Source organism: Perissodus microlepis, chromosome 8 (assembly GCF_051167445.1).
Source record: "Perissodus microlepis isolate ML-2025 ecotype Zambia chromosome 8, ASM5116744v1, whole genome shotgun sequence".
NCBI classification, from domain to species: Eukaryota; Metazoa; Chordata; class Actinopteri; order Cichliformes; family Cichlidae; genus Perissodus; species Perissodus microlepis.
Genome location: NC_140468.1, coordinates 24,615,100 through 24,742,865, shown reverse-complemented (window position 1 = coordinate 24,742,865; position 127,766 = coordinate 24,615,100). Strand labels below are relative to the sequence as shown.

At 41.5% G+C, this 127,766-nt stretch overlaps 11 protein-coding genes across 18 annotated transcripts; 7 read left to right on the top strand and 4 right to left on the bottom strand.

Moving 5' to 3' along the window:
* Positions 1–7,626: 7,626 nt before the first annotated feature.
* sap30bp (SAP30 binding protein) lies at positions 7,627–28,151 on the top strand. 2 transcript variants are annotated; one of them, XM_084938351.1, is made up of 10 exons: positions 7,627–7,783; positions 9,340–9,449; positions 12,390–12,434; positions 17,883–17,922; positions 23,282–23,370; positions 25,822–25,913; positions 26,029–26,141; positions 26,217–26,275; positions 26,947–27,034; positions 27,430–28,151. In XM_084938351.1, exons 1-10 carry the CDS (start codon positions 7,642–7,644, stop codon positions 27,606–27,608), a joined length of 957 nt encoding a protein of 318 aa, XP_084794477.1. In that variant the 5' UTR covers positions 7,627–7,641; the 3' UTR covers positions 27,609–28,151. The 2 variants fall into 2 exon arrangements, with proteins under 2 accessions (XP_084794477.1, XP_084794476.1); XM_084938350.1 differs by having other exon boundaries at positions 26,217–26,326.
* A 2,430-nt stretch (positions 28,152–30,581) lies between these two features.
* Positions 30,582–56,620, top strand: itgb4 (integrin, beta 4). 5 transcript variants are annotated; one of them, XM_084938342.1, is made up of 43 exons: positions 33,246–33,633; positions 35,517–35,599; positions 36,067–36,149; positions 36,679–36,780; positions 36,897–37,101; positions 37,176–37,272; positions 37,370–37,541; positions 38,969–39,232; positions 39,339–39,428; positions 39,515–39,637; positions 40,481–40,648; positions 40,736–40,812; positions 40,933–41,141; positions 41,611–41,714; positions 41,807–41,902; positions 42,000–42,132; positions 42,228–42,353; positions 43,310–43,428; positions 43,519–43,552; positions 43,644–43,838; positions 43,942–44,045; positions 44,123–44,181; positions 44,296–44,319; positions 44,426–44,574; positions 44,682–44,861; positions 44,960–45,108; positions 45,828–46,035; positions 46,139–46,456; positions 46,611–46,783; positions 47,134–47,314; positions 47,514–47,651; positions 47,737–47,919; positions 48,003–48,131; positions 48,745–48,900; positions 50,287–50,451; positions 50,549–50,695; positions 51,083–51,217; positions 52,275–52,424; positions 52,553–52,741; positions 52,852–53,007; positions 53,101–53,265; positions 55,168–55,287; positions 55,377–56,620. In XM_084938342.1, exons 2-43 carry the CDS (start codon positions 35,524–35,526, stop codon positions 55,505–55,507), a joined length of 5,982 nt encoding a protein of 1,993 aa, XP_084794468.1. In that variant the 5' UTR covers positions 33,246–33,633; positions 35,517–35,523; the 3' UTR covers positions 55,508–56,620. The 5 variants fall into 5 exon arrangements, with proteins under 5 accessions (XP_084794465.1, XP_084794468.1, XP_084794464.1 ...); XM_084938339.1 differs by lacking the exons at positions 33,246–33,633; positions 48,745–48,900 and adding an exon at positions 30,582–30,743; XM_084938338.1 differs by lacking the exon at positions 48,745–48,900.
* Positions 56,621–57,127: 507 nt separating this feature from the next.
* LOC146382071 (butyrophilin subfamily 1 member A1) lies at positions 57,128–64,986 on the bottom strand. 2 transcript variants are annotated; one of them, XM_084938347.1, is made up of 10 exons: positions 64,847–64,986; positions 63,273–63,364; positions 63,078–63,176; positions 62,889–62,996; positions 62,655–62,813; positions 62,340–62,480; positions 62,010–62,061; positions 59,822–59,848; positions 58,421–58,447; positions 57,128–58,341 (listed from the first exon to the last, which is right to left on the bottom strand). In XM_084938347.1, the coding sequence occupies exons 2-10, from the start codon at positions 63,333–63,335 to the stop codon at positions 57,782–57,784; spliced, it is 1,236 nt and encodes a 411-aa protein (XP_084794473.1). In that variant the 5' UTR covers positions 63,336–63,364; positions 64,847–64,986; the 3' UTR covers positions 57,128–57,781. The 2 variants fall into 2 exon arrangements, with proteins under 2 accessions (XP_084794473.1, XP_084794472.1); XM_084938346.1 differs by lacking the exon at positions 64,847–64,986 and having other exon boundaries at positions 63,273–63,782.
* Positions 64,987–65,116: 130 nt separating this feature from the next.
* LOC146382070 (uncharacterized) lies at positions 65,117–70,366 on the top strand. Its single transcript, XM_084938348.1, has 16 exons — positions 65,117–65,935; positions 66,234–66,341; positions 66,428–66,503; positions 66,619–66,775; positions 66,898–66,943; positions 67,027–67,085; positions 67,162–67,197; positions 67,324–67,376; positions 67,460–67,592; positions 68,123–68,337; positions 68,433–68,478; positions 68,560–68,625; positions 68,698–68,757; positions 68,833–68,918; positions 69,154–69,248; positions 69,335–70,366. Exons 1-16 carry the CDS (start codon positions 65,899–65,901, stop codon positions 69,367–69,369), a joined length of 1,308 nt encoding a protein of 435 aa, XP_084794474.1. The 5' UTR covers positions 65,117–65,898; the 3' UTR covers positions 69,370–70,366.
* On the bottom strand, positions 69,471–71,914 carry LOC146382069 (histone H3.3A). Its single transcript, XM_084938349.1, has 4 exons — positions 71,794–71,914; positions 70,924–71,061; positions 70,687–70,840; positions 69,471–70,598 (listed from the first exon to the last, which is right to left on the bottom strand). Exons 2-4 carry the CDS (start codon positions 71,049–71,051, stop codon positions 70,470–70,472), a joined length of 411 nt encoding a protein of 136 aa, XP_084794475.1. The 5' UTR covers positions 71,052–71,061; positions 71,794–71,914; the 3' UTR covers positions 69,471–70,469.
* A 100-nt stretch (positions 71,915–72,014) lies between these two features.
* On the top strand, positions 72,015–82,672 carry unk (unk zinc finger). The gene is made up of 15 exons (XM_084938344.1): positions 72,015–72,443; positions 72,948–73,157; positions 74,613–74,789; positions 74,885–75,015; positions 76,246–76,381; positions 76,495–76,612; positions 76,707–76,791; positions 76,884–77,179; positions 77,318–77,383; positions 77,494–77,677; positions 77,753–77,854; positions 77,967–78,152; positions 78,232–78,413; positions 78,549–78,809; positions 81,177–82,672. Exons 1-15 carry the CDS (start codon positions 72,295–72,297, stop codon positions 81,330–81,332), a joined length of 2,439 nt encoding a protein of 812 aa, XP_084794470.1. The 5' UTR covers positions 72,015–72,294; the 3' UTR covers positions 81,333–82,672.
* A 21-nt stretch (positions 82,673–82,693) lies between these two features.
* unc13d (unc-13 homolog D (C. elegans)) lies at positions 82,694–99,938 on the bottom strand. The gene is made up of 34 exons (XM_084938343.1): positions 99,780–99,938; positions 98,907–98,933; positions 96,872–96,925; positions 96,702–96,758; positions 96,506–96,613; positions 96,353–96,412; positions 96,074–96,140; positions 94,584–94,764; positions 94,459–94,503; positions 93,894–93,965; positions 93,744–93,813; positions 93,551–93,655; positions 93,209–93,301; positions 91,817–91,917; positions 91,293–91,410; positions 90,891–91,012; positions 90,712–90,802; positions 90,566–90,622; positions 90,380–90,477; positions 90,232–90,283; positions 90,007–90,137; positions 89,468–89,585; positions 89,226–89,378; positions 89,042–89,137; positions 88,754–88,960; positions 88,597–88,671; positions 88,235–88,314; positions 88,003–88,117; positions 84,991–85,062; positions 84,819–84,902; positions 84,618–84,738; positions 84,406–84,529; positions 84,094–84,314; positions 82,694–82,806 (listed from the first exon to the last, which is right to left on the bottom strand). Exons 1-34 carry the CDS (start codon positions 99,837–99,839, stop codon positions 82,694–82,696), a joined length of 3,348 nt encoding a protein of 1,115 aa, XP_084794469.1. The 5' UTR covers positions 99,840–99,938.
* A 2,841-nt stretch (positions 99,939–102,779) lies between these two features.
* On the top strand, positions 102,780–109,170 carry wbp2 (WW domain binding protein 2). The gene is made up of 8 exons (XM_084938337.1): positions 102,780–103,022; positions 104,091–104,199; positions 104,597–104,732; positions 104,817–104,909; positions 104,997–105,143; positions 105,228–105,350; positions 106,413–106,489; positions 107,805–109,170. The coding sequence occupies exons 1-8, from the start codon at positions 102,964–102,966 to the stop codon at positions 107,850–107,852; spliced, it is 792 nt and encodes a 263-aa protein (XP_084794463.1). The 5' UTR covers positions 102,780–102,963; the 3' UTR covers positions 107,853–109,170.
* Positions 109,057–114,863, bottom strand: trim65 (tripartite motif containing 65). 2 transcript variants are annotated; one of them, XM_084938330.1, is made up of 8 exons: positions 114,755–114,863; positions 113,923–114,374; positions 113,700–113,795; positions 113,342–113,572; positions 112,036–112,204; positions 111,855–111,944; positions 111,537–111,754; positions 109,057–111,151 (listed from the first exon to the last, which is right to left on the bottom strand). In XM_084938330.1, the coding sequence occupies exons 2-8, from the start codon at positions 114,370–114,372 to the stop codon at positions 110,843–110,845; spliced, it is 1,563 nt and encodes a 520-aa protein (XP_084794456.1). In that variant the 5' UTR covers positions 114,373–114,374; positions 114,755–114,863; the 3' UTR covers positions 109,057–110,842. The 2 variants fall into 2 exon arrangements, with proteins under 2 accessions (XP_084794456.1, XP_084794457.1); XM_084938331.1 differs by having other exon boundaries at positions 114,720–114,817.
* A 301-nt stretch (positions 114,864–115,164) lies between these two features.
* Positions 115,165–120,114, top strand: mrpl38 (mitochondrial ribosomal protein L38). The gene is made up of 9 exons (XM_084938336.1): positions 115,165–115,283; positions 116,361–116,549; positions 116,656–116,787; positions 116,871–117,073; positions 117,163–117,235; positions 117,380–117,425; positions 118,641–118,799; positions 119,600–119,736; positions 119,876–120,114. Exons 1-9 carry the CDS (start codon positions 115,199–115,201, stop codon positions 120,010–120,012), a joined length of 1,161 nt encoding a protein of 386 aa, XP_084794462.1. The 5' UTR covers positions 115,165–115,198; the 3' UTR covers positions 120,013–120,114.
* Positions 120,115–123,998: 3,884 nt separating this feature from the next.
* On the top strand, positions 123,999–126,974 carry LOC146382063 (uncharacterized). The gene is made up of 4 exons (XM_084938335.1): positions 123,999–124,134; positions 124,348–124,398; positions 124,910–124,987; positions 125,272–126,974. Exons 1-4 carry the CDS (start codon positions 123,999–124,001, stop codon positions 126,300–126,302), a joined length of 1,296 nt encoding a protein of 431 aa, XP_084794461.1. The 3' UTR covers positions 126,303–126,974.
* Positions 126,975–127,766: the final 792 nt, after the last annotated feature.

Here is a 127,766-nt window from a genome sequence, read left to right as displayed (position 1 = left end):
CAAACTAACTTATGAGAAGAGAGAAAGAAGAGGGGGAGGGAGAAAACAAGCAGGAGTAAAAGTCAGTGAAACGTTCTGGGGACTGTTTACTTCTGCCTTTGGCTCTGCTGTCAGAGAAGAGTTAGCAAGTGGAAGTAGTGGCACACATTTGCTAAAGAGGTAAGAGCTTTTTCTTGTCTTTGCACATGTTAGCTTTTACTGTGCTTTATGCCAAGTTTATACAGACTAACATTTGAAGGCCACACTTACTGTACTTGTCATTCTCAAATGGAAATGCTTAAGTGCTGTAAAGAAAACAGGTACTAAATAAGCAAACTTGTCTACATGAACCACAAAGAAGGTGATTTCTTTGATTTCTGTTACATGTTTTACTCTCGTTTGCGCCTTGCCAAACATAATGTGAGCGCAGTGGAAGGACAAAGACAAGAGGTTGCAGTGTGAAGAGGGTCAGCAGCAGAGGCCTCACATTCTTCAGCCTCACTCCAGCAGGTGCTTGGAATCAGCTGGAGGAGCTGCTATAAACAAAAAGAATATACACATATATTCGCCCAGGGTAAAAGTATCTGTATTTAGGCACTTATGATGAAATAATGCAGTGTTTGGGGGTATTAAGTGTTAAAAGCACACTCTGTCATGTGGAACTGGCTGTCAAAAACAAATATAACAGGAAATCCGTTATGAACTGCAGACTGATGTTTCATGACTAAAGCAACAGAATATGTCAAGTATGACAACCACAAACAAGAAGAAAAAAAAACTATAGTACATGTGGTGGCACTTCCTGATCTGATAAAGAATAAGAGTCGGTAGAAATTCTGAATAATCACATAGTTTTACTTAGAGTTACGCACACATTAAACTAAACAGATTTAATAGATTAGTACAGTACAGCATATGTGTGTATGCTTCACTAATAAACAACAAGCAAGGCTTTAATATGCTTTAAGCTTTAATATGTACAGTTTGCAGATCATCGTCATCAGTTTTGACGGTAGATGTGGTGTTTCAAAGGGTTCTGCATTGGATCAAAAAAAATCATTATTTAGTATATTAACGATATAAGTGCAGTGTCTAATATATGAAATGGTTGAAAATGACATGTTAAATCTGCATAGGTACTGAATTTGTTTATGCCAATGAAAAAGGGGATATTAGTATATTAAATATATCTAAAATCACTGTGTACATCACTATGTGGTTGTACAGTTACTGAAAGACCATTCTAAATCAGTAGTTATTTAGTCATCCTTGGAAATGAACATACACCAAGATATATGGTGTAATACACAGCACAAAGACAGAAAAGCATCAGAGCAAACAGTTGAAACTAAAAGAAACAACACGGATATACAAAACATTGCATCCATACATAAAATAGTCAAATGGTAAAATTGATAAATTGATAAATCCAGTAATCCATGACAAACCTTTTTTTTAAACATTTTTGTGACTATGTTGCCTAGCAACAAACAGCAGGCCGTCTTGGGTATCGTACTTTTAATGTTATGTTTAATAGCTAGATATTAACTGTTTAAGTAAATCAAAAACAGTGTTTTAAATGTTTTTACAAATTGCTTTTACTTGGAGAGTGTCCCAGTGTAACCAGTGTCAGTTTTATACACCAGTTCTGCAGAGCTTCAGCAAGATCAGTTAACTGCTAGTTAGCATTATATATATATAGCATTACATTAGCTTGGCAGGCGGAAAAAACTAGCATTAGCTAAACTTACCTATACTCAATGCAAGTCTATTAAATATGGGTGAGGGGTAGGACAAAGACAAAAAAAAAGTAAAAAATAATTTCGCAAACTTAATCAAAACAACTAAATTAGAGAGTTTGGCCAGTCAAAAAGTAAATGTAGATCTTTTTTAAAAAAAACGGGTTTGCTTTTTACATCAAAAAATGCTAGCATTACAACAAAAGTTGATAAAGCCGGAAGAACGCCTTTTGTTTCTAGATTTAGCACAATTTATTTATTTAATAAATTATTTATTTTAACATTATATGAAAATCCAGGGCTTTGAAATTACTATGTGACGTGTTTTGGCACTGTGTTAAAGAGACTGGACTCAATCAGTACAGACTTTGTTCCACACCATTAGTCGGCAGGTTTTTAGTCCATTCGGAGTTTATCGGTGATGTCTTCAGTGTCCTGTCATGTTCCTGTGCCCTTATCGCCTCTGCAGCTTCTCCCACACACAGCTGCTCCAGTGCTGATGACAGGCCTCAGTTTTGAAATGCCAGGCCTGAAATAGTTAGCCTTGTTTATAATTAAACTGCACACGCAGGAAGGTTTCTCCTGTCTGTGGATACAAACGCACCAGGCCTGACACAAGCCTCGCACACAGTCTGTTCACAAACACGTACAGCCTAGACATGTGGTCTGCCAAATCTCACTACACATACAGTAGACTAATTAGTGGTGCTGATATATAATGAGTGAGTACTTGGAAAGCATAGAGGATTTAGAGATTGAAAGAATTTAAAAAAAAAAAAAAAAAATCAGGCTTGAGGTGTAATTGCAGGGTGGAAGAGTAAAATCGGAGCAGTCCAGGGTGGAGCTGAACTTCTTTTTTTTTCATTTCTACATTTAGAGCTCTACTGAGGCCTTTTTCTTTTGGAAAATCATTCATATAATTTTTCAACTCCTGCACCCAGAAGTCAGCATGGACCAGCAGCTGCAGGATATTTTTCGCAGGGTGTGGACCAAACTACAGGCTCTCCCAGAAGCAACTCCAGTGGAGGTGGGAGCCTTTGCCGTCCTCCTCCTCTTTATTGGTGAGTTTTAAGCACTGATCCATCATTCAAAATATGCCACACAAGGCGAAATTAGTGGGACAATAAAGTATTGAATTATATGTAAGTGGAATTACATAAAAATCATTTATTTATTCATTATGTAAATCCTCTGGTTTGAACTTCACCTGTGTATGATAAATGCTGAGTAGTTATTTCACTTCCACCTCCCTCTTGATATTGGAGTGGGGGTGTGGAGTGGATATAAAGTAAAGAAGTGAAGTCAGTGGCCGGTGTAATGCAAGACAAGTCGATCCAATCATAGGGGTCCATGGCTGAAAGCTCATTGTTGCTAACATGGATGACATCAGGAGCATTTCAACTGTGGGTTTGCAGCGATGTAGCTATGCTTAGACATTTTGCCATTACTAGTAAAAGTAAACCAAAGCAGTATAGCTGCAGGCCTCACAAATAAGCCAGTAAAATAAAAGGTACTTAAATGCTCTATGTGGCAGGTGGGGAGTTTACATGTAACTTTATCATACATGGCCATCTAAACCAGAGGCCTGTTGTCACAGTTTGGCACTGTTGAAGTCGACCTCAATGCAGGACTCAGGAGACAAGACTTGAGCTCAGAAACAGCTTTTAATGCTGAACCATGTCCATACAGGGAAAAAACAACACGTAAGGTGAACAGGGAATTGACTTGGAGGAAACACACACGCAGGGAACACACTGCCACAAGGGGAGAACGCAACAAATAACAGAAGGAGACGATAAAAACACACCTCGTGATTATGGAGATTACCAATTTGACACAGAGACAGATGATAAACACATGGACAAGATAGAAGGAACAAAATGGGATTACAGAAGGGGATTAACAAACCTATCATCAACTAAAGCAGACAGGGAACTAATGGCAAAGAAGAACAGGAAACTTGTAAGCACAAGGAGAGTAAAGATAACACCATAAGCAGAGGGCTATGGAGCTCACACACAGTTCCCATCACAAAAGCACAAACACAGAATGAACCTTCAGAGCAGGAGCACTGAACTAAAGGCACTCAGGAATCAAAGGAACGAATAATAGGAAGCTAAATGTCAACACTAAAGAATACAGAGTCATAAAGATAAATAAGAGTACAAAACTAGAGAAAACTCAAAATGACCCTGACATCTATATCACTAGGTTTTGGATTTATCCAGATAATTTTAGGGTTAATCGTGGGTTATTCAGTAATATGAAGGCAGTTTACATAAAAGGTGGGGCATATGCACGATTGGAGATAAGAAACCATTAGGTGTAAAATCAACAGTCAGTTATTCCATACAGTAGGTCTTTTCAAGTCTTACTGACCACTTAAAGCACACAACAGTGCTTTTTTAATAACACACACATCCACGCTGGTTTGCCTGCAGCAGCTGTGTTTTGTGCTTGCATTTAATAATATAGTTTTATGTTCTTCTGTAAAAATCAGTCACCCTGCTGCCAGTAGACTTATCCACTTTAAAAGAACATGCTTGTAGCTAGATTGATAAACTGTGGGTTGACTTGTGGAGTTGATAACCTCCTTCATGTGCCCAGGTACACTGAGCTTGCCTGAGTATGTTGTTCTTGCTTCACAGTATAGGACCCAGTAATTGTGTAGAAAATTTCTAGACTCAAAATTCTCTCCCAGCTTGTGCTGACCCCACCCCATGTCTCTGTTTTGTTTTGTTTTTCTCCTCACAGCCACGGTTCTCTTCATGATATTACTCTCGTGCATCCACTGCTGTTGTTTTACGAAGCCAAAGCACCAGCCCTCAAGAGTTCAACCCTTGCACAACATCTGAGGAAGAGACAGGACAGAACACACCTAGAAACATCATCTCCATCCTTCTTCGGGCTTCTCTGGAAGAATTAAGTGGGTATCAAAAACAGTCAAGGTTGGGAAGTTGGTGCCATGATATTTCCAGTACTCGATTATCATCCAGAGAGCCAAACTACTGCAATGCAGCTGAGAGGCACAACTCATCAAGATTCATTATAAACCAGAACAATGTAACACTGTGTGACAGAATTTCATTGGCAAAGAGACACAGCAACAAAGCTGATATGTCCTGAAATGTCACAGTGACTCAGTTATTACAAATGTGGTTTGCGATGATGTTCACATTCAGGAGGAATGTGAGAAACAACACGGACAGTGTACATTCCAACATGTATGTGTGCTCTGGACACGAAGTTCAGCAGAAACATTGCTTTGTTCAAAAACAAAGCGCCCTCTGCTGGCTCAGTGAAGCAAATCGTGCCAATGGAAAATGTGAACTATTCATTGTTTGATGCAACAGTTTTAAATGTATTCCCGTTATATTGTAAAATAGTAGTGTGACATACAGGAAAGGCAGTGTTTCTGAGACGCCACTTTTATGTGTTTTTGCTTCTTCTTGCTTTTGTAAATGTATCAGATGTTAAATACTTTAATTAAATAAACATTTCTTTGTTCTTATACCTAATGTAGTCACCACAGTCTATAAGAGCGAGGATCAAAATGTCATCAGTGACTCGTTGCTCCATCGTGCACATTCCTTATCAGCAGAATTCCTCTTTGCCATTGTGAGTTTAAACATTAACCATGAGCTGTTGCTTTTACTTTGAAATGGCAGTCACCTGGAAATGCAAACAGGAACTGTGCTACGTTTGCATATTCAGAACACCACTCCTGCGCTTGAAGTGAAAGTAAACTGTTATTTTGGACTATTTAAAAAAAACTTCCAGTTCGGCTTGTGGATCAGAAAAGCAGCTAAAGAGTCAAAGTTTTCTGTTGTCATACTCTGCTGTGTTTTCACGTTCTGTTAAGACTCAGTGAACCGTTCACTTGGCAGGACATGGCGGTGGAGAGGTGAGTTTCTGAAAATGAATATGCTAGGTGACGAAAGGCCTTAACACCTCCAGATTAATGGGCCGTGCCAATAAAAATATAACATATCTGTTGCTTAGATATTTGGAGTGTGAAATAACTTTTTTAGTTGGCAGATAATGTGCTTCTTTCAGCTCTTAGTGCCAAATAATGGTATTAATAAGATTGTGTGAGTTGGTAAATATCAGGGCCGGTTTACCTGGTTTTCATCTGGTTGATCATTCTCTATACAGTGTACTAGACCAGCAGAAACCCACAGGGTCACCTGAGGACTGGGTGGAGTGGTTCCTTCATCGTATGCATCAGGAGCCGTGGGCACTGGGTGGTATTGCCGTCATTGGAGTGTTTGTCCTGGTAATTCTCTCTCTGGTCATCTTTGCTCTGCTGTATGGATGCTGCTGCAGCTCAGGAGACAAGAAGACAAAGAGAAGGCAGAAGAATTCAAAGGACAGAGTCATTTAAGTGTTCAGATAAAAGAGAAGATGTACACTTTTCCACTTTTGAATTTCTTTGCTACATAGTATAGGACTCTTTTTAAAAAAAGGTTTCTTCAACCAAAATTTGAATGAAATTAAAATGCCCATTAATTTTTTAGTATCCGCAAAAATGGCCGGACCACATCACAGACGCCAAACCATTGTTCCACTTTGTAACGCGTCATTGCAAAGCAGCTGATTGTAAGAATTGTAAAATGGTGAATGGACTGCATTTTCTTCTCTGAGCACTCAAAGTACTTTTCACTACAAGAAGAAAATATTTAAATATTGCAGAAGAAAAATAGGCACTAATATCATAACCCTATTACACTAATAACTATTAAACTTTTTATTCTAATTTATTCCAAGTTTGACTAGCATTTGTGATTTGAAATGATCCACAACCATTCTGTCAAGCTACACAAATGTTTGTGTGAATTCATATGTTTATCTAGTGAACTTTTTAGGCTCACACAGTAAAAAGTGACTGTTTCGATGTGATTTCAGTGTGATTACGCATGAAACCAGGTTGAGAGATAATAAGACACACATGAATTCAATCCAGGTATTAAGGAAGGAAGGTAAAAGAACAGTGGAGGGAAGTAAAAACACAGCCCTGTGAGAAACTAACCTTCAAAATAAAATGCAAAGTGAACCTAAAGAGGCCCCCCAAAAAGCACAGAACAGCTATAATGAGTAGAGAAGGGGGAGAAAGAAAGCACACAGAGTAAAATATTCAGAAACACAAGAACCAAAAAGTATGGCAACAGCAGAATCATAACAGCTTTATTCAAAACCATGTAATATGTAATCAAGAGGAAACAACAGCAATTTACTAGTTTTCGAATGAGTGCTTGCTCAAACCACTTCCTTTGGGTTATTAGTGAAGATGGATCACATTCGTTTTCCAAATGTTAATTAGTTCTTACAACTAGAGATTAAATATTCACAGTACCTTAGAAAATCATATAAGATCAAAGAAATGCAAAATAACAAAATAATTTTTGTTATTAAACTCCTACTGGATACTGGGTGTTTGTTCTGAAGGTTGGTTTGCTTTACAGTGATGTATAAGACGTGTTGGTTTTTGTGCATCAAGTGTTTCTAGTATGTCAAAAAAAGGTCAAACACCATGTTGTCAGATATTGCAGGAGGTGTATAGAACAGGTTATGTATGCAGTAATGTGCAGCACAGGTTAAGTGCGTAACAGTTAGAGCATGAAAGCAGAATAAAATTTAAATGAGACTTTTAAAAAGTCTTAGCATCACAACTGGACATAGTATGAAATCATTCAGATTTTATAAGTTTTGGTTGGCATAAATGTAGTTTAGTGTTTCGTGTCTGTGAAACAATACCTAGAAAGTACATGTGTTGGGTGTAAACTGTAACGGATGAATGCCTAAGAGATGTTTACACAAGTATTTTTAAAGCTTCTTCCTGGTACAACAATAGAATGAACGCTGGCCAACAAAATGACTACATTTCCCAGTGGCAGACCGGTTCCTTCGGTGTGTTACCGTTTTGATGACGTCAATATTCTGCGACCCACCGTTTATGCGATACTACACAGAAATGGCGAGCGGTAAAAAGAGTACGCTGCTGTCGTCTTTAGCGGTCTATGGAGATGATTCAGAGCCCGACTCTGACCCTGAACAAGAAGAATCAGGTATATAAAAGTATTTAACTTCCTTTCATACCTTTAACGACTATGAAATACTTTGCTGTAGGTCCGCCAGCCTTACTGCGGAACTTCATGTGGGAGCTAACGTTAGCATGTAGCTAGTTAGACGATCTTCATGTTCATGTTGTTTTGTTCGTAAAAAATAATATGCGCATATTTCGCTGGATGGTGTTTTTTTATTGAGAGAAACTGTTGCCAAACGGAAATTAACATGCGTCTTTAGTTAACGGAGGAGGGTGCGTTTTGTGTCAGGATACCGGGTTGTGTTCTTGACTCCGAGATAACCTTGTTCACTGGTGAGATAGGCCCTTTCTCAATTCTCAAGTACGCGAGTCCGGACTTGCCGAGAACACGAGCACGGATTCGCGATTTGTACAATTGGAACACCAGCGTACTTGATGCTGTCACAGGTCCGGAGTTTTTACTGCCGTCCCTTTGTCTGTTTAAATCATAAGAACTGTCACTACACAGAGATGTGCTTCTGAATGTGGACGATGTGTCTTCTGCATGCAGTAATACAGTTCTGCTTGTGTTGAGTGATGTAAACAAACAATCGATCTTCGCTCTTCAAACATCAAAATTTATCATTTGATTTTTTTTATGACACAGCAATGGTGAATGTTCCCACCCTCTGCTCTTTGTAATTTAACGCAATCTTTCCGTTTTCGTATTTTGGATATGATTTTTGAGTACACCTTCGCAGTAGCAATTGACTGCAAAATAAAGCTACCGGAAATGTACAACCCTATATCCCAGTATATTTTCCCATAGTTGTGATCCACTGGCAGTTTTCATGTTGGCCTTATTATGTTTATTTCTCATATCGTCCTTTCTTAAAGAGCCAAAGCCTGTCTGTTGGCACACAGGGAACAAATATACTGATTTGTTTCTGGACTGCTGGATTATGACTTGTGACATAAGATCATTGTAATCCTAATTTTACTAACCCATATTTCAATTTGTTAATGGACAGAATAATTATCAGATTAATCTCAAATTAAGTAGTCATTAGCTACAGATGGATGTGCGTAATGTACTCCACTGGAAGCAACTACACCAGTATTAAAACCGCTTTACATTAATAACCCATTGATAAAATATACATCAGTATAAGGGGACCTTTTTGTCCACTGAGCTCTTCTAATTTTAAAGCTTAAAGTAAATTTCTTGAGAGCGAGAGAAATATAACACGTGGTTGTTAGTTGGCACAGAAGCTTTCAGAGCAGGGATTCATGAGTAAGTGCCAATTTAGGGAGTCGGTAAAGTTTTCAGAGTATAGTGACCATTAGTGAGGTCCCAGTGTTGCTGAGCTTTAGTCTAGGCAATGAGGGCTAGAACAGACAATTTAAAACTGAGAACGAACTCTTTCTTTGGCTATTTCCTGTTGTCTCATAGGCTGGCTTACTTTGAGGTTTCAATAGTTAGAATGATATCACTCAAAATTAGTTATGTGTGAAATAAAAGAATGATTTTGCTGCCTAATTGATTTCTTTTACTTCTGTGTCTTTGTGCCCCCCCCCCCCAAAATCTCGCATCAATAGGGGGGCGTGTAGGAAGCCTTGTATATCGCTATGATGAGGATGACCTGAACCAAACCGTGGACCCAGAAGAAAAAGAGTCTGCAGATGAAGACAGCAGAGAAAACAACTCGGTCAGTTTTGAATTCTGAGTTTTTTAGATTTTTTTTTACTCATCAGTCAGTTCCATTCCACTGATGTCTCTAGCTGACAGAAAAACAGTTCACGTGTTGTGTGCTCTCGGAGTATTGGTGTGTTTTGAGACATTGAATCTTCACTGAGTACAGAGGGGTTTGGGAGTCCGATTGCTTAGTCGGATCTGCATCATAATCAGGATCTCCCCACTACAAAATCAGCATCACCAAAGTACTTTTTTCCCCTCTTTTCTTTAGTTTTAGGTTCACATTATTTGATTTCTTTTAAGCATAAATGCAATCTTCAACATCCCCAAAAGTTGATTCTGTTTATCTGGATGTAACGTTTTCAGTGGGAGAAACGTTTCGTCACTCATCCAAGTGACTTCTTCAGTCTCGGCTGACTGCAGGTTTCCCCAATCTTATAAACAGTACATTTGCATAATGACTGAAACTAGCACCCCCGAAGGAGCAGTGGACTGGGAGATCAGTTTCTTGATCATTAAGATGCAAATTCTCATGACCATTGATCAAAGACCACTAATCAATGACAAAACTTCAACATCAAAAGGCTAACGGTTGGTTAAGACAAACCGTGGTTCCTCCTTTGTTTGATGTTGAATGCCACATATGTAGTCTTATCCATGCTTGCTTTATGCTTGACCTGGGATTGCACGAATGCAATCTGTGGGTGGTCACTGACAGCCTGTCTGCCTGCAGAGAATGTTTGTGGTCAGATGGAGCCAGGGTTAAAAATAAGAAACTTGTAATACAACTGATCTTTGAGCTATCTTGTCCTGTTGTTGGTCTGTCAGCAAGCTTCAGAAAAAAGCGAACTTTTAATGTACAAAGAGCTGAAGATTAACAGTGTTTAAAATCAATGAAGTGTCCACTGCAGGCGCTGTCTGTACTTTTACTGTTTTTACAATCTTTGATTTTTCCACGCTTCTCCTATTCCCGGTAATCTCTGCTATCACACCCCTCCCTATTCACTTGTCAACCAATCAACATTCACACCCAGTGACGTGTATTTGGGATTTTGCGGTGGCAAGTTTGTGATGGGTGAAAACCTCCGTCTGTACTCTGTCCAAAAGCAAACCAGAACGCAGACTGGCACATTTTTGGGACAATAAATTATGCTTTAGTTACTTGTTAGTTTTAGAGCTTATTCTTAAAGCGCTTCATTACAATGCTGTTTGTTTTCTCTGGCATCTTTGTGCAGATTACATTAGCTCACCAAAGTCGCAATATAGACAATGTTGTTAGGCTGAGAGTGGGTGCAGAGAAGCTATACAGACCCAAGCACGTATACAAGCATTATTATGAGAGCGGGTATTAGTGCTTTACTTTTTTTCCTCCATACTATTGCTGTAGCCACCTTTGCAAATGTTTTAATTTGCATCAAACTTTAAATGAAACTGTAAATTTTTGAAGTGTTCTTTGGGCACACATGTATCACACTCTTAACAGGGCTCGCAAAATTTTTCCAGTCGGGCTACCAAAATCTATCTCAGCCCTGCCCGTCGGGCTATCATAGGAAGGAAAAATATATGTCAATGCTTTTGCATTCTTTCGAAAGTGTAGCTGAGCAATTATGTCATTGGCATCGATGAGCCACTGTCAATATGTGACATATTGAAATCGCGTTTGAATTTGCGCTTGTTTTTTGCTTTCACTTTGCGATCGTGTGAACGGTGTATAGAGAGCGGCAGCACTGATTGGTGAGTGACGATTAATTGCGCACCAATTCCTCTGACATCGTCTTATCAGTGATTAGCTTACTATTCAGACATGACAAGTGAAATCTCACACAGCAAGCTTAAACATGTGAGAGGTTGATTGCGCAGAGAATCGCTGAGCGTTATGTGAGTACGTGTATAAAAGCAGCAGGATTTACGCCGGTGTTTTAGTTCTGCTCAGCCAAATAAGACAGGTCAGGGTGAAGAAGGGACAGCCAAAGAAAAGCCGACCACAAAACGGAAAAGTTATGACAAATCAGACAATGAGGCAAAAAAAAAAAAAAGCGCAGCTTTTTTGGTTTCATGGACAAAAGAATTTCTGTTGGAATATGACGAGCTAAATAACATAATGTTCTGCCTGGTGTGTTGTGAGTTTCATTCGATTTCTGAGTCGACAAGCGCCTTTGTTACTGGGACCAGTAATTTTAAGAAAGACCCCATCAGAAACCATGAGAAATACAAGAAATGCGTTATTGCTCAGTCTGCAATATCTTTCCCAGAACAAACACCAATTGCAAAAACATACTAAAAATAAACCTGAAAAATCTGTTTAGAACAGCGTACTATGTTGCTAAGAGTGAACTACCACTGGCAAAATTTAGCAGTCTTTGCAAACTTCAAAAAGCAAATGTCCTAGATCTTGGTTCCACTTACCTCTTACCCGTGACTCCAGTGGAAATGTCAGATTCAGGATCTGACACAGACTGATTCATGTTCTACACAGTTCTTACAAATTCATAGAAATTTCTGTTCAATGAGAACCAAGTATTTGAGTTGATTGTAATTTTTATACAATGTTGTGATTTGTATTTTAACAATTTTTTGATTAATTTTTGTTTCTGTTACAATATTATACTTTAATGTATAATATTGTAACGGAAACAAAACATAAAAAAATTTCTCTCTTTTTTATTCGGGCTACCTAAATTTATTTTGGGCTACCAAAAACTGAAGAGTGCCGGCTCAAAGGGCTACCAGAGATTTTGAAATTTTGCGAGCCTTGCTTAAGTTGCTAGAAATCACAGTCAGCCTTACAACCTCCCAGAAATGCTTTATTTAAGGCCCACTTGTAGATGAAATAGTTGACTAATAGGTTTTCAGCCCAGTGCTGGCTGTTGGTCCTGCTGCTCGGCTCCCCATTATGGTCTCTTTTCCTTTTTGCCCCTTACAGTGTTAACCTTCTGCATTTTTGTTTTTATAGGAAGTGGACGAATCTGACGAGGGGAGGGACGCAGATGACTTTGAGGTATTTGAACACTGTGGGATTGATTAGATTTAGTGATTAAGCCTGATTAGTTTGTCATTCTGTTTTGTGACTAACCTGAAGCACAGCGATGGCGGCCACAACATGCAGCAATAGAGCATATTCACTAGATGGTGCTGTGGGTTCATGGATTTGAAGTACGCTATGAGTCACTGATGCATCTTCATGTGTGGCTTAAAGTGAAGAGGTGAACCAGTGGTGTTGATTCTGTAAAGCACACTACTTGGACCTTCACACCATACTAACCCCACCCTTTGTATGTGTTTTCAAACTGTATGAGCCAGACGGTGTGCCAGCTTCCTGCTGCACTGTTTGGCAGAGGATGTATAGCTTGACTGAGGCTTTGATTTACAACATTTCTGTGATGGCTGTCTGAGGGGATTTTGTGAGTTTTGCCTGTTGGTTATGCCACATCATGAAGTGATGGCAATGAAAGGACATTGCAGTATGGTAATGATAACTGTGGTTCATGATGTGGTTTCTCAGTGCTGCGTGTATCAACATGTAGAGCTTTATTGCCATGGAAGAGAAATATTTCCAGGAAAGTTAATGAAACCTATTCTGTGTACTTTGTAGGGAAATACTTCACTTTCTTCTGTTGGGATGTGGTGCAAAATGAAAATTAAAAAAAAACAAAACAATTTGCAGCTCTCGTTAACCCGTATTTTATTCACTATAGAACATAAGAATCCCATTCACACCATAAATGAAGTGCTTCAGACTGAGACCACATCCTCCAAAGGGTCTCAGCGCAGTCGACTTGTTTTACTAGTGTGATTACCATGTTCACATCTGCACAAGTGAACTGAAGTAAGGCAGAAGAAAACCAGTTTGATTTAAATGGAGTAAACCTTCAGAGAGATTACAATGAATATCTGATCATTTAAAGTATATTCATATAATCTGGAGAATGTCTGTGTGCAAGGGACAGTTTTTATTTTACAAAGCATCCCAACTATTTTGGAAACAGGCCCGTGTGTTTAGTAGTGTTATTTAAACCTGCTGCAAATACCTTTTGTGAGCAGTTGCATTAAAAGCAGAGGTTGTCGTGTAATTTTGGCTACGTTGGGAGAGAGAGTTTAAAGCCTCGATGTGTTTTCTTGCTTTTGTTACCATCACTAAGATATTGTTATAAAGCAATAGGATACTACTCATTTTGGTTTTGCTAGAAATTCTGCAGCGAAATCTAGCAGCAGTGATGTAGTCTGCATAAGCAGATGTTAGGTCAACAGGCTAATATTTGGGTTTAGATTTAGAAACCCAAAAAGAGAGTGAATGTTTATATTAGCTTTCACTTTGTCCTCAAACTTATTGTCGTTTGCAGTTGGCTTATCTGTGAATGGCAGCTGTTAGGTGTTGGTGTGATACGTGTCTTAATTGTGAGTGTGCAGTGCCTCATTTAACCACAAAGACTGTTGTACTCGATAAGAACTAGGGATGGGTACCGGTATCCGGTGCCATGATGTCACCGGTTCTGACATAAACGGTAGTAACCAGACCGAAAAGCAGCGCACATTTCGGTGCTTTATTTCGGTGCTTTTTTTTCCTGAGCTGTGATACACTTTAGTTTCTAGCCAATCATTTTACGTTTCCGAGGATAGTAGGCGGGTCCAGGTACGTACGTTCTTTTAGAGCAGAGCTACAGATTAAAAATGCCCAAGGAGGACCGGTCAAATGTATGGCTGTACTTCACAGCAAAATATGCAAACTCAGCAGCCTGCAACAAGTGCTTTAAGCTGATACTGCGATACTGTCAAAGGAGGTAACACCTCAAATCCGATGAAACACCTGGCGACGCATAGTGTTTTTTTTAAAAGCCGAGAAATGCGCCGTATTTGATAGCTTGCTGCGAGACCTCACACCGTGCACATCTACTGCGGGTGGGTTGCCAGTTATCGGACCCGGAGCAACATCCCCCAAAAACCCGAAGAATAGAGTCCTGGCCCCTAGCCCTGCCATTGTAGCAGAAATGATGACGGATGATGATGGCAGCAGCAGCTGTTCTTCTCTGCGTGAGTAGCGTAATATTGGTCGTGTGTAATTTACGTTGAGTAGGCTAACCACGTTATTACATTAATGCATGTAAGGTAAACTAGCAAACATCATCATAGTTACATGCGGCTGTCTTCTTGTTTGATGGCAGATACTCCCTTCACCCTGGCCAAAAAGGCTAAAATGACCAAAGAAAAAGTGGAAAACAGTTAAACATGAGAGGTTTTTGGATAAAGTTTGTGTTTTTTCCATTGATTAAGCACTGCTTCCAGCCAAGAGTGATACCATATATGCCCTATAGCTGCCGAAAAGGCTAACATTGTTATCTTTTTACAAAAAAACAGCTGAACATGAGAGGTTTTTGGACAAAGTTGGTGTTCTCCATTCTTTAAGCACCGGTTTGAGCACCGTTTAAGCACCGGCACCCTTTTGAAAAGTACCGGTTTGGCACCGGTATCGGATAAAACCTAAACGATACCCATCCCTAATAAGAACTGTGGTTGGATATATCCAAGTTCTCCTTTAATGTTTTAGATTGTACTGTGATCTAGTCTGAGATCTTAAGAAAACATTGAGTTTACACATTCGGGCATGGGGAACTGTCTGCTGGAATGGAGATAAAGGGGATAATCTGTAGTGTGAAGCCTTTGTATTGTCGATAAAGTTGATAGTTCTTTTTAGATCTGTGATAGCTGTGCAGCAGAGCCCCCTACTACAGGAGAACGTTTCCTTGAAGAGCGTGCATCAGAGTCCCTATCGCTTAATTTCAAAGCACTGTTTCTGTTAGTTGGTGACCGACTGAGATATCGAGAAGAGGGGATCTGTTATGTTTCCAGTAATGCTTATTTAATAATTGCCTGGAAGTTTTAATTTTCAGTAAAATGGATTGTTCTATAATCTTGCTCATAATTTTTAAGCTTGCTGGAGGATATGTTAATTTAAAAAAAAATATTAGACAAACTAAATGTCATAAGTGACAGAGCTCTGAAATATTTAGAGATATTATTGTCCAACATATCTGTGAGTAGTGCTCTGAATTTTGGGATCCTCACCTTCTAGTACCATCTGGTGAAAAAGTCAGTTTTGTTTTTATGTGGTGTGACCAATTTATTTCATTTACACATTTTTTTAACCACTATCTCGACTATAATTCTCATTCTGTTACCCAAAATCTATGTGGTTTTATAAATCCAGGCAATTCTCTCCAGTGTTTCGTTTTTCCCAGTTTAACATGCTAACAAGTAGCACTAAGGTGTTAAGTGTTCCTTCGAGGCTAATGATCCTGGAGCTTGAACACTAAGGAAGGAGAAAAGCACTTGGCTGGAAAGGATGTGCAGCAGGTTAGGGTGATCAAGGATACAGATGGAAATGTCATAAACAAAAGAAGAGAGTGTATTGAGAAGGTGAAAAGAGTACTTTGAGGATCTCATGAATGGAAAAAAATGAGAGAGCAGATGGAGGACAGTTAGTGAATCAAGGTGTGCAGAGGATTAGCAAGGAGGAGGTGAGGCCAGATATGAAGGGTCGAAAGGAGGTTGGCCCAGAAAAACGCTCTGAAGATAATGAACCATACCAGGAGTTGTTGAAGCTAGATTAAGGAGAGACGTGACAATCAGTGAGCAGCATTATGGCTTTTTTGCACTGCAGATGCAATGTTTCCTTCTGAGAGTGTTGAGAGTACAGATCAGAAGGAGCCTCACTGTGTCTTTGTAGGTCTAAAGAAAGCAAATGGTGGCGTTTGAAGAGAGAAACTGTGATACTGCATGTAAAAGTGGAAGGGAAGTGAGGGTGGTGCAGGACATGTATGAGCAAGAAAGATGACAGATGAGCAGTGAGCAGGTTTAAGAGAGCTGGAGGTACGCTCTCAAGAGAAGAGGAATGATTTTGGACAGAAGAATAAGAGTAAAGGGGAAGCTTTGAGATGGTGAGGTGTGTGGTTTGGACACAGTGACGCTGAAAAAAGAACCACAGAGATCATTCATGAATGTAGTGAAAGAAGGTTATGTGACACAAAAAGGATGCTGGTAATAGGATGAGATGGAGGCAGATGATCCACTGTTTCATCTTCTCAAGGGAGCAGCCCAAAGGAGAGGGAAACAAAATAGTAATAATAATAATAATAGTAATAATACTCCTGCTATTGTAGCAGTGCTGAATGAGTCTGTTATAAGAGGGCAGCCCACATGCTAAAATGCTGCTGCTGCAGAGGCCTGAGTTCAAATCCACTTGGAGACCATTTTCTGTGGGTCTTCCACACACAGAACTGTTCCTGGTGACAAACAGACTGAACCTCATGTTCAGTGGAGTGCTCCTTTTAACGAGGAAGCATATCGCTTTGTTTATAGTGTAGTTGATACAATTAAAGCAATCCGGTCAGTCTTAAATCGTTTTTTCCCCAGTTTGCTGAATGTATAAAAAACGCTAACAGCTGATATTTCATACAGCTGTCTCACATAAATCCCATCGAGAAAGAAGAAAATATAGAAATTGAAGTAACCCCCTTATGGTGTATTCAACACCATATTCTGTTATTATAATAATGTAGCATTGGCCTTTATTACACTGTTTCCAGTCATTAAAACTTAAATGAGTAGATACGTGATCAGCGTCCCTCCAGTGAATAATCTTTTGGTATATGTGTGGTTACAAGTCCGTGTTTACTCATGCTAGACAGATGGCTTGACGATGTGTACAGTTAGCTGAAATTAGAAGGGCCTGTTGTTGATCTGAAAGGGTGGTAATATTTTTGGTGTGGCCTTGTGAGACGGCTAAATTTATATTCTCTGTACAAAAGTCCTCAAAAGCTGCTTACTGTGACCTTACTGTGAGGGCGAGCTAAAAGGGGAAGCCGTGCCAACTGGAGGATCAGTGAAGTGATGAGTGTTTTTGTTTTTTTTTTTTAAATTAATTAATTCGTTTAATTTTAAGCTCTATATCAAATTGTCAATTTTTTTTTGCTGGGGTTCTTTGCTGTATTTCCATGTCTTTCTGCCGTCCTCCCTCCTCCACCACCACCTTGTGATTTGGCCCACTTCAGGACAGTTCTTTGATGTGCCCGTGCAGTTGCTAGGTGACGGCATGATTCCTGTGAATAACAGCGCTGTTCTTTTGTGCTGAACCTGTGTTATGCCCACAATGCTGGCACAATAGGCGGCATATTTTAAGGGCTGTACAAGACTCCTCCTCCTGCTGAGCCAAGGCGTTCTCTGGAATCTTCTAAGATTTACAGTTCAGGCTTCTGTTACTGCTAAGAAACTGCTCTGTAGTGTGTGAAGTCTGCTTCTGGGTTCTGTGATTTTTAGGTTTCAGGTATACAGAGAATGAGCTTTTGTCTTTATTTCCCACCATCGAGCACTAATGATAAAAAGAGGCCTAAATGTCCCCTGTTTTTTCATTTTTCTGCCCTCCCACTCTCACCCCTTTTCTTGTGATTTCTAGATCTCAGAAGCAGAAAAAAAGGACCCCAAGGAGCTAGTTGGTGAGTATACCCATGAACTCGCACGTGCTCACGCAGAATATAGAGCAGCAATTAAAGGATTAAAGTAATCCTTGTGCTCAATCTTTAACTTTGAACAATAAACTGACCCTACACAGAAGTATTAGCCCAAGCCTGTGATAAATTCCCCTCTGTTGTCCACAAGCTCTTAAAATGGACTTCATTAGAAGTTTTTTTTAAGACCTCATCTAATATATATATGCAGTGGAACCCCGACTTACGAAATTAATTTGTTCCCGAGGGTCTTTCGTAAGTCGAAGCACCCATTGCACGTTTTGAGGCGATGCTGAACGATAGGCTAATTGCTAACTAGAACCACAATACGTCGTTCAAGTGGAACAGCGAAGCACAAGTACGGAAGCCAAGGGGTTGTCACATGATTCGGAAGGCATTGTGGGCATTGTAGGCTTGGCTGAGCCAATCAGAGCCAGCGGTTTCGTTACTCGGGCATTTTGCCGTAACACGGGCAGAAATATTGCCGTTCACTGCCTTCGTAACTTGAATTTTTCGTGGAACGGGGTATTCGTAAGTCAGGGTTCCACTGTATATACAGGGTGGGCCATTTATATGGATACACCGTAATAACATGGGAATGGTTGTTGATATTAAAGTCCTGTTTGTGGCACATTAGTATATGTGAGGGGGCAAACTCCTCAAGATGGGTGGTGACCATGGTGGCCATTTAGAAGTTGCCCATCTTGGATACAACTTTTGTTTTTTCAATAGGAAGAGGGCCATGTGACACATCAAACTTATTGGTAATGTCACAAGAAAAACAATGGTGTGCTTGGTTTCAACGTAACTTTATTCTTTCATGAGTTATTTACAAGTTTCTCTTTGTTCACAGCCATTAACATGTCGAAGAGGTTAACATGTGAGGAGCGGATCGAAATTGTGTTGATATCTGGTGAACGCAGTAACCGGGTCATTGCAGCAGATTTCAATGCAAGGCACCCTACGAGACCACCCATCTCCCATGCTACAGTTAGCAAACTGCTCGCTAAGTTTCGTGAAACTGGTTCAGTGTTGGATTTGCCAAAATGTGGACGCAAGAAAACTGTCACTAATGAAGAAACATCAGTGGCTGTCCTAGCTTCATTCAGCAAGAGCCCACAGCGTAGCACTCGCCGCATGTCACTGGAGACTGGCATTAGTCGAACATCCCTTCGGCGGATATTAGCTACTCACAAATGGCACCCTTAGAAACTCCAGCTACTGTAGCATCACGAGGATGACCCAGATCGGCGCACAAAATTTGCAGATTGGGCAAAACAAAAATTGGAACAGGACCCTCAGTTCACGCAGAAGATTTTGTTCAGTGATGAGGCAAACTTTTATGTGAATGGTGAAGTTAACAAACAAAACCACCGCTATTGGTCTGACACTAACCCACATTGGATGGATCCCTCCAAGACTGTTGGAACAACAAAAGTGATGGGTTCGACATGTTAATGGCTGTGAACAAAGAGAAACTTGTAAATAACTCATGAAAGAATAAAGTTACGTTGAAACCAAGCACACCATTGTTTTTCTTGTGACATTACCAATAAGTTTGATGTGTCACATGGCCCTCTTCCTATTGAAAAAACAAAAGTTGTATCCAAGATGGCCGACTTCTAAATGGCCACCGTGGTCACCACCCATCTTGAGGAGTTTGCCCCCTCACATATACTAATGTGCCACAAACGGGACTTTAATATCACCAACCATTCCCATGTTATTACGGTGTATCCATATAAATGGCCCACCCTGTACATATATATATATATATATTATGTGTAGTGTTTGATTAAGTCATATTGCTGTAAGTGCTCTGAGACTTTGCAGCGACATCAGCGGCCAAGTTTGAACTCGTAACTATGCAACTATGTTACTCACTGTAAATGAATGTAAAGATGCAGACAAGACCAGGAGGCATTCATTGCAGTGAAATGTGGATGGCTATAATTATACTCCAGTACATTAGCCGAACTTTGTAGAGAAATACAGTTTTAACATAAACTGTATTTCATATACAGTTTATGTTAAAACTGTCCAATATCCAGTGACTGAGTGATTATAAAGATGGGTTTTCCAACAACAGCCTTGTTGCTTTGCTGGTTAGCCACATAGAGCTGAGATGGTTATTGCCTGGTTAAAGTTGTAATCTTTAATAGTTTAGTTTTATCCTTAATAAAGCCCTCCTGAAATGAATTTAAAAAGATGTGATGATATATAGATGGCTGCTACGATCATCCAGGAGGTGCTAAATTGCATTCGATTTACGTTAGAGCTTGATGTCTTTGCAGAAAACCTGTGATTCTTCAGCTAAATGTAATCCCCGGGAAATCCAGTTTGCCTTTTTTAGTCAAGTGTAAAAAAGATATTTAAAAAAAAACAAACAATTGTTGTAGAAAATTACACCTTTTGGAAAAAATATAGTATATATTCTGACTTATCCTTTGTAGAACCTAATAGCACTCAAAGCTGAGTGCCTCAGACATGGCTGTAATCATTTGCTTAAAAGGATAATAATACATTTGTTGAATTTCTTTCAAAAATATGTGAAAGAATCAGATTTTTTTTGCCATGCCAGCTGGGTGTTGGTACAGTAGGTGTATGAATCACTACCTAGACCTAGTTGACTTATTCAAGCCTCTTTGTCCACTGACTGACAAATGAAGGACTAACAAGGACCTGGCAGTGGTTAGTGAGTAATGACTGATCTGTACAGGTGTGTAAGGAAACATCAAATCAGGCAGGATATGAGTGATACAGGGAGTGGCGTTTTATACACCAACCTCTTAGACTGTAAACCTCTGGCACTGACCGTCTCTCTCTGCTGTTGGCTAATGCAGCCCCCAGCTGGATGCGGATGATGGCACAGATTAGGCAGTGCGACACCCATTCGACACGTGGTAATGCATTGCCGCGAGGGTAGACAACTCATAATTACAATTAAAATTATGTGATTTGTCATGGATTAAATGTTTTATTTTGAAAGAATGTCTCGCAGAAAACGAGTGTGAGAAGAGTTGTGTAACATATTTGTTTATAAAATGGATGAAAATCATTTTAAAAGGTGTCAGCACATCTCACTGTGTAATATCTGCCATCACTCTCCACGAGAGGAATGGCCTCTGCTCACAAATAATTTCCCGCTACCGTCACCTCTTCCAAACTTCTAGCCTGGCTCAGGCATAAAAACAAGTCCCAGAGGAAAAGGAGATGCACTAGCACGATTTTAAAGCTTTCAAAGCAGTTGCTATTGCCACGAGTGTACTGTAGTGTCAGTGTGACTCATAGCCTGAGCCCGGACCCTTGGCATTCCTGCAGTGGAGCTCAGCTCCTCCGTCTTGTCTGTCAGTAAATGTCACAGAGCATCTGGCTAAAAGCCTTCTGTCAGCAAGCTGAAGATGGCTCTTTGTCTGTTTACTGAAGGGACGGACATTGTCTGCCTTTCCCAGAAAAAAACCCCAGGGCACAGACTTTGACTTTCTGTCTGTTTTTAGGAAGACAGATGGTGATTTACAAACAGAATATAATCTTTTCTCTGTCTGTTTATTACTCTCAGATTCTTCCTGTTGTTTGAGAATATTCCTTCCCATGCTGCGCTGAATAATTAGCAGGGATTTATTTATTTTTGTATTTTTACACAGGCTGTGATTTATTCACACTTACACTGCTGCTACCATCCGACGCACTTTACTTTAGTGTTTAGAGTTTGTACAAGGGCACAAAATTATCAAGTAAATCTCAGGTTGTTTTAAGTGGATTAGCAGGCTTCCACACTGTTAAACCTTGTTGCAGCAGCACTGTTAGACAGTGTTTGCAAGTCTTTGTGTAGAAAGAGTTTTATAAAACACCAAGCTACCACCTAATGCCTCTGAGTCATCGGACTTGCCTTGTCAGGTTTTTATTGTTTGGGGCTACAGAAGTTTTCTGTCTCTAATAACTGAGGTTTAGTGCCACAGACTATTTACACAAGACCAGTTCATGTTCACGTAACTGAATATCTCTGTATATCTCTATATATCTCTAAACTAGTTCACATCTTAGGCATGCGTATGAACCTATGCACATGCATGCTTAGCTTTACTTTTGTGTCTAGCCAACAGAGGGAACGCCCTGCCCCTCCTTTACCCCAGCGGGGGAGGTTAACTATAACCATATCAGTTATCCAACAAAAGGGAAAGAGAGGTGCTCCGCCTCTTAGTCTAACATGCGGGCAATCGGTGCACCAAAACAGTATAGACATGTGCGCCTCTGTGGACCCATATGATCATGATCAGCAGGCTGATGAATATAGAAAATGATTAGCATCGTGTCTGCACACGAGCAGAGTTCAGCTCTGGCACATGTTGCTTAACTGTGTTGCAGTAATGTTTCTGCTCACATAGAGCCAAGATGATGCAGTCTCCATTATTTCCAAACACAGGTTTTCCACTTTGCCTCAGTCCATTTTAAATGATGGCTTGCTAAGAGAATTGTCTATTTTTAATCCTGTAACACCTGAAGGGGAGCTCAGGTTTGGTTTTTGGTCTTGTGTCAGGAATTTGAATATATACTCTGATAAATGACTTTGGGTCTAACGGGATTTTTTTCCCTTATGTTCCCTGATTGAAAGCTGGGTGGGATGTTTTCTTTTGAATTGAATAAAAACATTAAATCGAAGAATAAAAGTAATTGGGTTGTGTGTATGTGATGATGGGATTTTGCTCTGCTCTGTAAGCTAAAGTGTTCAACAAGACACAGTAAGCACTTTTTTTTTTTTTTTGGTCTTTTCACGTCCAGTCAGGTTTTTACTTGTCAGTGTTCTTCATAGAACTTCAACAGACACGAGTTCCTCCATCCGCACATGCATACACTTGCAGCATCTACTCACCGAAGTACTGACAGCTCTAAATGACTGTGTCTGTGTGATTAAGAGTTAGAGTGACACAGAAGAATGCCTGGCCTGCAGTCAGAGAGAGCAGAGGGAGACAAGTCGAGCAAGGAGAACAAAACAAAGGAGACGAAAGGAGTCTGCCTTCTCTATACAAGCCCCAACAGCAGCCACTCCCTGCCTGGGACATGCTCTCTTCATACCACACTGCCCTGTAAAACTTACTAGCACACACTTAGGAGTAATATGAACACAAGAGTGCTTAGGAATTCTCCAGTAATACTTTGACGCACATTAATCGAGTTTCTTCTCCAATTCATGTCCGTATTCCACCACCACCTCTCCAATTTCTCATTTGGTAGATGCACTTCTACATTTTAGCCGTCTAACGTAGCTAATCCTGCATGTAAAGACACGCAGGGAAAGCCACAGAGGTGAAAGCACATTAGGCTTATGTTTATTTTTCTTTCCTTCCAGCTCTGTTTTCAGAAAAGGTGAGAAACATGTCACCTGACGAGATCAAGATCCCCCCCGAACCCCCCGGACGCTGCTCCAGCCATCTACAGGTACCCAACACCACTGTTAAACGTTCTCTTAACCACATACATTTGCAGCACATGCTTTAATGCTGTTGTATCATGCAAGCAGCTTGAGTAACACCACCCAGGCCACAGTTATGCCTGCTAATCAGATTGGGGGGGAGAGTGTGTGTGGTTAAAGCTGGGGTTTGGGATTTTATAAGGGCTTGATTTAATAATCTGGGGTTTTTGTAGACTTGTTTATGTGCTGGATAACGACTTTCCAGGTAGTAAATTCATCCTCCTAAAAGAACTTGTCATTAGCTTAAAAAAGAAGAAATTGGTTCCATGGGGAGAGAAAACAGTCTGCGCTCACAGGCATAAGATCAGATTTAAAAACCAAGACTTGAAACGCTAAAGGTTCGAAGCTGCCTCATCCACACACGAAACATATGGGATATTTATGCACTGAAAATAACCTCCTGTTGACGCCAAGCGACTCATTTAGCTTTCACTTGTTCCCTCTTGGGTTAGAAATACATTCTGGTGGCGACATAAATCCTGAGGCGCACCCCTGTAATTAAACCAGCACACAGTGTCATCCTCAGTCTGCTCAGCATCACCACCGCTGATTTCTTTTCGCTGCTTTGTATTTTCGGCGCTTCCAGCTTCAGTCGGTTAGGTTTGTCTTCTGAGGAGCAAAGGCAGGTCAGGACATACAGCTGACTTAGTAAGTGAACAGCTCAGCAGTATCCCCTCTGGGCTGACATTCCCCCACCTATCAGACGAACAACTAATGATTCACCTTCACCAGAGGAGCTGCAGCACATGTACTCTCACAGTATGGTTTAATTGGATTTCGCAAATATTCTGTTTTTCCTGTCAATTCACCAGCGCTGGAATGTAGCCACTTTGTGAACTGTTTCCAAATGCCTTTTGCAATCATACCGCGACCTTGAGATTAGAGCAGATTAGAGCGATCCACTGGCTGCCAACTCACTGAGCTCAGTCTGAAACTCGGATATCTCTGGAGAAGATTTCTGTTTTAGGAAAAGCTGACCACAATATCTGTTTTTATTTTTTATAAGTCTGCATTTGACAAAATTTTGCTGCTGGAAATTCAAGTGAAACCTTCTGAGGGAGAGACAGGAAGTGTCCAGACTGGTCCAAATCAGAGCAGCAGAATCACTATCATGTGTTAGCCTAATAAAAAAACAAACAAACAACAACAAAAAAACACTTGCAACAGCTCCAATAGTTTTATCAGTCACCAGTAGGTTTGTTGGGGCTTTACATCAGTGTAAAGTAGATATTTGAAGATTGTACCTGTTATAGAGAGAGTGTCAAATTGGAAGACTTGTAAAGATGTTTTCTTTTGTAGTTTAAAAGTTAAAATGTGACAACATGTGTAGACAGTCTGCAACAAGTGTCACTCACAGTTTCCTCTTATGCATTTTTGGCTACTTCTTTAATAAAAAGAAATAACATCACTGCCAGTGAGTGCTTAAATGCTGACAGTTGTCAGCTATACTTGTATAGGTTATTTCAAAGGATCTACATGTATCAGTGCAGAAGTATAAATGAAGCTCGGGCTTCTAATGTCATTTGTACAACACCAAAGTGTTGCCTTCATAACAAATGCATAACTTGTAATTACAATTTAAGTGGGGCATACAGTTACTTTAAGGTTGCAGAGTGTCCATAGTGACAATGCTGTGAGCATGTTTGTTTTTGCATTTTCTGTGGGAGTCTATAGGGATGGACTCATCTTGGAACAAACTGCATATTTTGGTGCTGATCTATGCTTACCTTCAGCCATTGCCTTGTTTATTTCACTGTTTATTGACATCCTATTTGTGGTTTTACATGTGGCAGAGGGATGCTTATTGAACCTTGAAAGTAAATAGAATTCATTATAGTCCAGATATGTTTAATATTAGTGTGCTTGTTAATCTCAAGAATCCACACAAGATATTTTAATTAAGTCGGGGATTTATTGTGCACATTTAAAGAGTTTACTTGAGGAAGGTCAGAAAGTACATCTTCAAAAATAATTTTTTGTAGTTGTTTACATCAAATTATCCAGCCAATAGGGATGGCTTTTTAGAAATCACTAAGATTAGAAGCACAGGAATTAGTTTTGTTGTTGTTAACACAGTAACAGTGGACCTAGACATGTAGTGATGATAGAGATACCTCTATGGATGAACAAGAACACTATCCTCTTATTTCTTCTTTTTCTATATTAAGACCTCATGCATCACTGTGGATCTGGGTACATGTGCCAGCTCTATGTGGTTTAGTTGAACGTGGATGTGAAATATTTCTCAGCAAATTCAGGAAACCCATCTACAGTAACTCCATTCCTGGTATAAACATGTTGTTTATTTCGTAAGTGACACTGCATTGTGACACAAGTGAAGTGAATTGTAACAGCGGTGTGTGTGCGTGTGTGTGCGTGTGTTCTCTTCCTTCACCAGTTTGTCTGTTTTGTAACAGGAGAAGATTCATAAGCTGTATGAGAGGAAGCTCCATGGAGATTTTGACACAAACGCCCATATCCAGCAAAAGAAGGAATTTAGAAACCCAAGGTATGCAGCTCAGCTGGAGAATGCACCCACACCGTCAAACGCACACATGGGCTGTCAGCTACACGTGACAGCAGATGTACTGTTTGACTCTTATGAAGCTCCTCTTTGTTTTCAGTATTTACGAGAAGCTCATTCAGTTCTGCGCTATAGATGAACTGGGAACCAACTACCCAAAAGATATGTTCGATCCTCATGCCTGGTCGGAAGACTCTTACTATGAAGCTCTCGGTAAGTCTTTTTATTTTCGCTTACTTGTTCTTTGTGATTTCATATCAGCGCTCATAATTGCTTTTAATCCTCCAGCCAAAGCTCAGAGGGTGGAGATGGACAAACTGGAGAAAGCCAAGAAGGAACGGACCAAGGTGAGCCTAACGACAAAGAAGAGTGGATTACTCTGTCAGTCTGCATCAGGGGCAAGTCTCCACCAGCTGTACTTCATTTCTACTTTACCTCCGTCTGACACACAGAAATCAATGTTGCCAAGTTGAGCTCTCGTAACAGCAGCTCGGGCCCAGCCCAGGGCAGATGTACTTGTCGGCTTCACCCATTCTGGGTTGCTACATAAAAACCAACTGCTCCCCCCACCCCCCCAGTACGTCTTTCTTTGCTATGGATTCTTTTGACTTTATGCTGGGCATCATTTCAGACAGCTAAATGCTGGGGGAGATGGGAGTTTCCAAGGACAATGTTGTTTAAAAACATAGTGATACCTGCTGCCATCAGCAGCATCATTCCTGCTGTTGCACTGAGCTGGACTTGAATGAACATGTAGAGCACAGCAGCTATTCTGCCTGATGTGAAATGAACACACTGTTATGTAGCTACAGTATTCAAGCTAAGAGACATCAGAGCTGTTCACAGTATTTGTAGTTGTGCAAAATGCTTCGCTTACATATTATTGTAACCTCTGCTGTAGATTCTTAAGTTGAGCTTTTCAGTGACTGCGGTCAAGTTGTTTTTTTAAACAATAATAAATCAAACAATTTAAACCAGTGTTTTAATATGTGTGTGTGTGTGTTGTTGTTTTTTCCAGATTGAGTTTGTCACGGGGACTAAGAAGGGCACCAACCCCTCCAGCACAGCAGCCTCCACCACCAGCAACACCACAACTACATCCACAGGTAAAGCACTGCAACATCTGCTAGCTTCAGCTTGCTCCAGTAGTAGTGTGATCAGATTGGACCTCAGGTGTACACGAACAAATGAGGTTATTGGGTTAGTGAGGTACAGTCCAAAAATCTTAGGCCACTTCTTATTTGTTTCTATTTTGCTTCCAAGAAGCCGGCTCTTCTTTTTCTTTGCTGCTTTTTCAGGCTTTTTTTGTTTGTTAAGCCATTGTTACAGATAACAGACACAGTAGCAAATAAACAATTTTAAAATTAATATAATTTTTAAACGCTTTGTTTATAGCAGGCGGTCACAAAAATGAGATGAACGATGCATCCTGCCAATCGGTTAATCCAGAAAACACAGACCTGCTCTTACTGACTCCTCCCCTGTGTTTACTATGTCACAGATGCCCAGAAGAGGAAAAGTAAGTGGGACTCTGCACTCCCTGTGACCCTGGCCCAGCCCACCCTCATCACAACCACAGCCACGCTGCCCGCCGTCGTCTCTGTGACAACAACAGCAAGCGGTACCAAGACCACCGTCATCTCCGCAGTGGGTACCATCTTAAAGAAAGCGAAGCAGTGAGGATGATGAACGGGCTGCAGCGTGACCGATGGCCTGTATTGTGTTGCATATGTGAAAAGTGATGGACACATTTTCAGAACCAGCCCACAAATTCTTTCTGCTCCTCGTGGACTCACAAAGACTAAAAACTGCCTTCTATCTCTGGGATTGTATCTGCATTATGGCATCACAAAGCCAAACTGAGCACGGGGACAATACTCCTCTGTAAATCTGATGCATGCAGATCTTTCTAAACAAGCGACTATGTCATTGTGCTTTTTTCTTTTTCTTTATTTGATGGCAACATTTGTTTATTTAAGACAGGAAATTATTGAAACTGTAAAAGGGTCCCTCACAGAACAGATGTAGTTGAAATGTCTGAAGTTTATTTTTCTATCCATAGTTGTGGTGCAGTATTTTCATGCCTGCTGTAGCACTCGATTGTAATCGTTCTTCTGTGGCACAGTGAATGACTCTGAGCTGAGATGTTTGTTTTTGTTTTTTTACTCTTGTACGTATGTATTGATAAGAAGGTGAATAAATGGATGAGATGTTGCCTTTTCACTTGGTTTCTCGTCATTTGCACAAACTGTGATCACTCAGTCCTCTGTCATTTCACATATGGCTGCTTCTAAGAGAGCGTTACGTCTTTGTGCTTTGAAAGGACGCTCCGTGGTTATCCAGGAACAAGCTCTTATTGACTGCACGCATTGGCCTGAATCTGGACTGAAGACTCTCTCTGGCTTTCGTGCAGATGCCGCCAACACATTCAAACAGTTTTTATCTTTTCTTTCAGGGCGAAGCATCTGTGTTCCAGGTGAGGTTATGCTCACTCTAACCTCACACTCCTCATCTGACTTCTCTGGAAAGGGGAGTGTCAAGACATTTATGTGATTATGAGGTACTGTAGTGGGTTAAAGCTGGCAAGAATCAGCAGGCTCTGAGCTGCCTTGAATTTTAAAGCAGCAGCACGTCCCATTAAGTTATTTTTAAAAGCTGCGCATAGTTTTTCATAACCTTTCATTCTTGGAAGGTGGGTGCAGTCCTTTAACTTGCCTAACTAAATATCTGAAATATGCAAAAGTAAATGTCTTCCTTGTTTTCCGGTTGTTTATCAGAACCTCACCCTGCGTTCCCAGTCATGATGTTGTCGTATAATCATCCACGATGCCCTGCAATTAGACTGATGTAAATATACTGTGCACAGCTTTGCGATTAACTTTATACTTTGTCCTCAATCACAAGCTGACTTCCTAAATTGGCTCTCACTCATTAAACCTTTGGTATTAGAGGCTGGAGAAGACTCTGCGTTCTGAATCTGAGCTGTCGGTGCGACTCCTGAGGGAGGTTTAAAGTGCAGATTATGGTTTAGCACTGACTCATTTATGACATTCAGTTGAATCATACCCATATTTGGCCACAAGCCTTTATAGAAGTCATGCATTTGGTAGAGTTGCATGTTCGTGTTCTTGTTGCATCTCAACATGTTTTTGCAGAGCCTGGAATGCAAATGAATGGCTGAAAAACAAGACTGCTGGTGGCACAACTGTGATTTCTCCGAGCTTCAGTGATTGAGGATAGAGGAAATACAATTAGAGCCAGACTGGAGGTGATTGGATAGTTGTTTTATCACGTTTGGCTGATGTTATCTGACTTGAAAGCTTATAACTTGAGCCCTGTGCTTTGGCGGGGCCTGCCCTGTAGTGCTCTGTTTGTCCCATAGTCATGCCTTGCAGCTTCCTGGGAGCACCTGGCAAGTCCTCCCGGAGCATTTAATAGCTGGAAGTTGCAGTCTTAGATCTCTCCATTGACTCAGCGTTATGCTATTTGCTTCATGGGCTTTACTTCAGCTTTTACAGTTTACACCACCATACTCTTGATACATTTAATATTCAAACAGTCATCCAACTGCTAAAACCCTGATAACACTGGTAGAATTTGGACAGTGAAAAGTTAAAGGCCCCTTTTTCCTGAAAACTCACATTAATTCAGCCATCTAGAAGTTAAAATATACATATGAAAATGGGCATGTATGTAGCAGTATATTTGTTTTTATGTTTAGGTGTTTTTATAAACCTTCATACACAATTAAAACCTTAGTAAGGTTGATTATTCATTTCTATTTTGTTTTTTCTTTTTAAACCTTTTCCCCTCGGGTTATTATTCAAAAGCAACAAAAGAGGGCCTACACTTTGGAGGTGAGCCCGCCAGACACACCCAATGTACAGCTTGTGCTGAGCAGGTTACAACTTTACCCTATTTATCCACTGTCATCACGATATGACTCAAAAATGTGTACACAAAAACCCTTATGTTAATACATTTTAAAACTTGTGTTAATGTAGCTAAACCTGATTAAAAAAATCCCCGAGCCACTATTTAATAAAACTCCATTTTTCCCCCTAACCCAGGTAACCCAGCTAGCTACAAACGACTACACGGCTACATTAAGAAAAAAATATCTACCATTTTGGCAATAAAGTAAAAAAGTATTAATATTATTTTGAGAAAAAAAAAAGGCAAAATGTGAACATTACAGTTTATTTTCTTAATGTGGTCCTAATACTCCCTAATACTAGCTAAACCTAATTAAAACAAGTGTTACCTTTTCTGTTAGCATATAGCATTTTACCCCTAAAATGACAGAGTAGCTGTGTTTTTATTGAGGTAATTATTCACATAGTCTGCGTTACTACATGTCAACCTCATTAACACAGCTTACATGAGGAAAATTTTCTTGCTACACTTCAATGCACAGTTTTACCAAAGTTATTAATTGTTAGCATGATTGTTTTGTAGCATACATGGGGTTGTGTTACTTTTCCAAGCCTAGTTGCAAAGCTGTGTGTGAAATGTGTGCGTAGTAGCAGATTTATTAGTGGGAAGAAGAAGAACGGGGGATACGCCATTATAAGTGGTGAATGAACTCAGTGATCCAACAAGCCCAGTTTTTGTCATGTAAATTGGCAAAGAGTGGGCCACTGACTCAGACTGAAACGTGGAGAGGGGAGCTGGGAAATGGGGACATTCTTGTTGGGCTTCTTGTCTGAATCCAAAACTTTACCCCTTTCTTTCCAGCTGCCTGCGGTAGGGAGAAAACCAGCTCCATCTATTCTGCAGATGAGTCCAATTCACTACAGGAGCATCGTGTAAACAGTAAGTAATGTCTAAACTCATAATCAGCATGTCTGCATACGCAGGAACCAGCAGTGTATTTGTGGTCCTTGAACGGTTTATTATCAATTTTACCTTTAGTTCCCACTGAGGGTGAATCATGGTAACTGACTGGTATATGTATAACCATGTATGTACATGTATAATTAGCACAAAGCTTCTGCACAATGATCCCTTGCTTGATTGTACAAACGATACAGCAGGTGTGCCACACCTTCCCCTTAACTCGTTCAACATCTGAAAGGGCTGTTTAGATTGGCATCTCTCCTTCAGCATTAGCCAAAATACAAAAAGTGTTGAATAAGAAGAGTTGTTTCTGACAAGTTTTGTTCCCCTGGAGAGTCAGCCATTGTCTCAAACCACATCTGGTTGCTAGGAGTGTGGCTCTGTATGTCCCCATTCAGGCTGCTCATGTTGTGAAAGGGAAAAGAGATGTTTTCACATTTGAGTTTGAGTCCTTAAATCCCAGATCTGGTCCACGCGTTGGATAAGATGTGATGCGGAGACAGTAAGTGATTGTGAATAACCTTTAACACCTGATGTGTGGTCTGCTGGAGAGTAGAGGAAAAGCCTTTCCAGATAAATACACATAAAATTGCTCAATTGGACTCTGCCCCTATCTGGAATTTCTGCTACTTCCTTTTGCAAACTTCATGCAATGCAAGAAATTTATTAAAGAGCAAAAAATTAGACCGAAGCAAAGATTAAAGGGTTAGTTACAGTAAAAGGGCAGAGCGGGGGTTTACTGAGAACGTTCAACAACAAAACGGTCCAATGATTAATGAGAATCCTGACATCTAAACAAAAAAGCCTGAGGGGCATGGGTTTTGAAGGAATGTAGGCAAGTAAAAGATAATAGTTGAAGTGTTTTAAAGTCCAAAACAGACATCTAATATGTGGGTTCTCATAGAACTCAACCGGAACACAAGTGAGCACACAGCAGCACAAGTGCTTTCGTGTGAAGATCACTCAACACTGCAGCAATATAGTGTTAAAATGGAAATGATTCTCACTCATAGGCAGGGCTGGATAAACATCACAAGGCCTGGTGGCAGGCGAATTGCTTTTGGGCCGCCCCCTACGCTATAGAACCCGAGTGACTTTGAACGTGGCTTAGCTGTTAGGTCAAAAAATGCCTTGTTGATGCCGGAGGTCGGTGGAGACATCTTGAAGTTGATATGAAAGTGAGAGTAACCAAAGGAACCAGCCAGATGGCCCCGCCCCTCCCTGAGCCTGGTTCTGCCAGAGGTTTCTTCCTGTTAAAAGGGAGTTTTTCCTTCCCACTGTCGCCAAAGTGCTTGCTCATAGGGGGCCATATGATTGCTGGGTTTTTCTCTGTATGTATTATTGTAGGCTCTACCTTACAATATAAAGAGCATTGAGGCAACTGTTATTGTGATTTGGCGCTGTATAAATAAAATTGAATTTTGAACTCATCTCAAACTGGTTTCTTCAACATGAGAATGAGTTGTGTGCTCGGATGGCCTTCACAGCCATCAAGTCAAAAGAAACACAATTTCAATTTGGGACTTTGGCCAACTGGTCCTGATGTTGCTAACCTGTTGCTAACCCAACCAATAATAAATATATGCTTCTTTTACTGACCAGTGTCGTGCTGGGCAAATGTCAATTTAATAATATTTGCCGTCCTCATGCAGGAGTCCTGAACTGCAAAATCCAAACATGAAAAAAATAAATAAAATTCAAAAGCGTGACCCCCTAAAACAGAAAAGAAAACAGATCAAACTGAAAATGTTCCCTTTTTTAAAAAAATGTTTTGTTTCGCCCTTCAGGACCTCCATACATGAGTTTGAAAAAAATGCACAAACGATGCCATGCAGAGTTGGAACACGGAGCTCTTACGAGCTGCCCCATCAGGCATTAATATACTTCTTCTTGCTGTTCGGTTGGAAAGATGTTCCAACAAATTGTGAGAATGACACTTGAATATATTTAAACATTGAAACTGTTAAATTTTCTTTACCTTCAGTTTAAAATGTACCTACAAAAAAAAAAGGAAACACAGTGAGGATTGTGAAGTGTGGCAATCAGTACATTAATATGAAATACTGGAAGATGTAAGTACAAGAAGAAAATGTGCCCTGCAAGTATGAGTACACGGTTGTGTAAACACAAATCACAGAACTGTTTCCCGTAGCCTGCAGGCAGAGCTGCTCTGTGTGCCACTCCCAAGAGCAAGGGAGGAGGCTGCTGAAGGAGGGGACTGACTGCAGAGTGTCAAGCCCACACAGGTGAACTCCCGCTGGGGTGGAATGCAACGGGCGGGAGGGGGGGCTGACGCACAGAGGTGTGGACCTTTTAACTTAACAGGGTGGGGAAGATGGAGACGGCGGAAGGGAGTTAACTCTATCTGTTAGAACTACTCACCTGGAAAGGAAAGTGTGTGTGTGTGTGTGTGTGTGTGTGTGTGTAAGCATGTGCGTGAGCATGCAGGAGCAAAAGGAGGGATCAAGTCACAGCCCTCGCAGTATATTCACTCAGCTGCTCTCACTGAGTCTCATATCTCTCCCACATACACTCTGAGACACACACACACTCACTCTGACTTGAGTGAGCGGAGTTTGAGGGCAAATAAGTCAATATTTGACCAGAGCGGACTGTACAGGAACAAAGAAACAGAAGAAAGTAGAAGCTGGAAGTGCGTCCGTTTCTGTTTGTAAGGGGAACTGTCAACTTGGTCACAAGGATTTGAAGTTTTTGGGTTTTTTTTCCTTTTTCTGCTAACAGGTGGATACAAAAACTCTTCACCAAACTCCTGGGTCAAACAAAGCAGAGAAAAAAAAACAGGGAAATAGTTTTCTTATTTATTGCTGCACCTTTGGACCTGGACTGGGCGAGAACACAGTAACAGGTTTGTTTGATCAGTAATCTCTTTGTGTGCGGTTGTAAATTGCCTGATGGCTCCATTGTTTTCAGCGTCCTCTTTAAACGATAATCGCAGAGCTTCGAGAAATCGACTGGCTACTCTACCTGTTGGTGTTTGCATGACTTTTGAGCGAAGTGTCTGGCTGTGAAACGTGCGTTATATAACTTTATAATCAGGCCACATGGTTTTAGAATTGCATGCAAGACCGATGACTGAGGTTTAAACAAAGTTGCTTTAAGTTTACTTGTTATTTTCTTTTTTCTTTGTGTGTGTTTGTGAATTTGGCTTCTCGTTCTGCATGATTGCTCACATCAAAACCCAGACTGCAGTGTAGCACAGGTGAAGTGGATCAGCTATGGGGAGAGTAATCCTTCTTCTTTTGCTGATATCAAACCTCCAGACCTGTTGTGTTGCTGCTTGTGTTGTGCTGTTTGTGGTTTTAAGGGAGGAATTTGCAGATAGCAGGGCGGGTTTCAGGTGTCACCCTTCAAACACGTTACAAAAGACCCTCCTGCCCTTTCACTGATGATGTCAAGACGCACCCAGCGGTGGTATGTTCACCTGGCGGGCATGTTGCTGTCTGTGCAGAAACAAGCCCAGCTTAATGCCCCGCAGACTCCTTCTGAGCAAAGAAAAAAACAAAAAACAGCACGAATGACTCTGCTCTGTTTTCTGTCCCCTCAAAGCTGTAATTTGTGTCAGTGTCATAAATGCCTGCGTGCCTTTGATTTCGCCTGAGCGAGAGCAAAATACAAAGTTGCATTTTTTTTAGCTCATATTCGACGACTCATGATTACGTTTGGGGATAAGAGCTGGTTTGTTCTGTGTTTCAGGCCCAGCTCTTTATTGCTCACGCACACATCTGCAGCCAGCTCAAGTTCACACCGAGTTGCCAGGTTGGCTTTCCCATGTGTTTTTCAGGCCGTGTTTTTAACTCGCACAGGTCATTCTCTCGCCCGAAGGAGAAATTCCTTTTCAGGGTTGTAAATCTTCGTGGCGCGAATCACTTTCTTTTCTTCCTTTTTTTTTCTGCGTGTGCACTCAAATCGCATATGCCCACTGCAGCAATTACAGAGACATTTCATGCCACACAGCGCCCTTTGTTCAGTGCCATGTTCGGTGGAGTGTTTTTTGGAGCTTCCATCCAAGATTCCAGAATGAAATTATAAAGTGGTTTTGTTGTGAAGAGTCTGCACAGCGTGCTGCTGCGAATATTTCCAGGTCCCACCCTGCATCCGCCCTTTCATGTCAGGATTCGATCCATCACTCTGCTGCAAAGATAAAGTTTGCTGGGAACCTTTTTTTCTTTATTGATCTGTATCTGAGATTTCCACCTACACCGTTACAGTGGAGCTGTATTGAATGTGTGTAGTGCAAGATGTACGGTCCCCAGTATTGGCCACGATCGACCTCAGAAGCAGCTTTTTCTTCTGCTGAAGTTTCTTCTAGAGAAGTCAGTTAACAGTTTGAATTAGAGATGACGATTTATTTATTGTATTTGGCTGTACTAACATATTCTCTCTTTGCTAACACTCCTAAACTGTTTGTAAGTCTGCAAATCACTATTTATGAGCACTTTCAGGTATTTTAAAAAGTGTCCAGTGTTTTAAAGAATAGAAATCAGTGAATGTATTTTAATAGGGTCTAGTGTTTGTCTTTGGAAGCTGCTGTTTTCCCAAACTGAAGTGAAGGTAAGGGGAGCGTCTGGGCCTGGTCTCTCTGTCTGGCCCCGAGAGTGCAGGTGGTTCAAATTACACCAGAGGAAAGTAGATTCTCTGACCTTCTTTTTTTCTTTTCTTTCCCTAAATGTGGATTTGAGAATTCTTCTACATTTGATTTTTTTCAAATTTGTTTTGTTTCTCTTGCAGGAAGGAGATGGGGAGATGGACGTTACATCTCTCGGTAGGGATCGCGCTTGTAGCGGTCCTGTTGACCTGCTCCTATGCTGAAGGTGAGAAAGACTAGATACACGTTACCTCAACTAGACACGCATTTATTTATTGAGAACATTTATTGTGAAATATTTGTCAGTGCTGTTTGTTTGAAGCCACTGAGGTGTAGAATGACAGAACCTGCGCTATCTGCAAACTGTCTTGTGATCATTTGCAGATTTTCACCAGATATGTACACTCATTTCATTATGTCGACTAAATTACAAATTGATTACTGAAAGCTATAACTGGCGTATTATTTTTTTTTTTATGAATGAAGAAGTTGGATTTGACCTTAATTTTATAAAAGCTCTATTAAACCTGCTGGTTTAGACAACTTTTATGGAATACAGGACCAAAATGAGAGACTACAGATTTGAAGATGTGCTTGGTGTCAGTTGAGCTGCTGTTCACAGGTTCGGTTCTCACTGCGTTTCCTCTCTGTGATTCCTTCTGAGAGCGTTTCATTTTCTTTCTGCTCCAACAGAGAACTACTGCTTTGCCTCCAGGGCCAGCTCCTGCTCAGAATGTCTGCAAGCCGGGGTCGGCTGCGCTTACTGCTCTGAAGAGGTGAGAGTAAAAAACTGCAGAAATACGAAAGAGCAGAAAGACGATTCATTCTCAATGTTCTCATTCTTAGCATTTTGAATTTCAGGTGACACTGTTGCCTTATGTGAAGTAGTGAAGTTTATCTATTAGGTTGTAGTCAACAACTAATACATAAACAATGACATTTTAATGACAGAAAAGTTCCTGTTTTTCAACTATACACTAAAGAAGTGTCTGGTTTGTTTTTTTTCTTGAAGTAAATTCACAGAACAAAGGATATTTTCTGTGAATTAATGAAAACTTTATGTTTTATAATTACAGGACAGTTTGGGCAATGAACTGCAAAAACCTTTTCTGTGATTTTACACATTTATCATGTAGTTTCACTGGTCCGACCCACTTAAGTCTGTTGTATATGTTCTGTATAATGAGTGTCACGTCCCTGGTCTATAGACTGAATGTATTCCCTTTCCAATCATCTTACCTAAATGGTCAAATGAAGATTCTGCAGGAAAGCAGTCTTCACAAATCAATCTTCCTTCTCACTCAGACCTATAATGGCCCTCGCTGTGACCTGCATAAGAACATAATTGTCCATGGCTGCCAGGCTGCAAGCATCATTACAGTTAAAAGCAGCCAGGAGATACTAAAGGTAAGTCCTGATCACTCTTCCACCAGTTTGGCCTCAGATTAATTGTTTTCAGTCAAAAGAATTTCTAGATTTCAACTTTCACGTGTTCTTCTTCTTCTATCTCTCCTTCTGCGCAGAAAGAACCAATCAACGTCAATCTTGAGAAGTCTCAGGTGTCACCACAGAGTACCAGGATGACCTTCCTGCCAGGGGAGGAGAAAAACATGACGGTGCAGGTGTTTGCCCCAGAGAAAGGCCCTCTGGATCTTTATATTCTTATGGACTTTTCAAATTCCATGGAGGACGATTTGGAAAACTTGAAAAACATGGGGGAGCAGTTGGGTGAGCATCCTTGCAAAGGCGATGTGTCCTGATGAGTGTCAATGTTATACTGACTGGGAATGTATTTCCTGTAGCTTTGCTGGTGGGGAAACTGTCGAGTGACTACACTATTGGATTTGGAGAGTTTGTGGACAAAGTGATAGAGCCCCAGACTGACATGAGGCCCATCAAGTAAGAAAAAATGAAGAAAGTTGAGCACAGTCTGTAGGTGCATTAGCATAGTCAAAACATAATTTCCTCTTTGTCTTTTTTCCATCCTCTTTGTCAGACTTAAACAGCCATGGCCCAACAGCGACCCTCCGTTTGCTTTCAAAAATGTCATTAAATTGACAAGCAACGTAAGTGAATTCACCCAGGAACTTCAGAAGGAGAGAATTTCTGGCAACCTGGATGCCCCAGAGGGAGGCTTCGATGCCATATTGCAGGCTGCAGTGTGCGGGGTAAATACAAATACTAAACCAGTGTTGCTATGCCTACATTTGTGTTAAATTCACAGGTCTAAGACTGTCACCGGGTCCGTTTTCTGCCGCTTGTCTGGGCCAGGTCGCAGGGGCAGCAGCTTAAGTAGAAAAGCCCAGTGCGTTGAACAATCACCTCCTCCAGCTCATCAACCGAAACACAGGCATTCCCAGGACAGCAGAGAGATGTAATCTCTCCACTGTGTGCTGGATCTACCCCAGAACCTACTCCTGTTCTACCTCTCCTGGTAGGAAATGCCCAGAACACCTCAAACAGGAGGCATCTTTGTCAGATGCCCAACTAGCTCCTTTCTTCCTCAGGAAGAGGCAAAGCCACCTGTCAGAGAAAGCTAATTTCTACTGTTTGTATCCACAATTGTATTCTTCTAGTTACTTTCCAGGGCTTGTAATCACAGCTGAGGGTAGGTTCATAGATTGACAGCTTCACTTTGACTCTCTGCTCTCTTCACTACGACGGACCTGTACATCACATCACTGCAGATGTGATACAAGTTGGTCTGTCAATCCCTCTCTTTTCCCTCGCTCCTCGTTTGTGAGCAAGACCCTGAGATACTGAAACTCCTCCGCTTGGGGCAGCAACCTGGAGCGGGCACTTCACCCTCTTCCTGCTCAGAACTATAGCCTCAGATATGAAGGTGTTCATTCTCATTCCAGCTCAGCTCTCAACTGTTCCAGTGCTGGAGATCACCACCTGATGAAACTAAGAGAACCACATCATGAACAAAAAAGCAGAGACAAGATCCTTAGACAACCGAAGTGGAAGCATAATGTCCGTCCTTTACAAAATTCTGAACAGCACTGGTGATAATCATGCTCAACAGAGACTAATTAAAATACATGCTGCTGGTTAATTGAAGTAAAGCCTGCAGCTTCATTCAGGCAGACAACTTATGCTGTACTGTGTCATACACACTAACTCTCAGTATTCTCACATATAACTATACTTTTGTGCCAGTTTATAATTTTTTGTAAACATATTTTTTCCCAGCAGTTAAAAAAAGAAAAAGAAAAAGAGAAAAACAATGTCTACAATGCTCCATTCCTCTATCATAATATGAACTGAAGTGTGACGTAATGAAACGAACACTAGTTTTTCATGTATAAAAGGTTATTTAGGTCCTTCAGGCCATATTTTGAAAACCCTGGTGGTAATTTTACCAAGTAGCTTATAAACACAATAGCTCTTTCCTGTCAAATAGACGCTATTTCCATTACAGTTTAGTTTCTTCTGTTTCCAAGTGGGCAGAAAATGAGGAGTTACTGTTTGAAGAATATTTGGAAAGAAAGGCTTCTGACCAGCAAAGGTTGAACATGCACGTTTTTCCTAAATGCCCTTGTAATTTATTTACCACATATCTTTTGCGCTACATTGTATTTTGTTATTCTAGGATAAAATTGGCTGGCGACAAGGCAGCACACATCTCCTGGTCTTTTCCACGGAGTCAGCCTTCCACTATGAAGCTGATGGCGCTAATGTGCTAGCAGGCGTCTTGCCACGCAATGATGAGCAATGCCATCTCAACGAGCACGGTTCTTACACAGAGGCTACAAAACAGGATTACCCATCAATACCAACGCTGGTCCGTCTCCTGGGAAAAAACAACATTATCCCAATCTTTGCTGTCACTGACCACTCCTACACGCACTACCAGGTTGGTGGGCTTTAGATTTTCATATTTCACTTAAGTCATACCGAAAGTCTGTGATAAATAGATAACTCCTTTTTTATGCCATGACATTTTTTTGTATTGTGTGCAGAAACTCAAAGAGTATTTTCCCATTGCTGAGGTTGGTCTGCTGCAAGCAGACTCATCCAATATCCTTGAAGTCATGGAGACTGCCTTTACGGTAACAGCTTACGGTTGCTAGCACTTTGTACTCTGTTCAGTCAATCTCTGCATGCTGATAGGTTTTTATACTGTGTGTCTTTTCAGAATATCCGAGCTAAGATGAGCATCCGTGCAGAGGACAGGCCCAAGGCTTTCGAGGCGAAGTTCTTGAAAGAAAGTGGACAGATTGCAAAATACGGGGAATTTAATTTCCAGCCAGGAAAAATTGTATGTGCCAAAAAAGATATAAACAATTATTTTACTAATAAATGTATTTGTGTAAAAGATTATTATTTTTGTTGGCAACAACTGGGATTTTCGGAATTTAAATGATGTATACACCGCACTCCCTATTATACTGTAAAAAAACTGATATACATAATTAAGACTCACTGCATGATAAAGCAAACAACAAAAGAGTCATAAAATCAACGTGAGGCTATTCTATCAAACGTAATAACCATTTTACTCTGTTGCCAAATAGTAAATAATTATTTTTCACTAGTGGCATGTGGTGACTTTTACAGAAAGGCAAGCAGAGACAATGAGCCCCAGACATTTTGGCCAAAGTGGTTACTAAGAGAAAATTTGTGTTACAGTGGAAAAGGATACACTGTACAAATCATTTACAAATCATTAGGTTTTGCTTGCCCTGGCAGAAAACCACTGTTTTGTACACATTTTTGCCCTGTTAAACATCCATAGATCTATTTTCTTGCTTATCCAACTTAGCTATACATCACCAGTCTTTAACAGGAAAGCAAGAGAGAGACAACCAAACATGCTCATGTTCATGCCACGGCCAGTCACCAGTTAACCTAATAAGTAATGAATGATGAAACTGATGTAACCAGATCCAAATCAGAGTTATAAAAGGAAACCAGGCCAAAACAGTTTTTAATCAGGTTGTAAAAAATGCATTTTAATACTGTAAAGTCTGATATTTTCACATGACAGTCTGTGGGGATTGATTTACATTTTTAGCCAACCACAGGAAGCAGGAACAGGAGGAACTACCTAAATGGATTTAGAAACATGATTTTTGTGTGTGTGTGTTTGTGTGATTTCTAGGGCAAATTCGTGATGCAGCTCAAAGCTCAACGGATGATTGATGTAAACCATGTCTGCAAAATGGACCCGAATGAAAGCAGGGGAGTAATGAGAGTCAAACCGACCACCTTTAGCACCGGGGTCATGGTTGATGCCTCAATTTTGTGTCCAACCTGTGACTGTGAGAAGGTTAGAAGCACACAAAAAGCCTAGTTAAAGTCACATTTCTTTATGGCAGATCATCTTTAAAAGACTTTATCTTTAACTCTCCTCCAGTCACCCATTCGTAATGCACCTCGATGCAATGGAAAAGGAGACCTGGTGTGTGGGAAATGTCGATGCCATGGTGGCTGGTGAGACTTAATTATTCATTCTATAGAAATAATTTTAAAAAACTTACCAGGATGGCACATATGACCAACGATTTCAGACTTTTTGGTTTAATATAGTTTGCTGTCACGTCTCCTCTCCAGGGTGGGTCCTTTCTGTAATTGTTCAGGGAGTGGTTCAGCTGCAGACATCAACCAGTGCAAAGCAAAGGAAACAGATGAACCTTGTTCCGGACGTGGAGAATGTCAGGAGTGTGGAACCTGCATATGCTACAACCCAAATCAGTTTGAAGGACCCTACTGCGAGTATGACAAGACCCAGTGTCAAAGGCATGCAGGTTTCCTCTGCAATGGTACGCCAGACTATGATGTTTTGTGACTCTTGCCACTGCAAACTAAGAATAATGGATGTAGTCACGGTGATGTCACCATATGACTTTGTCATTTTGTGTATTTTACCCTAGAAATTATCGGCTTGGCGCTACTAATTAGTGCTAGGCAGCAGGCTAATAAAATACTGGAAATTCACTCATTAATGCTGAAACACAGACTTCTTGAACATTTTTAGACAGCCTCAAGTGGCCACTAGGGGAACTGCAGATTTTTGACACTTTCATGTTAGCTTATTTTTTCAGTCAGAAGTCAAAGGGACATTTAGCAGATAAAGACTCAAGTAAATTGTAATTGTGTTTGTTTGCTGGGTTTGTTAGCTTTGTCACCTTGATAATATTGATAATAGCGATCTTATTTTCCAGCAGTGTTACTTCCAAAACTCTCTAAATGTACAAAAATGTTACATCTCATTCTTTCCTCTCTCATCAGACCGTGGCTCTTGCGTTAAGGGTCAGTGTGCGTGCACTGAGGGCTGGACAGGAAATGCTTGCGAGTGTCCCACGAGCAGCCAGACCTGTCTGGACAGCAAAGGGGTGAGCAGAGCCATTTATATTTGTTAATTATATTGAATTATCATGTATCTTTAAATATAAGAAGCGCATGACTGTGTCCTTGTGTGTGCCAGGTTATCTGCGGTGGTCGAGGTAAATGTGTATGCGGCCGGTGTGAATGTTCAGACTCTGGGATGGAGTTGACTTCAGCCTGTGAGCCAAATTTCCAGGTGGGTGGATAAGTAGATATGTAAATACTTTTTAGCCTCAGTTAACATCTGAGTGGTCTTGCTTGAGTTTCTCTTCGTGTGTTCGTAACTTTTCTAGGCTCAGCTAGGTGTGTGTGAGGGCACGAGGAGTTGTGTCCAGTGTCAGGCCTGGAAGACGGGAGAGATGAAGGAAACAGAGAAGTGTGACAAGTGTCCGTTCAAAGTCATCATGGTGGACGAACTGAAAAAAAGTAAAAACCTACAAATTAACTTAAACAATGATTATCAGCTAGGACACTTTTAGCAGTAATAACACACGCTTAATGATCATGATTTGCGTTTTCAGAGGAGGAAGTGTATGAGTCATGCACTTTCCGTGATGAGGACGATGACTGCACGTACCACTACACCGTTGACAACCCGAAAGATTCAGAAAAGAAAGATTTGGAGGTTCAGGTGCTCAAGAAGAAGGGTGAGTGTTTGTATTTTACATCTGCTCTGTGCTCTTGTGACAACAGCTTATGTGTTATAATATGTGATTGCTGAATGTGGAGGAATCCTACATGATCACACAAATTTCTTTAATTTAAAAGTTCTTGTCATGAGTGTGATAAGAGTAGCTTGGAGAAAATCAACTGCAGGTGTAGTGTGTCGTAATCTTATTAATAATAATAACCTTAGGATTAATTGTTCTTTAACTTTATGTGCTCCTTATTTAGGCAAACGTATTTAATGACACTAAGTGTAGTGAATCTTATCAGGCTTGAAAAAATTAACCTCATACACACCACCTCGCATACACACCAGCTCTTCTGGTAAAACACAGAGGCTCCGGGACGCAAACTCCAGAGTGTCCCGGATCTGCCCCAAAGGCCTCCTTCCTGAAACCCCCAGTAGGCAAGCTAGTGAGTTACCTGAATGACAACTAGCACCTTTTGATGTAGCGAAGTAGTGGCTTTGGCACTGAGCGTTTCCCAATTGCCCAAGCTCTTAACCCTGTCTCAAAGTGAAAACCATGTACAACCTTCAGAGGAAGCAACTCCTGTTTTCAACTCCTGTATTACCTCTCCTGGATTGCAGTCACTATGGCCCCACCAATGCAGCGAGGTCCTTTCTTAAAAAAAAAAAAAAGAGGGTTAATCACAGTTAGCAGTTGGATAGAACTTCCTCCAGTATGTTACGGCAAATGAGCTCTGAGCCCTGGAGTAGATGGCTTAACTCCACACTTTGTAATCCAGTCTTGATGTTAAGAAATAAAGATTTTCAGCAGTATTCTGTGACTGCTCATAAACAGATATCCATAACTGTTTTCAATAAAAGATTTAATGATATCACACAGACTTTAGAACAACAAAGCTGCAGCTCTAGCAGCTGTGCTTTCTATGATTTTGTTTCTAACTTTATCAATTTCTCCTGACGACTCTTCAGACTGCCCCCCTGGGAGCCTCTTGTGGTTGCTTCCCCTCATCCTGTTCCTCTTGTTGCTGTTGGCTCTTCTGCTGCTTTGCTGCTGGAAGTATTGCGCCTGCTGCAAGGCCTGCTTTCAGGTAATAAACACTCACATTTGGAACTGTAAATAATTAATTTTTTATATAAGTCACAGGGTAGGTAATGGTTTCTGTCTTTTCTCAACACAGAGCTGTCTGGCTCTGCTGCCTTGCTGTAGGAGAGGTAAGATGTTTATCATGTTGTATATTATTCATCATTTCCAGCAGGGGTTTGTGTTGAAGGTGAGCGACCTCATGTTGAATTCTATTTTCAGGCCGCATGGTTGGATTCAAAGAAGATGAATATTTGTTCCGTCAGTCTCTGCTTACCTCAGACCATCTTGACACACCGATGGTGAGGACCGGTCCACCCAAAGGTACCGATGTGGTTCGCTGGAAGGTTACAGACAATGTCCACCGTGGACCCAATCACCCCCAGGCTCTAATAAAGCCAAACCCTAAAGAGACCAGTGAGTTCTTTCAAAAGCAGAAAAATTGAAGAAAAAGTCAAATGGAGTTTTGGAGTAAAAAAAACTTTTACACAAATTTTTTCTTTGTTTTCAACTTTTGTAGTCCCATTCCCGATCTCACTTCGACTGAACAGGCTCTTCTCTGAGAGCCTGACACACCCCGATTCCAGAGAGGGTGACCAGCTCCGCAAGGAAGTGGCAGATAATGTGAGTCTTTTGGATTGTTTGTGGGGAATGTATCAGTGTAGGAACAGTTTCACTTAGCTGTTTGTTTTTCCATTTAGCTAAATGAGTTGTACAAGCAAATTCCTGGGGCGCAGAAGGTGCAGAAGACCTCCTTCAGGTAAGATGGACTAAATGTCCAGTAACACCAAAATATGTGTGCTTTTTTGTCATCAAAGCTGGAAACAAATGGTTGATTTTCTCAATAATTATTGCTTTTTCTTTGCCCTTGCAGAACACAGAGAAATGCTGGAAAAAGGTATCATTAATATTGTAATAATGCAAGAAAACAGTACAGGTTTTGTCTTCTTAGGGAACCTAAGGAGATTCATGTCTAACTTCTCTGGCCCTGCTGTGCTCTTTAGGCAGGACTACACCATCATGGACACCGTCTTGTCTGCTCCTCGCAGCAGCTACCCAGATATCGTCAAACTTACTGAAAAGAACGTCCAGTCTGGAAACTTCCACGACCTGAAAGTGGTGCCGGGCTACTACACAGTAGCTACAGATAGAGGTGTGTGTTATTTGCGTGCCCAAATGGTTAAAATGGATCTTTTGTTTGCAGCAAAGCCAAGCTATACTCTTATTACTTCCTGCCATAAATCTGCTCTTCTTCTGCAGAGGCTGCTGGAGCCATAGAGTTCCAAGAAGGTGTGGAATCAGTAGACGTCCATGTGCCGCTCTTTGTCAAAGATGAAGACGATGACAAGAAACAACTGCTGGTGGAGGCTGTAGATGTGCCTTTGGGGATTGCAGAGATTGGAAAACGTTTGGTTAACATCACCATCATCAAAGAGCACGGTGAGGAATGTTGACTTAAAGTTCGAGAGGCCCTGTGGTTTGAACAGTGTATGATGTTTGATCGTATAAACTGATTCTTTCCTCTGTTCCTCCACCAGCCACCAGTGTCTTTTCATTCCTCCAGCCGTCTTACACCTACAGCAGGAAGGATGGAGTGGCCAACATCCCAGTCAGCAGAGAGATCATTGAGGACGGACGCACACAAGTCGCATACCGCTCACGAGACCTCACTGCCAAGGATAAGAAGGTGAGCTGCTGCGTACTGGTAGCATGTGCGGCTTTTTATGTATGATATGGATGGGACTGAAAAATGAAGCCAACATGGCCACATTAAGGTGTCTCCGAAAAGTGAGTAAGCACTCACAGACGTCCATGTTAAAAATCCCAACTTAAGCAAAGACATTAACACGTTTACAGTCCGAAAACTGTATCATCTCTACAACTTGTTAATAACAATTGTACACTGGGTGAGTGTTTTATAACACATCCATTTGGATGCTGTTGGGACTTCAAATTCAAAAAGATTTTATTTTATTTTATTTATATACCGAAGGTGGATGCAGCTTGTTAACCATCATCCAAATATGGTCACGATTACCTCTAAAAATCCAAGGACGTGACCAAAACACTAAATGTATTATTTTCAGCCAGATTTAGAAAGCAGGGGTCTCCAACTCCAGCCCTCGAGAGCTACTGTCCTGCAGCTTTTAGATGCATCCTTGTTCCAACACACCTGAATCAAATGAATGGCTTTGCCACACTTGAGGTAATTCGAGCATTTGATTCAGCTTGCTGGAGTAGCTGACACTAAAAGCTGCAGGACAGCAGCTCTCGAGGACTAGAGTTGGAGACCCCTACTTTAGAGCCTTTACAGGCTTGTGCCAACTTCTAATCACAGTCAGCATGTGTGGTATAGGTCAGTGGGTTTTCCACATTACCAAACAGTTCCTCCATAATGTATTTCAGGACTACTTGACTGTAGAAGGAGACCTGACCTATGGTCCAGGTGAGACTCAGAAGATAGTTCCTGTTCGTCTCCTGGAGCTGAGTGAGAAAGATGGTCTACTAGAAGACAAACAGGTCAAACAGTTTGTCATGGACCTCAGTAATCCAAGGCAGGGTGCCAAGCTGGGACGCTACCCGAGAACCACTGTTACCATCGCAGACCTGCCAGGTAAATAGATGCATAAGTGTTCTGATCACAGCCTTGATTCTAAGAGAAGAATTGATCGCTAAAGTTGCTCCACTTTCCCACATTATCGCTCTTTATCACGCAGAACCCAGTGTGATGGCGTTCAAGAAGGGCACCCAGAACTTCACCACAACAGATCCAACCTACACCATTCCAGTGGTCCGCACTCGCAGCCCCGAGACCCCTGCCACAGTGAAATGGCGCACCAAGAAGGCCCAGCGCTTTGAGTTATCTGGCCCTCTGAAGTTTTCTCCTGGAGAGACAGAAAAGAACATTGTGATTGATGCAAAAGCCCACCCCGGACCCATCCAGCCTGAGACCTTCCAGCTTGAGCTATATGACCCAAGTACCAACGCTTCTATTGGAGACAAGAAGACCACCATTGTCAATGTCACAGATGGAGGTAAGACACACGTGAGGTGATGTTGAGTTAACTGTTAGTTCCACAAACACATTCATCCAAAGATTTACTGAAATGGCATTTGAGAAGTTTCAATCATTGTGAAACAGAATTACTGCAAGTTTGTTTATCTGGTAATTCCTTCCAATCCCCACAGTTCCAAGATCTCCTGAAATAGCACAGATGACACAGAAGGGCTTCATAAACAGGAAAGCTGCCTCACCTGGTGGTCACCTCCTCTCCCCAGAAAACCCTAAGGCTGTAGCAACTGGACCCAGAAGCATCCGCCTCAACTGGGAACCTCCACCTGGTAACCCCATGGGGTACAAGGTATGCGAGATATCGCTGATAAGGCCTTGAAACAATATTTATCAAACTCACTGACTCCTAATCGGCCGTTCACACTGCAGAAGCGAACAAATTTCTTTAAATCACGCTTGATTTTTCTGATTGTTATGCACGAAAAAAACAGGTCTCACCAACCACATCACTGCATTTGGCAGCTTTTTTTAGGACAAATTTTCTGCAAAACACGCACGACTTTCAGTCAAGTTCAAAAAAATTCAGGATTTTATTTCAGTTTTTCGCAACGCGCTCGGTGTGTAGAGGGCTTTAGTTTAAGAGCTGAATCCCGTCAAGAAGATTTTTGCAATATTTATCAAGTCAGTGTTTTCTTTTAGGTCAAGTATTGGATCTTTGGTGATCCAGAGAAAGATGCCCAGGTCTTAGATGTGAAGACTCCACATGCTGACTTTACCAACCTGTATCCCTACTGTGACTATGAGATGCGAGTGTGTGCCTACAATTCAGTGGGAGATGGCTACGATACTGACGTCGTCACCTGTCGAACACTGGAGGATGGTAATTACTGTAAACCCAGTAAATTTCTGTTAAATGCAACTTCTTTTTTTTAACATTAAAGCCCAGATTCCTCCAGCTTATAGCTAATAAGGATGTTACGATACAATTTACCCCCCACGTTAGAGCTAGTTTGTTTGGAACAACCTGTCTCAAGGCTAAATTTAAACTCACAAGTGGCCGCTGTGGCATTTTCCCGTAGTGCCCGGAGAACCTGGTCGTTTGGCCTTCAATGTCATCAGTCCAACTGTCACTCAGCTCAGCTGGGCAGAGCCTGCAGAGACCAACGGCAACATTACGGCTTACGAGGTCATCTACACGCCCATCGATGACGATATGAGTAAGAGACCCGCTCGTAAAACACAAAAGTTCTCCACATGCGCTGGGAGCGCCAAAGTTTGATTCTATCCTGTTGCTTCTCGCAGAGCCAGTAGGACCAGCTAAGAAAGTGAAGATCGACAATCCTAAAAAGCGAATGCTGTTGATCGAGAACCTCCAGAACGCACAAACCTATCAGTACAAGGTCCGTGCCAAGAACAGCGTGGGCTGGGGTCCCTTCAGAGATGCAACCATCAACTTGGCATCGCAGCCAGCCAGACCGCTGTCCAGTAAGTCTGTGACAAAGACCTCCCCAGAGCGCTCAGCCTCCATGAAAAATCATTTACCCCTTTCTTTTTCTTTCTGCCCCCAGTTCCCATCATTCCAGATGTCCCCATTGTGGATGCCGAGGCGGGAGATGAGTACGACGGCTACCTGATGTACAGCAACGAGGTGCTGAAGTCACCTGTAGGCTCCAAGACACCCAGTGTGTCTGGTGACGGTGGGTATCCAGAGCCAAAAGCACAAGCTCCTCTTAAGAGCTGATAGTGTCAGAGAACGAGCTGTGACTGTAACGTGGATCCAGTTATTTCAATTCATACTCTTGATGCTCCGAGGCATCGTGTGTTAGGCAACGTGTTCTTTATGCAAAATATGCTGGCCCTTCTGAAAGAGAAGGAACATACATACTTTTCCTTTTTTGGGTTCTTTCTAATTTTTCAAGGTTTTTAGTATAAAACAGCTGAAAACATAAAAAAGACCCACAAGAGCTCTGAGACTCTGTGTTATTCTCAAGGCTCTGTCATGCTTTTTTAATACCACTTCCATCTGCTTCCACTTCATCCGCACAAATATGCAGTAGATGTCTCTGTGATCACAAACCAAAATGTCTTCAGTCTGCTGTCACTCTCCTGCTTTTTGCAGCCATTGTGTTGCTCTCATTTTTCTCCAGTAGTGCTAAAGTTGCTACTCGCTTCCGAGATAGTTTGCACTTAAGCGATATATAATCACATCTACAGTACATGCATGCAGTTTGTCTTGTAAAGTACTCTATAGCAAAACAAACAAACCCACCCTTGGCCTGCTTGCTTCTCCACTATAACCACCAAATCAAGGCTGGAAATATGTCAAGTTGGTGGGGTCCAACCTGGATCTCCGTAAGGTGTCGTGGAAAAGGCGAGTGGATGTCATCCCCAGTCGGCTCAGCACAGACACAGAGACGAGCTCAGATGAGACCCCCAACCCCAGCTACACCAAAACACCCCTGCCAGGTGAAGACCACTCCATCCGACCCCGCAGATAGGCAGCCGGCATGCCAGCTGTTACGCACGGCCAGTCATGCTCCCAGCAAGGCAACAACGTTTCTCTCTGCTTTCGTGGTTTAACTCATACTCAGATGTTACCACTTGTCCTTAGTCGGCACCTGCCCCATCTATCCTGCCCAGAGACGAGCACTGGCATCAACTGCTGCACCTCCAGTTGATGATCGGGTCTATTCTCTTTGTGTCCCACTGGGGAGGTTGTGATCTGGAGGCAGCTTGCCTGTGGTATAAAGCTGTATTACAAGCTTAGTTAGTGTGCAGAAGCACAGAATAAACAGGCTTTTTGGGGGGTTTAATAATTAAAATACAGTTTCATCTCTGCGGAGCACTTTTCTCGCAGCTGTTTTTGCTTTTATTTTCGAATGTGCTTTTACATATGCGGCTCGGTTATTCACATTGAGGAGGCTGCCAGTATTTGATATGTTTTCTGCACATTAAGCAACAGCATTTACAGTTTTGCTTCTGTAGATGAAGACATGCTCACTTCTCTACTTGCTTATAGAGAGAGTACTTTAGTTTCATCATGGGATACTTTATCCACAGGTCAATGAAATATCTCAATATTAACTACATTAATTTGGAATGGCTAAACTTTAAGACTAATAATATTTCTTATCAGCCTAAGGGGAGTGTTGTAACACTAAGATTATATAATAACTGTGTTTGGTAGTGTGTGTTAGCTTCCTAGCCTTTAACCCGAGTTCTATTTTGCTGTTTTATTTCTGTGATGTTTATGTTTTTATTTTTACTAACCAGCTTAAACAAAATCAGTAAAATCTCTATGCTGTAAAAAAAATTTCCCCCTCCTTTGAGCCCTCTATCTTCTGACTGCCTCTTCCTTACCTGGCTTCCCCAAGTTGTTGTACACCTGGATACTCACCGGTGTTGCAATACAATGACCATATAAGGAAATCTGCGCCGTCTCCGAGTTTGGCTCACATCGATTATTTGTACATACTGTGACATTATTTGTAACTCTGGCCATGTTTAAGGAGAGCGTCCGTCACATTAACAAAATAGTAGAGGTCCTTTAAAATATGACACTATGACCTGCTGCAATACAAGTAAGCATAACATGTGATTTACTTGGAGAAAAATACAGTCTTCTAGCAATAAAAAAGAAGTGATTTCAGCTTGATTGAATGAAAAAGTGCGGTTGTAGTGTTCACTGCCCTATTGCACATAAGCGGGACTGAAACTGTTGCTGCTTTACTCTCCGCGTTCTGGCTGAGGCTGCTTCCCATCAGTGGCACTGAGAGTGAATGAACGCTTTAAATGTTGCAGATTGTGTACTGTGTTATTAACAACCCTGGCTCTCGCTGTTGTGCATCACAGATTATATGAACGGGAAGTGGGAACAGAATTTCCTTTTCCCCGGAGGGTCAGGAACACGTAACCTGTCAGCATCGTCCTCTCCCATGTCCACTCTGAGCTCAAACTACAGAGGGGCGGGCGGCTCCTATACCACGGAAACAACCACCACCTACTTGTCTGGGCCAGGTATGATGGGAGGGTGGGAGCAGCGCTGAGAAAAAGTAAAGTAAAACTTCATAACGCCGCATGTCTTTATCCTTCATCTGTCTCTCCTTTCATGCAGGAGGCTCTCGCAGACAGGATTTGATCGGAGGTGTCCACACCTCTGACGTTATCCTGAGGAAGCGTTCGGAGAACCGAGGCTACATGGAAGAAAATATCCGTGATTCTATCGTCATGGGAGACCTGTCAAGCAAATTCCCAGATCTTGGTAAGTTTTCACCGAGGTTTGAATTAATTTAGAGAAATTGAGAATGAATTATTTCTGTTCTTCTGGCCACGAGAGACGCTTTTTTTATTTTTTTGGAGTGCAACAGTCAAGATGCCTCGGCAGGTAAACTATGCAAGCGCATGAGCCCATTGGTTTGGACATCTGTTAGCAGGGTTGGGGCTGTTGGCTGCACAGCAGACTTTGCAGGAGCTAAGCTGACTATCGCTGTTTCTCCCTCCCTCCCCTCGTTTCTATTCTACTTCTTTTTTCTTCCCTCCTTATGCGCTTTTCCTCCCCCTTCTGTTTTGCTTCCATCATTTTCTTTACCTCCTGGTGTCCTGCTCCCCTCTACCCCTCCCTCCTTTCCCCTGCTCAATGCGCCATCAGGTGGGTTCGGCTACACTGGGATGCAGAGCAGCTCTCAGAGTCACTTCAGCTACAGCCTGTCTCAGGGCTCGAGGGCCAGGAATCAGTCTTCAGACGTCAATGAAGCCTTGTATAGTCTGGACAGGGTTCTCCATGGTAAGTCTGCAGCATACAAGCATGAAAGCACTGGAAGGGTTTGCTGGGTGTGATGCATAAAGCACCCCTCTTCAGTCTTCGCTGCTTCTTTAAGCGTGTAGAACTTTGCCTCGCTCTGAGATCAGATGTTCTAACAACTAGAAATCCCTTTTGTTTTAGATTAACACAATATTTCATTCATGTATACATATCACATCATTATTTCAAGGGGAACACACTCATAAAACAGACTTGATGCTAGCAATTGATATCATAAATTCAATCACCAACCTCACCGACAAAGGGAATCGAGAGCTTAGATTTTCATACAAACTGACTCCTTGTTGCAATCAGAGTAGTCGCCTCCTGCTGGCCGTTAGAAAGAATTGTGCCTTGGCATCACTTTTTTCAGACCTAGCAGGGATGCTAATAGTCAAACACACTACAGTTTTGCTTTTTATTGAATTTATTCATTTGCTTAACAGCTAGACTTTCTCCCACCCTAACCTGTCACGGCAGATAGCCCCGCCCCTCCCTGAGCCTGGTTCTGCTGGATGTTTCTTCCTGTTAAAAGGGAGTTTTTCCTTCCCACTTTTGCCAAAGTGCTTGCTCATAAGGGGTCATATGTCTGTTGGGTTTTTCTCTGTATGTATTATTATAGGGTCTGCCTTACAATATAAAGCACCTTGAGGCGACTGTTGTTGTGATTTGGTGCTTGAATTAGTTTCAGGAGTTGGTGGAGATGAATATTGGGTTTATTATATTTTTCTTGTAGCCAAAACCACCAAAACTCGTATGTCATAAAAGGTCTGTGAGGGAATTTGATGTTAAATACAGTTTATCCTGCTGCCTTTAATCGCAGTGCTATTAGGACTACGCAAAAGCTGTAATGTATAATGTAATATATAATCTGTGACAGTCTTAAATCAGTTCCATCGCTGCAAAGCACTCAGAGTAATGGAGATAAACGGCTTTGTGAAATTAGAAAAGTCATTTAAATCGAATCTGTCCCCTCTCTGATCCGAAGACGCACTACACATCTGTTAGGATGCTCATGTTTTTGTGTGTTATCTCTCAGATGCACGACTCACCCCCGGCATTCCAGACACCCCGAGCAGACTGGTGTTTTCTGCACTGGGACCAACGGCCCTCAAAGTCAGCTGGCAGGAGCCCCACTGTGAGAAAGACATCCTGGCATACTGCGTCCTCTACCAGCTCCTCAACGGAGGTAAGTGCAAGGAGCACAACGTTAATGTGGAAGAGCGAGAACAGGATGTGCGTGTATTCACTTCCTGTTTATGGAGGCAGTTGCCATCTTCTCCGATGGTGATGCTGACCACGCTCTGCTCCCTGTAGGTGAGATGAAGCGTATCAACGTGACAAACCCGGCAGAGAACTCGGTGATCATCCAGGACCTGCTGCCAAATCACTCCTACCTGTTTAAGGTGAAGGCTCAGAGCCAGGAGGGCTGGGGTCCGGAAAGAGAGGGCGTCATCACCATAGAGTCTGCTGTCGACCCCAAGAGCCCCCTCAGCCCTGTGCCAGGTGCTCATTCACTTATCAGTCCACAAAAACAACGTCTGCTTTTCTTAACAAAGGCACTCGATCTAATATTTCTCCTTCCTCATGCTGTCGCTTGTCACTTCTTCCTCTAGGTTCGCCTTTCACTCTTAGCACTCCCAGCGCTCCAGGACCTCTGGTGTTCACAGCTCTGAGTCCTGATTCGCTGCAGCTCAGCTGGGAGAAACCACGCAAGCCCAACGGAGAAATCCTGGGATATGTAGTCACCTGCGAACAGCTGCATGGCGGCGGTGAGGCTTTCTGCACAAAGGTCACTTGCTGTAAAGCTGTTACATTTTAAATTGTGTGAATTTGGTTTGACCTCTGTTTCCTGTTTCCTGCAGGTGATATGCGTTCCTTCCAGGTGAACAGCGATGGCGCTGAAACCAGTCTGACCGTTCCCAACCTGACTGAGAACATGCCCTACAAGTTTAAGGTCCAGGCTCGAACCACACAGGGCTTCGGTCCGGAGAGGGAGGGCATCATCACCATTGAATCTCAGGATGGAAGTAAGATAAAGCCCGTACTGACAGATTGGCGTCTGATATTAATTTAAAAAATACAACAAAAAAACTCCCAGCGGTTGTTGCTAGAAGCTGAAATAGACAAAAAGCTGATCCCCTCGGAGGGATGAGCGTAAATGTCAGTCTCTTTGTCTGTATTGGAGTGCAGGGCAGCTTCTGTCCAGAGTTGACATTTTAGACTGAGGCTATGCAAGAGCAAACATTTTGGAGTTATGTAACAGGAATATGCTCGATGAATTTTAAAGCTGGTACCAAAAAAGATCCATCTTCTGGGAACCTCTGGGGTAATTTATGATCCTCTCAGTCAAGGAGAAATATTGGCATGACTGTGGCGCAGCAAAGGTGTAGAGGTCTCTGTAATCCATCAAGAATTAATAGGAATTTGTCCAGCGATTCTTTCTTTTAGCATAAATTGACAGAAATTATTATTTCCATGAGTTAATATGCACTTTTAAATTTTAAAAACTTAGATTCAACATTAAGAAAGCAAGCTTTTGTTGTGCTGCTTTGCACAATAGAAGTTATTGAGTTAAATCTGAAGATTGACAGGTGCTTTTTGACCTCAGGGTTCCGCTTACAGATAGGGAACCTTACATGACACCCAAAAGAGGAACGCGATCCAGCCCACTGGAAGGCTTTACAAAGTATGAAAAGTGCTGTGGATTCACTGATATATTCAGTTTTTCCAATTGAAAGCTCTTCCAGTGTTATGGCTTAGGAGTTAAAATGTACAGAAAGTACTTCTAGTTTAGTTCAAATTGTTTGAATCATAGAGAGTAAAATACTGCAAACAGTTTAGTTCCAAAAAGTCAAAATGAAAGGTTTCTTTGCCTGTAAAGCTTACTAGGGCTACTCTAGGAAAAACACAGGACCTGTTCTGATGGTCATTAAACCACGTGGTTATTGATTTATACCGAGTTGTCAACTCCCATCATTAAAGGTACCGTTGAGGTCACCAAATGTCGTCTTTATGGGGGAATGAGTTACAGGGCGTCCACACAGGAAGCAGTTGGCTAGTTGCACATCTTGTTGTGCTCGATGGTTAGCTAGAGGACATTGTAGATTCAGATTGCCTAGATAACTTTCTGAGGTGTTCATTGTTTTTGGCTTTAGTCGTTCACCTTGAAGTTGCAGCGTTATTTTGGTAGCTGTTTGAAGTCACTGAAGGTCTCTTCAGAGCAGAGCAGCGGTAACTGTCAGATTTGATCAGCATTTCCTGTTTGGCGATCAACATGTGGATGTCCTTATTTGAGGAACTAAAAGTAGATCCTGATTTGGGTTATTTTAAAATATAAGCTGAAACAGTTTTTAAAGAGCCATGAGACATGCTCTTCTTTGTACTACTGTTTGGGCGCCATTTACATTTTTCTGTCTACATTTTTTCAAAAGTTCTGGGGTTTGAGTGTGCTCCTGGGTTTTATGAATTTGTACACAGTGTAAATACCTGTATTTCAAAAAAAAGTTATAAATATGTCTTATGTTGAGGAGATATCAGCTAGGTTGAACCTAGAGTTGGGCTTTGCTTTTGTGTAATATCACTTTATACCACAAGATGGTGCTGTTAATTATTATAACCTTTATTTAACCAGGCAAGCCATTAAGATAACATTTTTGTGCATAAAGGCAGCCAGCCAAAACATAACACCTCCTAATATGTCAGAAATTAAACAACAGCGCACATTTCAGCTACATTTCAACACCACTTGTAGAATGCTGCCCCCTGGTGGTGAAGGTTTGGTTAAAATACCTTTAAAAGCTCATGTAGGATGAAGCATTGCAAATTAGCTTAAGCTTATATGATAATGTAATGCTCAATGCATTTCTGTCACTCCTTCTTGGAGATAACAGACTTCTCATCCATCTGTTTTTGTCCTTCCTTGCCTGTAGGTGCTTTGTCCCAGCACAGCAGCCAGTCGATGACACGGCGGGAGGTTTTCCACATGCCAACGGAAGTCAGCACACGAACTAACATCTCCCACACCATGCTCGACGACCCCTTCTTCTCAGGTACAAAAATAATAAACTAAGCTTCATTTCTCTTCTTTTTATAATAGGATGTGTTCACTCACTGTTATGTACCACTGTCTGTCCAACAGATGGGATGATGATGACTACGCAGCACACAGAGACTAGCGGCATGGTGACTCGTCAGATCACCAAGGAGGTCGTTCAGAGGGGCGTCATGGGAGCAACTACTGTCACAAAGAAGATGTTTTATGAATCTTAAAGGGCGCGTTTGACAAACTGGCATCCAAGTGTTCGACATAATGAGAAATCATATTTGATAATCTCTTTTAAAAAGAGTCGACTTCACAGTGCTGAGAGTGTTTTTGTATATGTGCGAGGGGGTGTAGCTTTCACTTTGCAACCAAAATTACATTCCACATAAGAACTCGTGTCTGTTACAATCTGCCGTCATTTTCTTCTATAAGTTCAGTTTGTTTTAACATATCCATACGTATCAAATATCAAGCTAGGTCTATGAACTCACTTTGTGTTGCACATTTCCTGCTAACGAGGAAAAAGCCTGATTTTCTACTGCAGGCACATGATCAAAAATATACAGGATGTAACATGTTTTTGTATCTCATACATTTGAATTAAGTTGGTATTGTTCATGCTTAAAGTTTTTCTTCTCCCCATGTGTTTAGCATTTTAAGAAGTTTTTGACAGTAAGATATGTGTACGGTGGTCCTGAGTTACAAAACAGATGCACACACAAAAAAATAACAAGAAAATAAAACCATTTCACTTTGCCTAAAAATTTTGGGACACCATTTTTTAAATGGAAGGAGTCCTAGTTCTTGAAACAGCGGAAGATATTGCAGTTATTAGGGAATATTTTCACAAAGGATATTTACCATTCAAACCCTGAAATCAAGAATTAGGCCTGAGCATAGAGGCATGAGGAAATCTGCATTTGTAAGAAAGCAAGGTGCTCCCTATAAACAGTAAAATAGTATTTGTTGCATTTAAGAGTGATAAGGATTTTTAACTATCCATACTGCCTGTTGCCTGTTGTTTTTTGCTTTATTTTGTATTTTGCATCTCCAGGCCCCCGTACAAATGTGTGTAAAGACAGAAAGATTGTATTTGCTTCTACTGCAAATGCTACTATGTTTGGCTTTATATTTTCTTTGAAAATGCTTTTGTGAAACATTTTTGAGGGAAGCTCCTTGGTAGGAAAATGAATAAGTGGATAAACGTCTCACCAAAAAACATTTTCAGTAGAGTTTTCCTGTTCTTTCGATCAATTATGTATCTCTTACTTTTTAACAGTTGAACTTTTATTATTTTATTTTTCAACTATTTTATTGCACATAATAAAGATTTGAAATGATTTTGTGCTGGCTGATGGTTTGTGCAAACTTGTGCAAAAATAAGTGAACCACAAATAATACAAATAATAATACAAATGCAAAACATTTGTGGGGGTTAAAACTTGACTGTAGGTTATGCTAAGAGTTTGGAATTTATCTGTGACAGTTCAACTTTGAGATAAGAAGCTTAGGAATGTTTCAGTGCTGGGGTGTCCGCCTCCAGCGCCGGTGTCCTGCAGGTTTAGATCTCACCTTGGGTCAACCTGAATCAAATGCTTAATTCATTACCAGGCCTCTGCAGGACACCGGCCCTTGAATGCCTTGAGTACCCCCACCCCTGCTATAGAGGAAACACTGGGTAACAGGGAAGAACTTATAGTCAAAATTTGAGAACCCTTCATCCAAATTAGGTCAAAATCAGCACTAGACTTGCTTGCATTCACAGCAGCACACCCACCAAGTCTGAAGCAGATCAGATCCACTGCTGTTCGCATGAGCAAAGAAGAGACAGAACAGACTTTCAGAGATTTCTGGAATTAATAGTAAGATTTATTGAGCTAGAGAGAGAAAAGCATTGCCATGTCTTATGTAGCACAAATAAACAAAAACACAGCTGCAAAAACAAGCTCATGCCTGAAAAATGTTTGCAGGAAGCTTGAGACAAAGAATCAAATAATCTATAATTCAACTAGAGGCATGCGTCAGCCCGGTCTGCAAATATCTGCCTCGTCAGCGGCACTGTTTCACTGCACTGAAGCTAAAAGTATCATCATTCACAGTGCGCTCATGCTGTAACTTTTTAATGTTTATTTGTCATCAACAATTAAAAAAAATGTAAAAAAAAAAAAAAATGAATGGATGTAACATTACAGGTTTAAACTGATCCCCAACTTTATCCAATAAAGTTTGAGAGGAGTTTAAACTCATGGGGAAAAACGTTGTTCATTCTTTAAATGCTCATTTTTAAAATATAAAGAATCAGATACTGTATGTTTCTATGAAGGCAGAGTAACAGGAAAGTGTTTAGCAGATGAACATGTCGAAAGAAGAGCAGTTCCTGTTTGGGATTTGACGAGGCACCTCACAGAAAGACTTTTAGTCCAGAAACAGCCACGCGATTCTAAATCAGTAGAATAAAAGCGTGAGCTCTGTGAGCTGCCGAGGATTAGGACTAATCCGTTTCAGTTCCAGAGGCAGGGCCCCGGGCACAGGCACCGCTGTTTCGCATCAGCAGGCCTGATCACCAGGTCTTTGACCACCTCCACAGTCCCAAAAACAGGGTACAGTTCCTCTGTGAACTTCTCGGTATAGGTGTACAGGTGGGAGCGCTTCTCCACGTCGTAGAAGGACAACTGGCCCTGCTCATAGTCCAGATAAATGCCGACTTTCCTGGGCACCAGGCTTTGAGGTAAAGGCGTAGCGGGCACCGTCAGGGCTTTCAAATCTGTGCCTCTCTCCAGACGGAGGGTCAGGTATCCCGTATCTGTGTTCAGCGAGCGGAAGCCCTGCCTCACGGCCGAGGCTTTGGCCACTCCCAGCCGCCAGTCCCGCTCGCCCACCTCCACCTCCCAGTAGTGGCGTCCAGAGGCGTAGCCCTCCTGGCCCACAGCACACCACCAGCCATCGAAGCGTCGGGGGCATCGTGGGATGTCGCAGCGCTCCAGGCCGCACCGCATTCGTTTTTCATCATCTGAGATGAGCAGGCCTGAGTGGGCCGATTCGGCGTCCAGGGTGACGTCCTCTGTGGAATAAAAGGGCGGGATTACAAACTGCAAAATGATGTCACAGTAAGGTGAAAAACAGAAGAGAGATTTTCATACCTGCTGCATCACAAATCCAGTTCCACACTGCAAAGAAAAAGAAGAGAAACTCCGTTAGCTCATTGTTTTGCACAGCGACTTAAGTATTTTAAAGAAGGCATGCAAAATTTACCTTCACACGATAACACACGTTTTCTTTGTCCAGAAAAAACACACAAGCAACTTACACCCACCCCACTGTACTCAAAGCCCTGAAGTACAAAGGGGGCTGAAGTACTTGTGAAGTATTACTTTATAAGTATAAATATAACTACATGTAATTTCAAGAGCTGAAAAACACATTAATGCTTTGTACAAAAAAAATGCAACCAAATGAATTTTACGCCCACTCCCCTCACAGCCGCTGTGATCCACAGCCTTCTGTGTGCCCACTGGAAACATTTTGAAAACGAGTCCGTGGCTTAAAGTTGTTCAGTGTGATCGGCCCCAACTATTATACAGAGCATGAAAAGTCCAATGTATGCATGAGTGTTTAAATATGACTATATGTGCAATTTCTTTTGACAAAAAGAAGAATAACAGCTACAAAAATGAGCCCAATATCAACATGGAGGTAAAAGGAAAACTCTTTCTTGTCACAGCACTTTGTTAAGTTTACCATTATTATTCTCATTATTTGTTTCTGTTATTCTGTGCCATATTTACATTAAAATGGTGCAGTTTTTAAACTAATATATATTCTGTGATACAGGTGCTCCAAGGTGGTTGTAGAAAAAAAATCCTGCTGAACATAAGCTAGATTTTTGGATCTAGTTTATGACATTTGGCATAAACATTTTTTCAGTTAATCTTATGTGTCTGAGGATTTCAGAAAGAACTGAGGCTACAGTTCACACAGACTGCTCAAAATTGTAAAATAGAAGAAAGGGAAAATGTTGCCTGGTCTGATAAGTCTCCAAATTTGAGTTAAGCAACATAAAGGATGGATCAATCCTGCCTTGTATCAACAGTTCAGGTTGTTACTGGTGGTGTAATGTTTTCTTGTCACGCTTTGGGCCCCTTTGTGCCAACTAAGCAGCCTGTCAACCTGAGGACGGGTGGCTTCCTCTACGACTACAGTATACCCATCTTCAGATGACTGCCTCCATGTCAAAACGCTCAAATCATCTCAAACTGTGTCTTGAGCATGACTTCACTGTACTCAAAGGCCTCCACAGTCACCAGCCAACAGTCAGACTGTACTGACATATAGTAAAATTGATCAAGTGCATAATCCAGTGGTGAACCATTAAAAAAAGACTGCATTTGCTAATAATCAAGTTTAAAGTTTATCGTTACATACTACAGATTTCAGATCATATAATCCAGCCCCAAAGCCACAGACCACATGTCTGTAAACAGCTATACAGAAACATTAAAGGGGTCATTCATTTATTCATTACAGTGAGCTTCTGGACTTACCGCCGTGGGGAATGTAGCGCACAGCGTCTGAAAGAACAAACAAAGACTCTGATTAAAGACAGACAAGTGTTCCACTCACAACTCAAACCCTCCTACAAGCTTGTTTCCTAACATGCTTCCAATCACATTTTTATAGATTAATTCTAATTAAATATTCAGTGGAGTGTATTCTGTTACCACGCACAACAGCCACATCACCGAGTGACTCGTTTCACATCCTGATTTTGCCAAGTGGTTTTTGTGCTGACACCAACATTTTGTATGTCACCCACTCAGTCGTCTGTGAGGCTTTATAGCTGCGCCTCACTTCAGCCTAGTCGGCTACGTTTTATTTTGGCCTTAGCTCTGAAGTCAGGGTTAGTCAAACTATGATCATCAAATGTTATTTTCGCATTATTTTAATTACATAGAGAAAGATAAAAAGGTCATCAGTTTTAGCTGGTTGTAACCCGGGCAACTGAGCCTATGAAAAGTAACACTGCCTCATCATGGAAAAATGCTAATCCTATGAGCTAATATGTAATTTAACAAAAGCCACTTTCAGCTGCTCCTTTATTCACATGGGGTCACACGGCAGGTGGCCCTTTCCTGTTGGAACCTCTCAAGGATTTATGTCTCACCATGATAATAAATGTGTACTAGTGATAAACAGGTCTGAACACCTTCACACTGGTCTAAGCTTTAAACTGACCATTAGACTAATGGTAGAATTACTGCAAAGCTAGAATATTCTTTATTTATTTGATGAACGTCTTGTTTTAAAATGTGAAGTAAGTGACTAAGCCCATAAATTTATTAGGAAAATAATTACTGAGGTCTTGGGCTGTGATATATAATATAGACACTGATAATATCTGTATCGTGTCAGCCTCCAATAACTTCTTTCACCACTTCAGGCAAAAACTGGATAAACTGAGGAAACTGGATACAATGCTGCTGCTGCTGCACCGTGTTTCAGCAGACTCACACTTCTAATTAGGTAGTGTGTCATTAGTGACAGTAGCTCATTGGAAATTGTTCTTCATTTATTAATATTTATAAATGCCGCAAAGCTGCAAGCATCAAAGAAACATTCAGTATTTTTTCTGTATTGTCAGAAATGTCGGTATCACAAATTTTCTGGAAACTTTGTGATATAACTTTGAGGCTATAACGCTGAGTCCTACCCAGACTCTGCTTCTTCTACAGAAGGCATGTCAGTGTGACTGAGGAGACCCTCAAAGTATTCCTCAACTGCAGCGGTGTGAGCAGAGCGGAATCGCTTCAAGGCCAACCAAAAATCTTGTTCCACGGCCTCGCCGGACTCCTCCCACACCTGAGAGTTTGCTCGAACTGCTGCCAGAGCCACACTCTGCTTGGCGTGCCACTACATGACAGCTGCCTCTGGAGTCCCACAGGAGAACCAAGCATCAATCACTGACCTGCGACCAGGTTTGTTTGAGTGTCACCTGCACTTGTGAACGCCTTTTGAACACGGTGTTTGTTATGGACAAACTGTGATTTGTCCAGAGAACATAACAGAACTCCACTCAGCTTCAAATCAGGATCAGTCAGGCGGTTCCTCCCAGTCATGCTCCTCCAAGTCTCACTGTCCATGTCCATGTGAGCATTGATGTCTCTTAGTAGTACAATGGAGATTCCAGGTGGGGCACTCAGACACACTAAGAAGACTGGGTACTCTGAAGTGTCACTGAGTAAATAAGGGCAAAAGGCAACCAGGACCTGTTTACTGGCCCAAGGACAGGAGGAAGTAACCCTCCACTGGGATGAGAGGGTTGAGCCTGAGCTAGTGCACGAGGCTAAAAATATCCCAATATTTTTTTTCTTTCAGACAAACAAAACAAAAACAGATTTATCTAACATTTGTCAAGCATATTTATCTATTTGTTCACTCTCTGCTTGACTCAGTTGTGGTATACTTTTACAATACCACCAGAATAACATATAAAAAAAGATAAAGACCCCATTCTTCATAATTTAATTAATTAAACCAAATGTATTGTCATTTTATTCCCTACTTTATTTTCATTGGCAAGGATGGGGAGAATCCCTTTTTTCACTTGTGCAGAACAAATTTTTGGTCGAAGCAGCAACAGGTATTGTACAAATGTTGGTTTCTGACTCATGACCACTTTGCAACATCAGGATGTTTTGTTTTATATTGTTAAACTAGATGAGATCCACTCACCAATTTTCTGACTTTTCTGCTTCTTCACCAGCCACTGCTTTGTCACATCCACCTACAAAGACACACACACATGCAGAGTATGTCAAGGTAGACAGTGGACACATTCAGGACAAGGTGAGCTGAACAAAGAGATAAACAGATTAGCATGATTGTCGTGCAGCCTATATGCAGCATGCTTGACACACTTAGCCCAGATATCTAATGTGAGAATGTCATGCAAGTGTCGTTCATGTTTTGAATCACCTAAGTTAGCATGCTTCTTATCCCATAAATTACACCACAGAGTACAAAAACATTTAATGACGATCACTTAGCGACAGATATCAAGACCTTTATGGGGCTGTCGGCGTTCAGCACGGCCAGCATGATGAGCTCCATGGCCGGGAACAGGTTGGGCAGACGGCCCCTCTTCCACTGGAACTCCAGGTCATCCAGCATCATGAGCACAGGCTCACCTGGCCACACAGTGGGCTGAAAAAAGAGGTTTAGAAACAGTTGCTTCTAATTTATGGCCAGAGCTCAAGCACAGTCCGATTATCATGAGATCATTGTCAAGGGCACGATTAAGCCTAATCATCTTTATCAGATGCAACGACGGAACTGGGTCAGACTTTAATAACCAGCCATGTCCCGTAAGAAAGTCACCTGAGGTCTGCCTTTAATATTCTGGGTCCAATCCAAGATGACCCGTTTATGGGGGCCCATGTCGTACTCGCCGCCTCCCTCCAGCATGCAAAGAAGGTGTCCCTTCCAGTCCTTCTTCTCAGACTTCTCATACTGGTAGTCTGATGTGATTGTCCTTGGCTGAATAAAGAATAGAGACTTAAGAACATCCATAAAAAACACAATTTATTTCTGTAAATGGCTGCTATCTCGTACCTGCACTCTTTTCTCCAGCACAGCAGCCCATTCCACGATGAACTCCCGGCACACGCTGGCTGTCCAGATGTCCTCTCCGGTCCAGATGTGACACAGGATATTTGATCTCTGAGGTACAAAGGCAATGCGAATAAATGCAGAAGACTCTAAGTAATAAAGAGCAAAAAGGGAGAGAGGAGAAGAGCTTACCTGGCAGATTCTGTTGAGTTCCCGGGCCAGCTCCATAATAAACAACTGACTTTCCACCAGAGGCTCCTTCTTCTCAAGCTTCACTTTTTTGCGAGACTCCTGGAGCAAAGAAACAGAAAATTAAAAGGGAAAAGAACATCATGACTTCCAGAACATTTAGCCCCCGCAGCAATTACTGTGGGAGGATTTGTATACCTTGAGTCGGATCTTGAGCTTTTTGGCTGGCTCGATGAGGAACTGCAGGCACTCTTTCATCATGCTGGCAGCTGGAGTGCGGGGCCGATGCCCTGTGGTATGATAATAAAAAAGCTTTAGCACGCTGGCACTCATTCTGTCAAGAGCTGGAGCTGACTGCACTCCGTCGCCCACACAAATCGATGAGGGTGCAGAAATGGCTAACGCGCGAGAAAGGTGGCAAAAAGGTGAGGTGGCGGAGAGAGGAGCACTCACTGCAGAACTTTTATCACAGCTCTGCACTCAGAGTCCACAGAGAGCTCATTAAGATCCCCACCGAGCTATCATTAGGTGTTGAGCCCACTCGCTCAGCCCACTCACTCCGCATAGATATATATATCCATGAGACAACACAGTGGGTGGCAAACAGAGATGTAGCAACATTAAAAAAAATATTGCACAGTAACAGGATTTCCTGCATGTGTGTGGATCGATGCATCCTGAAAGTGGAAATTTATTCCCATGGAGACGTGAGCACAGCAGAGCGCTTTTAATAAAAACACCCTGGAGCCATGGTGGGGGTGGAGGAGGAGGAGGAGGAGGAGGGGTGGGGGGTCCTTGGACCAGTTTGCTGTTGAATCAGCAGTCAGTCTGACAAGCAGAGGGGATTTGCTGTTCTTGCTGTGATGTAGAGGCAGCAGGAGAGCTAAAAAAAAAAAAAAAAGAAAAGAAAAAAGGAGGCAACAAACACTGAGGAGCACAAACTCAGGACTGAGTTGACCTTTTAGTGAGCAAATTCTGACATTTATAGGTATGCATGCTTTCTGCCTATTGAGTATGCATATGAATTTCTTCCACCCGCATCCCTGAACTGTTAGAAATGGTTTTATGGAAAGGGGTTTGGAATTAGTTATACAGTGTTATTCAACTATAACTTCCAATCAACTCCCATCTATAATTTTTAAACATTTATTTACACCATCATGAGTTTGCGCATGTCTGATACCAACACCAATCACACTAATGCATCTTGATTTGTAGTATTTATTAATCTCTCTTTCACTATATATGAGGGCAGAAGATGTCAAAGCGTTGCTTGTCTGTAACTGACTCATGTTTGGATGGTGGGTTTATTTCTGGCAGCGGAGGCTGAGCGTACAGGTGACAGAGGAGCTGCAAGATTAGAGGAAATCCGGGATTATCGGTGCTGTACAAACACAGGTAGTGACTTTCTATATTGGGAGTGAGTGACAAATCACTGCATGCAAGTTGGCATCAGAACAAACACACTGCACAACAACAGGCTCACGTTACCGTACAACAGTGTATCCATACCCACCGAATTTAATTATTTGTTCCCAATTTGTAAAATATTATTCTTAATAATAAATAGAACAGAATTTCGAAATGCCAGTGTTGTAAGGTTAAAAAATGAGGCCTCTTGCACATGAAGCGATGTTTACAAAAAAGGACATAATCAATAGCAAGCGTACACATTATTTCATGTAATTAGGCCCTGTGCACCGGCAAAATGCAACCAGTTTACCAGTTGTTTTTTATCACCTCGCTCTAGAGGAAAATAAATAACATCTCACCTTGTAACGGATAAATTTCCTTCAGAAAGAAAACTCTACGCGGCTTTTCTGTGATGCTTTCGCGAAACTCGGTTTAATTTTTTAGTGCTCCGCCATCCTCCACAGCCTCACCGCTTCCTTCACCCATCCACAACTGCGGCACGAGAGACAGCGCGCGTGCTCTTATCAACCACCGCCTCCACTGAGCGGCAGTTCCAAAGGCGGGCCGCTAGAGGCCGCCAACTAGCTTTACAGAAACGGAAGCGTCGCAGAATTTTTTTCTATTTAAAGATTAATTTACTTTTTTTTTTTAGCCCGAAAATACATTTTATTTATTTATTCCAATTTAAGTAAGTCAGCGTAAAATAGTCTAGAAAGAGCACTGCGACAGCAAACAGCCTGAGGTGGACTCGAACACACGCCTTTGTTTACCGACGGAGATATTATGAGCGAGAGACGCAAAGTACTTAGATAAGGCTGCAAGATCACCGACCAAATAACTAATACTTGTCTGCCAAATGGTGAGCTTCGCTTCTAGAAGGACCTTGACTATATAAACTCGCTGGGTCTTTATTATCGTGTCCATAAAAATCTTAAATTAACGACTAAGATTCCGTTTATCTGTTTTCTTTTCTTCCTTTACATTCCCGTAGCCTGTATAGCTTCTGTCACGTTTGAAAATATAAATAAGTATTAGCAACTGAAGTGAATGGTTGTAAACACGAACCTACAGTTTGTTTGGTCAACAAGGCGGGGTCTCTGAAGGCAGCACGACAGGTTTACTGTCAGTCAGTGAGCAGGTGTACATGGTTATTATTTCAGGCGCTTGTGTTTGCAGGTTCAATATTCCTTCGCTATTTATTTAAAATAATAACTTAATGACAGCAACACATCGCCCGTCCTCGCTCACGGTCTCGGGCAGGTACAGTGGAACTGGAAGGTGTTTCTCGATATGTTAGCTTCACGGAAGTGTGTACACAGCGCGCGTCCCCAGAGCGTGCTTAAATGACAGGAGGATAGAAGCGGCGCGTCTCTTATCAAGGACAGGCTCTGATCACAGCTGGACGATCAACATGGCACCCAAAGACCCTCTCCTTGGTTCCCTCAAAGGTAAGCATCAATAATAGATGAGTGATGGTACGATGCCATTGGATCACAATTTCAGTAAGCAGCTGATCGTGACGTACTCATAATAAAACGTACAACTAGAATTGGGTTTCATTTCTGACCCTGCAGCGCGCTATTTTTATGCCAAAAAAGCTTCCGTTTTTTATCGTCAACACAGTCTCTGTTGTAGTGTTGATGAGTGAAATGGCGATGATCACATGCTTTGCACAAATGCAGTTATGTCATGCTGATGACAACAGATTCAATGTGTGTTGCGTGTTTTTTTTCCCTTCCCACTCAGTGTGTGTCCTGAACCTGCAGTCAGATGGAGAGACGGTGACAGATTCCAACCCTCACCTCGCCTCCTGCTGTGAGCTGCTGGAGCTGGTCCTCAGGAAGGGACTCCAGCGTCAGTATCATTATTTTGTGTAGCTGAATTCATTTTGAAGGAGACTTTTGCAGTATTCACTCAGGGTGTGTTTCATTTCTCTCCAGAGCCCGTTCTTAGTCTGGTGCACAGAGATTACTGGCACTGCTTCGAACAGCTACCCCATCAAGATGCCTGTGGCAGGTAACTACATCCTGCTTAGATTAGCAGATGGGGAAGTTTTTTGTTGTTGTTTTTTTTTAGTGACAGCTTCACTCATTAATGGCCGTCACCTCTCTGTCTGTCTTCTCCCGTGCAGTCTGTCTGCTCTGTCCTTGGCAGTTGAGCAGACCAGAGTTTGCAGGAAGCTGCTCTCAGCTCAGGGCCGAGGGCGCTACCTGCTCAGGCTGGCCCTCAGCCGCAAGGTCCTGCCGCAGTTCTTCACACACCTGCTGCACACTGCCAGACTCCTGGAGGTCTGATACATGGACAGATGCATTGTTCCCCAGTGTTGAGCACACAAAAATGGGATTTTAGAAAGTGTGTTTCTCTAACAGACTTGCATAGTTGTGATTAACATTGTTTCTCTTTCCTCCAGTGGTACAGCCCAGATTTATCAATTCTCAGGAATGAGGAATTTGTGGGTGAGGTTACAGCAGCTTGAACAAAACTGAGGAAGTTCTTGTCAACAACAAAATCTTAAGAGCTGCTGTTCTTCCTCTTCCAGAACCTTTCATGTCGCTGCTGCTGGTGCTCTCACACATGGACTTCAAACTGGACATGGAGGTCAGAGCCGTTACTGTGATTTTTTCCAATCACTTTGAACTCCGATCTAATAAGAATTTTCTTTTCTTGTATACAGAATTGCAGTTTTCTGGATGAGAGCTGGCTCCTGCCGGTAAGAGCATCACAGTAACACTGTTATTATGTTATTTGTCTTTGGATATGATATAAATCCATAGAAGGAAAAAAAAAGTACAATCTTAAGGAGGTGAAAGACTGACTGCTGGCTGTTTGTTTTTAGGTGTGTGAGATATACGAAGTTGTGCCCTGCCGGGAGGTAGGGTTGGTTCTGAGGTTAGTATGTTCCAGTCTACAAATATTTCCATTACACTGAGCACGTGGGCTAGTAAAAAAACATCTATGGATCTGCTTCTTAGGTATCTCAGCGGGCGCGTCTTTGTTCTTGACCTGATTCCCGGCAGTCAGGCTGACGTCGACAAGTTCATCTGTGCTGGTGACATCCTCGATGAGATCAATGGGACCTCGCTGAGGAATTCTAAAAGTGGACATGTGAGAAATCCCTCAGATATACAGTGCTGTACTGCATTAGGGCTGTTGTGATATTGCATTTTCATGACACAATTATCCAGCAAAACGAATTCATGTTAAATATATCATGCAATATCCGTGGATATTTCGTGTTTGTGGATCATCTATATTTTGATAAATGACTTAGATCCAGGTGGGGCAGTCTCCGTGAATTATGTTTTGCAGATGATGACATTGTGATCTATAGTGAGTCTGGAAAGATGGCGGTACGCACTGAAGAAGAATGAAAGTTGGTGGGAGCAAAACGGAATACATACATGTGATGAGAGGGAGACAGATGGAAAAATAGTGCACAAGGGAGGTGAAGAAGACAGTGCAGGCAGGGTGGAGTGGGTAGAGATGAATGTCGGGGAGGGATTTTTGACAGGATAGCAGCAAGAGAGTAGTGATGGATAAATATAGATAGATGTAGATATTTAAGCTGCCAGGCGGGATGGAAAGGTGCTGCATATATACACTTCTTTACCAGACCTTTTTACTTGCACTCCCAGGCCGGTGCAGTTCTGTCTCGGTTTAAAGGCTGCCCTTTGTCCATCCGTGTTATAAGATGGAGGGCCCACGACGGAACAGTGTATAGACCCCTTATCAAATTCCTGCGGGCCCTGAGGACAGAGAACCCCACCCTGCAGCTGGGTCCTGCTCCCTCCCAGGAGACAGCAACCAGAGACCAGAAGCCTCCTCCATCACAGTGTCTCAAAGAGGGAAGGCAAGTGTTAACACGCCATCGCTGCGATCTGTATTCAAGCTGCCGTCATGATGTGACATTTGAGAAATACATTCTGAACAACCTCTGTTCCACAGGATTGTTTACATAGTGCAATTCTTGGGAAAGGCAAACATTGGAATGGTAAATGACAATTTGTTTTTACAGCATTTTCAAACATTCTGCACACACCTCCTGTAACCATCATTTGTCTGCCTCTCTCAGTTTGGAGGAAAGGAGGTGCTCCAGCATGCAATCCCACAGGTGTTGCAGAAAAACCTACCTAGCAAGGTAATGAAAGCTGTTTCCCCAATTTTCTGCAAAGCACTTATATATGCGTAACCCATTTAATTTTCCCTGCAGGAAGTGCTTTTAGATTTGAAGGAAACGCATTTGACGTGCACAGACAGAAACAGTAAATTGGTAAGTAGATCTCTCTCACAAAGATTTGCCTGTACTTTAATTCTCCTAAAGTTTTGTCTTCATTTCTCTCATCAGGAGTTGTTTGAGCACCATTATCCTGAGATTTCATGTGTAGGGAGATATGCACAGCCAGACTACACAGCATTTGCCTTCTGTGTGGCGTAAGTATCACATTTTATATGAAAGCCCTTCACTGATATTGCAGTACATCCTGGCAAAATACCATAATCTAAGCTATTTTCTTATTAAAGGCTTTTCCACACATCCCTGTTAAACTAGGCTGCTTGTAGTTTAGATCACACTCCTCCTACGACAGGATGTCATGATGCAATATACAAGCCTAGTCATTGGCTGGGCCCCCATGTCATCTAAGCACATGATTGGCTGTGTTCACAGAGACTCCCCAGAAACCCCTCAGTCCACAGGCTTTTGCTGTATGGTGCTCCGAGCCAGTAGCATCAAGGAGTGCGAAGACATCGTCTGCAGGATTGGTGAGGCATCACAGCTCTCAGACGCAGTCATGTGCTTACAGGCGTGTCACTCAAACACTAAACACTTGTATTTTCCCCTCCTACAGCCACTGGGTTCAAGCATACGGAATGGTTTGTATGACAAACCAGCTGTGACCAACTTTGTGTTGTAAATAAAAGATGTGTATTGACCATATAGAACTCTTCACTGTCTGTATAGTAAAAAACAAAAGGACACACCTCTTACTACTCATAAAGACCTTTAATAGAAAGACATGTGACAACATTTCATAAATAGTATTAAATGTAGCTGCCAAGATTTTATGTTGGAAAAAAACATGTTAAAAAGCCATCGATATATGCAGGGGTTTGCCATGCTCTTTGTTACCAAGTATAGAGAATCAACTGAGGTAGCCAACACCCCGACACTAGGCCTTACTGAGCATGACATGCTGGCATTTTGTGGTAAATGGATTAAAAATCCTGCCCCCCATGGAAGATGGACCCCAGCACCCACAACAAGTTTAAAGTCAAGTTATGTTACTTCTTATGATATGACCCACAATGGATTATCTGAAGCCCCCTTCAGACAAACTGTCTCCATTGATGGTACTTTGAGTGAGCACAAGTTTGTGTAGTGACATGCAAGTCTCGTTCTCAAAGTGAACTTTGTGATCAGATGGGCGCACAAGATTACAACTGCTTGTGCATCTTTGTGATTTGCTCAGCTCCCGAGAAGAATGCCGCGACCCAATCTCACCACAGCAAGGTACAATGAGAATTCCTAGTGATGCGCTCCAACTGAATAGAAGTAGGATGCAGAGCAGTTGGGTATAGGAGGATATAGTTGGGCTTCGCCCCTTTGTGACAATGGAGAACTTATTGTTTCAAACAGTAGCTACACTTTTGTCAATGCTGATAGTTCATACTGCATGTGTGGCAACAACCCTTTTGTTCGGAGGACAATTATATGCATGATAGCTTGCTCTCAACCATTGCTTGCATTAATGAAGCTGAGACATTAGAGCAAACCTAGCCCATATCTAATGATAGACAGTTGTATGTCTGCAAGGGGCTCGCACTTGCGGAATGATTGATTTGTGTCAACCCTAAAAAAAGTAAAAAAAAAAAAAAAGAAACTGTTTAAAAAACAAAACAAAAAAGCCAAGAAAATAAAAGTCCACAAAATAGTTAAGTATGATAAATAGGATCATTTGTCATGACAATGCAGTCATTAGCCACTTAGGCCCTCTCTCCCCTTATCCTACGTGCCAGCTGGATGTCTTTGGGCATGATGGTGACACGCTTGGCATGGATTGCGCACAGGTTTGTGTCCTCAAACAGACCCACAAGGTAGGCCTCACTGGCCTCCTGTTTAAGGAGAGAGAGAAAGAAATTTAAATAAGCTTCTCGTTACAGTCCTATTACTCTGCAGGTCAAATGTAAATGTTTCACTTACCTGAAGAGCGCCAATAGCAGCACTCTGGAAGCGCAGGTCAGTCTTGAAATCCTGAGCAATTTCCCTCACCAGGCGCTGAAAGGGAAGTTTGCGGATCAACAACTCAGTGGACTTCTGGTAGCGACGGATCTCCCTCAGAGCCACGGTTCCAGGCCTAGCAGATGAATCGAGCAGATATTCAACACTGTAGGCCAGGAAATCTTTATTTCTGTTAAGGGCAACCAGAGTGCCACACACCTGTAACGATGGGGTTTCTTCACGCCTCCCGTGGATGGCGCACTCTTCCTGGCGGCCTTGGTCGCAAGCTGCTTCCTTGGCGCTTTTCCTCCAGTAGATTTACGAGCAGTCTGCTTGGTACGGGCCATGTTGTACTAGCTTTTAGGATAAAAGAAAATCAAAAGTCCAGGTCAGAAACTGCTACATCAATAAAGCAGCTCGGCAGAAACTGGTACGACACCAATTAGTCAAGCTAGCGTGTTAGCCTAGCCTACATGGCTAGCACCGTCGGTTCCCCCTCCCCCAAGGCGGCCAACACCAACATAAGCAACGCTACTTTTATACGCCACCGCAGCTTATGTAACAGTTTCTACTAAAGCGAACTAGTGATTATGTCCTTTAACACGTTTCGCTTAACGCGTTTATTAACATACCAACATGAACGATTACAATTCTTCTAACGGCCCAAGGTAGCCGCAAACAATGGCGTCAAAACAGTGGGAGCCCAAAACAGCCCAGCCAGTCTCTGGTTTTCGACTTCGCCATTTTCAGTTTCTCGTTGTACCTCAAACAGCATTGCTTTAACTCAACTCTACAAATGTTAGCACAAACGGTTATATAAGCTGTTAGCCATTTCGTAAAGATATCACGCTCAAATTTCACGTAACATTTAAACAATTTTAGCATCGTTTGTGAGTTCTAACTTCACTTTATCGAGTCAATGGTGACATTAAACGACGAATCGCAAGACACTCCATTGTTCTGTTTTTAGCTAAGGCTATCGTTAGCAAGCCGACACTTAAACCCCAAAACAAAAATCACAACACATGTCACAGCAAAGACAATACAATCATTAGACGTATTATTAGCAAGAAGAAATACTCACGTTACCTTTTCGACTTTAGTTGAGCGTGAAACTAATCACGAAGACAACACCGGAACCTCCGAAAGCGTTTTCTATGACAGAGGGCAACGAGGCCGACTATTAATACTTTGTCGTGACGTCATACTTGTAAAACGCTACACACTGATTGGGTCAATGGATATAAGGTACAGCCAATGGAAGCAAGCAAATAAAAAAATAAACGTGACCTCGATTCCTTATTTTCTTCAGTTTCACATTTGTGCAAAAGCCATACCTCTGTGACAATGTGACAGTTAATATCTTGAGTGTTTTATGACTTTCACTTTAGTTTTGAATCACAGCTTTAGTCACGTTATAACTGAACTTCAAATCCCATAGTTCCGTGTTATTAGTTGTCCCTTTGCTATTACTTCCTCTTGCCCTGCGCAGGCTCACATCGCCACAGAATGCGGATTTCGAAGCTAATGAGAATAGCTAGCCAGTAAGCTAAAAACAAGCTTCTTGTTGTTAGGGTTTAGAAGGGTACAATGTCTAAAACGTATCCACAGCCCCCGTCATCTTCGGTAGCGACGAGTGCCGGAGGACACTCTTCGTCCTCTTCGTCTTCGCCTGCAGGGGGGTCAACATCTCCTGCAACCGTGTTGAACGTGCAGCCCGAGAAACCTCAACATTACACGTACGTAGCTAGTTAGCGGGATTAGCTTGTGTACACAAGTGTACACAACCTCACGTGCACTTAAACACAGAAAACAACTGTTAAAATGTATTTAAGGAAACTCCATGAATAGTAAACCTGCTTAAAATGGACAAAGCAAATAATGTGCTTATTTGGCGCTGTAGGTCTCCATAAAGAGGCCTAACGTTGGACATTAACAGTAGCCATTTCTTACAGGCTGTGCGGTGGAGCATCGTTTAAGTGCTTTGTTGTGTGTGTGTCACGGCAGCATTCATCAAGTCTTTGTGTAGTGAAAGTATATATATATAAAAAAATCTCCGTGAGGAATTTTGCTCACTGCTGCCGAGACTGTGTTGCGCTAAGACAGTAATTATTTTTATGAGATTATCTTCGTGAAAAACTCAATGATATCAATATATTCCTATTTGTGTAGGCCACTTTAAAATATGGTGACACCGTACAACAACTTATTTCAGTCTCTTTGGCTGCTCACCTCTTTCCCAGATATCTGAAGGAGTTTAGAACGGAGCAGTGTCCCCTGTTCGTGCAACATAAATGTACACAGCACCGTCCTTTTTCCTGTTTCCACTGGCACTTCCTGAACCAGCGACGCCGCAGGCCAATACGCAGACGGGACGGAACCTTCAACTACAGCCCAGATGTTTACTGTACCAAATATGATGAGGGAACAGGCACCTGCCCCGACGGAGATGAGTGAGTGTAACAAAGGCTTCAGTTTAGCACAATATACTTGCCTTGATTATACTTACAACAGAAACAAAAATAGGGATTTGTGTAAGGGGGAAGTTTTGTTTTTGAATGGCATAACTGGCCACACCATGTCTGGGAAGGTCTATATTAGGGGTATGTATAGTCTCTGTAAGGTTAATTTAAACAGAAAGACATAGTATTTAACTAAATGTCCACATTTTCAGGTTTGTTGTTGTTTTAGCAGCCCTTTCAAGTTTAATCTGGCAGGAGAATGTCAAATTCAAGTTCTTTATGAAGCGTATTGTGCAATTGTGTAGGTCTCTGAATGTCAATAGACCTTTATTATCTCCATTAAAGGCATCAGAGTGGTAACTCGGAACACAAATGGGCCAAAACTGTATGGATGGATGTCTAGTAGATGCTTTAGCACCTGTACTCCCTCCAATTAAAATGTGCTGTACAATCCTCACAATGACCCATTTTAATATTAACAAAGAAAATGGAGATCTAAAGGATGCAACATGATTCCTGTTCTTTGACATTTTTGGTTCAGGCAGCCCACCATATAATGGCATCTTAGTTGTGGTTAGTTATGGTCAAAGTAGCCCATTTATTTAACTTAATTATGTCCCTCCATCTATTTTCCTACCACGGACCCTTTCTTCTGTCTCTTCATAAGTCTCTTTTTGGGACTGATGTCCCTCCTCCTGCACTTCTCCAAAGCTTGCAGCAGCAACTGTTTGTGACTGCGACTTCTTACTAGATTTTGCTGGTACTACTTACGGTGCAGCTGCTAACATATTGCTTACTCTGGCATATTTTGTTGCATTTATTTCTTGTTTCTCTTTCTTTTTCTCTCTCAGCTTTTCAGCTCCATGCTTTACCTTTTGTTTAGCCATCTTTATCAACCACTTCTTCCACACTAAACTCTGTTCTACAAGGTGCATGAGTGCACAGGGAAGGTAGGGGAGAGCCAGTGATGGGGCAATCCAAATTCTAATACAAATGAACCAATGGGCTGCTGTCAGTGCTTGTAGGGTAGTGTTAGAATGCACAGCGGCCCATCAAGCCGACCTGTATGCTGTGTGCATATGGACACAAAAAACATAAAAAATTATATTTACAAGTCATGCCTGATTACCAGTACAGTCCTGGTTGGCACCTATGGATAAAGGTGCAAAGGGTATATATTTTGTGATTTGAGCTTCAAATCAGAATACAAAAGTGTCCTTTAAATGTTGTGTGCTTAAAACATCTCACAGTCCTATTTACATCAGCAGTTGCCAGAAACAAAGAATTATGAAGTGTGTTTTTCTTTACCTGTTTTTTTTTTTTTTTTTAAAATATTATCCATACAAAACAGTTCATAATTAAAAAAAAAATTGAAATGTATGCATGATTTGCATGCCTTTAAATAAATAATTTAACATTTTTGAATTTTATTTTTCTACATTCCAGGTGCCCATTTCTGCATCGAACAGCAGGTGACACAGAGCGCAGGTACCATCTCCGCTACTATAAAACTGGATCGTGTATCCATGAAACTGATGCAAAAGGCCACTGCAGCAAGAACGGCTCCCACTGTGCATTTGCTCACGGATCACATGACCTACGCAGCCCTGTTTATGACATCAGGTACACCAAATAAAACATGGAAGCGATCTTTGAAGTAGTTTCTATGTGTGTGGCTGTGTGTTGACAACGTTTTTTTCTCATTACGTGCTACACAGGGAAATGCAGGTGATGGAGTCTCAAGGAGGCTCAGGGACCACAGACGGAGGTGGAGGAGATGGGCAGTCGGGACAGGCAGCGAGTACAGCCCTCATAGAGAAGATCTTGAGTGAGGAGCCACGCTGGCAAGGTAACATCTGGAACACCACTTCAGGAGGAATTCAGGCAGAAAAACAGCTCACTGCTCAATCTTTGCTATGTACTATCGGCTTTGTGTTCCTACTTAAGTACTAAGAGAAAGATCATATGTGTGTAGTCATTAGGATATGGATTGTGTTGGTGTGTGGGGATGTAGCTAGTAGCTGTAGATCGTTTTCTTAGTAGTACACAAACCCTCTCTTAATAGAACACAAAGCAAAGATGAAAACCAGGACATGGAGTCTTAAAGCGATCACCACAGTGATTCTAGAAACATGAAGACGTAGAAACAGAGGCTGTAGCCTGACTGCTCATCAGTTTACTTGTTGAAGCTTAGGGTCTGGCTGGTGGGCTGGGGTCAGCACTCACTCTGCTTTAACGTCACTGTGGGTTCTTAGCTAGCTTAGCGTTAGCATGCTGTCTGTGCAGATGGTTGCAAAGAGCTGAAGTTGTGTTAGCAGCATAATGCAAATATCCATGCTGTAGACTGTGCCGCTATTTTCCTCCAACACATGAACTGAAATCAGCTGATTGTAGCATCAGTGCAAGTGGAACCGATAAGCAGGATTGATAAGCAGACAGACTAACAGTTACAAATAACTGGACTACTAGGAGCTGGATCTCTACTTTTTTTTTCTAATAAGAACATGAAAAATTGTTAATCTTCCTATACTGACAAACACAGTAATGCAGGATTACCTTAGCTTGTGTACATTTATTAACATATGTCTGCTATAGCGTTTTTGCAACAATTCAACTTGGTTGGAGTTATGCATGTTTGCATGAACCTATTCTAATGTGTTAGTCTGAGTTACAGCACAAACTGATTTCTTATCCTCTGCAGAGATTTCAGTTTCCAAAACTCTGTTGTATCCTTTTAGAAATCTGATATGATGCCGTTTGTTAAACAGTGCTTACAGGTGTGAAGTAAATTAGGTTGTGTTTTTACAAAACCTCTTAAATATTATTTAAAAATATGCTTTTTGCTTTAATTAAATGTATATATCAGTTTTTCAAAGGTTGTGATAACGTACAAGTTTGAACAAGTCTTGAATCTTTTCAGGTCCAATCAGCATCCATATTGGGCTGTATTTTGAGATTGTCTGTTTATATAGATTTCCACTTGCTGTAAGGTCAAATATTTTTACCTAATTTCCCTTGATCTGCCCTTCCAGTCTGCCTGCCTCACTGTGTCTTTCCTCTCTTCTCTGTGTCGCCTCAGATAATGACTACGTGCTGTCCCATTACAAGACAGAGCTCTGTAAGAAACCACCTCGCCTGTGTCGTCAAGGTTATGCCTGTCCGTATTATCACAACAGCAAAGACAGGAGACGCAGCCCACACAAGCACAAATACAGGTGCTGTGTTTCATTGTGCTAAAGAAAGAAGGCATTTAAAACATGAGGCTATTGTTGTTGCTCAATTGGGGGCTCAGTTGTTAAAGCAAATTGTTTGTTTCTTACCACCGCAGAGCGTTGCCATGTCCTGCGGTGAAGCAAAGTGAAGAGTGGGGAGATCCCAGTAAATGTGAGGGAGCTGAGTCATGTCAGTACTGCCACACGAGAACAGAACAACAGTTCCACCCAGAGGTTTGTCTCCTTTAGAGGAAATTTTATAGAACTTGACTGGAAATCACCCAAGATGTGAAGCAGTGTCTTTTTTTTTAATTTTTTTTGGTTACAGATCTATAAATCCACCAAGTGCAATGACATGCAGCAGTGTGGCAGCTGTCCCAGAGGGCCCTTCTGTGCCTTTGCTCATGTTGAAAGTAAATCCCCACAAAACACCTGTGATCATGTCTCAGAAACCCAAGGCGCCTGATGAGTCAACTTGTAATTTTTGTTTTTCTTCCTCCTCCAGAGCCCTTTGTTCCAGAGGAACCATCATTCCCCAACCCCAGCTCCCCTCCCCCCCCTAGGCCTCCAGACCCTATTCCTGTCCAGGAGGTTTCTGCCAGTCCCGGTTGTCACAACATGGGGTCTTGCTCTATGTCGGACCCCTTCTCTCCTTCTGCAGGCTCATGTGTAGCAGAGCAGGGCTTGCTTGGTAGCGTTTTGTCTCTGTGTGAGGACATGAGTGGATCTGCAGAACCTCAGTCTCCGTGGGCGGGAGAGGGAGGGTACGGCAGGGCACCTGGCTTTGAGAGGGAAGATCAGGTAAGAAGGACGCGCATAAGAAAAAGGGAATGTGGTCATATGAGTTCCTATTAAGATATACTGAAGGAATATCATCTCTAGAATGACGACATTACTGCAAAATATTTGTCCTGCTTATTTAAGGTCACTATTTTTCAGGCCAAGCAAAGGGGTTTTGCTCTAGAGCAGCGGCACAGAGAACTAGCATCAACTCAGAACAAACAGGTTTTCTTGTTTTCTAATACGATCAAACATTTTGAAATGTATTTTCTTGCTTATTTATTTGTTAAAGTAACAAAATCCTTTTTTTTTTTTTTTAACTTTTTCTTCATAAGGACCTTCAGGTGTTTTTGCCAGTTGGCAGCCCTTTGAGTCTGTCCTCCAGTATCCCCTCTAGTCTGGCAGCCACACCGCCTAGCCCTGCTCCTCTTGGACCCCCAGGATCCAGCATATCCTCCGGGATGAATGCTAATGCCTTGCCCTTTTACCCGACTAGTGAAACGGTGGAATCAGTTGTTGGTAAGTAAAAGAAAATCCACATATCTCGCAGTTGTGACAGTAGATATGTAAGTTGTGGTGTTTTATGTGTTACAGAATCAGCCCTGGATGATCTCGACCTGAATGACTTTGGTGTGTCGGCGTTGGAGAGAAGCTTGGAGAGCAGCTCTGCTCTGCCCAGTGTGGGAGTCATGCTCGGTATTTGAAAGCATGAACACACACAGAATTATCGACATGCGAATATCTGTCTGACATCAAACATTATGCACATGTATGTAAAAATCATTTCTTTTTCTCTTGGCCTTCACAGGAGGTAGCCAGCTTCAGAGTTCTGCCCCAGTGAACATCCCAGGGTCTTTTAGCAGCTCCGCTGCTTTTAGCTCACCTTCACCATCTCCCCCAGTCAGGCCGCATGCTTCACCATTCTTCTCTACTCATCTGTCCCAACCTGGCCAATCAGAGAGCAGCTTCCTGGGACCATCTCATAGCTCTTTAGGTCTGTAGATTTTTGTTTAAATGATCAAATAGTCTCATACAGAACATGATTTTGCTTATATTTATTTGTTTCTTTGTAGGTCTGAATGGTATGAGTACTAATATCTGGGAGCACTTCCCATCAGGCCAGGGGTCTCCTGGTACACCTCCTACCCTACTGCCCTCTGCTCCCTGTGCAGAGACCTCCAGGCTCAAACAGGAGCTGGAGGAAGCTCACAGGACACTGAAGCAGTGGGGTCACAGCTGGAGACACACAGCTCAGGTAGGTAGGTAGTGGGGCATGCAAATGCGAGCGTGTCCCTGAAACAGCAGTTTGTGTGCCGTGACCTGCAGAAATGGAAGAAACAAATCCCAATTTGGACCGCACGTCATTTGTTCCGCCTGCTTTCTCTCGCAGTCGTTTGCAGCACTGAAAGCGGATGCAGAGGAGTCACGTGCCCATGCAACGCGGTTAGCCATGGAAGCAGAAAGAGCCAGGCAGGCTGAGGAGGAGGCGCAGAGACAAGCTACTCTCCTGCAGGAGGCGCTGGAGAGCTTAAGGAGCGGAGATAATCCTCATCTGTCACTGCACCAACTCCAGCTACTACACCGGTTGCCGTTGGAGTCGGTCCTCAGTTTACAGGCTCAGCTTTGTACCTGCTTACATGCTGTGGAACAGGTAATACCCACAACCTCCACGACCTGTTAGCCTCACACTGCTTGTTTCGAAGTCAAATAGCATCCACTCTAGTGTTCTAGCTAACCAACACTTTTTGGCCACGTTTCCATAGAACATTAAGGAGTTTAGATGTTTAGTTAATTAAGTAAGTAGGCAGTAGCTTACTCAGAAATCCTCAGAAATTATCTTACCAGTCAAAAAAAATTAGTATCAATGTTTTGATACTGATACTGGCTTAAAAGAAAAAAGTAAAATGTCCCAGTTATGTGATATTTCATATCTGATAGCACATGTAAGAAGGCTAACACACAAAGCTGGCCAGCCTATCTCAAAGATGGAACAAAAATGGTAGATGAAGGGTCATTGTTCAGTATCTGAAATGGTACGAAGCACAGTGAGGGTTACAGTCACACCACATTCCTCCAGTTTGTCTTCTTAGCAACAGATGTACAGTAGTTTAATTAGTGATCTCATGTTTTTTATTAACCTAATTTTCTATCAAAACTTCCACTACACACTTAGACTTTAATTAGAAATCTTGGCTACATGAGGAAAGCAGGGTTAATATAATTCTGAAATTGTGTTGAAATTGTTTTTTAGCATGAAACATGAAAACGGGACAGTGCCACACACAACCAGAAAACGAGCAACCGGGTTTTAGAAAAAAAAGTCACATAAACAAGAGGGAAATGTTCATTTTTTTGAAGGTAGCATCAAAACTGAAAACGTTCTGGAACTCAAACATTCTTCACCATATGTTATATTGCCAAAACTTGAATGACATCTCATGATGTTGTCCCACTCTTTGCAGCTATAACAGCTCCAGTCTCCAGTATAATTAATCCCAAAGGTCAAAGGTTGAGGTCAGGACTAGTCCAGTTCTTCCACACCAAACTCTCTCATCCATGTCTTTGGGGGCTTTGTTTTATGAACTGGAGCAGTCATGTTGGAACAGGAAGGGGCCATCCCCAAACTGTTCCCACAAAGTTAGGACCATGAAAGTCTTGGTATACTAAGCTTCAAGAGTTCCTTTCACTGGCTGAGTCCAACTCCTGAAACATTACCCATAATCCCCCCTCCACCAAACTTTACACTTGGCACAGTGCAGTCAGACAAGTACTGTTCTCCTTGGATACTCACCCATTAGATTACCAGATGGAGAAGCACGATTAATCACTCCAGAGAGCACGCCCTCACTGCTCTAGAGTCCAGTGGTGGATGCTGAGGTGCTTTACACCAATGTGCACTATGCACCTCAGCTGACCCCGCTCTGTGATTTTCTGCTACTTTGTGGCTGAGCCGCTTCTGAATTGATTCATTCACAAATGTTTATAGAAGCCGTCTGCATGCCCAGGTGCTTAATTTTATACACCTGTGGCCATGAAAGGGATTTTAACACCTGAATTCAGTTATTTGAATGAGTGAGTGAATACTTTCAGCAATAGGGTGTGCCTGTGGTGACGTAAATAACCTAAGATCTGAATTGACTCATTCCTAGTTATGGCCAATTCAATAAGTTGAGACAGATTCTTCAAGATTAGGCAGCCCATCAAAGTAATTATGTTGATCTCACTTGTAAGGGCGGGGAATAAAGCCCTCTGGAAAGTCAGAGCTCTCTTAAACAGATTGGAGCACGCCCTGATGTTCCCGTCACAGGCCGGTGTCCTGTATGGCAACGGAGAAACCAAATCCCACAACTTCAAAATTAGACAAAAAAAAATGTTTTTGGTCTATTATACTAACTTTCAGCTCTGTGTTTTTAGGCTCTGTGAGAGTAAACTGTATGATCATAGTTGAAAGTTGTAACTCATCTTATCTTTATATTCAACCTCGATTTACTTCCCTTTAAGCCCACTTTTTTCTGATTGGCTGCTCCTCAGAAACAATTCTGGACATGACCATATTAGAGAGATCTAGTCTCTGTGTGACATCCTCCAGAGCCAAGAGCAAAAAATAAGTGTCTGATACAGGAATTTAGGTTTTAAACATGAGCTTTTGTTTATAGAACTTGTTTTATATGTGCTGGCTTCATTATTTGAACCTTTACCTGTATTTAACCTGAGTTTCCACTATTGTAACCATCCATATATGGCAGAAAATAAAGGAAAGAATGATAGATTGTCTTTAACTTTATTCATACTGATACAAATTAATATAGATAAAAGGCATTTTACTACAACAAGACAAACGACATATCTGTAAGGTACTGCAGTGGCATACACGTGTGACAGTAACTTGCATGTATGAATGACTAATACTAACAAACACCCAGTAACCTGATGATTCACTAACAGTGTATATGAACATGTATTAATGTCTTTGTCCAGTTTAAGAGGTGTTAAACATGTCCCTCTTGTGTTTATTAAGGTGGTGTACAGGAAACAGAGACAGTGCTGCGTGACATGTGGAGAGCAGGGCTCGGTGTCGCTGCCCTGTGGCCATGGACTACAGTGTGAGGGCTGCTCCACCTCTACAGATTGCCCACTGTGCCCTGAACAGAGCCTGGAACAGCAGCTCTCTTGACCTCACAATTCAGTGGGACCACCACAGATTCCAGACCAGTCAGTCCTGATTCCACAGACACCAGCCTCGAATTGTGTCAACAGTTCAGAATTACCCAGAGGTCATTTTGTTATTTGGTAACAAATCAAGCACTGACCTAGTTGTGTACTTCTAAGATGAGATTTACTCACAAATTGCCAGCTTGGTGAGCTGTAGTCACTAAGTAAAAGCTCTTAATGTGGAACTTTGAATGATGTTTCCAGTGTTACGAGTGGAACAATTTCTTTTCTTTCTTTCTTTTTTTTAACTAGATGATGCTTTTGACCAGCAACACTGTTCTTTCCACCTGCCCCTGAGTTGTGAAAATCACTTTAAGACCTGCTGTCATTTCTTGTGTAACCCTAGCTATGAAACATTTACACAAATAGTTCTCAATTATGTTTTTTTTTTTACTCTAAACAGAGTGTTTTCCATCCATGTGCAACAGGTCAGCAGTTTATTTGACTTTATTTTTTTATTTATTGTTTAATATTTTTGAGCCATCCTAACAGAAATCGAGAGGTCTGAATGAAAACACTTAAAGGGCATGGTTAGTTTCATCTAGCAATGAGTCTATATTGTTACAGTCAAAAAGAGGATATCCCAGATATCACATTTCTAGATTTTGCTGCATTTTTTTTTCTCCCTGTCTTTAGCTAAGGAAAATTATTTGCTGGTCATTGTTAACAGAAATATAAAAACAATAGTAGGAATATTTGTTTGAATTTACAACAGATGGCCTCTGTTTAAAGCACTCAGGTCTAATATTCTTCTACATAAACTGGAAGAGTAAGCATGTTAACACAATCGAGGCAAACATAGTCAACTTGTGTACTCTTTGAAAAGACATATTTTTAATTTTTACTTTTTCATGTTAACTCAGACATAAGTATTTTTATTAAAACCGGCCCCATTGCTGTGTTTAAATCAACGCGCAACAGGTTTATCTGCCAATATTTTAGCATTTGTAGTAATCTTTGACATTTCAGCGTCAAATGTAGTCTTATATAATATAATATACACACACACACATGCATACACACGCATATACACACACACACACACACACACACGCACACACATAGTTAAGTGATGTCATACTTATCTCTTGCACTGATTAGACAAAGCATCAGGAAGCATACAGGTATGTAAAGCTGTGTGAGGCTCAAAGTGTTCATGATCACTGTGATGGTCTTCAGTAAACTCATGCTCAGCATAAGGTCCACACACAACTCATGCAACACCAGTGTTTCCTTCTGAGTGGATTTTTTTCATTGTTTTTGGTACAGATCATTAAAACAAATTGTATATTTTTGGAGGAACAGCTTGTTTCTGTGTGTTCATTATGACTGAATGGCCTCCTGTGACTGTTTCTCTCTCTGCCTTCGCTTCTTTGCAAAAGCCTGCGCCTCCCGGTCTCCTTTCCTGGACTCCAGTAACCGCAGGATGTTGTTGTCTACAGAAATGCACACAAACATGGGTTAGGCTTGAGTGCCACTGATGATTTACAATTTAAGGAACACTTTAAAAACACATCAGATCTCAATGGAAAAAAAGTGATGGTGATATCTATAGTGATATGGTTAATGGGTTAGGGAGGAAAGGGATGCCACATTGTGAGAATGTAATGAAACTTATAAACCTACAGAGGGCTGATTTCAAAGTGAAACAGTGATATAGCAGGCTAGTATAAATTTCATTGCAGCAAGTTAAAATGATACTCGGAAGTTAGGGCATGCTCCTAATGAGCTGACAGATGGTGTCCTGAGGGATCTCCTCCCAGATCTGGACCGGAGCATCAATGAGCTCCTCGACAGTTTGAGGCGCAACCTGGCGGCATAACGTCCCAGGGGTGCTGTGTTGGACTTAGATCAGGCAAGTGTGCAGGCCAATCAGTGCAATTAATTTCTTCATCCTTGAGGAACTGCCTGCATGCTCTTATCTTATGAAGCCGTGCACAAAGAGGAACGTAGGACCTACTGCACCAGCGTAGGGTCTAACAATGGAGCCAAGGATTTCATCCTGATACCTAATGGCAGGCAGGTTGCTGTTGCTTTGTCTATGTATATCTACCCACGGATATGCCTTCCCAAACCATCACTGACTCACCACCAAACTGGTCACCTTTAACAATGTTAGACATTCTCCACGACATCTCCGGACGTCACATGTGCTCAGGGTTAACCTGCTCTCATCTATGAAAAGCCAGTGGTGACTTCATGCCAACCTCAATAAGTCTGTTTGTCATCAACATTCACACCAGTGGCCTGCTGGAGATCATTTTGTAGCTCTGGCAGTGCTCATCCTGTTCCTCCTTCCATGAAGGAGCAGATACTGGCCCTGCTGATAGGTTAAAGACCTTCTATGGCAGCGGTCCCCAGGTCCGTGAGTCGTTTGGTACCGGGCCGCGAGACTGTCAAATTTACGGTTTTCAGGGTTTTTAATCGGTTTTTAGCTTTATTTTTTAATCGTTTTTATTGTTAGGTTTCCCTTGGTCTTTTCCCGCGTGTTAGGAAACAAATCTTCTTTTTTTGGTACCAGTACTGGTTTTATTTTGTTGTATTTATCTGCGACACCTTAAAGGCCGGTCTGTGGCGCAAAAAAGGCTGGGGACGGCTGTTCTACGGCATGTTCATGCTTTTGAGACTGCCTATGCCAAGCCCTCTAGCATAGGCAAGTACTTACAATATGAAGCGCCTTGAGGCATCTGTTGTTGTGATGTAACTTTAACATACTGACATACCGTTAGGCTTAGGATGCATCAGAGGCAGGCGGATTTGAGCAGGAACGTTATTTGGCTGTAAGCTGAGTTCATCTCCTTTGGATTCTTTAGCGACTCCCGGTATTGATCTGAGGGACAGAAAGGCCTCGCCTTCAAAGTCGTCTGACCTCAAGGTGTCGTGGTCCAGGACTGTGATCACCAGGCAAGCGCTGTGGGCCTGACACTGTTCCAGTGAAACCAGACTACGACAGAGGAGGGGAGGCAGATACATGAGATGAAACACGTAGAAAGAAGACAGCAGCACAGGCTCACTTATGAGAGTGAACTACTTACAATTCAAATGCCTCGTCAAAAAGGGGATTGAGATCGCAGTTTTTGATCTGAGTGCAGCGAGGTTCTACCTCGGGAAAGATGTGGTAAGGCTCCAGACACAGATGCACGAATGGATCACTGAGACCTGCCATCAATGCACACGTCACTGTATACTTATCATGGATCTAGAGCGCCTGTTTGTATCAACAGGATGTGTTTGTAACTGTTCTCACCATTAGAATCCATTGGTAGGAGGTTGACTGCATTCAGCACGTCAATTCTGAGTCTTTGGTCTGATCTTCTGTAGGATGCTAGGAGGGTGACAGCGCCGTATTTCTCCCCACTGTATGCTTTCTGTAAATCAGCAGAGACAGTGACAGTCTAAAAGAGCTGCAAAAGAAATTTGTGTGATAAGTGTTTATTGCAAAACTCACCTGCTCAAACACTTTCCCTTCAAGGTACTTTTCCACAAGCTGCTGGCTATTCAGGGAGTGGTGAGTGAGGTGGCTTTTGAGGGCCTCGACAGACACAAGAGTGAGATAATAAAGTCAAATCGTTTTACACTCTTAGGTGAAATGAATAGTTTCTTCTTCTGCAGAGACTCACCTTGTACTCATCAGAGTGAAGTTTATTCAGAGGAAGTCCGTTTCCCTCAGCGTGGAAGCACTGCTCAAGGCACTGACATTTTCAAGAAATGCAAAAATAAATGATTACGCTTTTTACGTTTTTTTATTTTTTATTTTTTATTTTGATGACGTCCGCTCAAAATGGTCGTTCTAATGACCAGCAGTCACAGCTCGTCTGCTTCATTGATCTGTAACCTGGGTACACTGCAGTAACCTTACTAATGAGTTTCAATTACTAATTTAAAGTCTAACCGAAACAACATGATGTTCATTTGGTAAATAGTGGTCCCCATTTAAGTCAAAAAGGATGATAAAGAATAGCAGTAGAATAACAGTATCTCAAAGCCACGTCCTTAAGAAAGAGGACAAAATCCAGCAAAGATCTTACAGGAGCTGAGAGATCATTTTAGAAGGCCTTGGTTAATATACACTTCACCAAAACCTCATGAGAAATGTTCTTAGTGGAAGGGTAGCTGTTAAGATGACATATTCAAGGAGGGGAAAGGGGAAAAAAATGCTGAGGTATGCCAAACTACATAAGAACCTTCCTGAAAATCAGTCTGGAGTTTTGATCTCCTCCATACCTGCTTCATGCCCTGGTGGACGGGGCTGTGGCTCCCCACACCCTCTAGCCAATCATTACATGAAGGAACCTTTTAAAAACAAGCGCGTCCATGCTCACAGGTGTACACACGGGTGCTCACACACACAAACTACACCCTTTTTGGCTCCTACCTCAAAGCACACTGTGCGCTGTCGATCTTACGTGCTGCACAATACAGGGAGTGCAGAATTATTAGGCAAGTTGTATTTTTGAGGAATAATTTTATTATTGAACAACAACCATGTTCTCAATGAACCCAAAAAACTCATTAATATCAAAGCTGAATGTTTTTGGAAGTAGTTTTTAGTTTTAGCTATTTTAGGGGGATATCTGTGTGTGCAGGTGACTATTACTGTGCATAATTATTAGGCAACTTAACAAAAAACAAATATATACCCATTTCAATTATTTATTTTTACCAGTGAAACCAATATAACATCTCCACATTCAGAAATATACATTTCTGACATTCAAAAACAAAACAAAAACAAATCAGCGACCAATATAGCCACCTTTCTTTGCAAGGACACTCAAAAGCCTGCCATCCATGGATTCTGTCAGTGTTTTGATCTGTTCACCATCAACATTGCGTGCAGCAGCAACCACAGCCTCCCAGACACTGTTCAGAGAGGTGTACTGTTTTCCCTCCTTGTAAATCTCACATTTGATGATGGACCACAGGTTCTCAATGGGGTTCAGATCAGGTGAACAAGGAGGCCATGTCATTAGTTTTTCTTCTTTTATACCCTTTCTTGCCAGCCACGCTGTGGAGTACTTGGACGCGTGTGATGGAGCATTGTCCTGCATGAAAATCATGTTTTTCTTGAAGGATGCAGACTTCTTCCTGTACCGCTGCTTGAAGAAGGTGTCTTCCAGAAACTGGCAGTAGGACTGGGAGTTGAGCTTGACTCCATCCTCAACCCGAAAAGGCCCCACAAGCTCATCTTTTATGATGCCAGCCCAAACCAGTACTCCACCTCCACCTTGCTGGCGTCTGAGTCGGACTGGAGCTCTCTGCCCTTTACCAATCCAGCCACGGGCCCATCCATCTGGCCCATCAAGACTCACTCTCATTTCATCAGTCCATAAAACCTTAGAAAAACCAGTCTTGAGATATTTCTTGGCCCAGTCTTGACGTTTCAGCTTGTGTGTCTTGTTCAGTGGTGGTCGTCTTTCAGCCTTTCTTACCTTGGCCATGTCTCTGAGTATTGCACACCTTGTGCTTTTGGGCACTCCAGTGATGTTGCAGCTCTGAAATATGGCCAAACTGGTGGCAAGTGGCATCTTGGCAGCTGCACGCTTGACTTTTCTCAGTTCATGGGCAGTTATTTTGCGCCTTGGTTTTTCCACACGCTTCTTGCGACCCTGTTGACTATTTTGAATGAAACGCTTGATTGTTCGATGATCACGCTTCAGAAGCTTTGCAATTTTGAGACTGCTGCATCCCTCTGCAAGATATCTCACTATTTTTGACTTTTCTGAGCCTGTCAAGTCCTTCTTTTGACCCATTTTGCCAAAGGAAAGGAAGTTGCCTAATAATTATGCACACCTGATATAGGGTGTTGATGTCATTAGACCACACCCCTTCTCATTACAGAGATGCACATCACCTAATATGCTTAATTGGTAGTAGGCTTTTGAGCCTATACAGCTTGGAGTAAGACAACATGCATGAAGAGGATGAAGTGGACAAAATACTAATTTGCCTAATAATTCTGCACTCCCTGTAATGTTTAATATTTAGTATTTACTGTTATATTCCCATATATCATCGTGATGTTGTTTATTGTATTGCTCTCGTTTTCTTTTTTCTTTCTCAACAGGTGATCCAGGTGATTGATATATGTATTATTTTTTGTCTGCTTATTTAGTTGGTTTTTGTTTTTTTGCCCTTTATCCCCGTCCCTCTTCTCCGCTGTTTTTTCCCCCTCTTCCTTTCTCCCTTTTCTTTTCCTCATTCAAGCCTGTCCCGTATCTAGCAAGTGAAAATAAAAAAATAAATAAAATAAACAATAAAAGGTGAATCAAATAGACCATTACGGCAAGTCTGGGATGGTCAATTTGGTAAAGTAAATCCGTTGGGCATCTTTCCTCGCCTTTAGACAATAATTCTGATGGCAAAAGACCCAAACGGGACAGGCAAAAAAAAAAAAAAAAAAATCAGTGACAACAGATATTCGATATTTTTGGTATAAACTCTCATCAGTATGTACAGAGGAGGTCATGAGAGATATAACAGTCTCAACATCACAGAAGAACGGAGCCAACATTCAAAGAGGAGCTTGGAATGTCCTTTAAGAAGATTGGAGAACCTTTCCTGAAGAGTGCTTAAAGAAATAACAAGACAGCCACACTTTACCAGACAGTTTTCTGTGGCTGTGGACCAACCTGCAGTGTATATAGCAACCTCTGGGAGAACACCATTAGCCCCTCTTGCAGTTGATGCTGACTAGCCACCTGGTGGATGATTTTCACTGAGTTATTCCACAGAGGAGTCAGGAGACTGGATATAGAAGATAAAATAAGTTGACACTCTTTAGAAAACTTTCTTGAGACACTGAAAACAAACTACTGGAAAATACACAACACAAGCAGAGCTATCAGACATTAGGCTCAGTACCTGTTGAAGTTCTCTTGAACTAAGTTTTCATTCATGTACTGCAGCTCCTGCTCTATGTAGCGCATAAGAGGGGCTGCAGCCTAAGAACAGAAAAGAGGCTAAATGTTAGGCAAACACAGAAATTCAGTTCACATAGACTCGATTCAATTCAGTCCCCTCAAGATGATTTATGTTGTGAGTTAAAGAGAAAAGCCAAACAATCCGACCCACTATCAGCAAGCACTTGGTGACTGTGGGAAGGAAAAACTCCCTTTTAACAGGAAGAAACCTTAGGCAGAGGAGGAGCAGCCGTCTGCTGTGACCAACTGGGGATGAGGTGAGAAAACTGGACAAAAGACTGGAAGAGAGCAGGCATGACTCACATCCTCTGTGGATTTGGAAGGAATCCTCCGTCTGGTCGACATGTTTCTGACGTGTGTTTCAATGTCTGTGTTTAACTGAAGAGATATTTCATTTTAAATGTGTGAAATATAGCGTTTTTTAAAAAACTGTCCAGTTTTCCATTCTAGTCTTCAATACCTTCTTCCCAAGAGTGTCTAAAGCTGATCGGATCTCTCGGCCCAAGATGCTCTGGGCCTGCTGGAGCTGTGAGGGCAGCGTGTTTTTGAACTGGCTTTCTCCTATCACATCGTGAGTCCTGTCTCGAAGCCCTGCCCAGTTCAGCTGCGTGGGAAGTCGGGTCAACACAGTCCGCAAGTGCTCCAGGTCATTCACAACCACGCACAACTGCACAGAGAGGAGGAGGACAATCTGGTTGTAGCATTAATTTTTTCCTGAAGATTATTTTTGTTGTTTTCTTCTTCTTACCATGTTAATAGCAGAGCCGTGGTCAGAGTTCTTAGACAGCACCCTGACTCTCTCCTTTAGGATTTTACAATAGTTCACCACAATCTTACAAACATCCTGAAAACACACAGAAAACCGGGATATACAACCAACAATCTTTCCAACAATCACATAATGTAACCAGTTTATAATCTAATATATGCACCTCGGTGATTTTGACCATGAGCATGAAAGCCTCCTCGGGGTCAGGCCAGGACAGCTGTTCCCACAGCTGGCAGATGGGCTGGATGCACGCCACCAGGTCCACTGCTGAGGAGCTGTGTTTTATTGGTACAACACCAGTTTGCAGTGGTTGGAGCTGAGAAGAAGAAAGGGTTTAAAAATATATATTGACATTTTTCTTTGTGGAAGAAATTTACATTACAATAAGAGTCTTCTGTCATTTACCTGGTCCACCTGGACAGCCCTCTCCACCCTGTCCTGAGTGGTGCTGAATGCCTGGTTCAGCCAGTAAGGCAGAGCCTCTCGGAAACCCTCATGAAAGTTTGACAGCTCTAGCACTCCCCTGGAAAGGCAAACAAGCTCTTGAGCTTCTATTACATTACTTGCATTAAACTCCAAAGTACTGACAGAAGGAATTTAAACTTCAGCTGAACAAACAAAAAATAAATAGATTAAAAAATGGATTGAATGCTTAACTGAAGTGTCAGCACCACTTTAAAAAACATGAATACAACCCGGTTTCTGTGCAAATTTGGGCCCACGTGTGTAATGTTAATACAATTAAAAGGCAGTGATTGGAATAATTTGTATCCAACACAATGTAATTGACAAAATCTTTACGGTTTTTGATAAGGAAACAGTTTATATGACTAATTGTGAGGTTTTCCAGCAGCTGTTTTAGAAACAGGGTGGTACATTTGGAGCGATGGGACAAGTGAAGGGCTGCCATATAAGATAGATCACTGAGTGTGATGATTTCTGACCTTTTCTGTAAGAAAGCTTTGTCTTTGTAGATGGCCTGCAAGCTCAGATAAACTGGGAACAGGCTGTTGGCTAGTTTCTGCTCCATCTGATCCTCCATTAACGACAAAGTTTCCCGCATTTCTTTTGCAATCTGTGGAGGAAAGGAGAGAACAATGTGGCGAGAAATGACCAGATTCATTAAGAAGGTTAATGGGGCTTGAAGGGACTGTTCCATTTCTACTTACCAGGGAGTCAAACCTCTTATAGGTGACAGTGAACACATCAACTTGCACAGCACTGTTGTGATAAAAACATCATGAGAACAGGGAAGGTTTTCATTCATTTCAAGCTACTGTAAGCCAAGTAAAAAATAACATTTAATTGCCTTCTTACCTCACAAATACTCTGTTCCAAACGTCTTTGTTGTGTTTTATGTCTTCCTGCACCTCCCCAATCAACCTAGAGAGGGCGCTCCCAATCTCTGAGAGGTCCTGTGTGACAGCATAGTGCAAAAATAGTAAGTGTAGTGCAATAAAATGGAGACGCCAGGTAAGATTTTCATGACGTGCTTGACTTTACCTTAGTCATCGGCTGATGCAAACCCTTTTTGATCACGAACCAGTCCTCTGTACCTTTCTGATATAAAAGTAATGTGATGAGTACTTACAGTTATATGATGTACTAAACATTAAGATGGCAATAATCTCCCAAGTATGATGACTGACCTGCATAGCATCGCTGACCTCATCATGCAGGTCAAACTGAGCTGGATTTAATTTTTGAAAAGCCTGTGTCTTACAGATCTGGACTAATATCCTAAAAAAAGCACAAGTACTTCATAATCAAAGTCCTCAGCTACAACAGCTCTGCCGTCGAGTCTGTAAACACTTATAACCACGTGTACCTGAGCAGTCTGTGTAGTTTCGGAGTAGCGCTGGGTGTTGGAGGGAAGATGTCTCTGTATTTGGCCACCAGACACAGGCCGTACTGTAGGAAGCCGTGAAGAGAGTCCCCAAGTTCCTGTTTCTGATAACAGAGTGCAACACCTTCCTCAACACTTCTGGCATTAAAAGTCAGCTCCTGGCTTCTTTTAACTTTTTTATTAATGACTATCACAGGACAGAAAAATCATCATTAAAGCAAGATGACGAGTAAAAGTAGGTGACATAGTTAGGTTGCATTAGCAGTGAAAGTATGCAGGTCCCTGCGCTGTTAAAGCTCTTCACCTCTTTTCAGAAATTCTCACAGTAAAGCACATTTGCTTCTGAATTATGCAGCTGTGTGACAGTGAGTTGAGCACTTATACCTGTTGGTAGGGCAGCTCCTGCTGGTGCCAGTGGTATTCTATACTCGTGAGCTGCTGTAACAGCACAGACGAGTCCACTTCTAAGCTCTGGTACAACTTACTGTACGCCACCCATTTCCTGTCAGGGGCACACACATCCACATTTATTCAGAAGCACAACTGAAAGCTGGCACAGCAGTAACAACTTTGTGGCTAAGGTTACTCGAAAGACCATTTTTAAAGTGAATTTGTTTTTGACACACAGTGTTTTAATTTTGTCTTTAACTGATGTGTATTGGTAAAATCCCAAAATGACGAATGTAATTAGGTTTCAGTTACATTTTGTGGGGATTCTTTGACTTGGATCACACTGACTTACAATATGTTCATCATACCTCTGATGCAATATCACTGGAAGCTGATAAATGATAAAAACGTAGCAATAGATCGATAGATCTAGAGTTTATGATTCTCTTCAGCTAACGCAGGGCTTGTTTTATCTTCTTCTCATATGAAATTTACAACATGTTAAATATGGTGCTTACGCCAGGTCCTGAAGAAAAGGTGAGAGGTCGTTCTGCGTAGCGTACAGTTCGAGCAGAGTCTGGGCCTCGCCGCACAACTCCCCTTTCCACGGGGCAGAACTCTGAGAGAGACAAAACAAGATCAGAAGGTTAAAGGGAGAGTTCACCCTAAAATCAAATCCAGACATTTTTTAGTACTACTACAGGCCTGTGCTGCAGTATTGTTTCACTTGTCCATGCAATTGTTTAAATATAAAGATGAATGACATGATTCTTTTATAAGGTGTTGCAGGTGCATAAGGGCTAAAAAGGTGGTTGTAAAGGCAATGTGATGGCATCCTGACATATCCTGCATAATTCAACTTTTGTGGATATAAATGAGATCCTGTCAAATTAAAATAATATGACGCTTTTATTAAGGCGTGATAGGTGCATAAATACTCAAAACAGGTCATTTTAGCCTGCTGATAAGTGGTTTCCGAGTAATGAGATAGCATCATGATATGACGTGCGTAATTCGGCTTTTTTCAGATGTAAATCAGACGTTTTTGTCATGTACTTAAAATGATAAAACGCTTTTATAAGGTGTTGCTGGTGGATAAAGGCTCATTGACATCATCAGAAAGGATAATAACATCATGATGGCATCAACATATCTGATATCTCTAAGTGGACTTAGATGAAGGGTGCCAAGTTTGGTTGAGCAACTCTTGAATGTGTAATTTGCAGACAGACAGACATTTCCGGTACTACAGTAAGCTTTATTCCTCTAAATATTCTTTGTTTTGAGTTGCCGACTTTTGGAGATCCCAGCTGTAAAATTAGTTGTCTTCTTCTGAACAGAATGGCTAAATCCAATCCAATAAAACAAAATAAATAAAAAGGTCACCATCACTGTCTTTCCAGAAAGCATAACCCAGAAATCCAGAAACAAATAGTGAGAAGTTTCATGCAAGCACTATTTTCTTCGCAACAACCACCAACCGTAATACTTTACAAAAGAATTTGAGGCTCGCTCTTGTGACAAGATGCGAGCACTGATGGTGCCCCCCTTGGCTGATGGGTAATGTTAGCTAGCTCCACACTCGATGCAGTTTGGTGTAAAGGAAAAAGTTCCTACATGAAACGGTCATAAGAAGGTTTGTGAACTTTTCGAGTGAACTTTGTTTCTATTATCTATTATGCTTCATGGACAGAAAAAGAAACTTATTGAGTTTGTCAAATTAACTTTTCGTGCTTTGAGCATTAGAGGGGACGTGGTTATGGTTAACTACGTAATTAAGCAAAAGTACACATCTTTACGTTTATTTTCTGGTGAACTGTCCCTTTAAAGAAGAAAAAGACAGCATGAAGAGAGAGAAACGAGAGACTGATGAAGGATTTTGAGAAGAGCTGAGAGGATGTTTGCCTAACCTGTTGCTTTGAGATGTAAGCCTGGACAAACTGCTGCAGAATGCCACAGTAGTTGATGTAAGCGCTTCGGCCGGCGCTCAGGGTCCCATCTCTCTGTCAGCCACACAACACACAGACATTTAAATGCTATGTTCTCTGTCGTGCAAGAAGCGCAAGTCTCTCCTATTAGAGTATTGTGTCATTAACTTCACTGTTATTGAGTCCACTTCCTCTTTCTTGAGTAAGTTTAGACATCAAAGAGGTTTCATGAGTGCATATTTCTTCATTTACTCTAACAGAGACGCTCTGTAAAACTACGCTCTGTAAAACTACATGGAGACTGCAAAGAGGGGATCTTTTTACCCCTTTGTGGATGAACTTGAGGTTAAGGTGGCACTGGCCACGATTAGGGTAAGTCTCTGTTCTGGGCTCCAGAGTGTACCAGTTGTCTTCAGTACAGTGGAGCTCCTGTAGTGTGAGGATAGAAAATGGTTACTAGACTGGAAAGAGAGCGCTGAGCAAAAACAGACGATACAAAAATAAGATCATTTAATACCTTCAGTTTTAAAACGACTTTTCCCAAAAAGTCGTCTGTTCCTTTTTCTTTTTTGGCCTCCTTGATCATCCTAAACAGGTACAAGTAGAAACACTTAGCTGTTTTGCATAATCAACTTTTTATGTGTAAGTCACAGAGAAAGTAGAATACCTTCTCAAATTATTTAGGTTGGTTGTGAACTCCTCTAGTTTCTGTGTGAGTGACACCTCTTCATCTTTGTCCCTGTAGCAGAAAAGGCACAGCACAGGGGAATGCAGTGAAAAGACCATTTTATAGGGAATCTAATATGCTCATCTCAAATGCCATATTATTGTTTTTGCGCCCTACTAGAGCAGCTTTGCATGATGAGCAGTTCAAGCTAATCCTTATTAATCCTTTCAGCTAACCGTCTTTGTGAAATAAATTGTTTTAGGTCATTCTTGCCCCCTTCAAGCACACTTTGTTCTGATTGGCTGCCTCTCACAAACAAAAGTTAGGAACAACAGGTGGGTGGGGCATCTGTTCTCACAGCCAGAGCTCTGTATGCATGAGAGGACAGTAGTCTCAAGCCCGAGCTTTGGGCTCACTTGTAGCACAATCTCTTGTTCACCCATCATTTGAGACTTTGACCACATTTAATTTAATTATTGTAACTCCATATATTTGACAGAAGATAAGGAAAAGCATAATTAATTAACTTTAAAACAAACAAAGTGAAGGTTTCTGTTTTTCTCACCACATCTCAAGGTGGAAGCTGGCACCTGCAAAATGTCCAAATTCTCTGAAAGGAAGAGAAACAGTAGAAGGTAATGTGGGCGTTTCAATCTACTTCAGCAGAAATGATCAAGAATTGTGACTCACAGTATGAACGTTTGGTTCCAGATGGGGTTAAGAGTTTGCTTTTTAATGTCTGTTTGGTAGATTTTATCATGTGATACTGCATCCTTTACGACAGATTTAAGGGGTTTGGCTCTGGACTGGCGAGTCCGACTCTCCTCCTCATCCTCCATTATAGTGAGCAAACAGTATGGATCACTGAAACCTGTTCAAAACAAACAGTTTTTGATTAACTCAAGTCATCTCCAAAAAGAGATTAACCAATCATAAAAATGTAAACTCAGTAAATTCAAATATGAATCACGTTTGTTAGAGGAGAATGACTAAAGATTCTTAGAAGGAAGGCACAAGATCTTCACTTTTCTTTTTTTCTGAGGATAATCAGTTTGAGAAAACATGCACATTATAAACTATAGACTATTAACCTATTCAGGATTTGCAAACAGAGGAACACTAACCATACGACATTAACTAGTCTGGCATTTCGGATTCGTGACAATCATGGCGACAATGAATCAGACCCCAGTCACACAGGGCTGGAGACTGCTGCATGACCATCTGGCAGTTTAGGGTTGTCTACAAAATAAATCAAATCAAACCGATCCCTGATTCTTCCGGTCCACATCCCAAAGTTTTCCTTGGGTAAGATGCAGGACCCCATTGGATGAGACTTAACTGAGTAAAAAGATACTATATAAATAGCAGTCTATTTACAAAATTAACCAGAATTCTCCAGGAGCTACCGCTAACCAATCAGGTCATACACATTTTTCTCTAGCATGGTTGTATCAAGAACTTGGCAGACAACAATCCCCCCCACCATCATGTAAGAAACTTCAATTGTAGCTTACAAGCTAAATGCTAATTTAACATGCTAAAAAGGTAACAATGACAATGGAAGCACGGCAATTCTTCAGCATTAAGTTGCTAGTATTTAATCACATTTTTGGACATCAATCATCATTTTATATCATGAGTTTTGGGGCTTTTAGTTATAATCCACAGTACTGGAAAGACGGCAGCAAAGAGGCACAATGTCTAGCTTTTCTAAAACATTCCAGCTCAAAAGGGAAAATCTGGAATACCCAAAGTTGTACTTTTTAATGTCAATCCATCCATTACCATTTGGAAGCTATGTCTGCTTTTGCATTAAATGTATATGATCGTGTTTTTTAGGCACTTTCTGTGTTTGATTTTTTAGGTGATCACACACAGTAAATTTGATTGATTAATAACTTTCATAGTATAATTTCTATTTCTTTGTTAAAAAAAAGAAAGAAAGAAAGAAAGAAAGAAAGAAAGAAAGAAAGAAAAACCCCAAACAAAAAATAGTAAGATGATGTAGATATTTTCCTCTGGCCCAAATCTGTGCAGTCTAGTCAAGTCTTGCCTAGCTGAAATCGACATTGATATAGAATCTCTGGCTAAAAAAGAAACACATTAAAAGGAGTCTCAATCATCACATCACTGAAAAGTGATAACCCCATCTCTGTACGGGAAAGGCAAGAACTCACCACTGATGTCTTTTCCCAGAATTCCCTTGGCTTCCTTGACAGTGGCCATCAGACAATATACTGGGGGCTGGATGGATAAGAGGGTTAGATAATAAAACAACATTAAACAGCATTAACTGTTTAATGTAATACTGTTTGCAGCATTAAACATACTGATGACATCATTTCTGCCACAGTAACGACAGTGGAAAATAGAATTCTTATGACTACTATTAATAGATGTTGGTGGTCTTCAGCATCGCATTTATTGGAACAAGTATGCAGACTTCCTTTTCTCACCTCTGTGCTCTGTACTTTCTCCAGCAGACTGTCGTGCTCTGATTCTGTCATAGTGAAAGCCTGGTAGATAGGATGGATTGAACAATCATCTAGTTGCACACCAACGCAGTTGGAAAGTTATGAGTGCCGTTATACACGCCTGTACATTTTTACCTCTCGGATGTACCGTCGAAGCTGGTCATCTGTGAAAATCTCATTTGAAGACGGTTTCCCCATTTTGTGTGCGATGGTGTACAGTAGCTCCTTATACAGAGGCTTGAGCTTTTAACAGACATAATCACATTGAGAACGTTGTTTGAAAATGCCATTTTATGTGCTGAACATAGTCATACACTGGAAGTGATTATACCTCCATCTCCTTGTGTCTCCTTGCTTTCTCTTCTGGATTTTCATCTTCTTTAAAATCCTAAAGGAGACACGGGAAAACTATGTTTCCATGATTCTGTTTGATAAATATGGGAGTCATGCATAATTTTAACCTGAAATTTAAGCATTTAAAACACATGCAGGGTGACTTACCCTCCCTCTCAGTTTCCTTGTCAACCCCAGTTTACGTGTATGTACAGGTGAAAACTGGAAAGGGAAACACAGAAAACGTCAAAAAGCAGACATGAAAGGAACATTTTAAAACTATATCAGTGATATGTGATTACAATGGATCACAGTGAGTTTCAAATTTGTGAAGGTATCGTATCTACATTCTAAAACATCATCATTTCTGTACAGTAAAAAATATAGATTCAACTTGAAGGACTTGACATGAAATTATGCACACATATAAAATCCATTCATTATCCTCATACGATGCAACTTACTCTATATTATTTTAGAATCAAAATATCAAAGCTTCCAAATTTCTATTTTTTTAGCCTCATGTAGATCTTAGTTCTTAGTATCCTATGTAGATACATTTGTATCTACATAACTAATTACCACAAAAATTCTGCATATGTTGACATTCACTTTTCTTATAGGACGTGTTGTGGTTTGTCTGCAACTTGATTTTTTCTTTAGCAATACTTCCAGGTTGAATTCTGAAACACAGTTCTCAACAACTGTTGGAAAGATTTAGATTAAATTTTATACAGACATTCATTGTGTACAGAGGGTAACACTGATTGTGCCACCACAGTGTCAAAGCGTTAACCTATTTAGTAAAATAATCCAACATCTATTCACAGACTTATACAAGATTGTCCATGTTGTGACATTCATTGTTCGAAGAGGATATGTCCTAGTAACTGTTCCCCTGTTCATGAGGGGACTTTCCTGTACCAAAGCCAGTGAGCTGTTTATGAAGAAAATATATCAATAACTATGGGAAGGGTTGTCCACATATTCAAAGACCTCCTGGCTTTAACATATTATATATCTACTTGTCACATTGGCAGCTCTTTGAGCACATTCCCTATAAAAATTCCTGAAATTTTGTACATTTTGACGTTGTCCATAGAGGATATTTGCTAATGACTTTGAGGACTTTTGAAGGTGCTGTCCTGACAAAAACTGGAAGGATTGAAATGAAGTTGTGCACAGATGTTCATGGTCCTCAAAAGATGAATTTTACAGATTTATTGTCTAGTATCACCATAATGTAATTTAGCAATTTCTCCCAATATCTACAGGACAGACTTGCACAAGGTCTGCAGATGTTAAGTGAAAAGTGCATATTCTTCACGTTGCCTCTACTCTAGCTTCCTCCACCAGTCCAGACATATGTGGGTTAATTTCTCTTTGCCAATTCTGGTTTGCAAGTTTGCAATAAACTGGCAACCTGTCCCATGTGTTCCTTGAGTTTTCCTTCTTGGAGTTGGGATATGCTCCAACCCTTCCCGCACTGGATAAGCAGAACGAAATGGCTGGATGAATATTCTTAAAGGATTTATCGTAATGATTCTGGGGGGTATCTGACTTTTTCTCAGCCAGTGCAACCAAGCTGATCTGTAATAAAATTTCTTGACCGCTATCGTAGGGATTAACTTAAAATTTTGTACGACAGTTTTTGTCACAAGAGGATGAAATCTCCACTAGTAAAATAACTTGGGTACATTTTGTACCAAGTGTAGCATAATGACTTGCAATGGGATTATTTTTCCTCTTGGAACAAAAGGAGCAGCTAAGCTTCGAGAAAGCGAGAGAGACATCTCAATAGTAACTCAACAAGTGACTTTTTACTGATCAATAGATCTTGCATCACATGACTTCTAAAAATGGTGATAATGTATAACAGAAAGGTAAATTGTGTAGTTGCAGTGTATACTTAATGTAGTCTAAGCACTTTCAGTGGTCAGAGTAGAAAGGAACTATATAAATCCATTCCATTATTTAGCCTTGAGTGGTGATTAGCAATGAACATGCTAACCATTACACATCTAACTATCTATAAATATGACAGTGTCAACATGCTGAGAACAGTGATGCAGTCTTTAGGCTCTGGTCTTTCAGTTTGGCTAGTTTGGTTTAGTTAAATTTAACCCCCCCCCCCCCAACACACACACAAAAACACACACTGGTTTAGTTCATCACACCCAAGCCAATTGTTTGTGTTTTTTACCTGTTTGAGTCTTGGTAAGCCATGCTCCTGGAAAAAACAAGGGAAAGGTGCTTATGTTGCACATTTAAATGGATGTAAAAAACAACAACAACTACTTCAGTTGAATCAAACTGAAACTAACAGGAATTTAAATGTGATCTCAAGTCACTATAGCCTTCGCTACAAGTTCTTCCTGTGCAAAAAGTACATCAATGCTGGTCTGAAGAAATGCGAGTGCTACTTTAAAGTTTCTGATAAGGCCTGCCTATGCAAGAGACTTCCTCTGTCACTGATAATGAAACTGACTTGGAAGCAAAAGCAAACCAACAATCCAGGAAATTCACTTGAAAGGGAATCATTATAAACATAGTCTGAAAATAATTATGCAGATACACACGTACCCAACCTCAACAAACGCACATGCACACGAGTACACCATTTTCATTATGTACGAATGTAGCAAACCCTTCAAAAGTAAATGATTGCAAAACACTTTTGTGAAAAATATGTTTAATTCTTCATGATCTGATGTTTTTTTCCCCCAAAAATAATAATGAATCATAGTCACAGCATCTCGAAATAGCCATTTGGAGACAGTGACTCAACTTCGGATACAACAACACTGTTGTAGCTGCCATTTTATGTTTTTTTTCTTTTAATTTTTATATAATTGCCCTAAAATGCAAAAAAGCTTTTCTAGTATAACAAGCCATCGAAAACCAAACCCGAGGAAAATCTTTCAAACCCAGAGCAGAAATATTTGAAGGGATCATCAGTTTGCTTGTTACCCGATCACCGTGTAACATAAGTGCTTAATAACTTAAGGAGAATCAAATTTAAATAAATATTGTGTAGCCTACAATCATGCCAACATATTGAAATGTTAGTCCTTACCTGTTCAGGTGTTTGCAGTAGATTGTCTCCTTTGTTCGTGGGCTCACTTTGACTTGACATATTGATGCGGATCTAAGATCATCAGACTCCTGCCTCGTGAGCTGCTGAGTCTAGTGTGCGCGATATAGGGAAGCTGAGTGCTTTGGGGTGTTTCGATGAACTGTCACACAGCAGCCGGAAGTCATCACTTCCTGTAGAAGGTGGTAACGTCAATGACTGTGACTTATGACTTTTTCTTCATCTAGTGCCCTACATTTTGTTTGAATACAAAATACTGGTCTGGCTCCCTGTTACCTTTGCATATACAAACATCAACACACATACAGTGTTTTACATCTCAGGACATGAGATTTGTTGTAAATCAAGCTTTAAAGGTTACATTCACTGTTCGCGTTATGACATAAAATTTTATGTCCTGGGAGCAAATTTTCCATAACTTGACACATGATGAATTAAATAATGAAACTGCGTGTAACATGACACAGTGCAGCCTGTCTGTGGTTAGTTTTACCTGTGTTTATTTAGAATGTTGACTTACTCCATTATACTACTCCACTATGAGTTCATATACGCTGCTCCAAAAAATGGTACAGCCGACTAAACCTGTGATATTATTCTCTTGTTTTGCTTCTTGCTAGTGTCCTTTTCACTACTTGTAGCATAAGACAGTATCTGCTATTTTGGTTGCACAGGTAATCTAGTTTCTCCAGGAGGGCACATTTAATGCAATCTGAAGAATGTTGAGGAGGTACCAGAAAATTAAATAGCGAGAGGTGGACACTGTCTGGTCTACATATTTCTGATCAGACTCCATGAGTATGGGGCAAGGTCCTGACATCATTTAGTGGGATCTGTGTTCACAGACTAGCATTTACAGCTCTAATGGCATTTCCCAAAGAAATACAGAGTGGTGCCTGTCCAGGCACGTCTATATAGCACACAATGCTAGACTGGCTAATGAGTTGGTGTTTTTTTTTTATTGAGAGAAGTTCAGGAGACACTATTTGCAGTATTTTATTATCAGGCAGTTAAAGATTTGGCTTGCATAGCTGTGGACCTCTATTCGGGCAGTCTGCACATGGAGAAGTGAAGCACTTCCTAATTCCTGCTCAAAGTATATACTTAGACACATGGAAACAATAAATATTTGTGATTGGCTATTGATGGGGAGATGCCACGGTTTAGACTCAACATACTCTGATTTGTTCTTCTCATGGTCCTTCTGGATGGCAGCGGTCATTGTCCTCCACTCAGGGATCTTGTCCTGTCACAATAAAGTCTCCATGTCTTGTCGACTAGAACCACCTGTTGTCAGACCCCCAAAGCCAAGCAGCCTGTCCTGTCTGAAACTGTGTTGTGTAAAGGTGAAGCAATTTACTTTCAACACTCAACTCCTTCCATGCCTCTTTGTTAACCCTTCACACCTTGGGATTAGTAAAGCTTGTGTACTTCTAATGAAGAGTGTATCAACTCTATTATGAGCATACAATTGTAACTAATGTTAAAAAGAAACCTTATTTCTAACACTATCAATCACAAAGACATCACATTCTATACAAAACCATATCTCAGTCTTTACTTTAAGGTACCCTTTCTTAAACTGTTTCAGTAATTGCTTTCACTATATTATATATTCTCTATTTTCAACTGGCTACATCGTTTTTAAATTAGCTAGATTAAAAAAGCTAGTTTAGCTTATAGCTAACTAGCTAAATTTTGCATTCTACACACCGGTTAAGGTGACAGTATATCAAGTTTTACAGTGCATCTGATGACTTTTTTCAATGAAATCTTAAAATCTTTGGTTTATAAAATGTTCAATCAAATAAAATTCTTAAGGACTTTTGATTTTATTAGACTAATAATATAGAAGCAATATACAAATCTATTAGCATGTGTGCAGCATATTAAAAAACACAGCTAATGAATATTTGGGAATTTTAGTTGAAAATTATTTGAATTAAAAAATTATTTATGTTGATGTTGAGGTGATGGAGTTCTTATAATTATTCAGAATTCTTATACAATCGTTTTAGAGTAAATTTCAATCATCAGCCAGGTGTTTCCACACAGCTGCTTGTGTAGGCATTGAGAGTTTACCTCTATGGTAGCACTGAAGTGATATGAGCTGCAATCCAGGTATGACATGTTCCATGATGGCATCCTAGAGCTTCATGTGATAGCAGTAAACTTTGACAGTAAGGGTAGTTACATCACCTCCCGTGTATTAGCACATTGGAGTGAAAAGTGACATTTGACCCATCTGTTTCATTTAACAACTTTGTATAATCTATTATCTGTTCCTTGTTTTTCTGGCTCATATAATAGCTTTGTGCATGGAATTTAGAGGGTCAGACATAGATGTCAACTATTGTTAGCCAACACACACCACTTGTTGCATCTTTTACAAGGATGTGGGTGCTTCTGACTAACCTGACCACTCACCTTCTCCTGACTCATTCTGTTACATAATGCAAGAGGCATTTCAATACTTGATATATAAATCATCTTGCCATATTTGTACTACAAATAGAATTTTGGACTTACTTCTGTTTGTCAATGCCTGTGACTCACTTGAAATAAATTGTCTGTCCCTTAAACAGGTAAGGCTGACCCTGCCTTGACGGTAATAATACTAATTAAGTAAGAATACATTTCTATTTAGGCTAACTGGTACATCAGCCAGACTCATGATGTAAAGAAGTCTTTCATTCTTTTTTAATTAATTAATATTATTATTATTATTTACATCTAACTGTACTACTAACTATAGAGGCGTAGTTAGCCACATTAAAAGTCTTACGTATATGATGATTTTCTAGCATTATTACTATTATTAGAAGCTATATTGGTAGAACCTTGTAGAGCTCGTGTCGGTCATTTAAACGTCATTTAGTCATAGACATTTGATCGTAAATTTATTAAAGAAATATTTAAAATCAGACTGAATGTTTTGAAAGGCTTAGGGCAAACCGACTTTTTAAAGGGGCGTGACGTCACGCGGTGGGCGTTTCACACGTATGGCGGAAGGGCAGGTGCGGCAACCTCAGCTGGCTCTGTATCACAACAACCGTTACCCGCGCGGAGGGAAGTCACCGAGGATCCAGAGAGGCCTTTGGATACGTTTTTCTGACTGAATAAAACAGTATCTAATCTTTTCCAGACAATCTGGAGGGCCGTCGACATGACTCTGAATCAGAATCACTCGGAGTCCGGTGGTGTCATCATCAACAACAGTGAAAGGTAACGTCAGTTAGCAGCTGTTAGCTAGCCGTTACAGTTAACCAGCCACGGATAAGTTATACCCGCTCTTTGGGACGAGCGTCACACCAGACTCATTCAAAAATAATGTGGCTCTGACATGTCATGGAGATAGTTTACATATCAGTAGCACTGCAAATACAACATTATTATTCGGTTAATACACAGACACACCTGCCACACAGTAAACGCTGCACCGAATTTCTAACTTTTAGCATTTGGTAGCTTATTTTTTTTAAACAAACATATGTGTAAAAGCTTTTGTCGAACACCGTGAAATAATAATTTTGCTTTCATTTTTGACTACAGTATCATTTTTTTTCTTTTTACAAAGAGCCTTTTTTATGATATAGTGCGAATTGAAGAGTTGCTCCTAATCGATGCAAAATAAACCTCTGAATGCTTCACGACTAGCATGGCTATATTAATTATTTCAACGTCATTTTTTCTAATCTAATATTCGCGTCGCATCTTACAGAACCGGGTCCCGGACTCTTAGCCGAAATATGGCCCTTCAGCCTGTTATATCATCACCGCAGACTAGGATTACATAAATGTTTAGTGGTTTTTAAATGTTGTAATAAGTCTAATGTATCGAGGATAAAATGTTATTTCGCCTCATTGCAGGAATAGCTGAGCATATATTGCAGTGCAATAGCTGCATAGCCTACAGCCTTCAGTCTGCGCTCTGGCCTGGCCTCTGTGCTAAAGTATTTGTTTTGTTTATTAGCATGAGTCAAAATAATGGCCAGATTCTTCTAGAACATGCTGCAGTGTAATGATAAACCCATTAGAGCTAACCCGGAACCTGTAGTAAGCTCTGTCACTAGATGGCATGTTAATCCTCTGCCTATAGTACTTTGTACTAAAGGCAATGGACGGTTGCACAATAACCCAATGATCTCATTTTAAGCTTTTAAGATGAAAGTAGGTCAAATGCTTATACAAACATTACAGATTTTCTTTTTGATGCACACAAAAAATGTTGGAAAGAATTCTGGTTCCTACAATCAGCTGGTTCCAGTGTCTCCTTTCTCTTTTTGGATCTAGTGTGCTGATGAACCACGACAATGTGGAGCTTGTTTTTTGTGACACGGAAAGGCTGCCCGAAGCCTTCAGAAAGAGCAAGAAGGGCAGCATCTACCTGACTCCATACAGGGTGAGTGACAACACCACCAAGTCTTCCTCTTTGTTTAGCCGAAGCCTTGTGCTGGCATAATGGTGCCACAATTCACATCAAGTACTAGCAGAGCAGAACTCTATCATTCTAATTACTATCATTTAAGGTTAGTTTGGGAGTATCTAATACAGGGGTGGGCAATCTCAGTCCACGAGGGCCGGTGTCCCTGCAGGTTTTAGATGTGTCCTCGAACCAACACAGCAGATTTAAATGGCTAAATTAGCTCCTCAACATGTCCTGAAGTTCTCCAGAGGCCTGGTAACGAACTAATCATGTGATTCAGGTGAGATCTAAAACCTGCAGGGACACCGGCCCTCGTGGACTGAGATTGCCCACCCCTGAGCTAATATGATGCTGTTTCTTCTTTTAATCCCAGGTGATCTTCCTGGCTAAAGGGCGGGATGCACTGCAGTCTTTTATGATGCCTTTCTACCTGATGAAGGGCTGTGAGATCAAACAGCCTGTCCTGGGAGCCAATTACATCAAGGGCACAGTCAATGCAGAGCCTGGAGGTAGGTGTACCTTTTCCCCGTTATGCTGTAATAGAACATGCAGCATCTTGTGTCTCTAAGCCCTCTCTTGAATCTCTCTTGGAGGCGGTTGGGAGGGCAGTGCTACTTTCAAGCTCATCTTTGCTGCTGGAGGAGCCATAGAGTTTGGCCAGTACATGTTGCAGGTTGCAGCTCAGGGTATGTTAACAAAGCAGAACACATGAAATAGTACAGTTCCTGATATTTCATGGACTTATTAATCGATTTACTGCCTCACATTTTCAGCATCCAGAGGTCAGCCTGTAACTGCTGGCTTTGGTGGATGCCCCTACATGGCTAATGGGGCCTACGCTTACCCACCTCCACCTGCTAATGGAATGTACCCAGCAGGACCTCCACCCGGCTACTCCTACCCTAACCCTCCTCCTCCAGGTGCTTTTCAGAATTGTCCTCAGCTTAGATCCACATCTTGTAAAAGTGAAAACTAAACTGCAACTCTCTGTTCTCGGACTCCAGATGGATTCTACGCCACTCCTCCAGCATTTGATGCCTCTGCAGCATACATACCTCCACCTCCTTATTCTGCTCCTCTGGGTCAGCAGCCACCACATGATCCAGACCTCCCCTCCTCGGCAGCAGGTGAAAATCTCCGGTAGAGAAGCTCTGACTTCAGCTACAGCCTAAATAAAAACATCATGCTATTAGGAAAAAAGGGATGTTGAGTTTCTGCACGCGTTCATCACTCTATTTTATACTTTAACATTTACATATCATGTTGGAACAGATCTGCTCACATAGGTCTTGTTAGAAAAGAATAGAATACCTTTGTCATTTCATAAATGTACAAACATTATATGTGAGTACAGAATCTCCAAAAGTTGATTCTGTTCATCTGGACGTTGCGTTTTTCAGTGGGAGAAATGTTTCTCCCACTGAAAAACACAATGTCCAGATGAACAGAATCAACTTTTGGAGATTTACTTACCTGGATGATTGAGCATGCATCAAGATGTGAGTACAGAACATACACAAAAGCAGAGCTTTACCAAGACCCAGTATAATGTTAATGAAATGTCTTTCATTATATTTTTGCTTTTTCCTGCCACACCAAGTGAAATATCTGCTGTAAAAAATCATTTTTGTCTTTAGTATATATTTAGTGGTATATAGATTGCGGACCTTGATTGTTTTAAAAAATATTCTCCTTTATTGAAAGATTACAGGTAAATTTTAAATTGAAAACTAAGAAAAGTAATTTGTTTGGAAAGTGTGGATAGTTTTGTTTTTTTTTTCAAGATATTTGAAGCGATGCATACAGTACATTATTTGAAGTACTTTGTGTTGTTTGGGCCTGGATACATAAAGCAGTAGGAAGGACAACATGTTGCCTGCTTTCTAACAATGAATGCACTGCACTGATATCACATGAGCTTAATTCAGCATCACAGAGACTTTGTACTAAGGAATTTAAGGTTAAAGATAAGCTAATGTCAGATCTCCAAAATATTTAAAACACTTTGCGCTGGAAAAATGCTATCTGCAAGTCATGGAGATTTTAAACTGCCGTTTTTTTTCCTCTCAATGCACCGGCCGTCGTACCTGCAGCGCGTTTAGCACCTCTCATCTCATATGTCCCAGGGGTTATTAGTAAGACCCATGTTTAATTAATGACCCCCTCCTTTGTCTCACTCGCTTTCCCAGCGGAGGCCAAAGCCGCTGAAGCAGCAGCGAGTGCCAGCTGTGCCACACTGCCCCCTACACATGTGTACCTGCCGCAGGTGAGCTGCCCTTCATGTTTCTGCTTTACAAGTTTTTTTAAAATGAGAATGTAAATCTTGTCGAAGATTTTCTTTCAGTGGCTGTGAGACAGTGTTTGAATTTCCATGTCTCTTTGAATTGAGCTGTGTTTCCTTTCCATTTGTCATGTGTTTGTTTGTAGTCATTGCTAGTATTGCTATACTAACAATGACTGCAGATCCAAAATAAACTCATTTGGTGTGTAATTTGAAAAGTGAGGGCCTTTTTGCATACAGAGGAGAGTATTTTAGCGCAGTGTATTTTCATGATTTTTAAACGTATTGCTAAATTTAAACTGGGGCATCAAGTCAGATTAATTTACCAGTGTAGAAAAAAGTTATTTTATTTTATTTTGGTGTTGGAAATTTGTGATTTTCCTTTACAACCATTTCTAAGGTTTACAGAGAAAGAAGCAAAAAAAGAGAAAATATCCAGTGCGCAGTTCTGTGGGTGAAAATTCCTTGTTTTGGGATGTGGTGGAATGTGAGATTCATATCATTAATGCGCAGACAGCAGATCTCCACCAACTGTGTGATGCTACAGTCCTGATCAAAGTTTAAGACCACTTGAAAAATCATATTTTGCATGGTTGGATCTTAACAAGGTTCCAAGTAGAGCTTCAACGTGCAACAAGAAGGGCAATCTACTGTCTGGACAACAGCTCCAGAGAGGAGATGCCCTTCGTGCAGCCGTCTTCACCACTTTGGAGAAATGTGTAATTTGTTTCAGTGCTACGGTTAATGTACAACACTGAAATGTAGCAATGTAGTTGACAGATATCAGCCTTAAAATGCCATTTAACGATGAATAAACAATATATTATCACATCAATTTTTTTTTTCAGTGGGAAAGAAATCCGGTCAGATATTTTCCATAGGTAACATTTCGTGTTATCCCCTGACACAAAAACAGAGCAATGAATGACAACAAAACCATAATAAAAGCAAAATAATCAGCACAGACATTGGCCATCAGCCATTAACATCAGAAACATCCCTACCTGCATCATTCTGCAGAAGGTCAGCCAGTGTTTATTTATTTTCTCTCTACTTTGCTGTGAGACAGTCACTGATGCTAGCAGCTATGCAGAAACCACATCAGTGGATGACCTGGTTAAGGTGTTACAGCAAGTGGAAGTCACTGATAAAACCACGTTTTATGGGGTTAAAAGCCAGTTGTTTGCCACAGCTTCAGTCTGTGAATGCCAGTAATCCAAGACCACTGTGTGTTCCTACTCTTCTGTTTACATGGCACCATCTTTCACATGCTCAAAACAAAACTCTCCTCTCTTTCCAGGACAAGCCTCCTCCCTACTCTCCTCCAGAAGACAAGAAGAACCAATAGACCTGCTTAATGTCTCCCTCATTCCTCTTTGTCCTCTATCTTCCATCCTGCTGGATCTCATTATTTCTCTTACATTAACCGGACAGTAGGAGGGCCAGTATGTTCTTTTTCCCCCCAAGATTATCAATTTTTTTCATCCTAATCTCCTTCCAGCTCATCTCCATTTTGATCTAACCTTAAAGTCATCCAATTGCTTTCCCGCCTCAGCCTGCATTCCTTGTAACGACTCATATATTGTAATCAGCTTCATTCTCTTCAAATGCACCTTTACGTGATGTAAAGTAGCAAAGAAGAAGTGTTGGTAGCAATCTCTGAGGAAGAACAGATTGTTCAGGCCAAAGTGTTTGGAGTGGTTTTGAGGGCTTTTTGATTAAAACCTTGTAACCTGATGAGCTATTTTAGTATTTCTTGCCTTGGAAGCCTCCCCAGAATCGTGCAGCAACCTTAACTTCAGCTGTGCTTATGATGTCCTGTGACTGTCTATAAAACTAGACTCAGATAAATGATAGTAAATACTTTGCTAACCTGTCCAGAGGCGAAATGAACGCAGTCTTTTATTTTTCTATTATTTGTGTGTACAGGCTTTTAATATATAGACTTAAAAATAACATTATTTTATCAAGAACACTAACCTAAAGAAGAACTAGCTTTTTTAACGAGCGGGTCGCAGGGTGGCCCTACCTGCTTTGACGTGTTTTGGCCGACGAGCGGACCACAAAGATTAGAGCGGCGTTGAGCCACAGCAGCCAATCCCTGATCCTGGATTAGAGCAGGGGAGAGGACGGCTGGGCTTTTGGAGGGACCGACTGCCAGGAGGGATTATCTTTATAATGTTGCAAGAGCAAAGCAGTCACCCAATGATGTCACTTCCTATTTTATTACGCTTCCAGACGTTAGAGAAGACGCACGGTCAGACTCACCATCAGCCTGCTTTCATCTTCACTGCATTTTTAACATTGTATACACAAACAGAACCATCAGTGAACTCTTCTGTTTCTGTTTTCTGTGGTCGTGATTATTACTCTTCAGTTTGAGGTCCAATCTGAGTATCTCATCTTCTATTCTTCCTTCCTCTGCGGTCTCTAATCTATATACTGTATCTGTGGCACATCTGCGGCTGATTCTTTGCACTTTTAGAATGCTATGCATCGGGTTCCTGTATGCTCCGTCATGGCTGTGTGTAAAATAAAAATAAAGCTCTGTATTTAATTCAAACTAATTTATTGAATAATTAACAACTCGAGTAAGAAAACAAGGCATGAGCTCAACTGATGCATGTATGCATTGGACTGGATTTTAATAAAGAATTCAGAGTGTCTGTCTTTATTTCAGCAGAGTATTGCTATCATAAGTTTTAATAGTCCACAGTATAGTGCATTAGCAATTCTGACAAACATAACAGCCAAATGTGCTTTTCCTCAGCTGTTCCTTATCTTCAGGAAACTTGTGCAAATCCACAGCAGTAACCCACTTTAAATGTGCTAAAAGTTCTCAGCTAAGCTAAGATTTGTAAACCCTCATAATCTAAAAATCATCTGCCCCAAAATATGCACACACCAGCACAATACATCAGATTCCAGCTCAGCACTGTCAGCACCATTTGTTTGCGCAGTCATGATCAGATCGCAACGTGATAACGCAGCCTTCGATTTTCAGTTGTGTTCTCAGTAGTAGTGCTACAGCCTGCAACATTTTTCTTTCACCTACAGTAGCTCACATACTTCCGTAAAATGAGCTCAGCATACATGTGAATATTATCAGAAAACACAATGAGGTTTGGACATGTATGAGTACAATATTTACCCAAAACATCTGAGCCTTGAAATTTTTTTTCCCAAGCATCCCCTTTACATTTGCTGTTTTCATTTGTATGTGGACATATGCTGTGGCACAGGCGGATATTCATCAGTTTCCATCTGATACAATTCACTCTGTGTGATGAACATAAAGCTACAAAAGTGGACCCATTATGCTTTTCTGTCGGTTTGTGTCTTGGTAACCCCGACCTCAAGTTTCCTGAAAATATTATGAATAACTCCTGAGTGAAGTCACTGAAGATATTCAAATTGATACAATAGGTGAATCTACTAATATAATGCTTTAATTGAACTTTAAAAATAAAGTCAGGACAATATCAAATTTCACCTTTGCTAAAAAGAATCATAAATTTCCCTTAGAGTCAATTCAAGTTTTTCAAATGGAATGAGTGCAACAGGTCCTCGCCAACCTATAGGAAACTTCAAATACTGGAGTTTCATCCATCTTCTCATGTAGCCTGAAGTGCATTTCTTAAAGGCAGAATCAAGAATACTCAAATCTGACATGTGTAAGACCGAGTGCGTTCAAGTTGTCCTCCTGTGCAGGCACAGAAACACAACACAGTATTACTGATGCATTCACCTCCACCTCAGTAAGTATCTTTTCACTAATCACACAGCATATATTGTAATGCTATTTTGGAAAAAAGAACATTTGTTTCAACAAGGGTGTGTGCCCTAATTAAAGACATAATCCAGCATGTATGCAGAGTTCAGTGTCTCATGAGGAGTCACTTGTTTCTAAGCTTTAGGTAATGAAAGTTCAAAAGTGTGACCCACTGAAATGTAACTGTTTTTTTCCTACCTGAAATAGGACACATGAACATTATTTATCACATGTTAAAAAAAATGAATTAGTGTGAACTAAAACTGCAAATCGTTTTAAAAGCCCCTTACGTATGCATATAAACTGTTTCCTTAGCAACATTGTGGTAAGTGACAATGCAAAACCAAATGGCAAACATGTTAGAGGAAAGAAAATCCCAATCAGTCAGTTCTTCTACTAAAAACAATGTAGGAAGGCAGTCGTCCCAGAAGAGAAAAGTGAATTTAAAAGAAGCTCCTAGATTGTTTGGAGGCGGGGGGGAGGGGGTTCTTTATGTCAAGTCAGATTGTGGCCATGATTCATAGTATTCCTAGAAATCCACTTGTTCCCCTCTTCTACAAGTCTGCTCATGAAGAGCAGAGGGTGATGCTGACCCCCTCTCCTATCCAGCAGGCGGGAAACAGCTCCTGGGTGAAGGCACAGTGGAAGGCGTGCAGCCTTGTTTGCCCGTCTCCGTAGTAGGTAAGCGTACCCGCCTCGTAGTCCAGCAGCATGCCAATGCGGCTGTGATGGGAGTTGCCGGGGATCGTCTCCCGCCGGCCGTTGTGCCAGGCGCTGAGCTGGTGCTCGTCCAGTTGCAGGCTCCAGGACAGTTCATTCATTCCCACCATGCATCTCTTGCCCTTTTCCTTCCTGGGGATGCTCTCGTAGGTTACCTGGGGAGGAAGATGCGCAGAACAAGTGAAACATTAGCATCCTGTGGTCATTTCTCTGGGAACAATGAATCCCTGTATAACACATAAGGAAAATCTGTTGAAACGTTCTCGACTGATCAGACACATCAGAGTGGCTCTACTATTGAGCAGGTTCATGTAACATGTGTGGGTCACAAGTTAGGTTCCTGAGCTTGTTACATGCTGATTTCCACCTGTTGTGGACTGAATACGTGCAGCTACAATCTGCATGGAATCATTAGTTCTGATGACCTCAACATACATGTCAACAATTTATTCGGCAGGACCTAGAATGTTCTCGTTAGCGACCCTCTACAAAGCAATGTGTCACAAAGCCACAGCCTACACAGCATTATGATATCCTTACCCCAAGGTAGGCCCAAGGCTTGGACACCTCCAGTTCCCAGTAGTGCTGTCCGTGTTTGAATCCCTGAAAGCACAGCACCTGCCAGGTGTGATCAAAGCGGGCTTCATGAGCGGGGACAGCGCGTGGCCCTGATGTCAAGTGCTCAGCCCTGCGGTTCTCCTGGGAAAGAACTAGATGCCCATTGGCTGTCCGTGGGTCAAAAGTCAGAGAGCATCGGTCTGTAAGAAGGAAGAAAATGAATCAGGCAGATTAAAGCTGGAACAGTAATCTAGAAAAGTCTTAGAGGTCCTTAGTTATAAAATGTCTCTTAGAACTCACAAGCACTGAGGCCCTCCTTCCCAACAGGGTGGCACGGAGCAGCAGGGCTGGGAACCACAGCGAGTACTGGCCTCTTGTCCTGAGGAGAACCTGGAAACCAAAGACAATGCATGAGAACACATGAGGACCGTCTGAAGGCGGATCGAGTTAACGTGCTTCATCTTTCCTAGTGACAGGTCACCTTCTCTGTCATGACCCACAGCGGTGGTCACAGCTTTCTCCAGGTCCTCAGACACCAGCTTAGACACTCGGGAGAGGATGTCGGTGACGCCGTTTAATCGATCCTGCAGGGTCGAAGTCACATCTGTGGAAATGTCCTTGAAGCGCGGGACTTCTACGTGCGATGATTCCTGTGAAGAAGCGGGTTTCAGGCAGTGCTTTAACGAATAGGCAAAAGTTTCAATGTCTGATTAATTACTTTGGTTTGACCTTACAACTGAAACAGTGAGTTTAAGCTGCGTCTGCAATTGTTAAATGAAATAAAACTTCAATTCTAATGACAATTCAAAATCTCCTGCCATTCATTACATTATGACATATGTCTGGATCCTCTACAGTGTGCTCCTAGAATTTGTGGTTAATAGGTTTCAGGTATCGTTTCTGTTAAACGGTGTAATTATTGCCCTAGCTGGCTCAAATAATGCCTCTACTTGTCTGGCCCACACACTGTTGATATGTAAAAGACGCCATTGTGATGTTACCCACTGGTCAGGAAAGCATTGCTGTGAAGCTGAGAGTTGGAATATTTTCTCAGTGCCTTTCAAACCAGACAGATCAAGCGCAAAGGAGAGACTATAACTTACAAAATAAGTATCATGGTGCATTCACTGGCCTGGAACTAAAATCTGACAAAATAAACTTATGTGGAAAGTTCTTAATGAGATAACAAATAAAGTAAACATTAATTTTCCAAGATGTCTCTTTGCAGCCAGTGAAGCCGCCACCTGCTGGCCTTTGGAAAGAATGAGGGCTATAAGAAACTCTCGCATTCGCTGTACTCTGGGAGGCAATTCCAGCTTTTATTTATAGTCTATGGCTCAGCCATCGTCTGCATGGATACTCATTTGAATAAATCTATTATTGCCAACAGACATCTTTCATTTTAGTTGCCTTATTCTCTCTGCGCTACTTGTGACACTCAATCTTCTTTTTACGTGGCTCATAGGAAAGGCGTGACAAGGCCTGGGCCGCAACTCTGATAAACTTTGTAGTCAAAAGAAGCGAAACACTGAGGTTTTCTGTGATTGAGCAGATATCAGCCTCGTGTTGTTTAATTAAGCCCACATTTCGTTATTTAAAAAAAAATGCTTGTGCAGCCATCCAGCAGTAGGAAGCTTGCTGAAAGCTCTACGCATCCACTTGTGCATGTTACATGAAACAGCAACCTGCACATACTTACCTTTGTAAACTACTGGGACTATAAAATGAACCAAAATAAAAAACCAGATCCTCCCCTTCCCAAATGTGTAAAGGCAAGGGATACAAACCCTGATGAGGTCAGTATCAGGGAGGTCATGTAGTGCCGCAATTTGGTCTTGGCGCTCTCTGAGCAGGCGGGAGTGCTCGCTGAGTTCGGTTAGCCGCGCATCTGCCTCCGTGAGGGCTGCCTGCTTTTGCACCTCAATAAAAAGCGCTGTTGCCTCCTGCTTCTCGGAGAGGATTTTCATCAGGTTAGAAAACTTGGCGTTCACCCAGGCTGACGTCTGCTCAAGAGTTACCTGTTAATTTAAAATATGCTCTGTAAAATAGTTGCTTGGGTTCATTTGGGCACACGCTTTCGATTTCTTTTATACTTAAAAGCCTCCTTTTGCGAAGCATTTACAAAGGCTTAAAGTGAGAGTTTACCTTAGCTTGATTGATATTCTCAACCAAGTCATTTATACTTTTCTGCGTCTCTTCAAGCAGTTTCCCCATGTCTGTATTCTTCCTTTCCAGCAGCAGCTGTAATGAAAACATATCAAGTCAAGAAAAAAATCATTTATTCTGTCACAGTCATACAAATATGTGATAATCATCATCTATAATCCACTCCCAGTTAAAAATCTGCAGAGGCTTTGTGTTTGTATACCTCTTGAGTTTCCCTTTCTTCCTCCAATATGACCCTTTCGTGGTTCATGCACTCTGACTTTTCACATTCGTTGCACACAGACCTTTTGTCCTGCCTGCAGTAATAAACCAAAGGCTTTTTATGGCGCTCGCACAGCAGCATGGCTCTGGCCCCTTCACCTCCTCTCACCAGAGCATCCCTACATGAGGGGCCAGCGCTGTTTGCAGTCTCTGCCAGGACCGACAAGGACACATTACGCCTCAAGACAGGTCTAATTTTGAACTCCTCATTGCAGATGGGGCACTGAGGACCAATGTCAGATTGGCTCTTAATGTCCCAGTGCTTGCTGATGCAGTTTTTACAGAAGGTGTGACCGCAGGGGATGGTTACAGGATACCGGAAGAACTCCAGGCAAATGGAACAGTTTAGGTTTGCATTCTGAGACTCCATCTCTGAAGACATGGCAGACATCTCTGTAGAGGGAAACAAAAAAAGGCTGAGGTTAACCATAATATAATACCTTTCGAGACAAACAACTTCATTTCGGTTTTTTTTTAATTAATTTTATTTTTGGGCAGGAAAATATTCTTTATGAACTGGCATAACATTTATAAGGAAAAATAACAGGCGGGCAGGAAGGCAGCAGTCCCAGATTCTAATGTCAGCTACCACACAAGTGAACGGAAAAGCTAATGTTAGCCAGCGTTAGCATGCTTTCAAGTCATTCAACGTTAGCGCGGACTGTTACAAACGAATACTCGTCAACATATTAAAATGGTCAAAAGATATCTTAAAACAGAGCACCATTACACACTCACCAGCAAGATACTGTACCAAAAAAAATAATTCTTACCACGTAAACAGATAGATTCATGCAGAACACTGTATGAATATCGCTAGATGAAGCGTTCCGGTGACGTATGACGCAAAAAGGGACGCCTTCACGTGCTTTCGAGAAACCAATGAAATTAAAAAAAGACCGATATATTTTGTATTTTGTATGCTATGAGACAAACTGTAACACTGTTCCGCTGTGAAGTTGCGAGGACAATACTACTTAATTTATGTCAATCATTTGTTTTATTTTGGTTTAATTAATGAAGAATAGATATTTACTGAAACATTCGCCTCAAAAATCCTTACAATTTTTTTATGTATTAAATTTTAATGTTATAATGTATATGACTGCATAATTCAGTTTAAAGTGTCTTCTTTTCTTTTTTCCCTCTCGGCCACCGTATTCTATTTAAAAAAAAGAAAAGAAAAAAAAAGTAGGGGCGGGGAAAGTCATTCCAAGATGGCGCTGCGCACAGTATGTGCTGCTGCTTTACGGACCGGGACAGATTTAGGGGTCAATAATGCGAGGACATTTGTCACGACAGGTATGGAGTCCATCTGTATTTGACAATTTTTAAAATACCTCCTGAACGTCTTGAATATAGAAAATATTTCGGTAGGTTATGTTAGTTGCAGCAGAGCCCTGATGCACGCTGTCCCCTTACAGACATGGTAGAAATCTCATAAACAAATGTGACGAATAAATTTGGTCAAGCTAAACATTTATCAGGAAAAGTTGGTGTTATTTTCTGGAAATTAGCTGCTACTGTTTTTTTTCTTCTTAATTTTGAACTGCAAAGTGTATGCTGTGTAATTATCCAATGACTAATATAGTTATCAGTAAATACTCACAGCCATAGTTATAAAGGTCCAAAGATATCTGCCTTAGAATAAACAGGTAAAGTACGAGACAGTGAACTCATCACTCACTGACAGTTGACTCGGAGTGCAAAATGTCCTCTGCACATTTCCATTTGTTTTGCAGTTTTCAGTCATGCTTTAAAACCAGCCACAAGCTGATAAATAACACAAATATAAATGAGGGGTGATCTTGCTCCAAAGTCTGACTCCCCCACAGGCACTACACTGCTCTTCACCCAGTTAATTAACTTGATCTTCACTTTTCATGACATTTGTCTGATCCTCTGCCAAGACCCTAAAGGCATTGTTTTCAATTTTAAAGAAGGGGATTTGAATGCATGCTCTTGTTCTTTCTCTCCACCACATTTCCTCACATTTGGCCCATAGTTTTTACGTAGGCTTGCTTACAAAGTAGAAAGGCACTGAGGATGCACGGTCCTCTGCAAAGGTCATTGCAGAGGACCGTGCAATGCCTACATCTGTGTACTTCACAGATGTAGGCATCCCGCTCTGTATCAAAATGTAATGGATTCTTCCACCTCCCCACTCAGATTTGGGAAATCAGTAGCTTTCACAATCAAAAGGCACAGAAACATACTTTGGTGCAGAATGAATACAAATTTGGTGAAATAGAACAGCGCAGCAGCTGGAAAAGTAAATATGAATCACCATCTACGATCACTATCATACACTCTCACTTTACCATTTAAAGATGTAGCATTTTCAAAAGCGATGTGTCTAACTGTTTGGGATGTTTCCAGCATTCCTCTGCAAACGGGTTCTTCCTTTGGGCCCGATGCCAAATGAAGAGATTGATGTTAAAAACCTGGCGTCGGTAGAGAAGTATCGCAGCTACAATCATTACTTCAGGCAAGCGGCGGAGGCGAGGAACAAGGACGTATGGTGGAAGACTTACAGGAGCTACGTGGAAAACGCTGACTCTGAGCACGGTGAGATGATGGAGTGAACATTGGGGCAACGTGATGTCTTGTAAATGTCATTTTTTTTAATGGTAAAAACTCCAGATAGCACAAAAGAATTCTGTTGTGTTTGAAGGCGCAGAGCGAGTGGACATCGGACTGCCCTACTATCAACCCTGCAGGACCAAAGAAGTAAGGAAGAGGAGGCAGGTGATGAAGGAGAACAAGAAGAACGTCGAGCTGGAGAGGGCGTCTCGTCTGCGCACGTGTAAGCTTACATCAGTTTCTAACGAATTCTCCTGTTGCTCTGTTTTGGTACCCTGTGGTGACAGGTTCCTTGTTGTCCACCAGTTAAGATCCCTCTGGATCAAGTGCAGGAAACTTGGGAGAAGACAACCGGGCCGTTTCATGTTAAAAGACTTGCGGACCACTATGGGGTCTTCAGAGATCTCTTCCCCATGGCTTATTTTCTACCTCAGGTTACACTCAAGGTCTGCTACAGCCAGGATAACGGCACTCATGTGCACTATGGGAATCAACTGACACCCACTGAGGTACGTTAAGAGATTTTGATTCTATCTCCCCCCACACCTTTTATAAATCTTCTTGCATCATGTTCTTTCTGTTCTTTGTGGTCCTCCAGGCAGCGACGGCACCACAGATCAGCTTCAATGCAGAGGAGGGCTCCCTGTGGACCCTCCTGCTTACCTGTCCAGGTACACACAAAATGATCAGTGGACAGTCCTAAGAATGACTGGCTGTCTTTTAATATGTTTAAAAGTGAATCCACACAAGTAACTGAAGGATTCTTTACTTTACAGACTGTCCAAATTAAGTACAATTTTTTTTTTCCTCCTCAGATGAGCATCTTCAAGATAACGAGGCAGAATACATCCACTGGCTTGTGTGAGTAGTCTCATACCAGTCAAATAAGCTTTAAAACTATATGCTGATCATGTTGTGTTTATGCTGAGGTTCAAAAGTGCAATCAGATAATTCCTAAGTCAACAAGATCAATTTACTGATCTAATTTTCCAAAGTATAAGGTTTTCCACTAAATCTGAGCATCCAGTTTCAGAAAACATATGGTAAATGGCCTGTATTTATATAGTGCTTTACTAGTCCCCATGGACCCCAAAGCGCTTTACATATCCAGTCATCCACCCATTCACACACACATTCACACACACATTCACACACACATTCACACACACATTCACACACACATTCACACACTGGTGATGACAAGCTATATTGTAGCCACAGCCACCCTGGGGCGCACTGTTTGACTGTGTGAGCTTCACGGTGCAGAGTGCTGCATTTACAGAGCTTTGTCTCACAGGAGTAAGATTTAGATGCCAAAACTAGTTTATAATCCAAGTACATAATTTCCTTATTGATTATTAAATGATTCTGATTCTGATCAGTGTAGTAAGTACAGTTTCTGTGAAAAAAGAGACATCTTGTGGCCAACTGAGGATACAACTGCTGCACAACCCCTTCAGCAAGAGAATCTGGTGGCTGTGTTCTGCTGTGGGAGCAGGGTTTTCATCCTCTTACACTAGTATTTTCACATGTATTGGTCTGCTTGAGGACACAGTCAAATTGGTACGTGTTTGTTCTGCGTAATCAGTTTTATCCTGCAAATAAACCTTTCAGTGTTTACTTGAGTGGTCTCTGTCAGGACTGAGGACCACTCAATAATAAGGTGTGACACCTGTGAGAGATTTTGAAATGGCTTTCTACCAACATAAGCCAAACACCAAATGATGGAGTGACTTTTGAAAGAATTGTGTTCCATCGCTGCGGTAGACTTTCAGAGATTTAAAAAAAAAAAAAGGTCACACACAGGCGATGCTAAGACTGAGGCTCATAAGGTGGAGCTGGTGACAAACTAATAAATAGGGCATTTGTTTGTTCCCCAGCAAGGCGAACCCTAAAAAGGAAATGGAATAAAACAGAGCTTTGTTCTCTGCTCTTAACGTGATTGATTGGTCAGATCATCTGGATGAGCACTAAAAAAAATTACAGTCCATTCACTTTATGCTGGTTGGCTTACTGTCATTGATTTCTCACTTTCGAGTTATTCATGGCTTCCTCGAATGACCCATGTCTCTGCAGGGGGAACATACCGGACGCAGCAGTCCAGGCTGGGGAGGAGCTGTGTCACTACCTGCCACCCTTCCCTGCCAGAGGAACAGGCTTCCATCGCTATATTTACGTGCTCTTCAAGCAGGATGGGTCCATCAACTTCCAGGAAAACATCAGGCCCTCGCCATGGTGAGTAGTACACTAAGCAGAGTGGTGGATGATGTATTCTTTTTGGATGGAGTTACAACAATAACAAAGTCCATCCCAACAGCAAGTTACAGCAAGATACCTGTGACTAGGAAATGTGTAGTGCTCAGTATGTAGGAATAACACTAATCTCAGTGTAGCATTAGCAACTGCCCCCCGAACCACCCAAACCTGGCATATATGTGCTGTTGTAGTGATGGATATACTAAACACAATTCAAATTTAGAGGTCATTTTATGTGCGAGTAACCCATGTGAGCCAAACTGTCAGGCTTCAGGTTGCTATAAACACTCTGCTACATTGAGTTTTTTCTACTCTTGACTCTAAAATGTCATTAAGTGTTGAGATACCATATAGATAACATGGTCATCTCAGACACATAGCAGAGGACGGAAATTTAAAAGCAAAACTTGTGTTTCTGTGGGGCAACCACCATGAAAGTTGTGGATGGATGGATAGAGATACAGATCTCTCTGTAAAATACTAGCATCGCACAATCACTATATAGGACCTGAATTATGACGTGTTATTGCAGACCACAAATGCTGGAAAAAAAATCTCTGCCATATTAAATATGCTTCAGACAAGTGGCTGATGCTCCTAGTATACCACAAACCTTAATAAATAAATAAAATCAATTGTCTTGACATGTTGACTTTAGCTCGATTTAGCACAAATACTCTAAACACCTCCTGGATTAAAACGTGCATTGAGTGGGCACATAACTGTTAATCTGTGTGATACCTAAAAACGCACTGAGCATGTATCGTCTCTCCACACAGCCATTCACTGGAGCAGCGCACGTTTAAGACGGTGGATTTCTACAGAAAGTACCAGGACAACATGACTCCTGTGGGTCTGGCCTTCTTCCAATGCCAGTGGGATCAATCTGTGACAGATACCTTTCACAACACCCTAAGTGAGTCATGGTGGGGCAAAAAGACAACACAATACATGCTGGAACTTGTTTCCCACCTCTAACGTGGTCATCTAAATTGGGCCAGGATTTGTGTGGCAGCTGGTAATGTGAGTTTGTTTTCCTGCATCTTCTCCTGCAGACATGAGGGAGCCCGTGTTTGAGTTCATCAGGCCTCCAGTGTACCACCCATCACAGGTCAAATACCCTCACCGGCAGCCCCTACGCTACCTGGACAGATACAGAGACGGGAAAGAGCACACCTATGGAATATACTGATTATCAGACACATGCACATTTGAGGAAACAGCAACAACAATGTGGAATTATGTTTGCCATATTTATGTCATGATTTTAAAAATAAAGCAATTTTCAGCTGCACTGGGGTTGCATTTTATTTACCTTTGCCAAAAAACAAACATTTTATACTCACTAAACATCAATTATCAGCATTTTATTAATGATAATCTGGCAGGAATTTTTAAAGCCAGCAACACCAAATATAAGTCAGCAACATTTAACAGCTCAATAAGAAGCAGGTACATGTGGAGTCAAAATGTGATAGAAGTAATATTTTTATGCCTCAAATATATATATTTTTTTATAGTTTTAAGCCCACGAGACGTTCATGTCAAAGACCAAGAATTTGTCTAAAAGCCCGTCTAGAAAAAGATACATTTATTCATACTTGATACTATAAACTTTTATTGCTGCAGTTGCTCTAATGTTGAGTAATTATCCCTAATTTTGTGTATACTGAAGCATTCAAAGAAATGTCAGCAGATGGCACTGCTGAGTTAAAATCCCCAGAGACCACACTGATGAGTCAGAACTTTTCAGGAACCTTATTTTAACTATGACTCATATTTGATTGTAAATTCTTAGCAATAATAGCTGCGGATCTTTGCTCATGTGTCTGTTTTATGCCAGTTTTGATTGATTGCACATTAATTTCATTCCATTTTTATTTACATAGCAACAGATGACAACAACAGTTGCTTCAAGATGCTTTAAAAACTCTACAATAATAGACAGAGGGCAGAACCAGACTTTTTTTTTTTTTTTTTTAATGTTGTCCTGTCTGGCAGCTTTTGCAATCAGAATTGTGATCTGAATGCATGGTGGTGCTGAAGACATTTTGCTTTTGCACAAACAGCTATATAGAATCTCTATAGGCTCCTCTTATTCATGTGAATCTTTTATATGCTTATTTATTCATTTCGTTTTGTGCTATTTCAGATATTACATTATATGTGGTATAATATGATAATGTCTAAGGCAAAGCAGGCAAGAGAAAACAAAAAGAGGAGCTGGTGGTGGTGGCAGTGCTGTGACCGGTTGGGGTTTAACTCAGTTCAGTTCAATTCAATTTTATTTATACAGCGCCAAATCACAACAGTCACCTCAAGGTGCTTTATATTGTAAGGTAGACCCAACAGTCATGTCACCCCCTATGAGCAAGCACTTTGGCGACAGTGGGAAGGAAAAACTCCCTTTTAACAGGAAGAAACCTCCAGCAGAACCAGGCTCAGGGAGGGGCGGGGCCATCTGCTGTGACTGGTTGGGGAGAGAGAAGAAAGACAGGATAAAAGACATGCTGTGGAAGAGAGCCAGAGATTAATAACTAATCATCAAATGCAGAGTGGAGTAAACACGCAAGTTAAAAGAGCTGAGTTAAGAATAAACACTGTGCACCTACTGCAGTGTAACTAGGGGAGGATTCAGGGTCACCTGGTCAGTCCTAAATGTAACCTTTTTCAAAAGGGAAAGTCGTCAGCCTAATCGTAAAAGAAAATGTCTGTCTCATAAAATCCAAACTGGGAAATAATTCCACAGAAGAGGGGTGGGAAATCTGAGGGCTCTGCCTCCCATTCTATTTTTAACTATCCCAGGAAACATCAGTAAACCTGCAGTCAGAGAGCAAAGTGCTCCATTACCTCATACAGTACTACGAGGTATAAAGCATTCCTACATATTTGTAGGAAATGCTGGTAAAAAACAACAAGACTTTCCATGGCTTCATAGTGCTGCTGAATGCCAAGGTGATGCAATCCAGTTTAAGTATCAGGTTATATTTTTAGGGCTGAGTAATACATTCAGTAAGAAGCAGGAAATTAGAGATAATCGAGTCATTTATGTCTTTAAGAGATTTCTCCAGTTTAACTCATTAATGTGGGTCATCATATAATGATACTACCTAAGGGAAGCATCTATAAACTAAATGAAACAGATGCCTCAGGTGAGCATCAACCTCCGATTATTAAACTGACACGTCGCTTAATGCGCCAACTTGCACTTGAAACTCCACTGTATCCACAGCCCTGACACAACAACAGGAAAAGTTGGGAACAGTTTTGAGGACCCATGCAAGACTTCAGATGGCTTCTAAAATGTGTATATCACACCCGTCCAGCAAAATACATTACTGTAACTTCAGGGCAAGCTAACCTGTTTATCCTATATTAAATTGCCAAGTAGATTCATCAATCCTTTGAATAACACAAAGTTTGTTTTTCAGGACATTTCACAATATGAAAAAAACTTCACATCCGTGTGAATTGGTCCACTAACACTACACTAAACTTAAAGAATCGAGATACCTAAATTATGACTAAATGTCATAGTAGACTATCAATATAACTACATGACAATTTGCTGTCAAAATGAACCTTGAATCATACAGATTCAATATCTGATTTACGAAGGACTTTACAGATCGGCTTTCCATTTTCAGTTTATTAAATCTTGCAGAGTAGTCCTTACCTTTAAATATAACCTCTCTCCTCTGTGAATATTACTAAACAAATAAAATCAATTGTCTTGACATATTGACTTTAAGTCGATTTAGCACAAATACTCTAAACACCTCCTGGATTAAAACGTGCATTGAGTGGGCACATAACTGTTAAACTGTGTGATAACTAAAAACGCACTGAGCATGTATCGTCTCTCCACACAGCCATTCACTGGTGCAGCGCACGTTTAAGACGGTGGATTTCTACGGAAAGTACCAGGACAACATGACTCCTGTGGGTCTGGCCTTCTTCCAATGCCAGTGGGATCAGTATGTGACAGATACCGTGCACAACACAAGACACATCACATAACAACACAATACATGCTGGAACCTGCACGTCTCTCTAACGCGTTCATCTAAGTTGGGCCAGGATTTTTGTGACAGCTGGAAATGTGAGTTTAACGGTTTGCTTTCCTGCATCTTCTCCCTGCAGACATGAGGAAACGTGTCAAATACCGGCAGCCCCTACGCTAGCTGGAAAGATACAGAGATGGAAAAGAGCACAACTATGGAATGTACTGGTTATGCAACACATGCATATTTGAGAAAACGTCAACAACTATGTGGACAATGCTTGTCATATTTATGTCATGATTGTAAAAATAAAGCAATTTTCAGCTGCACTGGTGTTGCTTTATATTTTGCTTTGTTAAAGACCATATATAATATGTCACATAGCTCCACATCTTCATTTTAAGCATTTCTAGTAAACAATGGGAGATGGTTTAGGCATCAATTGAGGCTGCATTGAGAGGACTGACAATGGCTCCTGGGCTAGGCAGATCCTCACGTACTAATGAATAGTTAATGAATTGGAAAAAAGGGAGGGAGCGTGGGGCACAAAAGCTTGTAGAATCTGATTATAGCTATGACTCATATTTGCCTCCATATACTTATCAATTATAGCTGCCCATCTTTGCTTATGTGAAATGTCTCTTTACTGCCAGTTTAGATGGATGCAACTTACAGTTTAAAAACTTCTGCGTGCCTGTCTGATCAGAACAGTGGTTTAAGCTTTACCAAGAACTGCTGATACAAACTGCATGGATGAGTGAAGGCTTGCCGCAAGATACAAAAGACAAAAAATACAAATATTTAAGTCCAACATGCCCTCATATGTTTGAAAATTTGCAAAAAAGTTTGTGATTTTCTTATTTTTAATCCCTTTCCGATGAATGGTAACTTTCAATAATTGATATTCTGATGTTTCCTTATCTTGGCATTTCCACATTGTTCTGTATTAATCTTTATAGTTAAACTGAACCCTGTACGATCTATCATGAGCCTAGAGACTGCGAAGTTTCTCGCCTCCTCTTATCGCCTCCTCTTATCGCCTCCTCTTATCGCCTCCTTCTTTAAAATATTTCTTGGCAGTTACAAACAGCAAAATGGTGCATTACTGCCAGCAACTGGTGTGGAGGGGCGTCTTTGCCCCTCTTTTTCTTCCAAAGCAAGATAATTGGAGCTGATGAGCTGCAGGTGTGACGCCTGCACAGTGGCCTTTTTAAACCTCACAGGTGACTTCTGTTTGTGCTTGGTTGCTGGAACAATGGGAGCTGTTTGGGCCATTCGCGTTTGTCTGCTGACTGTTTGGCTTGCTGGAGGTTTTGTAGCTTCTTTCGGCTTCGTTTGACATTTATGTTAATTAACTTAGGAGTAGATTTTTGTAAGATAAGATCTTGAAACTGCTAGAAGGTTCTGGTGTAAAGATTCAGAAATATCACTTAGCTATTGCAAATTATCTCTTTTGGCATCAAACGGCATAAAGAAGTAACAGAAATGTGCTAATTGTAAATCATGTTCCTCCTGTTTTGCAGTCAGTGGATTGAATCACAGACAGAATAAAGTGCTGCAGAGGGAAAAGACAGGTAAGGTCCCTGGCTTCTAATTTATGCTTGAGGCCACACAGTTACAAAATTGATTTCAAGATGGTTGGTGATTAAAATGCCTGTCATTCATCTGAAAGAGTGAAAAATGTATAGAACACAAATTTTTCAAAAATGTATCAGGACATGTTGTACTAAGTGTGTTCATTTTTTTTTTTTTGTCTTTTGTATCCTGTGACAAGACTACTCATTAATGTGATTTGACGTTATTAAATAAGAAAAATGAAAGGGGGGAAATGCTTAAATTGTCAAGAATTGGGTTGTTGCCAGCAGTTGAGTTTAATGGTTATATTATGTGTAATGTTTTCAAATTAAAAGTATAAAACACAGGGTCATAATTCAAATAGACACTTATGTAAGTACCTGTTACTGTCTGTATGTGCGGACTCGGAGGAAGATATTCGTTAACTTTGGAAACCAGCTGAATGTTGTAGTATAAACTTTCCCCCAATGTGGAAAACCTTTTGGTATAATAAGAATGTTGTGTTTACAGGTCTTGGAGCCAATGATGGTTCAATACAGAGAGCGCTTGCCCTGCTCCAGTCAATATTGAATCAAAATGTTGATGAAGGTAAGCAAGATCCAGTTTTGTGTAGTTGCTAGGCGTGTGACAGCACACTTGTGTGGGGCACATGCATGAGGGCTTTGGTCAGTAGTGTTGTAATGAACTTAAAAATCCTTATCTACATTGTTCATTGATGTGATGTAGATATTTATGCAACAGCGTCCTTGCATATGACCAAACAGTCATGTAGGGCACAAAGTCTGGGACCAGTTGCTAGGTGTGGATTTGACTAAATCTTAATCGTGTGTGTGGTTTTGTTTTAAATCAATTTGTTTTTATTTTTGTTCCAGTACAACAGGAAACTAATGAAGTGGATACTGAGGCATCAGTTGGAAACTTGAAATCTGAATTGCCTTTGAAAAAGCCAAACAATGTTAAAACTGTGAAGGGAAAAACTGCAGTCAGTCCGAAGGTTTGTTTCCAGGGTGGTGACTCCAACGCCACGGCGGGCGGCCTGCTGGGTGACTCCAACGCCACGGCGGGCGGCCTGCTGGGTGACTCCAACGCCACGGCGGGCGGCCTGCTGGGTGACTCCAACGCCACGGCGGGCGGCCTGCTGGGTGACTCCAACGCCACGGCGGGCGGCCTGCTGAGTGACTCCAACGCCACGGCGGGCGGCCTGCTGAGTGACTCCAACGCCACGGCGGGCGGCCTGCTGAGTGACTCCAACGCCACGGCGGGCGGCCTGCTGAGTGACTCCAACGCCACGGCGGGCGGCCTGCTGAGTGACTCCAACGCCACGGCGGGCGGCCTGCTGAGTGACTCCAACGCCACGGCGGGCGGCCTGCTGAGTGACTCCAACGCCACGGCGGGCGGCCTGCTGAGTGACTCCAACGCCACGGCGGGCGGCCTGCTGAGTGACTCCAACGCCACGGCGGGCGGCCTGCTGAGTGACTCCAACGCCACGGCGGGCGGCCTGCTGAGTGACTCCAACGCCACGGCGGGCGGCCTGCTGAGTGACTCCAACGCCACGGCGGGCGGCCTGCTGAGTGACTCCAACGCCACGGCGGGCGGCCTGCTGAGTGACTCCAACGCCACGGCGGGCGGCCTGCTGAGTGACTCCAACGCCACGGCGGGCGGCCTGCTGAGTGACTCCAACGCCACGGCGGGCGGCCTGCTGAGTGACTCCAACGCCACGGCGGGCGGCCTGCTGAGTGACTCCAACGCCACGGCGGGCGGCCTGCTGAGTGACTCCAACGCCACGGCGGGCGGCCTGCTGAGTGACTCCAGTTCACTAAATGTGAAGCAGCTGAAGTTGGTGCTGGAAGACTTGACTCTGGCTTTGGAATCTTACACTAATTCCACAGTCCTGACACAATAGCAAGAAAACTGCTCTTGAATAAAACTCTTAACTTCAAGTTATGTGTTTATTTGTCCACTGATCAAACATTTTAGTCATTTCCATAGTAATCCTAGACCAATTAAATTATTGGTATAATTTGAGTAGGTGGTGTTCAGTTCTGAGTAGTTTTATTTTTTTAAATTTAAAAAAGCCCAACAAAAAGCTAGTTTACCAAAATGCCAAGAACAATCAGAGGGAAGGGTGGTGAGCTCATTGCTTATAGGTATGATACGGACCTCAAAGATATAGTTCCTAGTAATGAAATAATATCCTTAAGTAAGCTGAATTTTAACCTACAAAACTCCAACCTTCATAGTGGCCAGTAGCTACATGTCATTTACTTTGTGTGCACTAAAGGATGGCGAAAATACAGAAATTGTAATTATTTTTAACTTGAGCAGAAATGCCGAACTCCTGAGGTTTACTATGTGGATGTGCACCTTTAAGGCCTGTGAAAATGACCTTGGCAATTTACATAAATTTATTATGTAATGTTATTTGCTACAGTGTAATTTGGTTACCTTTAGTTTCTGACTGACCACTTTCTTCCATGGTACCAAAAGAACTGTGCCTTCCGTAGCAAAATTATCTTCATGCTGCAAAGAACATCTGTCGCATTGGCTACTATGGGAATAAAAGGAGAGAAACCCATGTTGTGGCCCCATTCAACCCTGTTGGGTACTTTTTTTTTTTTTTTTCCCCCCCTCAAAGCAAAAAGGTCTGAGGGTGAGAGGCAGTTCACATGAAAACAGCAGCTGTTGGAGGCAATTGTGGTATCTTGCCTTATCTCTCCACATTTAATGGATGCAAGAATCGGAAAGCTTATATGAAAGAAAGGGTCCTATGTTAACATGTTACATAAGTTTGCCTGTCAATGTTTTTAATATAGCTTTTGGTTCTAAGCCGCTGAACCAAGTACAGTATCAGTGTTTGTACTTTGTTGCTTCCCACCTCTGCTTCTACTTTAAACTATTATCAGGGTGAAAACGATTCAGGTTTCATCAATAACACTGCCAACATCTGCTGCACCACTGAAAACCTGTGAATTTGTCAGTTCACACAAAGTGGTGACAGTGTTGAGACTGAGTGAACTGTCATATTTTCCTGTCAGTTTGTGGCCCAAATCATCCCCACTGCAATCTGCATGTTTCAAATGTCCAAATACCTCACACTGCGGTATAGGTTGATATTAAGCCTTCTGCATAAAGACTGGTCTTCCAATGCTGAGGTTTTAGATGTTTAGGCAAAGTCTAATCTGGCTTTTCTTTTTTTCTTCACTTTGCACCTTATGGTAACAGTCGGTGTGCTCTTGCAGTCTTCTCATTATAGTAGACCAACAATAAGGGACACAAACCTTCTGGAGAATCATTTTGTTATATTTTATAGAGGTTTATATTTACTATGGAAAGGATGCTGTGATCATCCACCAGTCTTCATTGATGT

Bases quoted from the DNA above. Each gene is read 5' to 3' on its own strand.
- LOC146382070 (XM_084938348.1), top strand. From the start codon at position 65,899: ATGGCACCCAAAGACCCTCTCCTTGGTTCCCTCAAAG. The intron at 68,479-68,559 runs GTAAATGACAAT...TGCCTCTCTCAG, and splicing joins GAAAGGCAAACATTGGAATG to TTTGGAGGAAAGGAGGTGCT. The intron at 68,626-68,697 runs GTAATGAAAGCT...TTTTCCCTGCAG, and splicing joins AGAAAAACCTACCTAGCAAG to GAAGTGCTTTTAGATTTGAA.
- trim65 (XM_084938330.1), bottom strand. From the start codon at position 114,372: ATGTCTGCCATGTCTTCAGAGATGGAGTCTCAGAATGCAAACCTAAAC. The intron at 111,945-112,035 runs GTGACCTGTCAC...TTTGGTTTCCAG, and splicing joins TGTGGGTCATGACAGAGAAG to GTTCTCCTCAGGACAAGAGG. The intron at 111,152-111,536 runs GTAAGGATATCA...CTTCCTCCCCAG, and splicing joins AGCCTTGGGCCTACCTTGGG to GTAACCTACGAGAGCATCCC.
- itgb4 (XM_084938342.1), top strand. From the start codon at position 35,524: ATGGGGAGATGGACGTTACATCTCTCGGTAGGGATCGCGCTTGTAGCG. The intron at 37,542-38,968 runs GTAAATACAAAT...TTGTTATTCTAG, and splicing joins TGCAGGCTGCAGTGTGCGGG to GATAAAATTGGCTGGCGACA. The intron at 53,008-53,100 runs GTGAGGCTTTCT...TGTTTCCTGCAG, and splicing joins CGAACAGCTGCATGGCGGCG to GTGATATGCGTTCCTTCCAG.
- mrpl38 (XM_084938336.1), top strand. From the start codon at position 115,199: ATGGCGCTGCGCACAGTATGTGCTGCTGCTTTACGGACCGGGACAGAT. The intron at 116,550-116,655 runs GTGAGATGATGG...TTGTGTTTGAAG, and splicing joins AAACGCTGACTCTGAGCACG to GCGCAGAGCGAGTGGACATC. The intron at 117,236-117,379 runs GTACACACAAAA...TTTCCTCCTCAG, and splicing joins CCTCCTGCTTACCTGTCCAG to ATGAGCATCTTCAAGATAAC.
- LOC146382071 (XM_084938346.1), bottom strand. From the start codon at position 63,407: ATGAGTGCCAGCGTGCTAAAGCTTTTTTATTATCATACCACAGGGCAT. The intron at 63,177-63,272 runs GTATACAAATCC...TCTTTGCTCCAG, and splicing joins AGCTCAAGATCCGACTCAAG to GAGTCTCGCAAAAAAGTGAA. The intron at 59,849-62,009 runs GTGAGTGGATCT...TTGTTCTTTCAG, and splicing joins GCAGAAAAGTCAGAAAATTG to ACGCTGTGCGCTACATTCCC.
- sap30bp (XM_084938350.1), top strand. From the start codon at position 7,642: ATGACGTCAATATTCTGCGACCCACCGTTTATGCGATACTACACAGAA. The intron at 9,450-12,389 runs GTCAGTTTTGAA...TTGTTTTTATAG, and splicing joins ACAGCAGAGAAAACAACTCG to GAAGTGGACGAATCTGACGA. The intron at 26,142-26,216 runs GTAAGTCTTTTT...TTAATCCTCCAG, and splicing joins CTCTTACTATGAAGCTCTCG to CCAAAGCTCAGAGGGTGGAG.
- unc13d (XM_084938343.1), bottom strand. From the start codon at position 99,839: ATGTCAAGTCAAAGTGAGCCCACGAACAAAGGAGACAATCTACTGCAA. The intron at 91,013-91,292 runs GTATAAGTGCTC...CTCTGTTATCAG, and splicing joins AGGAGCTGCCCTACCAACAG to AAACAGGAACTTGGGGACTC. The intron at 90,284-90,379 runs GTAAGAAGGCAA...TTATCACAACAG, and splicing joins TGGAACAGAGTATTTGTGAG to TGCTGTGCAAGTTGATGTGT.
- unk (XM_084938344.1), top strand. From the start codon at position 72,295: ATGTCTAAAACGTATCCACAGCCCCCGTCATCTTCGGTAGCGACGAGT. The intron at 76,792-76,883 runs GTAAATCCCCAC...TTCCTCCTCCAG, and splicing joins TGCCTTTGCTCATGTTGAAA to AGCCCTTTGTTCCAGAGGAA. The intron at 78,810-81,176 runs GTAATACCCACA...GTGTTTATTAAG, and splicing joins GCTTACATGCTGTGGAACAG to GTGGTGTACAGGAAACAGAG.
- LOC146382069 (XM_084938349.1), bottom strand. From the start codon at position 71,051: ATGGCCCGTACCAAGCAGACTGCTCGTAAATCTACTGGAGGAAAAGCG. The intron at 70,841-70,923 runs GTGTGTGGCACT...TTCATCTGCTAG, and splicing joins AAGAAACCCCATCGTTACAG to GCCTGGAACCGTGGCTCTGA. The intron at 70,599-70,686 runs GTAAGTGAAACA...CTCCTTAAACAG, and splicing joins CTGCTATTGGCGCTCTTCAG to GAGGCCAGTGAGGCCTACCT.
- wbp2 (XM_084938337.1), top strand. From the start codon at position 102,964: ATGACTCTGAATCAGAATCACTCGGAGTCCGGTGGTGTCATCATCAAC. The intron at 104,733-104,816 runs GTAGGTGTACCT...TCTCTCTTGGAG, and splicing joins AGTCAATGCAGAGCCTGGAG to GCGGTTGGGAGGGCAGTGCT. The intron at 105,351-106,412 runs GTGAAAATCTCC...TCGCTTTCCCAG, and splicing joins CCTCCCCTCCTCGGCAGCAG to CGGAGGCCAAAGCCGCTGAA.
- LOC146382063 (XM_084938335.1), top strand. From the start codon at position 123,999: ATGAGCTGCAGGTGTGACGCCTGCACAGTGGCCTTTTTAAACCTCACA. The intron at 124,399-124,909 runs GTAAGGTCCCTG...TTGTGTTTACAG, and splicing joins GCTGCAGAGGGAAAAGACAG to GTCTTGGAGCCAATGATGGT. The intron at 124,988-125,271 runs GTAAGCAAGATC...TTTTTGTTCCAG, and splicing joins GAATCAAAATGTTGATGAAG to TACAACAGGAAACTAATGAA.